At 36.0% G+C, this 141,778-nt stretch overlaps 2 protein-coding genes across 2 annotated transcripts; one reads left to right on the top strand and one right to left on the bottom strand.

Annotated features, from left to right (window-relative positions):
* The first annotated feature begins 13,664 nt into the window (after nucleotides 1–13,664).
* On the top strand, nucleotides 13,665–14,237 carry LOC149532309 (uncharacterized). Its single transcript, XM_089805693.1, has one exon. The coding sequence runs from the start codon at nucleotides 13,665–13,667 to the stop codon at nucleotides 14,235–14,237; it is 573 nt and encodes a 190-aa protein (XP_089661819.1).
* Nucleotides 14,238–34,818: 20,581 nt separating this feature from the next.
* On the bottom strand, nucleotides 34,819–77,285 carry SCAMP5 (SCAMP family protein). Its single transcript, XM_089807103.1, has 13 exons — nucleotides 77,110–77,285; nucleotides 55,124–55,189; nucleotides 44,190–44,291; nucleotides 44,026–44,088; nucleotides 43,619–43,652; nucleotides 43,393–43,515; nucleotides 38,866–38,928; nucleotides 38,624–38,717; nucleotides 38,457–38,502; nucleotides 38,260–38,327; nucleotides 35,937–35,985; nucleotides 35,761–35,826; nucleotides 34,819–35,435 (listed from the first exon to the last, which is right to left on the bottom strand). The coding sequence occupies exons 1-13, from the start codon at nucleotides 77,164–77,166 to the stop codon at nucleotides 35,349–35,351; spliced, it is 918 nt and encodes a 305-aa protein (XP_089663229.1). The 5' UTR covers nucleotides 77,167–77,285; the 3' UTR covers nucleotides 34,819–35,348.
* Between the last annotated feature and the right edge of the window lie 64,493 nt (nucleotides 77,286–141,778).

Genomic DNA, 141,778 nt, shown 5'->3' with positions numbered 1-141,778 from the left:
GAATAGTCATTGAGTAGAGTGGAGAAAATGTTCGTCCATGGTCTTTATAGCCCCAAACTCTACCAGTAAATCTCCTATAAGTTTAATTTTTTCTTGATACTGCTTTCACCCAACTCTTGAGGGAGTAGCAAAAGAGACTTTCTTAAATGGTCTTTGCATCAAGCCTAAAGCAAGAGAAGCTCCCTTTCATTTACTAGAGGTAAATACAGCTTTGACCAAATCTGCCAGAAGAATATCATTTTCCTGTAGAGTAGGAAAAATCGCAAGGGCACCAGACTCAAGGCCAATAGAGGTATTTAGCTTCTATTGAACTACAACATCCTGGCTGCCACTAAGAATAGAACTCCTCCCCTCTGAGCCAGTAACCCCACATTGAGCCTCAGTAGGAATGCCTTCTTTTATGACCATGTTGTTGAGCACCTCAAATCGATTGAATCCTAAGTCCACTTGTTGATCTAGATGAGATCACTTTTGACCCCTCTCCTTAGCATGATTTTGAGCAGGGATAAAACCATCCTTATCAAGACTGGTAGTATTGGATGGCCCTTTTTGCTGACTTGAAGTGTTCATTTGAGCTTTCCCTTCACCAGTACTATCAATGTGAACATTCTATTTTCCAATACTAATAGTTTGACCATTCACCTTACCATCATTAGCCATCCTTGGGCTTGAGAACCCGCCAGGGATACCATTTCCTTTAGAGGCTTGAGGGCATTGGCGTTATAAATGACCATACACATGGCAAATGCAGCATTAGAAGGGAAGGGATTTGTAGCCTAGTTGTTGAAACCAAGAAGAAGAGCCTAGGCAAATTTCCAAAGAATCTGGCAAAGGATTATTTAAATCAATTTCAACACAAATACGGGTATAAGAAATAACCTTTTTATCCAATGATTGATGTCCTACAACAGTCGGCTTCCCAAGCACAACAGCAATCTATCGAAAGATATCCTCTCACCAGAACTCCAAAGGAAGTTGTGGCAGGAGGACCCAAACAGGAACCCTCAAAGGGAGATCCTCAACAAAATCGAACCCTATGTGCCAAGGTTTGACAAAAAGGCCCATGCAGTCATAAAAATATCGGCCTCACTCAAAGACTTGGTTTTGATATAACATGCAAGAGAAAGCCACCAAAAAGTAGCTATTACCAACCAGCATAATATCCATATCACCTTCCACCTACAACAAATGGTGAACCCAAGCTTCCAAAGCCGATAGGGAAACTTGGATACCAAGAAACTTGCATATCAATGCATGTGTAGCCAAATAGTCCACATCTTCCATTAATGCCTCCGAAGGGATAACCAACACAGGCTAATGCTGGCTATGCGAAAGGCAGCCAGTAACTTTATTTAACTTTGAGCATTCGCTAACATAAAATGTCTCCTTCTCTTGTGAACTCACCCCAAGAGAAGATCAAAACTTTTTTAATAAAACTTTAAAATACTTTTGGGGAACCTTTAATTTTTTTTTAAATTATTATAAAAATAAAATTGCAATATTATTAATGCCTTTAAAAAAAATTAAATCTATAAGTAATTTAGACATATTTAAATTTATTTTTATTTTTTTAAATCAAAATTTGAAATATAATCAATCTTTTTTAAAAATAAAAATTGAAAAATTATCCATCATTTTTTAAAAATATTAAATTTTGGATAAATTAAACGATTTTTTTAAAATTAATTATCTTTTCAATATTAATTACATTTCATTATTGTAGAATATATTTTCTATATAAAAATTTCATCATTGTCAATTAAGGGCACATTTTTCCATTTCTCTATTTTTCATCATGTCGACTTTGATTCCTGAGGTTAAGTTAAATAATCCAAACTATCCTAGCTACGCAAAACGCAACCATTAACTTTATTTAGCTTCGAGCGCTCGCTAACATAATATGTCTCCTTCTCTTGTGAACTCACCTTGGGAGAAAATCAAAACTTTTTTTAATAAAACTTTAAAATACTTTTGGGGAACATTTAAATTATTATTTTTAATTATTATAAAAATATTGTAATATTATTAATTTCTTTTTTAAAAAAAATATATAAGTAATTTAGACATATTTAAATTTATTTTTATTTTTTTTAAATCAAAATTTGAAATATAATCAATCTTTTTTGAAAATAAAATATTTGAAAAATTATCCATCATTTTTTTAAAATATTAAATTTTGGATAAATTAAATGATTTTTTTAAATTAATTATCTTTTCAATATTAATTACAGTTCATTATTGTAGAATATATTTTCTATATAAAAATTTCATCATTGTCAGTTAAGGGCACATTTTTTCATTTCTCTATTTTTCATCATGTCGACTTTGATTTATAAGATTAAGTTAAATAACTAAACTATCATGCCTAGAAAACTCATCTTTCATTCATTTTTCACTTTAAGCATATTTTAGATGTTGTTATTGATGCATCTTCAGTCCCTACTACTTCGGCTATGCAAGATGAAAAAGATGCATGGGATACTAAAAATGAGAAAGCCCTTGGCCTCATTGGTATATCTCTTAATCCCAATTTATATGTTTTGATTGCTCACTGTACCACTACCCACCATGCTTGGGATATTTTGAAGTAAACGTATGACAGGCCTACTGAATCACACAAGATCCAATTGCAAGAGAATTTGGAAGATTTAACGTATATTGATTTCAAAACTATGGATGAATTTTTACTTGAATTTGGTTCCATTAAAAGTTAATTAATTGGACTATGTGTAACTCTAACTAATATTAGATTAATTACCATTATTGTAAAGAAATGTCTTCCTAGGCAATTTCAGCAATTTATCACTAATGTTCATTCTCAACTTGTTATTCCTACTTTGTCTAATCAATTAACTCATAGTATTTTTCAAATTTTGTTAAGTCAAAAGGAAGCTAAGTTATTGCAATTTGGTACTCTTAGATCTAATGAACATGCTTTTGTGTCTAAAAATCAAAATCAAAATTTAAATCATCTCATCATAGTAATTCTCTTAATAATCATAATAATCATAATTTCAATAATAATCGTAATAATCATAACTTAAATAATAATCACAATAATTATTATTATTCTAATAATAGATTTAAATCTAGGCCTTATTTTAACAGCAATAATAATTGTAATAATAACTATCCTAATCAACATAATAGTCTTAATAGAAAATCTCATTGTACTTATTGTGGGAAAGATGGTCATGTAACTAATAATTGTTTTAAAAAGAAAATGCTAAGCAACCTATGAATAACAATCATCAAAATAATCAAAAATCTCATGGTAATCAATTTCATCATGCTTTTGTTTTTAGTCACAATATTTCTAAAAAATTGGAATGCATTGTTGATAGTGGTGTTTCTCAACATATTGCATCTTATAGAGAAGTGTTTGATTCTTTGCAATCTAATTCTTCAAATATTTCAATTCAATTAGCCGGTAATCATAGTTGCAAAGTTGAAGAATTTGGTGATGTCGGTGTTCCAAATGGAAAGTTACATGATGTTTTTTATGCTCCTAATTTGAAATTCAATCTTCTTTCAGTTGCTAGGCTATGTCAAGATTATAAGTTTGAATTTCATAAGGACATGTGCTATGTTATTGATCCTAATACCAATCAAGTTGTTGCTAATGCTAAATTGGATCATGATAACTTGTTTAAATTTTATGAGTTTATGTCTTCAGGGTACTCTTTACAAGCAAATATTGATTTTAATGTGTGGCATGAAAGGCTTGCTCATTTGAATTTTGATTATATCTCATTGATTCAAAATCCTAATATGGTTGAAGGATTGCCTCATATTATTCCATCTAAGATTTATATGCACTAGGTGCATGGGTGGCAAAATGCATAGGGAGCCCTTTCCCCAAGGTTCATCATGGAGGGCATCTCATAAGTTACAATTGATTCATAGTGATTTTTTAGGACCTATGAAAAACATCTCCATTCAAGGTTCAAAGTATGTTCTTACTCTTATTGATGATTTTGCAAGAAGAATTTGGATATATCTCTTACATGGTAAAGATCAAGTACTTGATACATTTACTAAATTCTATATGTTTTTGGAAAGGCAATCTGATTGTAATTTAAAGATTCTTCAAACTAATAATGGCACTAAATATGTTAACAATGATTTCTGTTCTTACTTCAAAAAATTTGGTATTAAACATCATCTTATTGTTCCTTATAGACCACAACAAAATGGTGTAGTGGAAAGGAAGTATAGATCTATCATGGAAATGGATAGGTGTATATTACATGCTAAAAATATGGATTACAATTTTTGGGCTGAAGTTATGGTTTGTCTCACTTATATTCTTAATAGAAATCCTATTAAGGCTTTGAGAGATATAACTCTCGAAAAAGTTTGGTCAGGTAGGAAGCCCAATTTACAACACTTAAGGATATTTGGATGTTTTGCTTATGTTCATACACCCAAACAAAAAAGGCATAAATTAGATACTAAATCTTCTCCATTTATATTTGTTGGGTATGATGAAAGTACTAACGGTTATAGAGTTTATAATCCTCTTACTATCAAAGTGCAAATCGCAAGAGATATATGTATTGCAGAAAATGAAGTACATGATTGTTCCAAGATTCAATATGATGAATTTTGTGGAAGTAAAATTGTAGTAGTGGAGAACCAACCTCCTCTAAACCATACTGCTCTAGTATCTTTTATTTATCATATTTCTTCTAATGCTTGTAATGATGATAGTGTTGATACTAATAATGCATTTATAGAGAATGACTCTTCTTCCAGTGATGATTCTATTACTACTAAGAGAAAACCTAAATGAGTTCAAGATTTATTTAATGAAAATGATGACCATCTTACTAGATTTGGTGGACTTAAACCTAGGAGAATTAATTATTGCAATTATGGTTTGATGACATTGTTGCCCCACTTTTCACCCTCTAACCATTTTGCAAAAGTGGAAAATTTTGTGTCTTAGTTAGGCCTAGGTATGTCTAGGTCTAGTTTTATTTCCCCTTAGGTGAAGCCATCAAATTTTCCATCTTTCCTTTCTCCCACATCTCATGGCTGGGTGGGTTTTCCTTGATGTTGTGAGTTTATGGGTAGCGTAGTACCTAATTTGATGGGGATTCTTGCAACTTGTGAAAGTTATTCATAAAGCTAGGCTTGTTCGCAGCTTATCAAGTTTTCCTATGAAAGAATGAAGCTTGCAAAAAATGAGAATTGTCTTCTTCTTGGCGGGTTTCTAACCCAAGAAGGCAATTTCTTGCAAAGATTAATAAATGAGGCTCATGAATCAATGTAAGAAGATAATGAGTTATTTTATGAAAAATCCCTATTTCCATTATAGTATTCTACCTTGGAAAACATTTGGGATTCATCGTGGTGCTCAGAATCATCTTAAGTGGAAAACCCAAAAATGACTTCTCCTAAGTGGGCTTTTGACCCATGAAGTCCATTTTTTGCCAAAGAAATTGTGAAAGAAATAAATAAGGAAGTGGGACCCTCTTTGACTTTCGTAATCCTTTCAAGATTTTTTGAACCCAAAGGAAATATTAACTTAAAGGATAAAGTTCAAAGGAAAGTCTAAGAAAAAAAATGGAAATCGTCTTCTCCTCAGTGAGTTTTCAACCCATGAGGATGATTTTTCGCATTCAAGAGGAAATCAACTTTGTAAGCAAATTTGGTCCATCAATTACACATGAAGCATCTTAAGATGATAATGGAAACAATCTAGCCATTGCAGGAAAGGTATTCTAAGTAGAATCCAATTGGGCAAACATTTCCTTGTGGGGTACTATGTTCCTAATTCTCTGAAACTTAATGAGAAATGGAAAAGTAAGTATGAAAGAAAGGAAAGTTATTGTTGGACCAATGAAAATAGTGAAAATAAACCAAAATATCCACTAGAGCTCCTGCATATACTGTCTCAACAGATTTATCCTTTAATTCATTCATGTGGCGTAAATCTTGAACATCAACAAATGAATTGAGACTCCTATATAGACAGAAACATAACAGTTATTCAAACCACCACTTTTTCTTGAATTTTTATTATGTTATATTGCACAACACTTTTGAATAGTTTGTATTTGCAAATTCAATGTTTGTTCTTCATCTACATTTGAAAGCAATTTACTTCATTCTCAGACAAAATGGCAACCAGATTTGTGGGGTTCGATGGGCTAAATGGAATCAAGTCCACATTGCAGAATTTCATAGATACTTCACTCTATTTTTATAAAATGCAAGATTTCCAAAGGAGGCTGAAGTCAAAGTTGATTCATCCTATAACTGAGAAGCTTCAAGAAAGTGGACTAGTAGAGGCAGTTGGTTTCCCGGTGGCAATCCAAGCTCAAGAGTTGATTTATGAATGCATAAATCACTACAATTTGAATACCAAATAAATTTTGCTACCTAATCACACAATACTAATCTCCATTGATAGACAAATTGTGGTAAAATACTTCTGGATTCTAGAACGAGAGGAGTTTTCAAACTTGACAGTAGGAGCAATCTCTGAGTTCTCTGTAAGAAGATGGTGTGGAGGAAGGAAATTATGTAATCCTGGTTTCAAAAGCCACGAAGTGCCAAGAGTAAGGTCGCCAAAACTCTATTTGGCACTAACCTCAAACCTGAGATTGTAGACATTTTGGTTCTCCTACATAGATTGAAAGGTGAGGTAGAGGCTCTAACTTTCATTGAACAATATTTCTTTCTAGTACAAGTTATTTGTTTAGATATACAATATATTGATTGGGCCCATGAGGTAAGTAAAAATCTTTCTAGAGCTCTCAATGCCATAAAGTTCTACAACACCTTCTATATGTCTTCCTTTTTAATTTACATGCTAGCATCTGTACAATTATGGCTAGGCCTTCCAAGAGTAGAAAATTTTCCTAATGATGTGAACTGCTATGAGTTCTATCCATGTTTGAAAATGCAAAATAGTTATGCGGAGTATGTCAAAGTTAATGATGCATTTATAATGAGAATTTGCAAGGAACTCCAAGGATGCCCGAAGAGGAGATTTAGTCCAGAGGCAATGGCAACTATTAGCCAATTCGAAAGCTATTTTATCCAATTCTCATCTTTCTCATATTTACGTCTTGTACCTTTTGATGGATTCCCCCTAAAGCTGCCTAGGTATCCGAGCAACATGATCGTGTTGATAGAAATCATGAGGCAGGAAATCCAGGTGAACATGCTAAGCAAAAGCTTGAAGAAGAATGGATATGAGTTCCCTATGAAAGTAGGAGCTTATAGTTACAAGTCCCACTCTGATGCAAAGAATATGCTCAAAATGTTCAAGATGAAATACAAATTAGAGATGTATGAGGTCTTGAGACCTATTTTTTATCCAAATGGATATGCTAGGGAGGTGTTGCAGATTGGAAGTGTAATCTAACACATTACCACTATTGAAAACTATTAGGCGGATTGTAAAGATGAGTTTGAAAGCTAGGATCGTGCTTTCACCAGGCTCATAGTGGAGCAAATAAAAACATATAATATCAATCTTGATGTTGAAGGATTGGAGGATGATGGGAAAAATATGTATAGTAATACATATTTGACAAAGTTAAGGAACACTCCTATCAATTCAGAGCCCTATAAGGATGTTAAGGAAGATTTATACATTATGATGGCCCGAATCATCAAAAGAACTAGGAAGTGGGTTGAATGGACAACCCAAAGAACCTGGAGTAAAGGTACAACCACTCAAGCCTCTCCAGCAGCTACAACACCTTCTTTCTTCCAAAGCACTACAATAAGTGTAAGAATAGCTACCACTCAAGGACCAACTCAACCTTCAGGGGGAGGTGATCAACCTCTAGACAAGAGGATTCCCATAGCTAAGACTTGTCATGATGGCTCCCTCTTGGTCATTGGAACCCAAACTATTGTTGAAGAGAAGAAGATAGAGGAGCCAAAGGATAGTGTTGTTACACCAATTCCCTCTCCTCATGTTACAGCAGTTCCCTCTCCTCATGGTAGCCCAATTTCCTCTCCCCATCATAGCCCATTTCCGCCAGCAAGTGCTACATTTCTACAACCAAGTGGCTCCTCAATACAAGTAGTAGATTTGGGAGATGGAAAGAGAAATAGTAGTGAATCTACTAAATCTGATGAGGTGGTGAAGAGGACCTCAAAGGTGGAGAAAGATCAAAGCTCTTTGAAGTTCATTTATCAAGCTCTGAAGAATCCCTTCTCTTCAACTGTGATGACCATCACTCCAGCTAAGAAGAAGATGTTTAGCATAGAATCACTTGGAACGGCCTCCAAAGTGATAGGCACTCATTCTTAGTTAGAGGATACTTTGGAGAGGAAGAAAAAAAGGGAAGATGAAAGAACCCCTACCAAGGATACCATATCCCTTGCAGTTCATTCTGGGTCTGCATTAACCAAGGTAAAGAAGCAGAAAAATTTATCTATACTTAGGCAAGATCCAAAAATAGGGCACCTAACAATGGAAATAGCCAAGCCTAATAAAGAGGGAAAAAATGATGACATGAATCCTGATGATTTCACTCTACATTTGGTGGACCTTGGAGAAGTTAGACATGACACTAAGGTTGTCTTGTGGAATCAACCAGTAAAGTAATTGAGGGGCAATTAGAAAGCTTGAAACTATCAAAAGTTAGGATGAAGGCTCAAATAGAAGAGTTCAATAGATTCATCAGAAAATTGGTTACTCCATTGGCAACTATCTCTGGAGTGTCAGTAACAAGAAATACTAATGGTGCTAAAATTCAAGCTCTTATTTCTCAACTTCAAAAAGATAGGCACTTTGGCAAAATTGGTAAAGACTGGATTGGGAAGCTCAACGTAGAGGGAGTTTCCATTATACAACAAATTGGCAATGTTATCTTAAGATTAAAGACAAAGAAGGATAATATTTTAGCAAATAGCAATACTTTGGCTCAAGAAAGAACAAAGTGTGATGATTGTATCTCTCTTCTAAAGATGATCATCCAAATGAAGGCAAAAGAAATTATTGAAGCAAAAATCTTGCCAAAAGGGGATGAACCTCTATTTGAATGGCTTTAGAGCATGCAGCTCAAGACAGAAATGATCCTATTAGTAGAAAAAGGACTTAAGGAAACAAAAGATAAAGTGAAGAAGACACAAGACAGAGGATTCGAACTTATGAAGGGGCTACATACAGATTCACAAACAAGTGGCCATGGGAAAGCACTCATTGGGATAAACATCATGAAGGAGAATTTCTCCAAATTCTTAGATAGTTTGACTGATGTGTCTTCTGGTGATCAAAATAGAGTTGCAGAGCTCCAAAAACTCAGCAAATGCATACATGTGGCCATGAAGGAATTTCCAAATCAATTGAATGTTGTGAAGGAGTTGGCCAGAGAGCATTCTAAGTGGCTTTTGAGATACACCAACATACACGTGCCTAAGCATGAAGAGCTAATCCCAATCATAGTTGCTACTAAGGCCTATAGGAAAAAAGCAAAAAAGGGGAAGAAGATGAAGTGATTCACATTCTGCCCTTTTTAACACTTTCTTATGTAATTTTTGTAATGCAACAAACTGATTTCTTGCCATTTGTCATTCTTTGAGGAGATGAATCAATTGAACTTCCATTGTAACGGTCATCTCAAAATCCTATATATATGAAATTGAAAGATTAATAAAAGGTCGGCGAATTTTTGGTGTGAAGTACTTGATGTTGTGGAGTCAATTGAATGGTATTTTGTATCAACTATTTTCTATTCCATTTATGTTAGTTGTAGCTATATGTTTCCTCTTTAATTTGGGTTGAAGCAAGGAAAGAACAGAGTTTCATTCCCCTATTTCAAAGCAGTGAATGGATGTGATAAGTAGTGTCATTGCATGTTCAGAGAGGAATCTCTTAAACATTTTTCCCTTTAGCTAACTTCTTCTTCTTTTTAGTTTAGATTCTAATTGATTTAGTTCAGTATTAGTTGTTATGTTATTAAACTTTGTGAGTTCATAAGATGTGTGTATTCATAAACTTAATCAATTCTTCATAAGTCTTTTTCTACCTGAGTTAGATCCTATTTAGGTCTAGCTTGGTTTACCTCTTTTGTTCTTGGGTCAAGAACACACCCCATATTAGTTTAGAAATAAAACATAATTCACTATGAATCTACTATGGGTAGTTGTACCTATCAATTCAAAGAAAATCCAGTCTATCCATAAGTGGCTTTTCAACTGTTTGTAATCAGATATTGTTCATAATTTGGGCATTCAAGATTCATAATCGAAAAAGAACAAATCTGTTTACCAATAGATTTTTGGTGACTCTGCTAGGGATACGAATAGTCACTCGATTAATAAGCCTATATCATAAGGAAAAATGGTACTACCTCATGAGAATATTTTTCCAATGCTCCAACCTAACCTTGGTTTTCAAGATGACCAAGAAGATATAATTTCATCCCTTAATACATTCGTTTCTAGACATAGGAGGAACACTAAACATTACAGGAACACTAGCCAAGTATTGGAAGAGGAAGAAAGAAGAGCCAAAGCCTTAGAAAGAGCTATTCAAAGGAGGGACATTTAAGAGAAGAAAGACAATTGAGACAAGAGGCTCAAAGAAAAAACTAACCTAGCACCCTAAAACAAATAAGGTTCCTCAGAAGTACCAAGGAATAGGGTGGGAAAGACCCTACTTTTGATAAACTTACAGAGCTTGGCTTTCCCATCCTAGACATTCTAAAATAGAAAGGTGAAAAGAAAAGCCAAAGTAGACCACCTTCCCCTATTAGGAATCAAAGTGCTTCACATACTACATGCTAGGCATTGGCCCTATACGGAATCACTACTCCCTTAGTTGCAGGGATAAATTTAAGAAACCCCTCCTTAGAAAAATATGTAAAATGCTGGCGAATTCAACATTAAATATGTAGGAAAATTTTCTAATCGAGGGCAATTTTTTCATTCGAGGAAAGGGAGAAAATTATTTTCTATTGGCGAAATTTTCCTTTTCATATAAAAAATTAATAATAACTGTGGCAAATTAAAAATATTATTTTTGGTATGCAAAAAAATTTAGGTGATTTATTTTGTCGATCATAAACATTTTCGTAATGTAAGAGGCGAATTAATTATTTCATATAACACAAAATATTAATATATTTTTATAATATGTCAATTTCCAAAGAGAGATTATGTAAATTTTTGGTGAATTTATAGAGTCGCAAGTGGTCCATGGCCCACATGCCAAGTGCACACTGTACAATGTACTGTAGTATGTCAATCTATTAAGATTTAATTAATAATGTGCCCTTTTTTATCTCCAACTTGGTCATCATCACATTTAATGTTATCATTTTTATGGTAAAACGAATTAATTTGTACTGTTGATGTAATATAGATCAATGGTTTCAACTCTATTTCGGGTCTAATTTTAAATGACATACCATAAAGTCTAAATCTTCCTAAAATTAGGACATGTGTCCTAAAGACCAAAGCATAAAGTAGTTGGCTAAACAAGGATAGTTGGAGACACACGTCAGTAAAATCATAGGCGATGCTCAACTCGAGGGAAAATATTATTTTATTTTAAGGGAAAAATAACATTGTCCAATAAGAAAACATTAGGGAAACGTTGGCAAAAATTTTAAAATAATTGTGTTCTAAATGTAGATTACATTGGCGATTAGACCAGGATTTGGAACAATTATGTGTAAACTAATAAGTGATTAGCATTAGATTTTAACCCAAATTATTTAATATCTTGGTGACATGGTTGACCCTATATGTAGGTTTTATTAACCAAATTGCAATTTTTCAAAGAGACGGAATAGCCAATTGGCGAAGATTCACCACTAAAAAAATCACTGCCTAGTTGTCAATTTCCTGCAATACCTTGCCAGAACAATTATGGCTACTCCATGTGCTGTAGCAATAGGACCATTAGCACTAACAACTTATCATCCACTCCTAGCCTATTCAAGCAAGAATTTCCCTAAATTTTCTATTAATGGGAAGGTTGCTATAGATGAACACATTAAGGCCTTCTTTGCAGTTACTCACATTTTAGGAGTTGGACATGAGGATGTTTTTGTAATATTATTTGTGGAAACCTTGATAGAAAGTGCAATAGACTAGTTCTATCATCTAGATGATGGCTCAATCACTGATTGGGATACAATGAGAACAACCTTTGAGACAAGTTTTAAGACTATGGAAGATGAACATGCCTTGTTGACACAATTGACTTCTATTAAAAAGAAACCCACCATGAGTATGAGAGATTTCATTGCTAGGTTCAATAAGATTATTAGCAAAATTCCAATTGCTGATAGACCCACAGTCGGTAATCTGAAAACCTTCTTCATAAATGTGATGCCCGCAGATGTCAATTATGACTTGAGAAGAGCACATCCCACAGATTTAGCAAATGTACAAAAGAAGGCAATTGAATTTGAAGATGATTTGATTTTTGTGGGAAAATGGAAGCAAGAACTTCAAACTAAAGGAAGTTCTAGTAATACCACATCATCAGATGAAATGATTCAAAAAATTTCAAATGAATTGATAGCCGTAAAAAGGCAATTACTCAGATTCAATAATTCCTACCAGCAGAATTATCAAAATTTTCCAAGAAGGAACAATGATGGAAAATACTCACAGCTCACAGGCTCACAACCCAAGTTGCAAATTGAAGTAGCACCAAAGAAAGGAAATGTCTGTGTCTTTCATTTGACAATAGATCATGATAGTGAGAGTTGTCTGGAAATTACTCGTATGATGCAGTTATTATCCACCAATGAGTTAAATACTGCAACTCCTTGTTCAGTTAGATTCATACTCAAATGGTGACTCTAGAAATTTATTTTTAGAATATGAGTCAAATTTTGAACCAAAATTTGAATTCTATGCAACTATTGATGGAACTTCGTACACAGTATTGACTCGAGGTCAAAGGAAAAAAAAATCAATCCTCCAATCACGCTCACAAGAATGATCCTAGTCCTTCAACAAGTAATGTTCATATTGATCAAGGAGTATCCACATCTCAGGAAGGTAAGGACAAAATGCCCTTTGATTTCATTCAATTCTATAAAGAATCAAAAATCCAAATTTCCCCCATAGATTATTTGAAGTCTCATCCCTCTGAGTTGAAAAGGTTGGTAGAGCGTTGTAAAGGGAATGCTGCAGATTTAAATCACAATGTGACTGTTGAAGAAGGGAATGAAAACTTGACATCTAATCTATTTAATGAAGAGGATTTTACTATTTTAGCAACCTCTCTTAGGAAAAAGCCTGACCCATTCTATATTTCATTGTATATCAATGGTTGCAAATTAAGAAATTGTATAATAGATTTAGGTGCGTTGGAAAACATTATGCCTAAGGCCCTAGGTCTCAACCTCACTAATGTGTATGGAAGATGTTATTCTATGGATGCTAAACAGGTTCCTTTGCTCAGACAGATTAAAGATGCTCAAGTAGCCTTAGCTTCTCATCCAAAGAAGAAACTCATATTGACCATTCTAGTAGCAGATATTCCAGCGAGCTATGGACTTCTCTTAAGCAGAGGTTTTTGTCAAGATTTAGGGGGAGAAATAAAACTAGATTGGTCTCAAGAAGTCATGCCTATCAGAAATAAGAAAGTCAAATTAGAACCCGAAGAAAAGGAAAAATTTACAATCTTAAAATCAAATGATCCTAAAGCTCAGATCCTTTATCAAGAGATGGAATTCAGCAATTACATGTTATTCAATGAAGAGGCTTTGGATAAACAAAGGAATGAAAATCTAAGTGAAGGAATTCTTAATGAGGAAAATGATTTAACAGGTATATGGACATTAGAGTTTGATGGCAGTTGTTCTTCTTTAGGATCTGGCATAGGTTTAGTGTTAATTCCACCTGAGGGAGAACTTGAACCCATGGCCTTCAAATTAGAGTTTGGGAATATGAATAACAATGCAGAGTATGAGGCCTTATTACTAGGGATAATGACAGTGAAAGAAAGAGGAGTAAAGATCTTGAAAGCTAGAGGCGATGTAGAGTTCATTGTAAGACAGATTAAAAGGCAATATTCTATGAAGAATTGCAAGCTAAAGAATTATAGAAATAGATTTTGGGACGAAATAGAAGGCCTAGATGTCTTTTCTATTAAAGTGGTGCCAAGGGAGATGAACACCAAAGCTAATTCTCGACCAGTTTCTACTTCTTTGCTACTACCTTATCTAGAATTCAAGGATAAAAAATACCAAATTGAGATTGTGTATCGAGCCTCTGTTCCAGATAATATGGAATCCTAGCAAGTCTTTGAAGATGAAAAGAGCTTGTAGTTGTTCCTATAAAATGACAAATCTAGTTTTGAACATGAATTTAATGATGATAATCATGAGAGCTCTAATGTCGAGAGGAAACGAAATCAAAATGATGAAGTTCAACTGCAAGGTAATATCATTCCCCCATACTTTGTGTTTGGAGAAATTTTTTAATAGACATGTAAGAGGGTGGAAAAGAGACCTGCCACTAGTGAATATGAGGGGGTGAATATTAGAGATACTCATGATCCCAAAATGATTAATATTGGGAAATGTTGTTCACCTGAAGAGAAAGAAGTTGTGAAATGACTCTTCATAGAATATGAGGATGTTTTTGCCTGGAGTTACGAAGATTTGAAAAGCTATCGAGGTGGGAAGGTAAAACATCAAATTCCCCTCAAACCTAATGCAGTCCCTTTCTGATAAAATAAAGGAATTATAATCCTAAGGTCATAGATGCCATATTTTGGGAAGTAGATAAAATATTGAAAGCAAGAATTATCTACCCCATCCATCACTCCACCTAGGTAGCTAATATAATACCAGTCAAAAAGAAGAACAGAGAAATAAGGATATGCGTTGATTTTTGTAATTTGAACCAAGCATCTCTAAAGGATAATTTCACTCTCCCCAATATGGATTACTTACTACAAATAGTGGCTAGATCCAAAATGATGTCCATGCTTGATAGGTTCTCAAGTTATAATCAAGTTGAGGTAGAAGAGAAAGACCATTATAAAATAACATTCGCCACTCCTTGGGGTACGTTTGCATATCACAAAATGCCCTTTGGGCTCATCAATGTTGGTGCCACATTCCAAAGGTGTATGAGCAAAATGTTTGCTGATCTAAAAGACCAGATTATAGTTATATATTTGGACGACCTCACTATGTTTTCAAAAAAGAGGAAGGATCACATGGAAGATCTGAGGAAAGTCTTACAAAGATTTTGGGAACATGGAATCTCACTTAATCCAAAAAAGTTTGCTTTTTGCATGACAAAGGGAAAGCTCCTTGGTCATATAGTTTCTCAAGAAGGTATTAGAATTGATCCTAAATGAGTTAAGCTATTTGAAGATTAAGCTTGCCATCAAATAAAATAGGAGTCAAATCATTCTTCAAGCAAGTGAATTTTCTCAGAAGGTTTGAACTAGATTTTTTAGAAACCACAAAGTGTATTGTGGACATGATGAAGGGAAATTCAAATTTCAAATGGAATGAGGCAGGAAAATAGGCCTTTCAGAATATAATTATGAATGAGATTTCATCATCTACTGTTATGTTTCAAAATACACTTTATGGGCTATACTTATGCAAGAAAATAATGAAGGGATACAAGCCTCAATAGCTTTCATGAGCATACCCCTAAAAAATCATGAATTGAAATACTCAAAAATTGAAAAACATGCTTTTGCAGTGGTCAAAGAACTTAAAAAATTTTGATTTTACATCTTGCATTCACATTTTATCATTTATGTTCCCGATGTAGCAGTGAAAAGTGTGTTAACACAGCAAGATGTAGGTGGTAATGAAAGAGGAGTGTGGATAGAAAAGACATAAGAGTATAATATACAAATCAAACCTACCAAGCTAGTAAGGGGTAATGCCTTATGCAAGGTGATTGCATAAAATAAGATTGTTGAAGGATCAAAAGAATTAGGAGAAAAGCAATTGGTTTTGGCTGTAGGTCTCTATGATCTGTGGTTTGAGAATATTGCTTATTTGCTAACCAATGGAGAATGTCCAGAGGGCCTAATTGCAAGACAAAGGAGAGATCTCAAACTAAAAGCAGCTAAGTATGTAATTTGGGATGGAAAATTATTTTAAAAAGCCATAGATGGCACTTTCCTCAGATGTGTGGACAAACAATAGCAAGAAAAGTTGTTCAAAACATTTCATGACGAAGCCTGTGGAGGGCCATTTTCATCCTTAGTCACGACTTTCAAAATATTGAGACATGTTGGAAATCTTATTGAAAAGATCATTGATGAAGAAGATTGATTGAAAGAGGGAGATTTTTATTAAAAGAATGTTTTCAATCATTGTTTTGTCATTGATGTCAAACCTACTATTTTTAGGAATGACAATTGCTTATAAGATCCCAAGTACTATCACTTAGTTGATTGATGAAGAGGATTTAATCAACAAGATGTAACATGAGTACCTAACGGAAAGGTTGAGTAATGGTTTTGTAATGAAGTGCAAGGATCAGCTAAGACAATGGTTAAATGATGTATTGGTAACATATTCAAAGATACAGAGGATGGTCACACTTAGAAACATTAGAAGTATAAGTTGGAACAAGGTTGACTACAAAGCTTAAACTAAGTTCATTAGTGGTTGCCGAACACGCTAGTTTAAGCTGAGCAAATTCTTAGTTGGAGTTGAGCAAAAGGAAAATCTAGTGTGTGTCGAGTGAACTTTAGGTGCCAAGTGAAGTTCAAGTGCCAAGAAAAGTAATAGGTGTTGAGCATTAGAAAATCTTAGTAGGTGCTAAGTGAACTCTAGGTGTCGAGCATCACTAAAACGTAGTTGGTACAGAGTAACACAGTATGTGTTGAGCATCAGAATTTCAATAGTGTTGAGCTGCTACATTATTGGAAATGACAAAGATTTATCAAATTTGAGACAACAAAGTTATTACCTTGAATTTTTTGAACCAATTGGAGGATAAGGATGATGAGCTGGTGGCACAGAATTTTATGTAAACCAGTTTCTAGCGAATTCAAGAGGATTCTTCTTGATGTTTCTAAAAGAAACAAAATATGGGTTAGATTCAATGAATCCTACCTAATCCATAAAAATTGAAATTAAAGGAGGGAAAAATCGAGCAAAAAAAGAAATTCCAAATTTCTATATAAGAAGTCATAGACCAAGGAGCAAGAGCTGTTGGAGTGTCAAATTGTGAAGTGATAGAATAGTGTCAAGGAGAAGGAAGAACAAAGCACAGAAACTCTACTTTGACAAGTGGTTAGAAGGAGATGATTTCATGGGTACATTGAGCATGGAGACTCAAGGAGACTAAGCTTGAAAGGAGAGCAAGCTTTCAAGAGTTGTAAAGACTAAAAGCTAGGCAATGTCATGAGCTGAGAAGTGATTTGAAATTTGTAAGTTGAGTTGTATTTTGTAATTTAGTCAAAACCCCTTATTGTTACTCTCTAGCAATTGTATCAGCTAGGGTAGAACAAAATCTTATGGACTTAGGTTGGTTTAATAGCCATTTGTAAATCCTTTAACAAGGTGACATTCTAAGTGAATGTTCTAAAGTCCTCTAACCAGGCCCACTTTTAACAAGGTGGTTAAATTCTTTAACTAGGTCACATTTAACAATGTGTTGTGGCCTTGCATAGGGCATCACTTCAAAAGAGTGAGAATTGAGTAGCATGTTACTGGTGGTTTTTCTCAAATTAGGTTTTTACGTAAATCATTGTGTTATGTGTTGATCTTTTCATGTGTTATGCTTGCATGTTGATTTACAGTAACTTGTTGAATAGGAAAGTTAAAGCTTGGATGAACAAATAGTTTGATGGGCACACTTTACTTGATGAAAAAGTTTGAATAGGACATTTGGACCTTGAATAATTGATTCACCCCCCCCCCCCCCCTTGCTCTCAACTATTCTAAAGCATTTCTAACAATTGGTATCAGAGTCATATGTTGATTTAGTTACAAGGTACTAGAAGTAGGAAGATCAAGATGTCCAAGAGAGAAGTTCTCAAGCTTAACAAAGACAACTTCATTGCATGGAAAAGTCTGATGAAATTGCACCTTGGATCAATAGGTGATTATGCAAAAACCTCAATTGAAACAAAACATGTAGACCCAGCTGGACCTCTTACTACATATGATTTAAACAAAAGGAAGGAGCACAATCAGGCAATGTTGGAGATTGCCTCTGCACTCAGTTATGCTAAATTTGATGACGTCAAAAGATGTGACACTACATTTAAGATGTGGAAAGCCCTGTCAAATATTTATGGAGGAGATCAGAATGTCTAGAGAGCAAAGAGAGAAAGCCTCAGAGGAAAGGTTGATGACATGAAAATGGAGGAAGGTGAAAATGTTGCTAGAATGAAAGAAGTAGTTATTGTAATAAGAATTTTGGGTGGTCAATTGGAAGAAGAGACTATCAATAGCAAATACTTGAGAACCCTACTCCCTATCTATGCTACTAGAGTTTCATCCATTCAAGAGCTAAGGTGTGTACTAGGAAACACGCTAACCTTTAAAGGAATAGTGGGAAGACTTACTACATTTGAACTATCAAATTTTGACAACTATAGACCTGAGAACCTTGAATCTACTTTCAAGGGCAAGCTAACATTGAAAGACACTAAGCATCAAGGAAGATGAGTAAAAAAGGAAAACATGCATCCAGTGATAGCAGCATAGCTGAGGAAGATGTGGAATAGTTGGAAGCACTATTGGTTAGAAGATTCCATAGAGGCAAAGGCAAATTTAAAGGTAAGTTTCCTATCTTTTGTTTTAATTACAATGAAGTAGGTCATATTGCTGCAAGGTGTACACAAAAGAAAAACTACAAAGATAACAAATACAAGAACAAAAGAGAAGATGACAACAGAGATTATAAGGACAAAGGCAAAAGATGCTACATTGTTAAAGAAGATTCTGATGAGAATGATGATGTAGTCTATGGAGCTATGAAGGATGAATCAAATGAAGATGAAGCAACAGCACTAGTGACTTGTGTGAACAAGAATGACAAGTGGATCATAGACAGTGGTTTCTCACATCACATGACAAGAGACAAAAGTAAGTTCATTACCTTTACTCAGATGGAAATAGTGTTAGATTTGGTAATGATGCTCCATGTCAAATCAAAGAAAAAGGCTCAATTAAATTTACAAAGAAAATTTCATGTGATAATGCATGCTATGTTGAAGGACTGAACTACAATCTATTGAGTGTATCATAGTTAGGTAATATAAGTTGCAAAGTAGAATTTGGAAACAAAATTGTCAAAATCTATGACACTGATGGAAATCTAATAGGAAAAGGTGAACAAACAAGATGTATTCTATTTTATCTAGATATGGAATATGCAACTTGTCTTGCTGTTAGACTTGATGATGTGTGGTTGTGGCATAAAAGATTGTGCCATGTTAACCTTGACAATCTAATTAGCATCAGCAAAAAGAAGAAAGTCAGAGGATTGCCTAAGCTAAAGAAGCCAAAAAATACAATGTGCAAACAATGTCAACTAGGGAAGATGACTAAGTCTAGTTTCAAAATCAAAACATACACTTCCAAAGAAGTACTAGAATTAGTCTATACAGACTTATGTGGTCCAATAGAAGTGCAAAGCTACCTAGGAGACATATACATAATGCTATTTGTAGATGACTATTTCAGGATGATGACTGCTATGTTTTTGAAGAAAAAATTTGATGCATTTCAAATGTTTAAGTGGCATTTGGTCAGAGTTGAGAAGGAAACAAGAAAGAGTTTGAAATGCCTAAGATCAGACAGAGGAGTAGAGTTTACATCAAAAGAATTTGAGATATTCTACAATGACAAAGGTATCAAAAGGAAAACATCAGCACCAAAAACTCCACCTTAGAATGGTATTGCTGAGAGAAGGAATAGATCAATAATAGACTATGTTAGAACCTTGATGATGGAGAAAAATGTTGCTCTAAAGTACTGGAGAAAAGTTGTAAGTATTTTTGTTTACACCCTTAATAGAGTCCAAGTCAAGAAAGGTACAAATGCAACACCTTTTGAATTGTGGTATGGTTACTCACCTAATGTAAAACATTTCAAAGTCTTTGGTTGTAAATGTTATATTCTTAGAGATACTAGAAATGGAAAGTTTGATGCAAAAAGTGATGAAGGCATATTCCTTGGATACTCCACTAGAAGCAAGGGATATAAGTGTTTGAATACTAACAATAACAAGATAGTGGAAAGTGCAAATGTAAATTTTGATGAGCATGCAGAAGTCCAAGTTGATGAGTCCAAACAATCAGAAGATTATAGATCTTTTATATACTTCTATGAAGGAATGACTGTTGAAGATAATACTATCAATCAAGTTGGAAATCAACAACAAATTTCAATATCAACCGAGTCACAACTAGTGAATGTTGAGTTGCATTTAGAAGCCGAGTTGCAGAATAAAGAAAATGCACAATTTGATTTTGAAAATAGTATACATGGAAGAAATGATGAAGTACCAAATGAAGAAGACCAAAATGACTTTGAAGCTAAAGGATCAAACATGGAAAGAAGAGCAGAACCAAGATTAGCCAAGTATGTAAGGAGACATCACCCTGTAGATCAATACCAATGACAAGGAATAGACTAAGAAGTGAATCATGTCTATTGAGCAAGGTTGAGCCAAAAATAGTGAAATATGCACTACAAGATGATGACTAGTATAAAGCTATGGAAGAAGAGATAGACCAAATTGAGAAGAACAAAACCTAGACCCTAGTTCCAAGACCAGCTGATAAGAATGTAATTGGTACCAAATGGGTGTTTAGGAACAAACTTGATAAGAATGGTGAGATAACTAGAAACAAAGCTAGACTAGTTTGCAAAGGCTATGCACAAGAAGAAGGAATAGATTATGGGGAAACATTTTCCCCTGTAGCAAAAATGGAAGGAGTAAGAACATTACTTGCATATGTTGCTTACAAAGGTTTCAAAGTCTACAAAATGGATGTAAAGTCTGCTTTTCTGAATGGTATACTAGAAGAGGAAGTCTATATAGAACAACCAAAGGGATTTGTTGATGATGACAACAAGGATATGGTTTGCAAACTGCATAAGGCACTTTATGGTTTGAAGCAAGCACCTAGAGCATGGTATGGGAGACTGCACAAATATCTTGTGAAGATAGGATTTGAGAGAACAAATGACAATAGCAACTTGTACATCAAAGAAGAAAAAGGTAAAGACATTTTGATATCTGAAACCTTTATTGATGATATAATATTTGGAGGAAAAGATGTTCTATGCAAAGAATTTGTTGATCAAATGAAATATGAGTTTGAAATGTTAATGTTTCAAGAAATCAAATTCTTTGTTGGATTGCAAGTACATCAAGTGAAGCATGGCATAGTTGTGACCCAATCAAAATACATCAAGGAGATACTCAAGACATTTGGATTAGAAGATTCAAAACCAGTTCGTACACCAATGGTGATAGGACATAAGTTATCAAAGAATGATTAGTGAGTTGAAGTGAATTAGACAATGTATAGATCAATGATTGGAAAGTTACAATATGGTGTGCATAGTAGACCAAACATTGCATTAGTTATTGGAATAGTAGCAAGATTTTTTGCAAATTCAAGAGAAAATCATCTTATGGCAGTAAAGAGAATACTGAAGTACCTAAAAGGAACTGATGACTTTGGTTTATACTACAAGAGCAGTGAAAAGTTTGAACTAAGAACCTACACTGATGTAGATTGGGGAGGTAATATTGATGAAAGAAAAAACACCAATGGAGGAGCACTTTTCTTGGGAAAAAGATTGATTACATGGACCAGCAAAAAGCAAAGTTGTACCTCACAGTCCACAGCAGAAGTTGAATATGTTGCAGTTGTTATCAATTGCACTAATATTGTATGGATCAAAAATTTGTTGCAAGGTATGAAGGAAGAGGTAAATGAGCCTGTGATACTTGATTATGATAATACAAGTGTTATCAACATATCAAAGAACCCTTTAATGCATGCCAAAACCAAGCACATTGCAATCAAGTATCACTATGTAAGAGAATTGGTGGAAGGCAAACAAGTGAAGATAGAATATGTTAGCTGAAAGGAACAGATTGTTGACATCTTCACAAAAGCACTACCTAAAGATGCTTTTGAGTATCTTAGAGGTAAGTTAGGGGTGATACCCCTAGCCAAGGCTACTTGAAGAAAAATAAAATCTCCCCTACATCAAATGAATTGATTGTTGACATATTACACATTGATGCAGAGGATATTTACTTTAGGACTCATGCCTAAAGTAATTGAAGTGATGAAGTTCCAAAACAGTCACTAGCAACGTGACAGAGGGAGAAATTAAAAGAATTTGCAAATACTATACTTGCATGATAAAATGTTGAAATAATGTCTTTGGCATTATTTTCAAAGAGAGAGAAGTAGTAAGAAACTGATCAACAGCATTTGATCAACAATATGAGGGAGAAATTAAATGATCAATAGTTGAGGGAGAAGCTGAAGAAGTTGATCAGACAATATGAATAGAGAAAGAAATAGCATAGGATGAGAAATGCATACAGAGGGAGAGAATGCAAGAAAGGATATAGTAGCTAAGAGGTAGAAATAGAAGTAAAACAATCAAGAGAGTAGATTAAGAGAAGGAGACGAGACAACTGATGGTAACACAATTTCCTTTTGGCATTTGACTTACTGTTCTAACCTAGTTAACACTTTGATAACATGGTTGAATAGTTTGGTCTAATGGTTGATCAGTTTGGTTTACCATCAATGCCAAAGAGGGACATTGTTGGAAATTTGATTGAAAAGATCATTGATGAAGAAGATTGATTGAAAGAGGGAGATTTTTGTTAAAATAATATTTTCAATCATTGTTTTGTCATTAATGTCAAACCTACTATTTGTAAGAATGACAATTGCTTATAAGATCCAAGTACTATCACTTAGTTGATTGATGAAGAGGATTTAATCAACAAGATGTAACAAGAGTACCCAAGGGAAAAGTTGAGTTATGGTTTTGTAATGAAGTGCAAGGATTAGCTAAGACAATGGTTAAATGATGTATTGGTAACATATTCAAAGATACAGAGGATGGTCACACTTAGAAACATTAGAATTATAAGTTAGAACAAGGTTGACTGCAAAGCTTAAACTAAGTTCATTAGTGGGTGTCGAACAAGCTAGTTTAAGCTGAGCAAATTCTCAGTTGGAGCTGAGCACAAGGAAAATCTAGTGTGTGCCGAGTGAACTTCAGATGTTGAGTGAAGTTCAAGTGGTGAGCAAAGTAATAGCTGCCAAGCATCGAAAAATCTTAGTAGGTGTCGAGTGAACTTCAGGTGTTGAGCATTAGTAAAACATAGTTGGTGCCGAGTAACACAATATGTGTCGAGCATCAGAATTTCAATAGTGCCAAGCTACTGCATTATTGGAAATGAAAAAGATTTGTCAAATCTGAGCCGACAAAGTTGTTACCTTGAATTTTGTGAACTAGTTGGAGGATAAGGATGATGAGTTGGTGGCACAGAATTTTATGTAAACCATTTTTGAGCAAATTCAAGAGGATTCTTCATGATATTTCTAGAAGAAACAAAATATGGGTTAGATTCAATGAATCCTACCTAATCCATACGAATTGAAATTAAAGGAGGGAAGAATCAAGTGGGACAAAAAAATCCAAATTTCTATTTAAGAAGTCACAGACAAGAAGCAAGAGCTGCTGGAGTGCCAAATTGTGAAGTGATAGAAGGGTGTCAAGGAGAAGGCATTTGGGAGAAGGAAGAACAGAGCACAAAGACTCTGCTTTGACAAGTGGTCAGAAGGAGATGATTGCACTGGTACATTGAGCATGAGGACTCAAGGAGACTAAGCTTGAAAGGAGGGCAAGCTCTCAAGAGTTGCAGAGACTAAAAGTCAGGCAATGTCATGAGCTGAGAAGTGATCTAAAATCTACAAGTTGAGTTGTATTCTGTAATCAGGTCAAAACCCCTTATTGTTACTCTCTAGCAATTGCATCAGTTAGGGCAAAAGAAAATCTTATGGACTTAGGTTGGTTTAATAGCCATTTGTAAATCCTTTAACAAGGTGACATTTCAAGTGAATGTTCTAAAGTCCTCTAACCAGGCCCACTTTTAACAGGGTGGTTAAATCCTTTAACTAGTTGACATTTAACAATGTGTTGTAGCCTTTAACAGGGCATCACTTCAGAAGAGTGAGAATTGAGTAGCATGTTACTGGTGATTTTTTCCAAATTGGGTTTCCATGTATCACTGTGTTATGTGTTGATCTTTTCACATGTTATGCTTGCATGTTGATTTACAGTAACTTGTTGAATATGAAAGTTAAATCTTGGATGAACAAATAGTTTGATGGGCACACTTTACTTGATGAAAAAGTTTGAATAGGACATTTGGACCTTGAATAACTGATTCACCCCCCCACCCTCTTAGTTATTCTAAATCATTTATAACAAGATAGTGCTATTACTAGCCTAGAATGTTCAAGGATGCCTATTCCTAGGTGGCAAAATACGAAAAATGTAAGATGTTCATTGGGCTTCCTCAATTAGTTACTCTACCATTAAGACTTGTCATCATGAAGGGACCTTTTCAACAATGGGGTCTTGATTTCATTGGTCCAATTAATCTAGCATCTAGTGTCGGTCACCAATATGAGATAACTAAGACTGATTACTTCACTAAGTGGGTGGAATGGTGTTCCCATCAAGTTAGTGATGGACAATGCAGCCTATTTCTCTTCAATTGAGATTACCAATTTTTGCTTTGAGTATGGAATCATAGTCAGTCATTCATCTGATTATTTCCCACAAGGAAATGGTTAAGCCGAGTCTAGTAACAAGAATTTAATAATATTGTCAAGAAATTGGTAGCTGATAATCAAAAGACTTGGCACAAGAAAATTCATGAGGCACTGTGGGTAGATAGGGTAACAGCTAAGAGGGCAATTGGCATATCTCCTTTTGAATTAGTCTATGGAACTGAAGCTAATCCCCCATTACCTTTGGAATTGGCTATGAACAAACTTAGAATAGTGATTGAAGATGATATCTGTAAAGATGGTTTGGAAAAGAGGATTTTGTACTTGAGCAAGCTTGAAGAGGAAAGAGAAGAAATTGTGGATCACATCACACAACATCAAATGCGAGTTGTGGATCACATCACACAACATTAGATGTGAGTAAAGAATTTGTTCGATAAAAAGGCAAGACCATGGAAATTCATGGTAGGAGACAACGTGTTACTCAGGGATAAGTGAAGTGTTCCAAAGGGTATGCATAAAAAGTTTGACACCTTGTGGAAAGGTCCATTCATAATTCATCAGGCGTTCGAGAATAATTCTTTCAAATTGGCTTATCAAGATGGTGAACTGCTACCTCTGACCTATAATGGTCAAGATCTAAAGCTTTAGCAAATTTCAAACTAAAAATAAGTAACCCCTATATTGTATTATAGTTACATTTAGTTCCTTTCCTTGTTTTCCTAGTTAGTTTTCATTCCTTGCCTTTGCTTCCCTATTTTAGTTTTGTTGAGTTGCCTCCTTTTATTTTTGTGAAACCAAAGATTTTTGAGTTCCTTGCTTGGGTATAGTCTACCCAAGTCCCCAGTCAAAGCCAGCTGTTGCCCCACTTTTCACCGTGTAACCATTTTGCAAAAGTGGAAATTTTGTGTCTTAGTTAAGCCTAGGCATGTCTAAGTCTACTTTTATTTCCCCTTAGGTGAAAAGGGTCTCCATCAAATTTTCCATCTTTCCTTTCTCCCACATCTCATAGTCAGGTGGGTTTTCCTTGATGTTGTGAGTTTATGGGTAGCGTAGTACCTAATTCGATGGGGATTCTTGCAACTTGTGAAATTTATTCATAAAGCTAGGCTTGTTCACGGCTTATCAAGTTTTTCTATGAAAGAATGAAGCTTGTGGAAAAATGAGAATTGCCTTCTCCTCGGCGGGTTTCTAACCCATTAAGGCGATTTCTCACAAAGATTAACAAATGAGGCTCACGAATCGATGTAAGAAGATAATGAGTTATTTTATGAAAAATCCCTATTTTTATTACAGTATTCTACCTTGGGAAACATTTGGGATTCATCATGGTGCTTAGAATCATCTTAAGCAAAAAACCCAAAATTGATTTCTCCTCGGCAAGCTTTTGACCCATGAAGTTTGTTTTCTGCCAAAGGCAATTGTGAAAGAAAGAAATAAGGAAGTGGGACCCTCTTTGACTTTCGCAATCCTTTCAAGATTTTCTAAACCCAAAGGAAATATTAATTTAAAAGATAAAGTTCAAAGGAAAGTTTGGGCAAAAAAATGGAAATCGTCTTCTCCTCAGCGGGTTTTCAACCCATGAGGATAATTTTTTGCATTGAAGAGGAAATCAACTTTGTAAGTGGATTGGGCCCATGAATTAAACATGAAGCATCTTAAGATGATAATGGAAACAATCTAGCCATTGCAACAAAGGTATTCTGAGTAGAATCCAATTGGGCAGACATTTCCTTGCGAGGTACTCTGTTCCTAATTCTCCAAAACTTAATAGAAAACAAAAAAGTAAGTATGAAAGAAAGGAAAGTTATTGTTGGACCAACAAAAATAGTGAAAAGACACAAAAATATCCATTAGAGCTCCTGCATATACTATCTCAACAGATTTATCCTTTAATTTATTCATGTGGCGTGAATCTTGAAGATCAACCGATGAACTGAGACTCCTATATAGATGGAAACATAATAGTTATTCAAACCACCGCTTTTTCTTGAATTGTTATTCTATTATATTGCACAACGCTTTCAAATAGTTTGTATTTGCAAATTCAGTATTCATTCTTCATCTACATTTGAAAGAAATTTACTTCATTCTTAGACAGAATGGCAACCAGATTTGCGGGGTTTGATGGGCTAAATGAGTCAAGTCCACATTGCAGAATTTCATAGATACTTCACTCCATTTTTATGACATGCAAGATTTCCAAAGGAGGTTGAAGTCAGAGCCCATTCATCCTATAATTGAAAAGCTCTGAGGAAGTGGACTAATAGAGGCAACTGGTTTCCCAGTGGCAGTCCAAGCTCTAGAGTTGATTTATGAATGCATAAATCACTAGAATTTGGATACCAAACAGATTGTGCTACCTAATCACACAGTATTAATCTCCATTGATAGACAAATTGTGGTGAATTGCTTCTGGGTTCCAAAACGAGAGGAGTTTTCAGACTTGACAGTAGGAGGAGCAATCTCTGAGTTCTCTGCAAAGAAGATGGTGTGGAGGAAGGAAATTATGCAATCCTAGTTTCAAAAGCCGTGGAGCACCAAGAGTAAGGTCCCCAAAACTCTATTTGGCACTAACCTCAAACCTAAGATTGTAGACATTCTGGTTCTCCTACACAGGTTGAAAGGTTAGGTAAAGGCTCTAAATTTTGTTGAACAGTATTTCTTTCTATTACAAGTTATTTATTCAAATATACAATATATTGAATGGGCCCATGAGGTAAGTGAAAATCTTTCCAGAGGTCTCGGCGCCGCAAAGTTCTACAACACCTTCTATATGTCTTCCTTTTTAATTTACATGCTAGCATCTCTATAGTTATGGCCAAACCTTCCAAGAATAGAAAATTTTCCTGATGATGTGAAGTGCTATGAGTTCTATCCATGTTTGCAATTGCAAAATAGTTATATGGAGTATGTCAAAGTTAATGACACATTTACAATGAGAATTTGCAAAGAACTCTAAGGATGCCCGGAGAGGAGATTCAGTTCGAAGGCAATGGCGGCCATTAGTCAATTTGAAAGCTATTTTATCCAGTTCTTATCTTTCTCATATTTACATCTTGCAGCTTTTGATGGATTCCCCCTGAAGCTGCCCAGGTATTTGAGTGACATGATTGTGCTGATAGAAATTGTGAGGCAGACAATCTAGGTAAATGTGCTAAGCAAAAGCTTGAAGAAGAAGGGATATGAATTCCCTATGAAAGTAGGAGCTTATACTTGCGAATCCCACTCTGATGCAAAGAATATGCTCAAAATGTTCCAAATGAAATACAAATTGGAGATGTATGAGGTCTTGAGACCTATGTTTGATCCGAATAGATATGTTAGGGAGGTGTTGCAGATTGGAAGTGTGATCAAACACATTACCACTAGTGAAGACTATTGGGCGGATTGTAAAGATGAGTTTGAAAGTCGAGATCATGCTTTCACTAGGCTCACAGTGGAGCAAATAAAAACATATAATATCAATCTTGATGTTGAAGGATTGGAGGATGATGGGCAAAACATGTATAGTAATACATATTTGACTAAGTTAAGGAACACTCCTATCAATTCAAAGCCCTATGAGGATGGTGAGGAAGATTTAGACAAATTGATGGCCCACATCATTAAAAGAACTGGGAAGTGGGTTGACTAGACAACCAAAAGAAGCTGGAGTAAAGGTATAGCCACTCAAGCCTCTCTAGCAGATGCAACACTTTCGTCCTCCCAAAGTGCTATGCCAAGTGTAACAATAGCTACCACTTAAGGACCAGCTCAACCTTCAAGGGGAGTGATCACCCTCCAAACAAGAGCATTCCCATAGCTAAGACTTGTCATGTTGGCTCCCTCCCAGTCATTAGAACCCAAACTGGTGTTGAAGAGAAGAAGACAGAGGAGCCAAAGTATAGTGTTGTTACACTAGTCCCCTCTCCTCATGTTACACCAGTTCCCTCTCCTCATGTTATCCCAATTTCCTCTCCCCATCATAGCCCAATTCTGCCAGCAAGTACTACACTTCTACAACCAAGTGGCTCCCTAATACAGATAGTAGATTTGGGAGATGGAAAGAGCAGTAGTTAGTGAATCTACTGAATTTGATGAGGCAACAAAAAGGACCTCAAAGTTGGAGAAAGGTCAAAGCTCTTCCAAGCTCATTTCTCAAGCTCCGAAGAATCCCTTCTTTTCAATTGGGATGACCATCACTCCAATTAAGAAGAAGATGTTTAGCATAGAATCACTTGGAATGGCCTCCAAAGTGATAGGCACTAATTCCTAGTTAGAGGATACTTTGGAGAGGAAGAGAAAAAGGAAAGATGAAAGCACACCCGCCAAGGATACCATATCCCTTGTAGTTCATTATGGGTCTGCATTAACCAAGGTAAAGAAGTAGAAAACTTTGTCTATACTTGGGCAAGATCTGAAAACAGGGCATCTAACAATGGAGATAGCCAAGCCCAATAAAAAAGGAAGAATTGAAGACGTGACTCCTGATGATTTCACTATGCATTCAATGGACCTTGGAGAAGCTAGACATGACACTAAGGTTGGCTTGTGGAAGTCAACCAATGAAGTAATTGAGGGGAAATTGGAAAGCCTAAAATTGTCAAAAGTTAGGATGAAGGTTGAGATAGAAGAGTTGAACAGATTCATCAAACAATTGGTTACTCCATTGGCAACTATCTCTGGAGTGTTAGTGTTGTTGAAGTTCAAGCTCTTATTTCTCAACTTCAAAAAGATAGGCACTTTGGCCAAATTGGTAAAGATTGGATTGGAAAGCTCAAAGTAGAGGGAGTCACATTATAGAACAAATTGGCAATGTTATCTTAAGATTAGAGACAGAGAAGGATAATATTTTAGCAAATAGTAATACTCCGGCTGGAAAAAGAATGAAGTGTGATGATTGTATCTCTCTTCTAAAGATGATCATCCAAATGAAGGCAAAAGAAGTTTTTGAAGCAAAAATCTTGCCAAAGGGAGACGAACCTTTGTTTGAATGGCTTTAGAGCATGCAGTTCAAGACTGAAATGATCCTATTAGCAGAAAAAGGACTTAAGGAAACAAAAGATAAAGTGAAGAAGACCCAAGATAGAGGATTCGAACTCATGAAGGGGCTACATACAGATTCACAGACAAGTGGCCAAGGGAAAGCGCTTATTGGGACAAATGTCATGAAGGAGAATTTCTCCAAATTCTTAGATAGTTTGACTAATGTGTCTTCCGGTGATCAAAACAAAGTTGCAAAGCTCCAAAAACTCAATGGATGCATACATGTGGCCACGGAGAAATTTTCAAATCAATTGAATGTTGTGGAGTTGACCAGAGAGCATTCTAAGTGGCTTTTGAGATACACCACCATACACGTGCGTAAGCATGAAGAGTTAATCCCAATCATAGTCGCTACTAAGGCCTATAGGACAAAAGTAGAAAAGGGGAACAAGACGAAGTGATTCACATTCCGCCCTTTTTTTAACTTTTTTATTTAATTTTTGTAATACAACAAACTAGTTTCTTGCCATTTTTCATTCTTTGAGGAGATGAACCAATTGAACTTCCATTGTAACGGTCATCTCAAAATCCTATATGTATGAGAGTGTGAAGTTCTTGATGTTGCAGAGTCAATTGAATCGTATTCTGTATCAACTATTTTCTTTTCCATTTATGTTAGTTGTAGCTATATGTTTCCTCTTTAATCTGGGTTGAAGCAAGGAAAGAACAAAGTTTCATTCCCCTATTTCAAAGTAGGGAACGGATGTGATAAGTAGTGTCATTGCATGTTCAGAGAGGAATCTCTTAAACGTTTTTCTCTTTAGCTAACTTCTTCTTCTATGTAGTTGAGATTCTAATTGATTCAGTTCAGTATTAATTGTTATGTTATTAAACTTTGTGAGTTCATAAGATGTGTGGATTCATAAACTTAATCAATTCTTCATAAGTCTTTTTCTACCTGAGTTAAGTCCTGTTTAGGTCTAGCTTGGTTTACCTCTTCTGTTCTCAAGTCAAGAACACACCCCATATTAGTTTAGAAATAAAACATAATTCACTGCAAATCTACCATAGGGAGCTATACCTATCAATTCAAAGAAAAGCCAATCTATCCATAAGTGGCTTTTCAACTGTTTGTAATCAGATATTGTTCATAATTTGGGCATTCAAGAGTCATAATAAAAAAAGAACAAATATGTTTACCAACAGACTTCTCTCATGAACTCTAATGATCCTCAATCTTTTGAAAAAGCTAAGATTCAACCTCATTGGCAAAAGGCTATACAAGAGGAATATGATACTTTAATTTCTAATCAAACTTGGGATTTATTTCCTTTGCCTCATGGTAAGAATTTAGTTTCATGCAAGTGGTTATATAAAACTAAACTCAATGTCAATAATGAAATTAGTGAGTTCAAAGCTAGGCTAGTAGCTTTGAGGATTTTATCAAATTGAAGGTTTAGATTACAATGAAGCTTTTGCACCAATTGTTAAGATACCTACTATAAAGATCATGCTTGCTTTAGCTTCAAAAATGAATTGGCTTATTCATCAAATGGATGTTAAAAGTGTTTTTTTTTTTATGGTGATTTACATGAAGAAATTTATATGAGTCAACCACCTGGTTTTATCAAAGAAGGTAGTGAACATTTAGTATGTAAACTAAATGAATCTATTTATGGTTTAAAGCAATCTCCTAGAGAGTGGTTTTCTAAAAAAATTTGTTTTATGTATTTCTCAAGGGTTTACATTAAACATATTCAAGATGATATTATCATTATTATTATGTATGTTGATAATTTGATTTTTTTTTTTTAAGGCAAAGGTGGATGTGTATATATATAGTATAAAATAGTTCAAAAACTCAATCTATAAAGAACCATAAAGAAAACCCGACATCATTGTTTTATACAAAATGATATATGTAAGATATTGAATTCAAAAAGTTAGTGCAGCTGCCATCTTGAGACACAATCCCAAAGACAGCCTAAACTACACTAAACATTACATATGCTGACACAAAACTCTTTACATATGTTGAGTATAGTGTTTGTCAATTGCGATTTGTTTTTGAAGATCATTGTCATGCTAAGAAAAAACCCATTGATTTATCTGTTTCAATGTCCAGACCATCAAACCCCCGGTTGGCCATGTAATTTGCCACCTTGTTCCCTTCACAAAGGGTATGTGATATGCATATTTCTTGAAAGGTATCTAATAGTAGCCAAATTTGTTGTAATATAAATGCTAATCTCCAATTATGTGATTCTCATTTAATACATGCATTGATAATAATCATTGAGTCACCTTCCACTTGTAAGTGTTGAAATCTGCCTTTTCTAGCAAGAACTAATCCTGGCAGTAACGCTTGCGCTTCAATCATATTATGAGTACCTTGTTGCAATGGAGAAAATTTAACTGCTAATACATCACCCTAATTATCTTTGATGCATACTCGAATTCCAGATATACCAAGATTACCATGCAAGCATCCATCAAAATTTAATTTTAGAAAACTTGGGCTAGGTGGATACCAATGCACTACAGCTCTATCTTGGGCACCTTGATTTGAAGAGCTATGAGGCCAACAGATAGGATTACATTCAAACCAAATTGCGCATACCACAAGTGTTGGAATACATTTCCATAAACTAGAGAGGAGGGAAGAGAAGTATAGCTCTGGCCATGACTGAAAAAGTCCCATAATTTGTTGAGCAGCGGGGTGCAGTATCGCAATTTTCTGAGAACAAAAGGCCAACATTTTTGTGTAAATGGACAGTTCAAAAACAAGTGATCCACATCTTCAATTTCTTGGTTACAAAATCAGCAATTAAAAGGTTGGGAAATATGAAGCTTGTTTAACCTGTCACTTGTTAATGTCATTTTCTTTAAAGCTATCCAATCAAAGCATCCCGCCTTAGGGAGAGTGATTGGATTTCAGCAAAGGGAATATACTTGGCAAAGAACCTTTTTGACCTCCTACTGTTGTAAAATTCTATAGGCCTCCTTAACTAAATAGTTACCATTTTTACCCAAAACCCATAGTAACATGTCTTCCTTATCTAACAAGTATATTGTTTTCCCTAAAAGTATTTCTAATAATCTTTGCTTATCTTGATCTGTTATAGGTAGTTCGTCTGAATCTTTTCGTATCAGTTTCCTAGAAAATAGACATACAACTGAGACAATCCACAAGGTGACATCCCCACACTCTTTTTAAATATGTAACCAAATCCTGGTTTAAATTAGTCTTAATGAGCGAAGGAGCCCCATTCCATGAATCTCTCATGGAACTTAGCCTTCACACCATTGTTCACTTCCCATGTAACATATTTGACCACAACATCTCTTTAAGTTTATGATATTAAATTTCACTTCAAGTTCTAACACTTTAATTTATGATATTAAGTTTCAACTTAATCAACAATTTCAAATGACTGATTAAAAAATTCTACATTACTTCTTAGGAATGCAAATATGGCAAACACTTAAGGGTATTTTTCTTTCTCAAAGCAAGTATGGTCAAGATCTTTTGAATAAGTTTCAAATAAATGATTCTAACCATGTTTCTATTCCATGTGAACTAGGAACTAAGTTAATAGTTAATATGAACACTCGTTTTGTTGATGCTACTTTTTATAAAGAACTTGTAGAAAGTTTGAATTATCTCACTCTTACTAGACCCAATATTGCATAGAGAGTTTAGTTTCAAGATTTGTGTCCAAACCACAACAAACACACTTTAAAGTAGCTAGAAGAATATTAAGATATATCAAAGGAACTCTCAATCTAGGTTTATTTTATGATGTGAACTCTAATTTTACTTTTCAACGATTTATTAACTCTAATTTAGGTGATCCCATTGATGGGAAATCTACTTGTAGTTATTGTTTATTGGTTTAGGTGCTAACTCTTGAAAAAGTAAGAAAGACACCTTCGTTTCTCTATGCTCTATCGAAGCTAAATATAAAAGTTGTGCTAATGCATCTAAAGAAGCTCTATAGCTTAGAAGAATACTTGAAGATTTGGGTATCATAACAATCAAAGTGCAATACCCTTGACGAAAAGTCCTATCTACCATGCAAAGTCAAAGCATATTTCTCTCCACCATCACTTCATTAAAGAACACATTAAAGAAAAGCATCCCTCATCTATTGCAAGGGTCAAGATCAAGTAGTTGATATTTTGACAAAGCCTATTCCTAAAGAGAAATTTGAATTTCATAATAAAAATTTAGGTTTAATACCCCTTTGATGTAATCTCCCCAATCAAAGATTAAAGTGAGGTGTTAGAAAATTAATCTTTCCTTGGTTGTCTTTATTTATTAAATAGGATAAAACAGGGTATCCCTTATGGTGTTTGTCCTCTTGTCCACATGTGAGGACATGTCACTTCTTCTTCTCTCATCCATGTGTGAGAACAACTCATTTTTGTAATTCCTTTTATAAAGAAATTAATATATCCTCCTTAAAAGGGTCTTGACACTTTGTATACACTTATTATGATGGTGGCATTCATAGAAATGGGAGTTGCATATGCAACCACATACAACTCTATTCTTGTCTCTATAAAAGAGATGCCTCTCTCTCTCTCTCGTCTACACATCACTGGGATGTTATCATAATGAGCTAATTTGCTCCACTCTTTCTCTCTCTTTCCATAGGCTTTGCCCTTTTATCTATAATATTACACAAGGGATTTTCTTTGCTTTCCCTTTTGAAATCTGTGTCCTTTGTTGCTCTACATTAGAGTATGCTCTTGAAGCTTGTTTATTTTATGGTAACATCTCTTCAATAGTAACTCACTTGGATTTATTAAGTTTCCTTGTTCTTCGTTATCTTTTCTTACAAAACCCCTATATTCTTCTCTTAAAAATAGATATTAGAACTCAAGAAAATTAAAAATAAACATAACTAAATTGCCAAACCTTTATTTTAAATTAAATAATTTTCATAACCCAAATATTTATAAATTTCTAATCCACACAATTGAATCATGTCACTTCAGAACCAGCTCATTTTTCATTTTTCATTTTTCTTAATTCATGTAACATTCCAACACATTATACATAAATACATTAAATCGACAATCACATTCAATTATCAAAGCAATGATACACAACTACATACCCAGAGTAAAATAACATTGAATCTCTATCAAATAGCACAGAAGGCCAATAAAAAAACATGAGAGATTTTACGTTGAAGAAACACAACCTCCCAATGTCAACTTCAGTTATCAATTTACGAGTACATCATATACGAACATACCCCTGCGAATTAATTTGGTTATTGAAAATGTTGAAATGGAGAACTGAACTAAACTACACTTAAATAAACTGGTACTGACGGCCAAAAAATGCAAGTTATGAGCTAATACAATGATAACTCGTATCAGAATTCGGAGCATGTATAAAACTTTCATGAATAAACTGAAGCACACCATCACACAAGAAGCTATAACTGAATCCCCATAGTTACCCTCCGGTGCAAGAAGCAAAACATTTGAATTTTACACCATCTACACTCATCTACAGCAGTTGATGTTTTCGAGCAATTTTTAATACATTAAGGCTGACACATCCATCATCAAGAACCTTGAGTGCGCACACCGTGTCAGGAACATACGAATAGGTACAAGCATTTTAATGAAAATTTTAAAGAGGATTCCTCATAGCATTGCGTGCAGCTTCGCGTTTCATCTCTGCCGCTTGCCCTGATCCTCTGAAGTAGGTGTAGACTTGCTGTAATTAAATGGGAAATAAGTGTTAGCAAATAGACTTGTTGCAGAGTTTAAAACCATTTACCTTCTATGATATAAAAATGTGAAATAAAGGCAATGGTTAATGTACAAACTGATACATATTATTACTTGTCAAGGATTGAATGAATGAATGAATTAGAGATTTTAATAACATCCACGAGGCCCAAGCAGCCTATGGGACCAAGTAAACATACATGCTTAACAAACAAAATTGCAAGAACGTACAGATTACATTTGCATTCAAAGTTGCTGCTTTTCCATTATCATATTATAGAAACTAGAATACAGAGTAATCTTGATCTTACCTGAATGACCCAAAAACTTACTAGCGTTTCTAAGCAAAATAACCCAAAACCAACAAGGTAAAATATCTGTGAAATGCAACAACAAAAAAAACAAATATCATATTAGAAAGCTTACTTGTGATTACCTAGTTTGATTGACAGTGAAATATTCAAACATAAATATCACACATGCTTACCCCGGCTAAAACATGATCCTGGAAGATATCAATGGCTGGCAAGATACCCCTGTTACATTGCAATTAAAAAATGAGAGAATTGATCCAAGTTCAAGTAGATAATATTCAGAAAATTGCAAAAGCTCTCTCTATATATATACACACACAACTGTCAATGCCCCGAACTATAGAATACACCAGGGCATTTGCATTCCTGCTTTAAAGGACGTTCCATTCATACCCATAACACTGCCAATACTCTCCTGCTTTAGAAGGACATTCCATTCATACCCCTAACACTGCCAATACTCTCCAGCCACAAGCAAATGATAATAAAATTGACTTGTTTCAAGCTAAGTAACCAATTCTGGTTCTGGTTTGGATTCACGTCGGGGATTTGGCGAAAAATAAATGAGCAGATTCTGGAACCACAGGGTTATAAATAAGACATTTTCAAAATATGTGTATATCTATATCTATATCGGTGTCTGTGTCTCTGTGTGTGTATGTATGTATGTATGTGTGTGTGTGTGAGAATGATATTCATAGATTCATACATGTAACATGTTCAATTTTCATTCATCATTGGTTAGGATCAGGCGTTCAATGTACAATAATTAATGTTTAAGTTTACTCTTCAATGTTCAATAATCCTAATGCAAATTAATGTACATTTCAGATATGTATATATAGATATATGTATATGTATGTATATATGTATGAATGTATGTATATATGTATGACTATATATATAGATGTGTGTGTGTGTGTGTGCGTGTGTGTAACATGTTCAATGTTCTTCATCATTGGTTAGTGTCAAGCGTTCAATGTACAATAGTTAATGTTTGGGTTTACTATTTAATGTTCAATAATCCTGATGCAAATAATGTACATTTCAGATATTTTTCAGGACCAATTTCATGGACAAAAACAAAAAACATTAGCTATACTTTGCAAACCCTCAATCACTGCAGACATCTGACAAAATTTCAATCTCCTTTAATGCTTTAAACACTACATTTCAAATCTCCCATTTTCCCACTGCAAAAAGAATGATGTATTGAACAAACACTTGTGCCAAAATGATAAGAGATCAAGTTCCATCAAAGCATAAATAGGGCACAATGAATACATATCAGAAAAGATTTGAACTAAAAAACAACTGTCTTTTGAACAGAAATTGACAGCAACACAACACCGACAGGTCAACATGCTTGCTTCCATTGAGTACTAAACCTGTGAAATGTGAAGAAGGCAAGAATCAATAGCCTAAGGACTCTCTAAATAGATTCTATGTCTAATTCTGAAACTAACTTTCGTTGTTGAGATAATTGGCAGATGCAGCACTATTAAAACTATTCCTTGACCTTTGCTGTAGTATTACAAAATGGTCTGTGTTCAGAGAAGAGCAGCACAGCTATAGGTAATTAGATGCTGCTTAATACATTATAACTGACCTAAAGAATACAAGAAATACAAAGTTCAAAGATGCTACTTGCAACTCATTGTTCTCAGAAATAATTGCTATAAATTTGATGTACTTATATTTAGCTTTTTAGATTTTAATAAAAATTATTTGGCACATGGGGGGCAGTTTTGGGCACTCGCAGCCATGGATTCCCACATATCCTTCCAGATCCCTCTTGGATCCTTCTAGGGTTATGGACGGCAATCTGGATTCCGTGTGGATATTGCATGAATCCAGATTGCAGTCTGAAATCCTGGAGGGATCCAGATCTGGATCGCACCGGAATCAAGATCTGAGGCAGATATGAAGGATCTGGTATCTTGGGTTTGTGGCCATGAAAACCTCTCCGGCCCTCGTTACTGTTATTCAGACACATCTTCAAATTTCTAAAAACACTGAATATTTCTGAAATGTCTTCTCTAGAGAACGAAATTTCATTGGTTTTTAGCCTTGATCAGGTGAGCTTTACAATGAAAAATCTTTCACACTCAGAAGTAATTTATCTTTATCAGAGTTATCAGACATCAATATATAGCAAGCAATATTGATTTGGAGCCTTGATTGGGTGAACTTTACAATGAAATCCCTTTAACCCTCCTAAGTTATTATCTACATAATCTCCAAGTTATCAGACGTCAATGTAATGCATGTTAATAGTTTCTCCATACAAATCCATCAACAAAGGTCTTTTATGGTCACTGTGATGACTATTAGCTTCAAATTCCTTTATTAATACGACATCCGGATATTGATATTAGATTTGATATTAATGGGAAAGTTAAAAAAATACTAGTAGCAACAAGTTAGCAAATTGTGTATTTTCCTTAGGATTAATAATATTTCTTTATTGTGTTAGAAAAATTAAACTGTACTTACGCTAACGACTTCCCTTTGAAGACCACTGGAGGGGCTACAGCAGCAAATATGCAGAACCCTATGTGAATCTGCCATAGAAATGTAAATTTACCTGAGTAACCTAAGAAAAAGATTCAATCGACCAACCAGTGACATTCAAAATGAACTCACATGATAAAAGAGAATATAGGAGAGAACTGTCATAGAGATAACATTACCAGATACATTAAGAAAAACCAGCCATACTTGAAAGCACTCTCCGAACTGCAAATTAAAGAAAGAGATGAGAAAAAGAAAAAACAATCATAATTTTCCACATAATTTGGTTATTTTAAAATGCTTATCATTTATTAAGCATGCATTTATGTGATATGAAAAAATTTACCTCATAGCCCGATATAGAGGTTTGTACCATAAAACATAAGATCCAGGGCAGCCAGCAAGAGCATAGATCATAGCAAGCAACCAGATTTTGACCTCTAAAATTGACAAAATTTAATCAGTTTTCATATGCAAAGAAGACCACTATATAAATTCAACATTAAAAACACAAATGGATATTGATCATTGGATCATTGGAATAAATAAAAGCAGACTGGACATATTACAGAATTCTAGATAAATTACCGTATCCTTTTATCCAAGCTGTAGTCACAGCAATCAAATTCCATGTAAGGCAGAGCACCATGCCTGCAAATTGTGCAACCAATGTTACAACTTAACCAAATAAATTATTGAGTTGGAGAAACAATCTAATTTGCAACATTATAATATACACATTTATGAAGGCACTTTGGAAAAAGTAAAAATCACATTGAAAAAAAGCCTGTAGGATAACTCCCTGTAATCCAATTATGCCTGTGTACACTGGTATAAAACATACTGTGGACGGTCATTTCTTATACTCTAATAAGTTTTTGTAATTGGATGACCATATAGTAGCCTCATGCATGCTATCATGTCCACTTAATCTCTTGGCGATTTTATTTAAATTTTCAAATAATGAACCAATCTTCGGAATGTAAAAACAAGTAAACTCCCATGCAACTCCCATGCAAAAGAGTAAGTCCATAGGGGATCAAATTTCTGTCACATACAGGCACTTGGAAGAGGTAAAAAGGATGGAGAATTTCTCATATGGTGAAAGTTGTAACAGATACTGTCTCACCGGAAAGTGGAATCAAATCGAATAAATAGAATAAACAGAAACTGTGACTGATAAACTAAGTAGAATGTAAACTTAAGTTATGAAATGGAACTACTGAGTGAGTACTACCCTTATTAATCAATTTGATATTTGAAGTAATAATAAAAATATCACCAAATCAAAAATTTATATATTACTCACTGTTTTATCTTTTCAGTGTGTTGATTTTTCAATTTTAAATTTGCAACAACCAGAGAACAAGATCTATTTCAAATATTAATGCCGGTAGATGGCATTAAATACGGAACATGTTAAGAGTGTCTTCTGCAGATATTATCTCTGATGTCTTTCAATTTAGAAGAATTTAGTGTGTAAGGTTGGTATCAATTCTTACAAATGGAAATTTCCTACTCTGTTATGTTTTTGCCACAATTATTGCTTCTTGTTGAATATTAGCTACAAAGCAAATTAGCTTTAGTTTTAGACATTTGGAATATTTAATCAAGTGTTTGGTGTGCATCTCATTTGAGACACCCTCGCTTTTAGAAACTACAAGGTGAGGGAAATAGAAAATATAGAACTTCTAAAATATGGAAGAGAAATGTGAAAGGATGTGATGGTTGGCTTTCTATAGGTGGCCGTCCTTGGCAATGTAATATTTTTTAAGGAATAAAACTGTATATAGACACCCATGGTAATCTCTTCTCATCAATAAAACTTGTCTTAGCATCCAGACCTTGGAGACCTGCAATACCTTCACTTATGTGAATGGCCAGTGCCCTGCTAACATGATGGAACAGATGCTAGTGCTAGAATAAGCTAGTTCGCAGAAGGATTGGCCAAAGCGTAGCCCTGCCACCTCAGATACTCTTGGATACATCCTTCTTTCTCTACAAATGCTTTAAATTCACTGTTACATATTTTCTTATGTTTTCGAAGAATTTCCCCTTTTTGTTTATCATCATCAATCATTTTTCCACTCATGGGTGCACACTGAAGAGGGTGAAATTTGAGATCTGGAGAAGAAATTTCTCAACACTAAGCCATTTTTTCGTGCAACAGTTAGACATCTTTTTAAACTTATCTAAGCTATATTATAAAATCTAATAGGTAAATTTATTAAATCCAAATCCTATCAACAATACATGTACCAATTTAAAGTGATTTTTAAAAAAAATGTTTTTAAATAGAAATCTACCATTCTAACAAATTTATGAATTTTCACTATTTGCATGCCTCCATGGAGGCTAGTTAAAGTAAAATCTATTTTGTGTTGTTTATCGTTCTTGTTCCGTATTCTTTAATTTTTTCATATCCTTCTCACCTAGACATGCACAGGGCACAATAAGTCATTCCTTGCAAAACCTAGGTCGTGCTTGACTAGACTCAACCAAAAGCTCAAGCATATAATAATTTTTTTTAAATTAATAATAAAAGTAAAATCTGTCCATTTTTACAACAAAAATTGCATTTCCCAATCCTAAGATGTGATTAAAATCCCAGAATTGCCTCAAAACATTTGATGTTGACTCAAATCACAAATATAACACCACACAGTGTCCGATATTGTTGAAAGTTGTCATTCTAGCATTTTTTAAGTTTGCTCGTTCTTTTTTGATAGGGAATGTTTGCAAATATGTCAAAAGACATTTGCTAAGTGCTACAACAGGGGTTCTTAAGTGAATCCACCAAGAGGGCTGATCTGGGTTTTCATCCAAATCACCAAACTATCTAGAGTTTATGTCCTAGGGTTTTACTGGACCTTCAAGCAAAGCTTCGAGCTCACAGAAAATAAACTCAAAATAAAAAATAAGAATCTCCAGAATGCCTTCATAATTCAATTTTTCAGTTTTCTCCTTTTATATAGCATTTTTCCTATTTTGAGAGAAATACTTTATTTAGTTTTTTTAATTTCATTTTACCTTGGAAAAGCAACTTTATATTATGATATAAAGTTGATATTATAATAAAGTCACTTTATCAATTTATTATTTAAACTACCTTTTATTTAATTAAACCTAACATTCCGATTCTCTCCCAAAAACTCAAGGTGCTGATGCTGGTGTGTTAGGATGCGCTGGTGCTCTCAGGAAGCACACCCAGCGTCTGTGGATGCGCTCGGGATGCTTCCAAGAGCACCCAGACAACATCTGGGTGCATCTGAAGAGCACCCATGACATTTTCAACACCCAATCACTTAAATGACTTTGAATTGCATGTGTTAATCCAAAAAAAATCGCGCATCTGCGAATCAGAACCCCGCACACGCATCAGCATCAGTACCAGCATCGGTAACTTCGAATTAAAAACTTAAACTCCCTTTTATTTAGTAAAACAATTAACAGATGACCACCTTTGTTAACTTAATAATTTGGCCTAGCAGGAGAATAGACAATAGGCTAACATTATTATTTATTTATTAATTGACCTGCTAGGCAAAAAGAGGACATTACAATGAGCGAAAGATCAAAATTGAAATCTGATCATTTAGCTAAGAAAGGATCTGCTTCATTAGAGGCTGGCCCATATCCTTTCTTGGAAACACCATCTATTCAAGAAGATGAAACCTCTCTTCCCACAAAAGACGCCCATTAAGCAATGCAAATGAAATTGAATACATTACACATTTCATTTACACTAATGGTCATCCTGACTATTTCTAGTGAGATCACCGTAATGATTGGAAAATGGCAACAGTAATTTCATTTACACTAATGGGCATCCTGATTATTTCTAGTGAGATCACCATAATGATTGGAAAATGGTAACCACCCACAAAATCTGCTTCATTAGTGGCTGGCCCATATCCTTTCTTGGAGACACCATCTATTCAAGAAGATGAAACCTATCTTCCCACCAAAGAGGCTCATTGAGCAATGCAAATGAAATTGAATACATTACATGTTTCATTTACACTAATGGTCATCCTAACTATTTCTAGTGAGATCACCATAATGATTGGAAAATGGTAACAGAAATTAGTCAAACACTCTCTAATCACACAGGTGCTAAATATGAAATACTGTGCACCACTTTATTAGCAAAAGGAAAAAATTGTAACGATATTCCCAAAACCAATAAAGGATTCATGGGGTGAAACAAAAATGTTCATTATTTTTTTGTAAATAGAAAGATTGCAAAAACCAGCCTTTGATAAATGTTATTGCAATGTGCCCTAAAGAGAGTTTTTTAAGACAAATGATTATGAAGGCCAAGCACATGATGCAAACTTCATTTCTAAAATCCTCATGAGTCAATAGAAATTCAGACCTTCATAGCGAACCATCATTAATTCAATTTATATGACATTTACTTATTGAAATTTTAATTTGATATTAACTTAATTTTTACACAACATTAGATCGGTAGAACTTGATTGACATCAGACAATCATTTTGATAATAGATGATTTATGAAGGCTTGTGTGGAGTACATCTTGAGTTTCACTAAACCTCTTATGTGTATGATCAGGTTTACTGATACAAAGTGACCACGTTTGGTAGAAATCTATCAGAACATGAACTACATCATAGATAAAATAAAGGTCGTAATAGTAGAGGAGAATGAGTAGAGAACAAATGATTTTCTCCCAGGAGTGAAAAAAAACTCATTACTGACTCTTGTTACAAGATAACCACAATTGCATCTCCTTGCATATGTGCTATCTCCAGATATTACAACACAGAGATGATTTCTTTGCCTGGGAAGATGGCACCATATAGAGACATGAGTTCTTAAACGGTTATAAGAAAGCATTGTAAAAAGTCCTCTAAAATCCAAAAGTGATGGATAATGGTAGTACTAGATTTAGTAGGTTCATCTTATCACAGGACCATAGTTGTTTGCACTCTGAGACAAATACATGACAGAGAACCATGCCCAGGTAAAAATAAATTTGCCACACCACCATACCCTAGCCCCATTCTTGTACTAGAACCAGCAGCTTAGGAATACAACAAACACCATTCCATATGTACCCAAATGTAATTGTCAGAAAAGACCCATACCTAACCAGCTTGCAAATGCAACATACATCAATCGCTGTGCATGAGGAGGTATTTCTCTTGCAATATCATTATGGATAATTGGGAAACAGGGAGGCCAGTTTTTCTCTTGGATCACAACGCCACCTACAAACAAAAGGAGTCATTAAATTTGTTAAAAACTGCTAAAACAAAACAATAACTAAAAACCATAATCACTTAAGTAATGCAACATCAAAAAGCCACTTACTACGAGCCACAACTTCTTCTCTTCGCTTGAGATCCTGCACAGATTAAACAGGAGTTGGATATACCTAAAAACACCTCTTAAAAACTATGTTTCAAAGAACAAAGCAAATAGCTGTAAAGTTGCTAAATTTAACAGACATTAAGATACATAATAAAGCATCTAAAACAACAATGTTAGAACCAAATGGAAGAAAATATTTGGACAAGTGTGATTCGCCTAACTATATATTAACATTATCAACCAAAATCAAGCTAAACAAGTATGGTTCCTACTGAAAAGATCTGAAAAAATATTATTTAATAAAAACTATATCCTATTGTTTACTTCACCATATCACTCGTTAATTACAACTAAATATAAGAAAGATGAGGAATATGTTCCCTCTCTTCCAAAAAACATTGACATACCTGCTCCTTTCGTTTCAGCTCTGCCTCCCATGCTACTAAATCCTTTTCTCTTTTCTTGTTGTCCTGAATAAACAGTTTTAAATGTCTTAAAGCATTGAAAGAAAAACAAGGGAAAGTAGGGGCTCATTTTAGCAGTAAGAGGTATGCTCCATAGTTCAACATACTTTTGCTGTCCCAAGTGGAATGTCTACAGTCACATCACGGTCATAAGTGAAGTCTGATGCCTCAGATGGCAAGGGTGAAAGCTTTGAATTTGTTGTTGAAGTCTGCAGCCATCAATACACTCATTAGTCAATCCACATAAATTGGATCCAACATACAGTTAAACAGCCCAAACCCTAAAGATTCTGCAGCATTATGTTATCATTTGAAATGACAAAAAACTAGCATTTGTTATTATATAAAGAAAGCATGGCATATCACAAATTAAAAGCACAAAGTTTTCTGTTACTGGCAATTTACTTTACAGTAACCAACTTACTGCAAATTCAAATATTTTTAGGACTAATGGATATGAGGCAACAACTAAATTGACATGTAAATAAAATATATTCAAAAGGAATGAAGGGAAATTTAGAATGCTAAGTCACCACCTTCATTGGCTCCTCTGAAGTCAACATAGTTATGATATTTATGAAGCAGCTTAATGTCGTCAATAGATTTGGTAGTCTAAATTTTATTTGTCTTAATCATAGTAAAAGGAAAAGGAACCCATTATAAATATTACTTGCATTGATTTCATTATGTCCTAGCTCTGAATGGGGTAGTTAGTAGGATGAAGAGCATTACTGTTTCTTAAAAAAAAAAAAAAGAATAATCCTATTTATAAATTATAAGTAATATAGATCACAGATGATCCAATATTTACTTGTTGAATTTCTAGCGCCAAAACATGGAAGAGATTATAGAACCCAGAAAAAGAAAATGTTATGATCTCTTTTCATATTAACAAGGACAAAAAAGGAAAGAAAAAATAATGGCAGAAACCCTGCACTAGAATATTATACTGGACCTGAGATGGATCCAGAATAATAATTCTAGAAGTTTAACCGATTCGAAATTCTGTAGATATTTTCTCTCTTTAGTGAATAATCCCACACACAACACAATTGAGAGAGGAGGTTTGTGATGCATTACGTGAAATTAAAGTTTTGCCATTATAAAAGCAGGATTTGGAGTGCAAGTTCCCTGGGTGATGCATTAGCATCGTCCCTCTCACCAGCACTGAACTGCCGGAGGTTTCAGTTATAGGCCCTGTGGGCCGTCTCCATCATTCAATTGTTAGCCACTATGATATCTGTAATGCCTGTATTATTTAGTTAGCAGCGTAACACTACCATGGGATTACGCTCCAAATACATTTTACCATCCTTATCTGTCACAAGGGGCCTGCATTTTGCTATCCCTAAATGTGGGTAGCCTTCAGAGCAAGCATACATTTGTGCATTTAAAATAAATACAAAATGCCTTTGGAAAACCTATGATAATTTCGTTAAAATAGAAACCCTATAGGCCAGATATCATTATTATCCATTGCTGATAATACTCCATGCCAGATTCTATTGTAGAATAGTAAATATTAACCAATATATGATTTATTTTTTAAAGGGAATCAAAGGGCTGCCCAATATTTTGGATATTCTTTTCCTTATGTATCCTCATATCCAATGACACAAGGTTCGAGCTTGAATTCAAATTAGTTTTGGAATGAATTCGATGAGGAAAATTTCAAAAAAAAAAAAATCAAATATAAATTAATCCTATATAAATTTTAGAACGTTAAAATAAAATACTAATAAAATAAAAAATTAAATTTAAATATTATAAACGCTAAATATATTCAATTGGATATATTAATAACTAATAGTCTAAATTAAATATTTCAAGATATTTTAAAACTAAAAAATAAATAAATTCCAATATGTGGAAGTGTAAAAATAATAAATAAAGGGGAAAGAACAAAACATAATAAATGAATTAATTGAAGATTAGGTAATACCTATCGAATCAGGAAGAAGTGAAAATGACTCTCATGTCTGTGCATTATTCAACTATTGGAAAGCACATGTATTTTTTATTTTTGGGAATGTTTGAACATATGCTTTGGCATATACATAAAGACATCACCAACTTTTCCTGCCGAGCTGCACCACTGACTGCAGTAGAAAGGAGTTACAGAAGTCATTCGATAGGACACAAACCTTTGCATCCTGTAGGAATAGTTGTGAAAACCCCACAATGAAGCCTGTGATACCTTTTTAATCAGAAAAATATAGTTGAAAATGTGTTCTAAAATATATACTGATTAAAAAAACCCTAACCCAATTTTTCGTAAGAGTTTAAGGCAAACGGAAACAAATTTTAGGGGGTTTTTAAAAATTTGTTGGATTTTGAATTTCATTCATGAAATTCACCGAACCTTGTGACATAGCTTATATCAGCTTGAAAAATTATAACTTACATCAAATTGTGTGAAGATTGAAAATGCAATAGCAAATTTGCATAGAAAGGTTAAAGAGAATCATGTTATCATGCCAAATCATCTTCAAATCCCCAAATGCATAGGTGTTAGTTTATGCATGGGGATTGGGAAAGACAAATCTCTAACATCGATTTCGGATCCCAGTATCTTGAAAAAAACTTAAGATAATCAAATCTTATTTGGGATTTCGTTCCACATACACATTATCTATCACAAGAGGGCTGCCTTTTCCTGTCTCGAAATATGGGTAGCCTTCAGAGCAGGTATATGTTTGTGCATTTAAAATAAATAGAAAATGCCTTTGTAAAACCTGTATCAGTTTTGCTAAAATAGAAACCCATAGGCCATATATCATATCTATTCATTACTGATAGTACTACATTACAGATTCTATTGTAAAATAGCAAATATTAACCAATATATAACTTTTTTAGCTCAAAAAATCAAAAGGCTACCCAATATTTTGGATATCATTTCCTTATGTATCCTTACATCAACTTCAAAAATTATAGTTCAAGTCAAATTGCATGAAGATTGAAGACTAAACGGCCAAATTGCATAGAAAGGTAAAATAGACAATCATGTCTCATGTCAAATTATCTTCAAGTGATCTTAGTTTTGCACAAGGATTGGGAAAAACAAATTTCTAACATTTATTTGGGATCCCAGCATCTTCAAAACAACTTCGCAAGTGAAAAAAAAAATTGTAAGAGTATCTTAATCTGTGATTTGCTCGAGGATAAGCAATCTTGTGAAAGGTGAACTATGATGTCCCCTTTTTGAAGTGGGATTATAATTTTAATAAATTAATTAAAAAAAAGAAATATACATAAAATATAATATAATAATAATATTTAATATTTAAGATTACTTTTAACAAGCACTCAAGGGGCATGTGAAGAATCGTGACTATTGACAGAAATACATATAGAAGATACAGAAAATAAGAAGCAACCACCCTACGAAGAATAAATGTTTTATTATCTGATTAAATTCCTTTGGAGCATGGAACTGCAGTTCAATTAATCTGAGGGCGAGACACTTCATGGCAGTAATGGATGGATGGAAACCCACAATTTCTAAAGAGTGATTTCATATGGAAATCACAATTGTGCTAAGTTAACTAATCTTCTAGTAGACATTACTAAAAAATTCAAGTCGTTAACATTTGTTGTTTATCAGCAAATCTGATTACTATTTCTAAAGAGTAATCTAATTGTGCAAATTCAAATAGTTAACAAAAATACCAATCTGAAAAAGTAAACTTTCCAGTGTATATATATTATTGTATAGATATTAAAAATTAAACTTGATTGGATACCACAAAATATTTCCACTGAAATATTAGAAATTTTAAGGGACATTACAGATTGTGAGCTTAATATGATGACAAGATAAAGTGATGCAGAGAGAATTTTGATTTTATAAAAAGAAAAAATTGTTCCAATAAGTCTTGAAAAGCTTTGAAGTCATTTGGGCAGAATTTATGTTTTAATGTTTCTGATGTCTTAAAGTCAAAGTTGCTGATTTGGATGCGCATTCGGTGTTTACCGTATTGGGTAAAGAAATCAAAGCACACAGATAATAGAACAGAATAGCAGATAAGAATAGCAGAATTCCTTATTATATTCGCATGTGCCAAGATATTACATTATGCTTATGCTGCTGATGATTACAATGATCCTGAAGGGGGATATAAATACTATCCGAAGAACCTTCTCGAAGGTATCTGTCGGCCACATACAACATGTCAACTACAATAATAGAACCTTCCGGATACATCCTGATACATGTTGGCCTGACGGCATACATGCCAATACACTGACGAAAACCTCCCGATACCTCGTCAGGAACCTCGATACATCGTCGGGAACCTCCTGATACACCGTCAGGAACCTCCCGATACACTGTTTCCTCACAACATCATCCCCCCCCCCCCCCCAAAAAGAAAAGTCGTCTCCCGACGACGAGACAAAAACCCACAACTAACTACACAAAAAGAAAAGTCGTCTCCCAATGACGAGAAAAAAACCCACAACTAACTACATTATTCATAAAACAAAAGAACATGAACTGATACATTAGGAGCCTGAGGGCTAAGTCTCCGACTCTGAAGACTAGCTGCATCGAAGCTGATACACCTGATCTGTCCGAACCTACAAATCAGCTCTAATCTAAGAGTTCTCCTCCACCATTTCCTTCAACATCAATGCAACCTCCTAGCACTCAGCTTCCTTCTAATCATGAGCCTGCTGCACTGAGTCCTCCTGAAGTGCTGCTACCAACCGCTGCTCAACTGCTGCTAGCTGCTGCTCCACCGTGGCTAACTGTTGTTCTGCCTGCTGCTTCCCTCGTGTAGTCTCCTCGAGTTGTGCTAACACTGTCTGCTCTGTTTCCCACGCAATCGGCTAGGTGGCAAGTCAATCGGCCATCTCCTCCCGAGCCTTCCCCGCTGTCTTCTGAGCTTCCTGCCCAGCCTTTGCCCTTCTTTGCTCTGTAAGCACCAACTCTGCCAGGGACTTACTTCGCTCTGTTATCTCTCCACCTCTGACACACTATGCCTGCAGTAGCTCCCGATCTCATCAACTAGTCATACTTCCCATGACTGATAATCCGTGACGACTGGGGGTCTAGGGGGCAATGCCCCCAGCGAGGTCGCCATGACCAAATTACCACTCCGAAACCCACACAAAAATGCATGGAACATACTATTTTTGCAATTTCTTCTGATCCCACACTCTTTCTCGCAACTGCTGATGCTTCCCCTACCCTCTAACATCATCCGATACTCATTCTAAGCATTCTTGATTTGTCGACGTTTTTTTTTTTTTTTTCAAGAAACCCTCCAAACACGTTTCTTCTATATTTGCTTTTGGATGCTGTGCGGCTGCACTCCTCTACTTGCCTGAATGTCGTACGGTGTTTGTACATAAGAAACCTATCATACAGTGTCCTTCCTCCAACCCGTACAATGATGCAATCTATATGCCTTCAGAAGGAACCAAAAACCTTCAACCGAATACCTCTAGACGAATGCTCACTGCCTCTAGAATTGACTTGTATGCCGTACGTATCCACCTTGTAGTGTTGGCACCATATCCGTACGGTGATAAGCCTTTAGCTAATAAAATACCGAACGGGAATGCTATCTGGAAAGGCTGTACAACTCCAATGTGCAACCAACCGCTAAAAAAAAATTTGCAAAGTCTTGTTGTAATGCCGTATGGCAACTCTGACTGGAACCCCGTTCGGTGACTTAGGTTGCAAATGTCGTACGGTGAGTGACTAGGGGCACCGTACAATAGCAATTTGCACTCTGCTCATCCATACAGTGGCAAAGGCTGCAATGCTGAGGAATAATTTAATGGAAACCGTATGGGCTTTATTTCCTATGTTCAAGCCGTACAACACTTTATTGCTCGTATGGTTCCTTATGCCTTCTCACAAGACACCGTACGGTGCCCAGTCCATACGGAATCCCTTCCTCTCCATCATGCCATGTGGTCAAGAGGCCATACAATGCTTTCTTTCTTCTTCTTTCTTCTTTTTTTTTTTTTTTGCTTTTTCTTTTTTCTCTTTTTTTTTTTTCCCTACTACTTATCTGACACATGTACAATATTTACATATATACAGTATTGACAGTCGTTCTTTTCTCAGTTGTTCGTCCACGGAGGTGCGTTACTTCTTTCATGGTAGATATTCAACTTCGACCTATTCACTGCGGCGGCCACTTCCTTTCCATCGAGCATCCATAGTTTTATTGCTCCGTTATCACCCACTTCCTGAATCTGGTACGGCACGCTAATCCATTTCACTTGAAACTTGCCTGGTTTGATCTTATTCTGTCCGTCATACTTCAACTTCTCCTGCCGTCTCTTTTGCCCGTTTTGTGTAACTTCTGTGTCCCATTGTGCCTGTAGTCGTTGCTCATCTAGTTTATTTAAGGTACACGATCTTTTCCTCCGGTTTTCCATATCGCCCAGTTCGTTCCCGAAGCTCGGTACCATGGACTCCGTCAACTGCCCCTTCTTGCCATCAATAACACCTTCACTCCGTACTGCTGCAACTTTTATTAAACCCTTCCTCTTTGTTTCTTGTGTAGACCGTATGATGTGTCTTCCTTGCTACCGGCACTTTTCTACTATATTTGTAGTTCGTCGTAACACTTTCTTTCTATGCGGTCGTACGGTGGAATCTTTCCTTCTTCTAGGTTCATACTGTATGTTCTTCCCTTCAGCTTTAACCGTAACCACCTTTCCTTCTTCGGCTTCTCTTTGTTCCTTCGAACATTCATTTACTTCTTCGGCTTCTCTGTGTTCCTTTGGACATTCATTTCCTTCTTCAGCTTCTCTGTGATCCTTCGGACATTCATCTCCTTCTGCTTTCTTACCTTCATCGACCCTTAACATATTACAACTCAGAAAGAGTTCATAATCCTCCATCTGCCAGTGAAAAAGGTCGTTCAATGAGTCTAGATCATCCTCACTCGACCCTCCTTCCAGTCTCAATACTCCCTCTTTATCAGGTTTCATTCTCTTCTTTCCCTTGTCATCATCCTCACTTTCACCTTCTGAGTCTGACGATGCTGCCTCCTCACCAACCATTTGTGTGTGCAGGTCAACTATGAATCTTCTGCCTCCGTGCTCCATTGATAGGGTATTATTCTTCCAGTCATGCTTAACCTTAGCTTGTATTAGCCACCCCCGGCCCAAAATGGCATCATATCCTTTCCTCTTCAACGAAATCACAATGAAGTCGAGCAAGAACGACTGTGTGCCAATCGTCACTGGCTGTGCCATCAGGATGCCCAGAGGTTTAATGTCGTGTTGATCCGCTGTGAGCAACTGAAATTTAGGAGGCCACAACATCGGCAGTCCCAAATTTTTCCAAGTGTCTTCCGGTAAGACATTTACACCGAACCCTTCGTCGACGATCGTGTCTGTTAGCACGGTCCCAAGAATGCCCATTTCAACAACTGTCGAATAGCATCCGGATGAAAGAGCTAACAGCATCGGGTCTTCCGCACTTGCGCTCCCTTGTTTCTCCTTTTCTTGCTGTTGGTTGCTTAGCAATCGGAAATATATTCGTGAGTGCCATACAAAGTTGAGGCATAGTAAGCAACAGATCATTTATCCTGACGGGTACCTCGGCCTGCAATATTTTTCGTACAATGTTTTGTTCTGCGCAGTTCCATACGAAGGTACCAAGCGTGTCCTTCAGCTATGTCGTTTCTGCCTGCGTCACTCTCTGGATCTTTGCCCATGCGTCCTCTAGTCTCTTCTTTTCCTCCGTCGGATCGGGGTATAGCTTCGCATGCTTCCGAGTGATTGCCAGAACTTCTTCCTCGTCCGTCCCGACGGTAATCAAGTTTACTCCAGACTTCGGACACTTAGCATCGTCGTGATCGCCAGATCCACACCATCGGCATAGCAACTTCAGTGTGTTCGCCGTTGTGTACTCTCGAGCGAAGTGACCCCACAGATTGCATGCACGGCATTGAACTATCGGCCGGCCATTTGCATCATACTAGATCCGACTCCTCCCACCATTATTGTTGTTGCCACTATTGTTGTTGTTTTGACCACGCCAATTATTTTTGTATCCTCCCGACGTGGCACCTTCCGTACTGTTGTTCCCGCTCCCTCCTGACGCGGAGGCCTCCTGAGTGAAGAATACTTACTGCGGTGTTCTTGTTTTTAGGTTGCAAAGGCATTCCTTTACTGAGTGTCCCATAATCTGGCAAATCTCACAAAATTGATCTTTCGAGCAAGATCCCTCCGTATGGCCTTCCTTCTTACACTCTGTGCACCATAATTCATTGCTCTTAGTCTCCTTGTTCATGCTCTTGAATTCCTTCATCATCTGAATCATGTCCTTCTAAATGGCACGAACCTTCTTGCTGCTGCCCTCATCATCGCTGCTATCCTTTCCTGAGGACGCGTCATCATCTGAACCAGATGAGCTAGTCTTCTTCTTCTTTGTCTTTTGCTCACTTTCGAGGTTCATTGCCCGGTTATACGCTCCAATGTATGTCGATGGCAGCACGATCTTCATCTTCTTTCATAGCTTCGGTTGAAGGCCTTCAATGAACCATCTTTTCTGTAACCCATCCGCCGACTTATTCTCCATTTTATTGATCAGGTCCTTTAACCTCCGCGCAAAGACTCGAACTGTTTCATTCTTCCCCTGCTTAGTATTGAGCATCTCTCCTACAATTTCATTATCGTCGCGCAAAAATTGAAATTTTGCGAAAAACTCCTTTTTAATGTCATCCCAATTGCTTAACTTTTGTGGATCGGTACCAATAAACCAATCAATTGCAACACCCCGTAGGGTTGCCGAAAATTGTCTCACCCATTCGTTTGTATCTGTTATGCCATTGGCTCTCCAAATCGTTTCACGGGTTTTACAATGTCGGATGGGATCAGCTGCTCCACCATCAAATTTAGGTAACTTCTCCTTTGGTCCCGCCATCTCGACGCTTGGTATCCCAAAGCTCACACTTGGTATCTCGGTAGTTGTGTTGTTTGGTGAAGAAGGGTCTCTGTTAAGTGAATCCGTTCCTTCTGGAAGTGGATCACGGACGAAGAGTTCACTCCACGCTCTTGCTCCTTCGGCACTCTGAGTTGTGCGAGTCGATTCTCTTCCGTCTGGATTGTCTTCCCTCAACGAACACCAATTCAAAAACTCCTCCTGTGCCTCTTCCACCAACTCTAGCCGTTGTCGAGTCTCCTTCAACAATGCTTCCACGCTTCTGCGTCCGTCAGCAGCAATCTTCTGGAAACTCCTGCATTCGATTTGCTGCGCCAAAATTAGATCTCCGTGTGCTGTGCGTATTTTGTCCTTGTCCTTCAGGTTGTTCTTATTCTTGTTCAGCTGATTCGGCATTACTCTTCATTCTCCTGCCTTTCCAGGTCCATCGGGCAACGGCGCCAAATGTCTACCGTACTGGGTAAAGAAATCAAAGCACACAGATAATATTACAGAATAGCAAATAAGAATAGCAAAATTCCTTATTATATTCGCATGGGCCAAGATATTACATTATGCTTATGCTGCTGATGATTACAATGATCCTAAAGGGGGATATAAATACTATCCGAGGAACCTTCTCGAAGGTATCCGTCAGCCACATACATGTCGACTACAATAATAGAACCTTTCGAATACATCCCAATACATGTCGGCCTAACGGCATACATGCCGATACACTGACGAAAACCTCCTGATACCCCGTTGGGAACCTCCTGATACACTGTCAGAAACCTCCTGATACATCGTCGGGAACCTCCTGATACGCCATCGGGAACATCTTGATACACTGCCGGGAACCTCCTGATACACCGTCGAGAACCTCCAAATACACTGTTTCTTGACGACATTCGGAAGCAGATTCAAGAAGCGGACGCAAGATGGGGGGAAAAAATTTGGATGCGGATGCAGGAGGAAGCATGTGTGCACGCGCGCACAAGTATGCAAAGAAATGCAAGAAATATACAAAAACAAATCATTTGATAGTATGACTATGATACTTCACCATTTATCAAAATTCAAGATATTTCAGAATTCATAACAATATGTGCTTGTTCACCATTAGAGTTTAGACAATAAGTTATACCCAATTGGTCATGTTCAAGATTCCAACAATATAAAAACTTAGTTCATGATTGAAGATTCAATCAACTAATATAAATCAGAGTCTGAGTCATGCAAATTAAAAAAATACGTGGTTTGACATTTTGTGTTATGTTTTCTGGGTACTAGACCCGCGGGTGCCTCCAGATGCAACTAGAAGCCCTGTGGATGCTTCCCGAAAGCCAACCACAAGCTTCCGGATGCATCTGAAAGCCAGCATCTACCCGCATCCACTTCTGTTTCCAGTCGATACCAGGGCAAATCGGTATCTTAGCTTAAAGTAACTGGGCTGCCCCTGTTCCATGCAAAATTTCCTCAAAAAAACAATAAAGCAATCTTGTCTAAAGCATAAGTACCATTTTTCTTTTAATTAGCATTTTCTTTCAGTCAGAAAAGGGAATCAATTCATGGTTAATCAATTGATTTCACTTTGGAAAGGTGATCATATCATTTCCATTTCTATTATATTCATTTCTTCATGTGAAACCAAGAACAATCAAAAAAGTGTTTCTTTGATAATCAATTCAGTCCCCCAACTTCCGTGCTTGGCCCTTCTTCTCTCTAATGTTTCCCATAATTTTTAGATCTGAAACTAAAAAGCCATATTGAATAATATGAAAAGATGTTTGTCTAACTTTACAAGACACAGTTAGGTCCTCAAGGATCCATCTGATACATTATCCCTATTAATTTTTCAATCAGTGTTACTATTTAAATTTTATAATGTTATCGTAAACCTTGTATCAAAGTCTCATGTGATGAGATTGATTGACAACCACCTTTCAAGCTCCAACACAGTAGGTCGATCATCACTCATGGTTCTGTAGTCGTGCTTAAGCACATCAAGATTGGAAAATGGTTCTTACCAAACAGTTTAATCCATTCACTATAAGATCAAAAATTCAAAACAATGTAAACAAATCAAAAATTAATGCAGATGTATATGTTCATAATAAAATACAGAATATCAATTTCACGCACCGTTGTGTAAAATGAACCTCCAGAGTACTTTGGCTGTCCAGCTACTTTTGCCCGTACAGCAGGGTCCTAAAGCAACCAACAAACAACATCCACCTATCAGAAAGCTCAAAAGATAATGAGGTCAAGTAAAAATCCTCCCACACCCCCACCATCACACACATATTCTTCTTTCTGGGATTACAAGAAATGCTTTAACTAATAGTTCCAAGACATTCTCACCTCCTGAATTTTGTGATTATTTTGTGAACTGGTATTAAGAATTGTTTGCATTACCATGCATATAATATTCATTTCTATGTATTGTAAAAGTTCAACAGAGATTAAAAAAGTCCTCTCATGTGCATCTAAGCTTCCAAAAACTTTTACAAAATCATGCAATCTATGCTAACAACCTGGAGACCTGAAAGAGATGATCAATATTTACAGACCACCGAGTTGATGTTCTGATCAAAATAAGACAAAAATATTCTACTTCCTCTCACAATGCTGGGAGAAATATGCTAAAACTGCTAAAACTGACATATAAGTTTCTATTACATCATCAAACACAAAGTACAGGACTCATTTTCATCAGATGTACATTCATCTAGAATCACTAAGTAGAACCAAAAAAAACAAGATTTCTCTTTTGGGGAGAAACATAATGATTGCTGTCAGCTTTTGCTCCTTACAAACACAATATAGGGTAGATGCATCTAGCCACCATGAAAATTCTGGGCCAAAGAACTCCATCACTTGCTTTAAATTGAAATGTTAACTCTTTCAATTGTCTTCCTTTCATTCATCAAGGGCTTTGACAGTTTCCTATGATTTGCTAATGCACTGCCTACAGTTCTTTCTCTTTGCATTTATATAGCCAGACAGCATGGAATTCACTTTCTAACCTTAGCTTTTGGCTTCTGAACAAAGGAACCTCTTAAATTGTTGGATTCTCGGTTTAGAGACAACAATACTTAGTAACACATCCCTCTAGCAACTTGCGGAATAATTGATGCATATGCATTGACTTGAGAAAAGCCACTACAAATTAGCATCATTCCCAATGAGACTAGGCGGCTAGGTTTCCAAACATACATGATGTTTTAGCCTTGACAGCTATTCCACTGTCCACGTGAACAATAACATAACAATAAAGAGTTCCACGGTGCTATTTATCATTGTCTATAGGCACAAGTTCACATCAAGCACTGTTCAAAACTCCTAGTTATCAGACTCATCTGTGTTGTATTTTTTAGTCAGTGAAATTATTTCTGATGGCATCGGTTCTTGTCAGCTCCTCTTTTCTTTATGCCATCAGTTTTCATGGATCTTGTTACCACGTATCATGAATATCAGTTGCCATTTCATATCATACTTGAGTGTGGGTAGTCTTTTGAATATCAAGAATAAGCGGAAGCTGAATTTGGAGAGCACAATACAGTGTATTTAATGCAGATTGAACGACTTGACTTCCATAAAGGTCATTGGGACGGAAGTCTAAATCACCAAAGTTGAGTGACATGCTTTGTGAATTACATCATGTTATGGTATCAACTTATTTATCTGCAATGATCCTTGTAATTTGACGAGAGTTACATTCCATTTTGTGCATGCAAATGAGTGTGATTAGAATTTGTTCTGATCTGGCGTACAGAAATCAACATGCAGTTAAGAAGTCTGCATTTTAAATTTATTTCCAAGCATTATCTGATAAACCAAGATTTTCACAGCCCATCTGAGGGATAGGCCTAGGATTGCACTTAAGTATGTTTTTCTGGCATATGATATACTTGGTGTGAGTCAGTTCTATCACAGGGTGGACTGCCTAAACTTTATACGGCATCTATGATCTTCATTATCTCGACGGCAACATGTCATATAGAACACAGAGAGCCCCTCTCGTTAAACATCATTCTTCTATTTGTTTAGTCATAACTGCACAACATGAAAGGCGTAATGGTATTGGGAATTTTGTTTGTTTTCCTGAAGCAGGTCTTGGACAGATTAAGATGGTTGATATTAGCATAACCGTTGTCGGGAACACATGCAGCATTTTGGTTGTTCTCTTTGAATAAAAGTCATGTCTGAAGATATATATGTATTGATGGTTCTTGCAGTATGCAGTTATTTTTTGTTTTGTTTTTTGGAAAAGAACGTATTGTATGTTCAGAAAGATGTTTGCATATGCTGGGGGTTTGTGTCAGTCCTAACAATTTATATCTGATAGAGAGGATTCATATTTCTGATTCAGAGTTTTGTTTGGATTATGTAAACTCCTCACGATCAGACAATCTGTTATCGAGGATTGAAGCATCAGCCATACCAGATGTAACCACGACACCTCTTCCATTGATTCCTCTGTTCCGGTTCATTAATGCCATCAAAGACCTGTATGGTCATAACAGTTCGTAAGGTCATTGAGCACTGATATTCATAACAGCTTTAGGAGTAATGTTTGGCCCCATAGAAATTCAACGGATTGTGTACTGGCAGATTCTTGCTCTCCTATGAGAAGTGAAAATTTATTGCGATGTCTATGCCGGATCTGCCAAATACTATTGTTAGCAAGGAATCATATGGAATCAAAAGATAAGTTTTTATATTATTAAATATTGATTATAAAATAGTGTATGCATTTTTATACTAGGGTTAACATTAGGTTTATCTCTCTTTGTTGCAGGAAAAAGGATGCAACAAGATAAGGATTTTATTCAGAGGGGGATGTTGAACTTCAGAATCTTATTACATTGATCAAAGTAGCCCTTGTTTGATCTATATGATAAGTCGATGTTAATTTAATCTCTATTGGTTGCAGGATGCAACAACAATAATCTTCAGAGGAAAATGTTCAACTTCCGAGGGAACTGTTCTTGGTTGAGAGGGAATCTTTATAGTATCTCTGCCTTTCTTATTCATGTTTTTAATGTTTTTTATTTTGGGACTCTTGTTGGAAAAGAGTTTCAGCTGTTATTCATGTGAAATTAATAATAGTTTTAAGGTCAACCTGACAACTCTTTCACTTATTAGAGATTCATAGTGAGCATCATTGAGAGAGAGTCCATGATGTCATCACGTTGAGAGATTCCATGATTGAAGTTAAAGTCATGTTGAGAGAGTCCATGATTGTATCACGTTAAAAGAGAATCTGCGATAAAATGTCGGTTGCAAACCTTACTTGTCATGTTGAGAGATTCCATGACAACATCATATTTAGCAAGTCCATGATGAAAGGTGATTGTGATTTTTGCACATTTGTCATGTTGAGAGATTCCATGACAGCGTCACATTGAGTGAGTCAATGATGAAAGTTGAATGTGGTTTTGCAAGTTTGCTTTTCATGTTGAGTGATTCCATGATGATTACTTATAAATAAATGATTTCATCTATCATGTTGAGTAATTCCATGATTATGAGCATAGTTGGCATAATCGCCGAATAATCGGCGAGTTTTTACTAATCGCCGAGTTTTTGGGACTGGCGAGTTTTTCTCAGATTTAATCGCCAGAAAAAATCGCCGAGTTTTTGTGAAAAATCGCCGACTAATCGCCGAGTTTTTGCAAAAAATCGGCGAGTTTTTCAGAAAAACTCTTTTTTAAATTTTTTTTTTATTTTATTTAATTTTTTTTTTTGGTTAAAAAAAAAAGGCAAAAAGCCTATATGTATTATGTAAGATAGAGAGTTACAATATGCTAGTAGAGCTAGGAAGAGGAAAATGTGATTGTAATGATGTTTTTACTTCTAGTTTGACACAAATTATTTACTATTATGCTTCCCGCCATCAGCATTCAGCATGAGAATGTGATTTTGTACACACTATGCATTTATATATATCTAAAGAACTCATTAGATGCATCTTCTCATTGAAATTTGCAAAAAAATGTATTTTGAATTAAATTTTAGCGGTTTTTTTAGGTTCCCGAGTTTTTCTGAGTTTTTTTTTTAAATGGCCGAGTTTTTCCCGATTAAACTTTTGGGGGGCTCGGCGAGTTTTTGGATTTGGCGAGTTTTCCAACTATGATTATGAGTAATTGTTAGAGGTCTATCATGTTGAGCGACTCCATGATTATTAACGAGTAAATTGTTCTCTTAGTATCATGTTGAGAGATTCAATGACATCACCACATTGAGAGTCTTTGATGAAAATTGGCTGTGCTTCTTCAAGGATTTTTATGTTGAGTGATTCCATGAAATCTATTGGATCTATATGATTAGATTTTATCATTGACATTTTGGTTGTAGCCTTGTGCGACTCCTCAACTAATAATTTCTCTCTCATTAAGAGGAAGTGTTGGAGTTTGTAGCTGCAATAGAAATCTTTATCTTTGGGCGTTAATTCCGTTCTGGTTACCTTTAGTTGAAAAAGATTCATGATAAATTGTAATATTAAATATTAAGACGTGTCATTCAGCATGAAAATTTGAAGAGTTGTATTTGAAAATAAAAAGTCGTGTTTTGGAAAACTGAAGAGACCTTCGGTTGTTATGTGAAAAGTCTCTCTATTTGCTATATTGTAGACACCCAAAAATGGATTGACTTGCGAGTTCAAATTTAATGCACTAATTATTATTCTATTAATTAAGGGCTCTTAAAATCATTAATTAATCATCTTATTTCCTCTAAAAATCAATTCTTTGTATCATTCAATCATTCCCTAATTTTAATTAAATAATTGAAGTTTATTTGATTATTTATCCTTTAATTAATTGATCATTATCAGTTAAGTAAATTCAATTTCCCATAACTTAGATGAATATTGTTAATTATTCAAATTAACTAATTTATCCCTCTTCATTAAATTAAATTCTAAATTTAATTTAGTTTCTTCCAATTTCAATTTCAATTTCTGATTAATTTCCATTTAATTTCAACTAATATCATCTTTCTGATTTAATTTAATTTTTAATTCAATTAAATCTTTTGAAAATTAGAAAATCCTCATAACTAAGAAGTCGTTTTTATTTTGAGAACCCAAAATCAGAAAATATTTCAAAGTTTCCATTTTCACTTTTTTTCAAACTCTCTCCAAAAATTGAAAATATCTCAGATTTTTGCCTCTATCTTTTTCAGTTTAAAATTGGGAACTTCCCAATTATTTCTCCAATCTCCTTCATCCTTGTCCATTGATCATGATTTTCCCAAATCAATCTCAACCATTCCTCAAAATCTACATAAACAACTCTCCTATCTCACAATTTCATCACTTTGTTTCGCATCAAACCTCTATCAGTTTTCTATCATCTTGATATCATTTGAAATCATATCATTTATCACATTTCATGATAAATGATATGAGGGATTGGAAGAAACTAAATTAAATAAGAACCTCTTTTCTTCACCTCTTCTTTTACTAGAATTTTTGTCTTCCCTTTTCCCATACTTCTTATTGAATAATGCTTCCATATGGCATAACTCACTTTCCTTTCCCCAATTATGTCCTAATCTCCATTCTTCCTTTCATCTAAACGCAAATTTAGGTCTTTTCATTGTCTTTTATAAATGTCCCTTGGTTCTCATTTTTCCCTGCACTTGAAACATAATCCCTTTTTCAAGCATTCCTTCTTTTCTTTGTTAGATAGAAAGAGTTTTTGCCCTTTGTCCTTTGTCCTTTGTATAAAAACATTTGGTAAGAACATTGGGAGGTTGATTTGTTGTAAAATATTTTGTCCTATGTAGGTGAGATACCTAGTTTTAGGTTTTTGGATTACACCCTCAAGATGTAGGATCAAGGACACTTAGCAAGCCACAAATAATTTCTTTCAGTCCTGTTGATCTCAGTTTTTATACCACATAACATATTAGCAATTGAATATCTGATACGGAGTATCAAACACACAATTCCTCTCTTGAAAAGTTAATACTCATGGGGACATGAGAATAACTCCAATGTTCCTTACATTTGTGGATCAGTATCAGTGTGATTTGTTGGTAATCATGTAGGCAGGCTTATGTTATTCATTCGAAGATAACTTGGTCTTTGGTGGAATGATGGTGATGGTGATTCAGTGTGAATGTCAGATGATGTTGATGGAGAAGGTGATGGTGATGGAGGGTGAATGTTCTTACGACTTACACCTTTCTAACTTGTCTCTTCAAAACTCCAACTCCTAACTACTTGCTATTCTGCTCCTACTCCTATGAATGGAAAGATTAGCAAATGGACGGGGATCAAATCTAATGAAAGTTAATCGGTGGCTCCATCTCCATAATAGATGCAATGATTCAAAGGAAAATAAACTAGTTTACCACACAAGGCTTCCCAACAAGCCGCTAGGATGCTAGTGGCCCAGTTATTGATCCCTATCAAACATCCACTAATGCTACCATGCAACTATCCATCTACTCTTAATCTTACTTAGCAACTTGAAATGAAATCTATTTTAGCAACTTTAAAATGAAAATCTTATTCTAACTAGTGGAAGTAGAAACCATGCAACAATACCAAATGTTCTTAATCACCATGCAAGTCACAACAATGATAAAGAGAGGCAATTTTGGCATTATCTTATGCAACAATTTTCTCCAACCATTACAAATGAGAGCAAATGGCCTTATGTAGAGGCCAAAATGTACAACCGACGGTAGAGATAAAGAGGCAAAACCGACGGTCCAGATTGAATCCTAGAAACCCTAATTAGGGTTGCCACCTCATCAGCCAATGAGAAGATGCCACCTCATCAATGGACCAATGAAAAAAGTGGAAAAGTAGTAACCAATGAGAAGGCACCAAAATGGTGGCCAATCAGAATTAGACACTTGTCCTACCCTGGAATAAAAAGAAATTGCCACTTGGGCTTACATCAAATGATCTTCTAATATAAATCTCCCTTTCTTTCATTCTTTTAGCTAAGGCAATGAACCTAGCTAGCCTTTCGTTGACTTCCTCCATGGGAGGGCAAGGTGTATGCTTCATCTTGAGCTCAGTCGATTTCATCATGCTGCTTGCTGCCTATAATGTCTTCTCATGGTCCTTCTCATACTCTTTTGCATATCTGATAAAAGCATTGAAAAAGGAAAGGGTGCCCAAATGTTTCTTCTTGATAGCAACCTTTCCTAACTCATCCAATCTTGATCCAAGTCTTCTCTCATCAATGTCCTCTTCTCTAATGTCTTCAAAATCAAGTGCCACCCCAACGTCACTCATCATGGTTGAAATGGAAGTGTCGACGCTCGGATTGTGTTGTGCAACTGCATTCTGTATCTCCTCGAGTGTTCTCAATTTGGTAGTCAAGGCAACAAACCAAGACTCAACCGTACTCAATCCTCTTTCATCAACCAACTTGGCCCTTTCCAAATATGCCTTCGGTAGGCCAATGAACACCTATAGCCTGGGAATAGCTAAATCCTTTACTGGAAGGAAATCCTTTCACTCCTCTTCAAATATTCTGAATTTGTTTCTAACAGTCACTAATGATCGGAATGTCAAGATGAAGGAAGGCAAGAAATTCCTCCCGTCTTGGATTGTATCATGGATCCAATCCCTGACTTCATGTAGCTAAGCTCATATCTCTTCTAGGTTGCTGTCGCTATCTTGAGGAAAGGTTGCCTAGTGCAACTGTTGGATAGGCTGGCAATCTCTCCAATATTTGTTCTCGGCCTCCAACTTTATGATCCTTTCATGATGCAAGAGCATCCAGAGGTATCAGGGCAATCCTGTGTCACCCAAAAAATGTACTTAGACTTAGTTTCTGTTTCATGTCTTTACATTTTTGGATACCCATTTGGGTCAAATAAAGGTTCTAACTCTCACAGTTCAACTATCAGTGTGCTAGAAAATCCCGAAAAAATAGGAGCATGCAATTTGGCCATCATTTTGGTGACCTAGAAGGTGTGAATTGGCCAGATGAATGTAAATGTGATTTAGAGCATTCCAGAAAAAGAATCAGGTCAAAAGGCCCCACAGTTTGAAAGTTATTACAGTTTTTCGGGTTTTGGAGACCTCCTAAGAATGCTTCAAAGTCAGATTAGGGGCATTAAATGACCTCGAAAAGGGCCGAAAAATGGGGGACGAGCAAAGCTTGTCCATAGGGCTATAAAGCGCTTCGAGAGCTTTCCGAAAATGTAAACGGTTCGTCAATCGGAGCTACGGTTCAAAGGTTATGCCTCCCGAAAGTTCGGGTACCGTTTCTGGATTCTTCTAGATTTGCACCGACTTCTAATGCAGCTTCTAGAACCTTCTATTTGGTCGGTGGATGCCTACTAGCACTTTCTAGAATGTACTCCTAGTCCTTAACCCTCCGGGGTCTATTTAAGGAGATTTTCGGCATTGTAAAAGGCAGTTCCGAGTGGAGTTTGAGAGGAGGTAGTGAAAGGAGAAATTATCTCCAGATTTATGCTATTGTAAGCCCTTAGGGCATGTTTTGAAGTTTATTTTCTCTGTACTGTTTATACTGGCTTATTTTCTCAGTTAATACAATTTCCCTTTGCTGTTGTGTCCATTCTGTTCTTGGGTTGTGTCCCCATCAAGTGGTATCAGAGCCGGTTTTCCTGAGTGTGTAGACAGAGCGCCGACTGTGAGGCAATTTGCACCAGGACTGTGTGGTTGTGGGTTCGAGTTAGAAGATGCCTCCACGAAGAGAGCGTGGCGGAAGGGCCAAAGCTATTAATCCTGAGGAGGTTAGAGCCCTCCAAAGGCAGGTATAGGCATTGCAAGAGGAGCTCCGTAGAGGAGCAAATGTTGCCGCAAGTGACGACAGTGAGGATGACAATGAAGAAGAAGTAATTGGACCAGAAGGGGAATTTGACGGGGAAGTTTTGAATCATGCAAAGGAAAGGCCTTTTAGGGCCATTACTAAGTTTGGGAAAAGACCCACAATTGAAGTGGGTATATTTTCAAGAAATCTGAAACCAAATGAGTTGATCGATTGGATCAATGAACTGGAAGAATACTTTGAGTATGAGGATATCAGGGACCCAGATAGGGTTAAGTTTTTGCAAAGGCCAAACTGAAAGGCCATGCCAAAATCTGGTGGCAAGAGGTCCAATTGGAAAGAAATAGAAGAGGAAAGGAGAAGATCACAAGGTGGGATCGCATGGTGGACAAATTGAAGAAGCAGTTCATTCCTGTGGACTACGAGCTTGATTTGTTTAAGAAGATGCATGTGTTAAAGCAAGCAGGAAGATCAATCCAAGAATATACAGAGGAGTTTTACCGACTCTTGATTAGAGCAGGGCATGCAGAAGCAAATAAGGAGAAGGTTGCTTGTTATATCGGTGGGTTGCGACTTAGCATCCAGGAGGAATTAAGTCTGGTAAGAATGACCAGCGTTGAAGAGGCATACCAATTTGCCCTACGAGTTGAAGAGAAGCTGAATAAAAGGTTTGATGGAAGACAAAGAGGGCGCGGTCAAGGAGGAAGGGGAAGCGGTAGATCAGCTGGAGGCCGCAATGAAACCCAAAAGAAAAATGAAGATGTGGGTACTAGCAGGAACCAAAAGAATGAGGGTTTCAACCACTCCCATGATCAAGACTTTGGAAATCAAAGAGGAAGAGGTAGAGTACGTGGACAAGGGAGAGGAGGCTTCCGTGGTACCTGTTTCCACTGCAATGAAGAAGGTCATCGTGCCTTTGAATGCCCTCAACGACAAGGAAGGACAGATAGGAGAGCTGAGGGCCAAGCTAGGGTTGCTCATGTGGATGAAGATGCACAATCATCACATTCAGAGGATGCAGAAAGAGAGAGACCTTGGTAAATGAAAGAGTCCTACTAAGTGGTGAGATTGAAACAGGACAACGAAGGAGTTTGTTCCGTACCAGATGCAAGTGTGAGGATAAATGTTGTGACGTGATCATTGATGGTGGTAGCACTGATAACTTGGCATCAAAAGAGATGGTCTCTAAGCTGAAGCTCAAGAGGGAGAAACATCCCTAGCCCTATCGGATTGCTTGGGTAAAAGATGATCATAAGGTCCTGGTAAGTGAACAATGTTTAGTAAAATTCAAAATTGGGAGTTACCATGATGAAGTTCTCTGTGATGTTATTTCGATGGATGTTTGCCATCTATTGTTGGGTAGACCATGGCAGTTTGATAGACATGCAGTGCATGATGGACATGCAAACACATACTCTCTGACAAAGGATGGAGTTCGCCACAAATTGAAGCCCATGAAAAGGAAGGTGAAAAGGTATGTAGCAGTGTTAGGATTTGTCTTGTTGATGGAAGAAAGTTTTTAGATGGCATGAAACATCAGCATATGTGCTATGCTTTGATTCCTAGGAAAGATAAAGAAGGTAGTAGTGAAATACCACTTGAAGTTTCAGATTTACTAGGGGAGTTTGGAGATATTATCTCTGATAATGTTCCAGATGGATTGCCACCAATAAGGCAAATCAGTCATCAGATAGATCTGATTCCAGGAGCTAGTTTGCCTAACAAGGCTGCTCACAGGATGACTCCTACTGAAACAAAGGAGCTAAATAGACAGGTTCAGGAGCTGTTGAGGAAGGGCTTGATTCGAGAGAGCCTGAGTCCATGTGCAGTACCTGCAATACTTGCACCAAAGAAGGATGGAGAGTGGAGGATGTGTACAGAGTCTCGAGCTATAAATAGGATAACCATCAAGTACAGCTATAAATAGGATAACCATCAAGTACCGATTTCCTTTGCCAAGGATGGATGACCTTATGGACTGCTTGAGTGGAGCTCAGTACTTCACAAAGATAGATCTGAAGAGTGGTTATCATCAGATACGGATTCGAGAAGGAGATGAGTGGAAAACAGCCTTCAAGACCAAGGAGGGTCTTTATGAGTGGTTAGTCATGCCCTTTGGATTGACGAACGCCCCAAGCACCTTCATGCGGCTCATGAATGAGGTACTTAAGAAGTTCTTGGGAAAAAAATTTATTGTCTATTTGGATGATATTTTAATTTTCAACAAGATTTTGGAAGAACATTTACTGCATATTCGTAGTGTCCTTCAAAGGCTAAGGGAAGAGAAACTGTTAATTAATCTGAAGAAGTGTATCTTTGCAAAAAGGGAGTTAGTCTATTTGGGGTTTGTTATATCACCTGAAGGTCTCAAAATGGATCCGGAGAAGGTAAAAGCCATCTTGGAATGGCCTACTCCAAGGTCTACTACTGAGGTAAGATCATTTCATGGTCTGGTTAGTTTTTACAGGAAGTTTATTAAGAATTTCAGTGTCATATGTGCACCCCTAACTGATACAATAAGAGGGGATAGAAAAGAGTTCAAATGGACTGCAGCAGCTGTGAGAAGTTTTGAATTGCTGAAGAAGAAGGTGACAGAACAGCCTGTGTTGGCACTTCCAGATTTTAGAAAGGTTTTCCAGGTGAATTGTGATGCCAGTGGAAGCGCTATTGGGGCTATATTAAGCCAAGAAGGTAAGCCTATTGCATATTTTAGTGAAAAATTGAATGATGCAAAGAAGAAGTATTTTGTTTATGATCAAGAGTTCTATGCAATAGTTCAAGCCTTAAAGAAATGGAGGCACTATTTATTGCCAAAGGAATTTGTTTTGTATACTGATCATCAGGCATTACAGTACCTAAATAGCCAAGGTAAATTGAATCAGAGGCATATGAAGTGGGTAGAGTTCTTGCAGAGCTATACATTTGTGTTGAAACATAGAAGTGGAAAATCTAACAGGGTTGCAGATGCACTAAGTAGGAGACAGTTGTTGCTTACAGTAATGCAGGTTGAAGTAGTTGGGTTTGATGAACTCAAGAATTTGTACCCTGAGGATCCTGATTTTGCTGAAGCATGGAAAGCTTGTAAAGAACCTATTGCTGTAGATAGAACCAAGTGGTTAGACTATTTGATTCAAGATGGCATGTTGTTCAAAGGTAGTCAATTGTGCATTCCAAGGAGTTCCATGAGGGAAAATCTGATTAAGGAGAAACACAGTGGAGGGATGGCAGGACATTTTGGTCAAGATAAGACCATTGCCATTCTTAGAGAACATTATTTTTGGCCTCAAATTTCACAGGATGTGAAGAAGTTTGTACAGAGTTGCCAGGTTTGTCAAGTTGCCAAGGGGTTTAGTCACAATACTGGCCTATATCAGCCATTGCCTGTTCCATCAAGGCCATGGGAGGACATAAGTATGGATTTTGTTCTTGGATTGCCAAGGACACAAAGGGGTAATGACTCAGTATTTGTGGTGGTTGATAGGTTCTCCAAAATGGCACATTTCATTCCATGCCACAAAACTCATGATGCTGTCCATATTGCGGACTTGTTTTTCAAAGAGGTGGTAAGACTACATGGTCTTCCAAGGAGTATAGTTTCTAACAGAGATACTAAATTTGTGGGGTATTTTTGGAGGACATTGTGGAAAAAGTTGAGAACAGATTTGAAATTCAGTTCCACGCATCACCCACAAACTGATGGCCAAACAGAAGTCTGAGCAATTTGCTGAGATGTTTAGTTGGGGATAAGCCCAAGGGATGGGATTTGATTCTACCACAGGCAAAGTTTGCTTATAATAACTCTATAAATAGGAGTACTGGAAAATCACCATTCCAAATTGTATATGGGAATAGCCCAAGGACTGAACTAGAATTGAGAAAGATAGAACAAGGGGAGAGGACAAGTGCTAAAGCTGAGGAATTTGCTGAACATATTAAGTGTCTACATGAGGAGGTTCAAGCACACATTACCAAGATGAATCAAGAGTATAAAGCTAGGGCTGATCAAAGGAGAAGACATAAGGAATTCCAACTAGGGGATCTAGTCATGGTGCACTTACGAAAAGAAAGATTTCCAGTTGGTACTTACAACAAGCTGAAAATGAAGAAATTTGGCCCCTGCAAAATTTTGAAGAAACATGACTCAGGAAATGCATATGAAGTGGAGCTGCCAGATGGTATTCACATTTCTCCCATTTTCAACATTGCAGATTTAATAGAGTATCATGATGATGGTGCAGATGAGGAGCTGGTGTTAGAGCCATGTCCAATTCCTGCTTCTAAGAAGGAAGAGATAGAAGACATTCTAGATCATCGTGTGGGTAGGAGTACCAGAAATAGGCAGTATGAAGAGTATCTGGTGAAGTGGAAAGGACGGCCGATCGAGGACTCAACTTGGATTTCAGCAGCTGAGGTTTCCCATTTGGGATTTCCTCTACCATTCATAAAGTGACAAGGTCACTTTTCAATCTACCTTGGGTGTCTGATGCAGGAGCATCCAGAGGTATCAGGGCAATCCTGTGTCACCCAAAAAATGTACTTAGACTTAGTTTCTGTTTCATGTCTTTACATTTTTGGATACCCATTTGGGTCAAATAAAGGTTCCAACTCTCACAGTTCAACTATCAGTGTGCTAGAAAATCCCGAAAAAATAGGAGCATGCAATTTGGCCATCATTTTGGTGACCTAGAAGGTGTGAATTGGCCAGATGAATGTAAATGTGATTTAGAGCATTCCAATAAAAGAATCAGGTCAAAAGGCCCCACAGTTTGAAAGTTATTACAGTTTTTCGGGTTTTGGAGACCTCCTAAGAATGCTTCAAAGTCAGATTAGGGGCATTAAATGACCTCGAAAAGGGCCGAAAAATGGGGGACGAGCAAAGCTTGTCCATAGGGCTATAGAGCGCTTCGAGAGCTTTCCGAAAATGTAAACGGTTCATCAATCGGAGCTACGGTTCAAAAGTTATGCCTCCCGAAAGTTCGGGTACCGTTTCTGGATTCTTCTAGATTTGCACCGACTTCTAATGCAGCTTCTAGAACCTTCTATTTGGTCGGTGGATGCCTACTAGCACTTTCTAGAATGTACTCCTAGTCCTTAACCCTCCGGGGTCTATTTAAGGAGATTTATGGCATTGTAAAAGGCAGTTCGGAGTGGAGTTTGAGAGGAGGTACTAAAAGGAGAAATTATCTCCAGATTTATGCTATTGTAAGCCCTTAAGGCATGTTTTGAAGTTTATTTTCTCTGTACTGTTTGTACTGGCTTATTTTCTCAGTTAATACAATTTCCCTTTTCTGTTGTGTCCATTTTGTTCTTGGGTTGTGTCCCCATCATTTCATTTGCCTTCCTCAACCTTTCTCTGATTGAAGCTATACCCTCCTGGATCTCTTCACATTTCATGTCATCTGTATTTCTTCCCAAGTTGTGCTCCACTATCTCGTATTCCTAGGCCACAATCTCATCCAATGCCTTATTGACTGTTGGTATAGCAATTTGAACCTTTCGGTCACCATCACCATCATTCCACCAAAGACCAAGTTATCTTCGAATGAATAACATAAGCCCACCTACGTGATTACCAGCAAATCACATCGATAACTAAGTTAGTATCCACAGGTGTAAGGAACATTGGAGTTATTCTCATGTCTTCATGAGTATAACTTTTCAAGAGAGGAATTGAGGATTTGATATCCTATATCAAGTGTTCAATTGCCATATGTTATGTAGTGGTACAAAACTAACATCAACAAGTCCCATTACAAACAAGCAGGAAAGTCTACTTTGAAATATGCATTGTACCATAATTGAAAGCATTTGGGGAATACTCTTGTACAATTCCATGTAGTATTATTTAACTCCTTACAATACCACTCAATGTGTTTTTGATTAAACCTTTGGATACGTTATAAATTGAATTCATTATATGTTGATGGCCTTCGGTAACATGGCCATGGTGCCACAAATCATGAGTTGTTCCTTCCAAGTGGAGTATGGCAAATTTTACAACATCTTCCTCCATCATGTGACTAAGTGGGAGGTAGGTGTCCATTTTTTGGACCCATGAACATGTCATGACCTTTCTGCAAAAATTTACTTATACTATGTTTCAAATCCTTGTTGGGCTGATTTCTTTTCCTATTGAAGACAGTTTGCATTTTAGCATCATAGCAATCCCTAAAAGAGATGTTTCTCCTAAATTTCCAATGACCTAAGTATGTTTCCCTAATTTTGTCAATATTATATATGGTTAAATATTTGCCTCTTCCTCTTTCGATGCAAGAGCACCCTAGGTGTAAGGGCAATCTTGCATCATACAAAAATATTTCTATTTCCAGTTTTCAGCTTTTGTGTTTTTAATAAGGGCTATTCCTATACAAAGTTGTCATTTGTGGGACCTTGCTAATTTTAGTAAGTTGATATTATGTGCTCAAATTGTTCTAATCTCATATGTGGAGGTTCATCTTTGACATATCAGCCTACCAGATAAGTTTTATTGTCATATCATATGTATTGATGCAGTTAGTGCAGATTTTCAATATGAATTTTGGCTATCCAAACTTCACGTCCAGCGATGAAGGCCTAAATTGCTTCAAAACGAGGCAAAACGTCTAATGAAAGACGCTTGCACATTCAACCACTGTAGATCACTAGCTGAGGATTTCGGAATGGGGTTATAATAGCCCATCAAGTCAATGATTTGCTAGTTATGGTCTCCAGAAGTGGAGCCATCTGAAACATATAATTTGTAAATTGTTTTGAGTTGATCTTATGTAATAAAGTGTAATCAAATGATATAATATGAGGTTGGTCGGCCTCAAGGGTTAGTGCTTAGTTTGTAGAACCTTCTCAAATGATAAAAAGTGCCTATATAAGGAAGGCCAGTAGGTTGTCTAGGACAGTTCTAGGTGATAGTCACAGCTCTATCTTGCAGACTATTGTAAGGAAGGTGCCCATGTGGGTTTGCATATTGTAATTTTGTAATTCCTCATTTGTGTCAATAATAAGAAGTCCATATTTTGTTCTCTCAATTTGTGTTGTTCTCTGCTTCTGTTGTTTGTCGTGGTATTAAGGGGAGCAGCCTTCATCATCTTCTATGTGTTCTCCCTTAAGGTAGAAAGGGAGATCTTGTGGGCCTAGGGTTAGATACCCTTGGTGAGATGTTATTTTCAAGTGGTTGGAGTTGGTATCCCTCTTGTTAGTTTGGTTGGGTCAAGACCTATTGATACTCCTATTTTCAATGGCTTGGAGAAGTTGGGTTGTTTGTTATCTCTCTCATTTTGCTCCATAAGAGCTTGAGTGATTTACACGATGAAGGTCCTCAATCCATTGCCCATTTATTTACCCATTGTGTTGTTTGGTGGATGGTTGTTGGTTGAAGATTCAAAGAAAGTTTCCTACATTCTCTTCCCAAAGCTACTTGAACCTTTGGCTAGGTCACATTAACTATATTTCACAAGATGGTAGGAAGGATGTTATAATACCAATTCTAATATTCTCTATTGGGACTTTACTCTAATTTGCCCTAGAATTCCCAAACAAGTATGGAGTATATATAGGAATGTAAATTGTCAACTTTATATCTTGATATAGAGCTTGCAACTAAGTTAATTAATATGACCATCAATGTTATAAATAGAATTCTAATAATTGTTATCATTTACATAATGTACATGCAAAAATCCCTTAAGGCTTTACCTAACAACCCACCACATTATCGAGCACCTTGGGAGATCATACAAGGCACCTCAAGCCTATCCATCAAGCCTAGGAGCAGAAATGGCAGCCGTCATTCAGCCTCACAGCCCCACTCTGAACTATTCCACTTGAATGGACTCGTGTGCTATTTGCACCCCTTATATATACATTCTCCCCTCAATGATGGGATGGCAAATTGAATAGAAGCTTTATATGCACACATTTCTACTTCATATCGAATGGAAGACAAGATAACAAGTCCACAAAATCAAAGTTCCATGTATTTGCATTATACCAAATGCTTGAGCAGTACATAAATCTGCTATCTTGGTTCTATTAAATGTGAGATTCTAAATCTCATTCTTGATCGAATGCTTTTCTTCTCAACTTTGATATCCCTTGCTATCTTCTCCATCAGGTTTTATATATTATTATCTTCCTCAAGTGGTGCAACTTCTGCAATAGGTTGCCCTATAGATTAAAATAGCACAAAAATATTATCAATAAGTAAACTTATCACGACAAGTTTTGCATTGAGCCTAAAACCACATCTTTATCGCCATTCACAAATCGTCGAGAAGTTCGGAATTCATCACACATAAATCTTGTAATTGCCACCAAAATATCGGCAATATTTGAAAACTTATCAGCTACAGTGTTAAGGTTGTAGCTTCTATCGGATTGATTTTATCATGAGATACCTTGTTGATGGTAAATCATCTTTAAGATAAATATCTTATATATATTATATATATTATACATTATATATTATTATATAATAATATATTACATATATGGTTAGTATATTAATATTACATATATGCTTAAAGATGAGTTATACATATAGTTATTTTTTAACTAATAATTCCTAACTATAGAGACGTCTCAGGATGAGACATAGACATCAATCACATTGGCCATGTTAGTACATTCGCAGAAAAGATCCAAGTTATTCAATAGACAGTCCGCATATAGGGACAAATGGCCAAAAAGAATCATTTCACATTTTTTGATTGCAAATTGGTGTTTGAAGAGGGGAAAAGGGTTTGGAGGAGAAAGACAAATTGTAGCATTTTAGAGCAATTTGTTATTGATTTGAAACGAATTCAAAGATATTTGTTGAAGTTGATGAAAGATCAACCCCAAGAATCACTTGCATACAAACAACTGTCACGAAAAGAGAGAAGCAAAAGCTATGGAGGCTGAAATTCCCAGATCCGCAAAAGATGAGACATTCTTATGTGCAAAAAAGAATTGCAAATTGTATTCAATGAATAAGATTACAAAGAGAGATCATCCCCATAAAGGAGATCAAAATCCTAAAAGGTTAAAACCTAGGTTGCATTATAATAATTAATAAAAGAATTAATTATAGATGTCTAAAGTTTAACTTAAGTAGAATAGAGTTAATTAGAAAATATCTAAATACTCTAACAATATTTTTCAAGAAAAATTAATTCGCAAATAAGGTTTCACAAAAATCCAAGCAAACACCTCAATGACCTTGTACTTGTGACATAGATCCTTACTGTGATTGAACTTAACAGGAGCAACCTCCATTATTCACAAAGGATGAAATCTACAATTTGGAGAGGCAGGCTATGGAGGAGGGCAGATTTGCAATGGGATTGGATGGCATTCAAGAGGATGAGGACATTGAGGAGGATTCAGGTGATGAGGAGGAGGCATTGCCAGCATCAGCACCATTTACATCCATGATGGAGGTTGAATCAGAACCAGTTGTGCACAAACACAGCATACTTCTAAAGCTCGACCCCCTTATGACTCTAGTTGTTTTCACTAGAGCTACCGAGAAGGCAAAAAGGAAAATGCAGACTATTTTCATATTGTTTCGCATTTGCTTATAGTCTTACAAAAACAATTCGCTATTTTTCTTTTGCTTCATAATTCAAAATCTTCGACTATGGCTACTAGCCATCAACATTTCACATGAGGGTGAGATTTTCTATTAGAGTAAAATCTCTCTAACTTTGTTTTTCTCTCTTCCATAGATTTACTTCTATTTCTAATGGTCACTCTTCTTCTATGTTCCCATATTCTCTCTTTGTTCAATATGGAAACTCTCTCTTTCTCTCTTCAAAATGTTTCTATTTCTCTCTCTTTGTTCGTTATAGGAAAATTCTTGTATATATTTGTATATATAGATCATTTATGGTTTTTGTTTAATAACACATCCATTATTTTACCATAATATGGTCTCAAAATTGTTTTTTTCAAAAAATAATAATTTTATTATTATTATTATTTTCTGAGTTATTTTTCAAAATAGGCTTTAAAAATCTTTAAGTTCTTCATGAAATTTTAGACTCGAAATTTTCAACATCCTTTATTTTATTATTATTATTTTCTGAGTTATTTTTCAAAATAGGCTTTGAAAATCTTTAAGTTCTTCATGAAATTTTCGACTCGAAATTTCCAACATCCTTTGCCTGGGTGTGTTCAAAAATTTGTTTGCAAGGATATTTTCTAAAATTCGTATAGGGTTTCTGTATAATTTTTTTTCCTTGGGCAGCTTTTCTCCTACAACTTGTGCGTCATCTACCTTTCCCCTACCCGCGCGACCAGCTTCCTCTAAAAGACAATTGGCTTTTTGGGCTTGCATTTGACTTCTTTTTTTAGCCTATTTTTCCTACAAATATCTGAGTTTTCATGACTGCCTTTGGTTCCTGTACTTTCGGCTAGGACTTCTACCCTTCAAAATTTAGATCAAGTTGAATTTTATTTTAATTGCAAATTCCAACTAGGTTTTTCCATATCTGAACTGGGTTGGTCTATGTTTTTTCTAGGTGCATCGTTCTTCTACCTCAATTATTGAGCCAGCAGATTCAAAATCTAGTTTCAGATTCATTCTGGGTTTTTCGTGCTCTCTTCTAGGTGTCCTTTAATTTTTTTGGGTCTTTCATCAATCTGCCTAAAAATTTGTCCTTTCAAATATTCACATTTTTTGCATAAAAAATGTGTAATAGCATCTCTCACCCATCTTCTCTTGAAAGGCAGTAAACGATTTAACGAAAAAGAACTACAACACCTGGAAGCAGAGAATGGTGACAATCTTTGAGCATCGCCACCTTGAGGTGCTTGTTTTGGGTATTGAGACTTGTCCTACCACAGTGAATGCTGCCATAGACCAATATTGTAGAATATGCAGAGCTCACTAATCAGCCCGTGTCTACCTTTTATGCCTTTTGAAGATTCTCTTGCAAATTTTTTGTTTTGAAGTTAGATTGACCATTAAGGGAGGGTATTCAAGTAAAATCTATCTAATTTTGTTCCTCTCTCTTCTATAGATTTACTTCTATTTCTAATGGTCACTCTTCTTCTATGTTTCCACATTCTCTCTTTGTTCAATGTGGAAACTTTCTCTCTCTTCAGAATGTTTCTATTTCTCTCTCTTTGTTTGTTATAGAAACATTCTTGTGTATACTTGTAAGTAAAGATCATTTATGATCATTGTTTAATAACACATTCATTATTTTACCATAATATTTTGTACCTATTTGCATTTATATTATTATATATCTAGACTCGGCTTGTTAAGTTTGTTTACTCATTTACTGACACATTAGATGCATCTACTCAATAAATTTTGCAAAAAAAAAAAAACAGCATTTCTAATTAAACTTAAGCAATTTTTTAAGTTCATTATACCTTCCCAATAAGCAGTCAATTTAACTCCAATATTCTACAGACATTTTTTGCCCTTGGTGATAAGTTGTCGATGAAGATATTTTGAACTATAGGTTGCCCTTTATGAGTGTCTGATCTTCTCATAGATGTCCCTTCATTAATTGTGAGTTATCATAATTGTTTATGATGGCACCTCTTAATTTATTGCTGTGCTTGACTAAAAATCACTGCATTGTTAAGGTCTCTTTATAGCAGTAATGAATAATTGAAACACCATTTACCCTTAATGCCATTGCTGCTTTTAATCAGCCCAATCACCTTTAATATTGCATTCTGTTTATCAATATAGATATCTGCTTCATGGCGGAAGCATGACATTACAGAGAATACAACATGTTAGCATATTTATGGTTTGTAAATTCTACTTAATTTTATAAGATTAAGCATTGAAAAGCAGGACCAATTTTTTGACAAATCTGTATTCCTGGCAACAACAGCAGGCATTTTTTCACATCCTTTTGGTTGCAACTGTTCTTTATTTTGCATTTAATACGTTTTATCTTGCACTATTGTTAAACCTCACTATCCTCACCACCCCTTTCCCAAATCCACCACCAACCATGTCTGCATGAATCAATTATCATACAGTTGTATTTCACACCACAATGATGCATTCTTTTAAGTTATTTTCAGTTTCCAGTTAAGCTATTGCAACCCTCCTGCATCCCATTCTGTATATCTTATTTGTTGTTTCCTTCTTGGCCGGGTAAACCCTCCCAATGCATCTTCAACAGCAAGACCAGTTTGCTCTTGCACTTGGCCATGAGGTCAAAACTTATTTTAAAAAATTGGGCAACATACATGTTCCTGCAAACTCATGCACCAAGTTGGCATGTCGGCTGGTTAAGGACTTGAAAATCTTGTATACCTGTAGTTAGAATCTGTCATTTATTCATAATACAATCCTGCAAACTCTGTAAAAATATCTTTAATAACTTAAATGGCATCATTTAATTTACAAGTGATGTCTCCATAAGATATATGATGCTATGTAATATGTGATTTTATGGTTAGTCTGTTACAAAATTAAGCAAAATTGTGGAACAACATTTCCCAGGTTTTTTTCATTCAACCCTCACCCCAATTTCCTCACCTGGCTATTTCCATCGAAATTTCTAGACAAATATAATTCAAAACATTAAAAAAAACAGCTCAGATGATCTAATTCTCAGCATTTCAAATTTACTGTCATTGATTCCACCTTCAAAACCCATCAAGAGAATCGTAGCCCCGTGATTGTTTCTTAGAAAAATAATTCAAATATAATAGAGCAAATTTCTGTGCAACATTATTTTTACTTGAATTTTAAGGAGCAGGGCATCGTATGGTTCCACATTAAGGTTGATAGAATAGTGCAAACTCTCCAGATATTCATTACAACTAATAATTTTAAAGTACATGGCGCCCCACGACTTTTGTAGGGTAAACAGTTCTATATGATTACAAGGGCAATGAATCGCAAAATCCTGAAAATTCTCTCTAGCATACAGTTTGCATGATCTTTAATCTGACTATTTTGGCGTAAGCTAAATGGGTTAACGTGATTTTTAGGGTAAAACTACAATAACAAAGTATTCATTTCCCTGATATCTTATGATTCAATAGAACCATATTATTTTTCAATGTAAATTTTGTCAAAACTCTCAACAGAAATCTCATCCCAAACTCTGAAAACACCCTATATCCTCCAAAACCGACATAGATCACCTGCGAGCTATTCCAAATTGGATACCCCAGGGCATTGTTTCGAACCCCAGCAAGGTAAAGATGGGAGCAAATCAAGAATTAACTAAATTGTAGCCCCAATTTACGCCATTTGAGTCAAAACGTAAGCTTCAACTTTATGCAAATAGAAATTAAGGATCCGGGGACAAGGATCTATTATGAAGACAATGTCAGAGCTAAAATTACCGAACGAAAATAAACAGAAGAAGAATAGCAGTCATAATCAACACTACTAACCGAGAAGGGGTTAACTTCTTCTTCCTCAAAGGGATTTGGATCACCACGACGCGCCATTGCCGATGGATCTACCTTTGCCTCTGTACAATTTTTTACAGAGCTACACTGTCTTTCACTGCATTTATTTTGCTTTTTAATGCTTCAAGAGTCTCTGCAGACTTTCCTCAATCCTTCCTACTCCTTAACGATTCGGTTTCTTAACTTTAATTAAGAGATAATTACATGCAGTCAAGAGGTCCTGTCGTCATTGATTGGTCTATTGCAACCTTACACCTTACAACAACTTCTTTCAAGGCGAAAATTCTCTCTTAACACATACGCTATGGAACTAATAATAATAATAAAACAATTTTTTAATCTTAAATATCTTTCAAAGGCTATAATTTAAGCTAAAGGTTTAATCCTAGATTATAGTCAATCTTGCTAAGTCTAGATTATAAAGAATTTATGATGTTTTTTTATTAATATATGATGTGAAATATTGTTATGGGTTAGAAATTGATATTAATTTTAGTTTGTTGTCAATTTTATGAAGTCTACATTTATAAGAATTTGTGATGTTTTTCATGATTCTAATATGTTTTTATTTTAACATATTATATGAAGTATTAGTGTTAGTCAGAAAGTAATAAGTGTTTGAGATGTTTTTAAGAAATTTACTATATATTTTTCTTTATATATGATGTGAAATATGGGTCTTGGTTAGAGTTTGGAGCATTATTATTTCTACCTACTTTTTAAACATTTTTTTATGTAGCATATTTTAAATTTATTGTGTAGTTATTAGTTCATGTCTTTGGAATCATTAGATGTTACATTATTAGTTTTTGATCATTTAAAATTTAAACATTCTCAAATCTACCTAAGTTTGCAAAAGATTTATTAATTTTGATGAAATTTAAAAATTAAAAAATGCAATTTTCAGTGAATAGTATTGGCCCATGAGGAAAAAGGCAATGAATAAAATGATTTTTTTGTACAAAAATAAAAGGAAAAAGAAAAAGGCAGGGCATATGTCATCAAAAGTCAACGCATGTATGTCTTATTCTTGAAATATTAAATAGAATAATGAATGAATGTCACAGTTGCTTTAAGTGTGAAATGAAAACTCAAGGTTGATGAAGAGTTCCACTTTGCAAGCTATTGACGAAGAGTTCCAATTTCCAGCAATAGCTCACCTTGCAGCAATTCCATCTTTTCTTCATCTTCTTTCCCTGTAAATTCGTTTAGTGAAATGACCCTTACTATAAAGGTCACTAAAAACCAATACTGAACTGTGGCAATTCGTCAAATACTTGGCATGCAACCGTTAAATGGTAAGGATGTAATGTCTCAAACAAATTCACCAAATAAGATGGATGTAACAGATGCAATGAATACAATATAACAATGCGAACAAAATTCAGAAGATCTGATTGAACTGTCACAAGTTCTAAAATAAATGCTTATGATAATAGCTAGTTTTCACCAAATTGTCTAACAGTCCAACTTAAGCTAAATAATAACATCTGTTACATACTGGACTGCAATAAGGAGAACTAGACATCTATAACTTGTACTTAATTTTTTTTTGCAACCCAAATTAATAACAAGAACCTGAAAAGACTGTGTGTTTGGTACTGCAGTGAGGTCCCTTGACTGATGAAGATCATTCCTAAAGATCCTCAGACCTGTATGGTCCTGTAGCAGCTTTCCATCTATGGTACAACACCCTTAATGGCAGCTTCAGATTTAAATAGGGTTCACATACATCAGCTGTAGCTTGTATGGCACTGCTGACACCTTCTAGTCTCCAGTACAGCACTAATTTCAGACTGTAACAGCTTGCAAGAGTCTGCACTAAGCACCTATTCGAGGACAAGGCAAACCTGCCCAACCAAGCTTTCCTCCAGCAACACACCCTTCATATGATTGTAAAAGTGGCACACCTTTGGATGACTGTAAGAGCAGGACGGTTTGAAACAGCTGTTCTTTTGCTAAGGAATGTTATTTCATCCACAGTCTCCCCAATCAATTCCTCCCAACGCATATCCAAGTCATCCTCCTTTACAATGCTCTGATCTTGCTGCAATAGACGAACTCTTCCATTGATAAGGGATGGGATATCTTGTATGTATTACTGTTGGAATCCTGCACCCTGGAATTTGCACCCTCGCACCTTGTTGTACAGTTCCCTAATACAGGTCGTACAGTACGGCACCTGTACTGAAAATTATGCACAGTAATGACAGCCGAATTTACCCCAAACAGGGACGCCTAGGGTTGCTTGATAGTCCTTTAAAAGCATTAAATAAACCTCTGAATATTTGGAGAGATATGAGCAGTTTGGTGACTCGAGCCCTAGTACGGACCTGTCATGTACGGCACTATTATTAATAATCCCACTTGGTAATGGATGCTTAGAATGAATGTTCTGTACCGCATAAGGTAAATATATGACCCCTCCAAAGCATAAATTCAAACTCCGAAACAATATGGAGTTATGAGTAAAAATGCGAGTCCAGGCCTTGGTACGGACTGATCAGAAATTCCCACTGAATGACCTCCGAATTTTGCTGACTGATTCGACAAGAAGATGATGAACTCCAAACCCTTGCAAATAGCTTAAATCCTCAAAAATCAATTCTCACAATAATCCTCCCAAAATTGGCCTTAGGCCACAGATTATGCCCCGATGAAATGACTGTAATGTCACCTCCAATCTGCAATAATTCAAGTGATATTTCACACTCTCAAAATTGCGAACCAACTGAGAGTTATCGTTCTCAATGGCCAACTGTGATAATTGCAGAAACCCTAGGTTCTACAATACACCTGTGATTGAATCACAATATGAAAACAAGAGAGATAAACAACTGCCTGGTTCGAATGGAGCCCCGGGGTGCCTATTTATTCTTTTCTCTCCATCCTCTCCAGAAACTTCTAGAACCTTTTTGATCTTATCCCTCAAGTGACTTTATTAAATATTTTTATAATCCAAGTCACTTTATTAAATATAAAGTTATCTTTTAATATTTATTTATTTAATTAAAATAATTAATTAGTCGTCCTTGGACAACCAGTATTAATTAAATTAATTAAATCGAACTGTCACCAAAAATTGGGGACATGACAGTCCGCCCTTCCTGAAATTGCTTGTCCCCAAGCAATGGCTGAACCATGAACCAATCAGTCTTCCTAGATCCCAAATGTAAATCTGTGTATCATCCCAATCCTCATCATACTCCCGTGGAGAAATCATCAATACCAGTAGCTGAGAAACTGTACTCAACATACAAACAACTGACAACTCTGATGAAATTATCTGTAAACCAACTGTAGATGTCAGTAGAAGAAACCATTCTGCGAAACTCAAGCCAACTGAAACATCAACTCTATCAAAACTCAAGCCCCTGTCAAAAAGACACCTGCACCCAACTGCATTGTGGATATGACAACAGCCATAGGTACCTGAATCACTGCCATCAAATCCAATCTCTGAAAAACTGCTCCGGGCGTGTCGATGCTGCAGGCCGAGTAACTTGCTACTACCAGTTTTATTTTCAAAAGATGGTGCCAATCTATCCCCTAATGGATGATAAGAAACTGGAGCCAATCTACATCTGCGTGAAATAAAATCTTCTATCTCTGTGTCAAAAGAAAAATGATGAGCATACCCTACCGTATAATGCCGGTAAGAACCTCCAAATTCTGCTGCTAGCTCATCATCACTGAACTGGTAATCAACATATGGCTCCATTTTCTGACTCCGAGTGACTATAGGCTGGATAGGATCCCGTGCATTCTGCTCAACAAACCCTTCCTCGAGATCCTTGTGAGGTAGCATAGTAGAAAGGGCCCCTATAATCTTCTCAACCAATCTGCAAATAACACTAGTATCTTGGATGAGAACACCTTCTGTCACCTTATGCGAGTCTAACTGAACACATGCGCTATCCAACAAATACTTCATGAACGGTTCAGTGCAGTAAAAATTATATGAGGAAACATTAACATACTCCCCTTTACACCACAACTGGTCCTCCTGTAAGGGTGGCATACTCAACTGTACCACACTATCAACTATCTGAGAAGAATCAATCTGGAAACTTGACTCTACCGGTATCCCGAACTCATTAGAACCAGCTACTACCAAATCCTGAATATGTGTGTCAGCTTCAACAATATGCTCCTTAGTAGCAACTACGGAAGTGTACTTACCATCATCCACCTCAATAGTCAAACGAACTGGGTCTGGGGCTGGTTTTGACCGCAAATGCTCCAACTCCACGGTCACCTCCTTCAACTGAAACTGCGACTTCTGTAGATCTCGCTGTGTGTCCTCTAACACCTCAGTAGTCGCTATGAGCTCTTGGGAAAGCTCACTCACCTCCTCTTCACGATCCAAGAGTGCCTCATATGTTGTACTCCCCCACTCAACCAAGTGATCACGGTCGGCTAGCAATCGTAAATAATCTTGCTTCAAAATCCGAACAGCTTCATGCAAGGCATGAATCTCTGCCAAAGAAAAGTAACCATCGTTGGACTCATCTGTCATAGAAGAACCCCAACCAGTAACAGCCAACAACTGGCGAGCAGTATCAAAATGCTCACAAGCGATAGCAATGTCTCGCTCACTAACTTTCAACTGGCTAGTCACACGATGGCTCTGGCTGAACTGTCTCCTACAAGCTTCTTCTGGAGTTCTTAAAGGAGTATCCTCAATATTAACATCCATATCTCGCGAATCATCTCCAAGGTCCATATCAATATCCAAATTGTCAAAAATTGTAGTACTGCTGTCAAGCTCTTCTGTACCTAAAGAATCTATCAAGGAAGTTGAATCTTCAAAATTGTTCACTTCATTCTCCCGGATGTCATCAAGGTCAAAACGATCCTGGGACTCATCTGTACATGCTTCCAAATATGAAAAATCTTCAACACCCTTCAGCAAGAATGGTCATCTACATATATAAACCAGACCCAATACCGGTGTATAAAAACTAATACCAACATCGGATGTTCTGCTGGCACAAGGAAAGACAACACCGTATACTCTGCTGATCAAATCCATGATAGCATCCAAATAATCACGGCTACCATAAAGTGCTTTCCAGTCAACTAAATCCCAAATGCCCCTGAAACATTCTCGAGTCCATATCCGTAAACAAGGAACAGCTGGTAACTCAAGCAAACTCCTTACCTGAGTAATGTGACCAATACCAACTAACTTCACATACCTGTCTGCCATTGTCCTTGTATCCTGGATGTGAAAGCAAGATGAACTCGTAGCATTATCAGCAACCTCACATGATCCCTCTTCCATCAAAAATTGAGTGCAAGATGAACTTAAGCTCAGCTCCATGTCGTGCTCATTCCCATGTCTCTCCCAGTCCTGTAATGCCAAAGTTGCTCGAGTGTCCTCAAGCTCGCAAGAAAGCTTGACAACTTCCTCCTCCTTCCTCCTCAAGGCATCTGAATAGTCTTTGGCAAGGCTTAGAAGATGGTCACGATCTGATAGAAGATGTAAATAACTCAACTTCGTCGTTCCCATTCCTTCACCAATTGCATGTAAGTCACAAAAAGGAGAATTTGCCTGAACTCCCTTATGTCTTCCTTGTAACTAAATCATCTGGATGTGCTCTTCTAACATCTCCCGCATCCTGTCATGATGAGATAAAGAAGCCACAATACTATCTTTGCTTACCTTCAGCTGGCTGGACAAATCATGTGAAGTACTGCCATTCTCATCCTCATGTGACGAAGCATCTAACTGAGCCTGGTACTCTCTGTCAGCAAAATCATAAATGCTCGATGTCTGCTCATTTCCACTAGGTATCTCATCATCATGCACAATGACATCTTCATCGTCATCTGAACTCACTTCACTGAAATCATTGCTTGTCGGAACCAAACTACCCTGAGTACATGAGACATCACCTTTGGGAAACTCGTATTCAACTGTCTCAACTTGAGTGTCAAGTTGACAGTTACTATCCATCAGCGTAATATCCTTCACCACTTCTTCCTGTGACCGAACTGAAGCCTCTGACTGGTTGTACACTTGTTTCTCGAACTCCTCATTAAGGTTCCTAGTAGCATCTCTCATTGTATCAGTCAACGCTTTGTGAGAAGATTTGTCAAAACGAAATCCAGTTGATTTATTCACCTTAGCTGGGACGGACAGCCTGTCAAGCATATGGTGGTGTTTAACCAACAGTTCAGACATGTTATGTTTGATTTTTCTGAGCTCATCCTGAATGCCTGAATAGTCCTCCTTTCCACATTTCCGACTCTGCATACTATGTCTATTACTTGTCCGAGTTTGTGTCCTTGGAGACTTTGTGCTGTACCTGTACATCTTGGTTGAAGTCGAGTGCTGATTACTCATGTAATTCGGTTCTCACCCCACAGGATGGCAAGAAAACCGGCTCTGATACCACTGAAATGACCCTTACTATAAAGGTCACTAAAAACCAATACTGAACTATGGCAATTCGTCAAATACTTGGCATGCAACCGTTAAATGGTAAGGACGTAATGTCTCAAACAAATTCACCAAATAAGATGGATGTAACAGATGCAATGAATACAATATAACAATGCGAACAAAATTCAGAAGATCTGATTGAACTGTCACAAGTTCTAAAATAAATGCTTATGATAATAGCTAGTTTTCACCAAATTGTCTAACAGTCCAACTTAAGCTAAATAATAACATCTGTTACATACTGGACTGCAATAAGGAGAACTAGACATCTATAACTTGTACTTAATTTTTTTTTGCAACCCAAATTAATAACAAGAACCTGAAAAGACTGTGTGTTTGGTACTGCAGTGAGGTCCCTTAATTGATGAAGATCATTCCTAAAGATCCTCAGACCTGTATGGTCCTGTAGCAGCTTTCCATCTATGGTACAACACCCTTAATGGCAGCTTCAGATTTAAATAGGGTTCACATACATCAGCTGTAGCTTGTATGGCACTGCTGACACCTTCTAGTCTCCAGTACAGCACTAATTTCAGACTGTAACAGCTTGCAAGAGTCTGCACTAAGCACCTATTCGAGGACAAGGCAAACCTGCCCAACCAAGCTTTCCTCCAGCAACACACCCTTCATATGATTGTAAAAGTGGCACACCTTTGGATGACTGTAAGAGCAGGACGGTTTGAAACAGCTGTTCGTTTGCTGAGGAATGTTATTTCATCCATAGTCTCCCCAATCAATTCCTCCCAACGCATATCCAAGTCATCCTCCTTTACAATGCTCTGATCTTGCTGCAATAGACGAACTCTTCCATTGATAAGGGATGGGATATCTTGTATGTATTACTGTTGGAATCCTGCACCCTGGAATTTGCACCCTCGCACCTTGCTGTACAGTTCCCTAATACAGGTCGTACAGTACGGCACCTGTACTGAAAATTATGCACAGTAATGACAGCCAAATTTACCCCAAACAGGGATGCCTAGGGTTGCTTGATAGTCCTTTAAAAGCATTAAATAAACCTCTGAATATTTGGAGAGATATGAGCAGTTTGGTGACTCGAGCCCTAGTACGGACCTGTCATGTACGGCACTGTTATTAATAATCCCACTTGGTAATGGATGCTTAGAATGAATGTTCTGTACCGCGTAAGGTAAATATATGACCCCTCCAAAGCATAAATTCAAACTCCGAAACAATATGGAGTTATGAGTAAAAATGCGAGTCCAGGCCTTGGTACGAACTGATCAAAAATTCCCACTGAATGACCTCCGAATTTTGCTGACTGATTCTGCAAGAAGATGATGAACTCCAAACCCTTGCAAATAGCTTAAATCCTCAAAAATCAATTCTCACAATAATCCTCCCAAAATTGGCCTTAGGCCACAGATTATGCCCCGATGAAATGACTGTAATGTCACCTCCAATCTGCAATAATTCAAGTGATATTTCACACTCTCAAAATTGCGAACCAACTGAGAGTTATCGTTCTCAATGGCCAACTGTGATAATTGCAGAAACCCTAGGTTCTACAATACACCTGTGATTGAATCACAATATGAAAACAAGAGAGATAAACAACTGCCTGGTTCGAATGGAGCCCCGGGGTGCCTATTTATTCTTTTCTCTCCATCCTCTCCAGAAACTTCTAGAACCTTTTTGATCTTATCCCTCAAGTGACTTTATTAAATATTTTTATAATCCAAGTCACTTTATTAAATATAAAGTTATCTTTTAATATTTATTTATTTAATTAAAATAATTAATTAGTCGTCCTTGGACAACCAGTATTAATTAAATTAATTAAATCGAACTGTCACCAAAAATTGGGGACATGACATTTAGGTACAAACTTGATTTGGGGAAAATTCAAAAGTTTCTCCTGGGTACAAATTTCCTCCAACAAAAATTCAGTTTTTTGTTCCTCCTCTCAAATTATTTTATTAAAATTGCTTTTTCATCTACTAAATTTCTTGCATTTTCTTCATGGGTTTTTTAATTTTTTGTGGGCATGTGATTTTTACATCTCAAAAACCCATAAAATCTTAAGTAAAATTAGACATTAGGAGGTTGAATGCGCAGTGTATTTTAATTTCTCTAATAAAACCCCTTTCTATTAGATTTCATTTCGCAAGGCTATTTTCAAGTCAGATCTATTGTCCTATTCAAAATGAATGTTTTCCTAAAATTTGAGCTTTTTTATTTTGAAGTTTTGTAGAAGTTGTCTTTTTTGGTATTAGTTCTTTTAAGAGTTTTGATCTCTCCTAAAAGGGTTCTAGGTTTTTGTATATATATGACAAATTTTCAATTTCCCTAATCATGATCAGTTTTTAGCAAAAAAATCCTTAATTTTTTTGTTAAATTTAAATTGTGTGTTTTCATGTTTCCATTAAGATAGATTCATTTTCAAATGTCAATTTCTTACTACAAATTCACAAAAATATTATATCTGAGCACATATTTTCTCAAAAACATTGTGAGCGTTTCTCACTATCCCCCAAAAATCCCTTGGGTTGTTTATCTTAGGTGCCATGACCCTGAGGCATGGTTTCAAATTTACTGAGGACTTTCTTTAGCCTTGTTAGTAATGGATTTGAAGTCAACAAATTTTGTCACAATGGCTGACATTTAGAAGTAGCAATTTGAATCATATACAAAGTTAATGGAATATGTTTCATCATTTATCATATAGAAATTACATCAAAGGTTGAAATTTTGTTTGAGGTTGTTTTCATTTTCTCTGTCAATAATTTTCCTTCAGTGGTCTTATAATACGGTAATTCATTTTTTTATCTCAAGAAAATTAAGCCAAGTACTCAAATTTATGAATTGAGGTAAGGTATATTAAACATATTATACTTCAGCTCTAACTTTGAGGACTTGGGGATATATCATTGTCATTTTTTTTTCTCTGTTAACTGTTAATCCATTCTTTTAGAGAAATCTAGAAGTTTAGGTAAATCTACTTCAAAATATTTATTTATATAATGGCTAATATGGTTTGGGATGGAAATCAAGAATACTTATGATAATCCTCAAGGTTAACCATGTGTATTCAAGAATTATATTATGACCATTGAGAGTGGCGACCATATTCCCAGTGGTAGTAGCTCTTTTATAGCTGTCAATGTAAAATTTAGGTCTTATGTTCCTAGAATTCAGTCCCTCACTTCCATCTTACCTATAAAATAGATGTTTTCCACCAAATCTCAAGGTTATGCATGTGAATAGTTGTTGCATATCAAACTTGAAGTCCTTTACCTTCTATTTTATTTCATTACTTCATTGGCTAGATTTCTTGCTTTTTAGGGCAACATTTCTTGGCACTTGGAATAGCATGCCCAAGAAAGTGATAATTCTTTTCTTTTTTTTTGCATAGTTTTTGCACCCTAAGATTCAAAATGTCTTCTTATTAAATGAATTTTGCATCTTTATGCTTCATTGTTTTACCAAAACCTCTGGTCCCTAATGCAGGAGCATTTTGGGTGTAAGAGTAAGAGTGCTCAATCTTGCATCAACCAAAAATATAAGGGTTGTGTCAATGCAAAGTTGTTGTCTATGAAGGTTTGTTACTTAATAAGTTAGACATACGAGCTTAGGATGTCCTAATTTCAGAGGTGGATGTTCATCTTGGATATATCAACCTACCAGTTGAGGCTCGGTGTCATATCACGATTATTCATGGATTTATTGCAGATTTTTGGTGTGCAATTTTGGTATAAAAACTTCAAGCTCGCCATTGAAGACCTTAGAGGCCCCAACTAGGCTCTGATATGGGGTTGACTAGAGCTTGCACTAATTGAGCCCTGTAGATCACAAGTTGAGGATTTTGAAAAGTGGTTATAATAGCCAATCGGAGCAATGGTTCAAAAGTTATGGCCTTCCAAAGTTAAGATGACCAAAATTTCCAAAATAAGTGTCAAAGGTGTATCAAATCAACTCTATATGTAATTTTAGAGTTAGTCGGTCTCAAGGGTTAAGATTTGATGTCTAGAAACTTCCCGGATGGTGTAAAAAATACTGTTTAAGAAATGCATGTACATTGTCTTGGATGACTCTAGGTGATAGTTCACAACTATGTGTTGTAAGTTATTGTAAGGAAGGCACTCATGTGGGTTTGCATATTGTATTTCAAAATTTTATAATTTTGTATTTGTGGCAATAATAAGAAGCCTATATTTTGTTCTCACAAATTCCTATTTTTTCATTTTTCATACTATGTGTTTTTGGTGTTAAGGGGAGCACCCTTCATCTAGTGGTATCAAAGCAAGACCTCTTGAGTGTGTAAATAGATTGTTGATTATGAGGTAGTTGCACCATGATCGTGGTTTGGGCTGAGTGTGTAGACAAATTGTTGACTGTGAGGCTGTATGCGCTAAGGTTTCAATGGAAGCATGAAAATGTCTCCATGAAGAGAGCATGGTGGAAGAGTTGTAGGTGTTACACCTAAGGGATTTAGAGCTGAGACAAATGCAAACATTAGAAGATCAAATGTGTAGAGGAATAAATCTTGTCATAAGAGATGAAAGTGAGGATAAAGGCGAAGAAGAAGAAAATGTTGAAGTAGAGGCAATTCTGAACCAAGAAGAAAAAAGACTTTTCAAGGCCATCTCTAATATTGTAAAAGACTTAAGTTTGATGTTCCCACATCTTCAATAAATCTTAACCTAGAGGACTTGATTGATTAGATCAATGAATTGAAGAAACACTTTGAGTATGACGATATTGAGGATCCTGATAGGGTCAAGTTAGTGAAGATGAAACTGAAGGGACATGCAAAGATCTAGTGATGAGATATTCAATTAGAGAAAAATAGAAGAGGGTAGGATAAAATCACCATATGGGATTAGATGATAGCTAAATTGAAGTAACAATTCATTCACGTGGATTATGAGCTTGATCTGCTAAAGAAAATGTGAGGGTTGAAGCAAGCAGGAAAATATATCCAGGAGTATACCGAGGAGTTCTACCAAGTTCTCATCACAACTAGCCATGTGAAAGTTGATAAAGAGAAAGTTGCTCATTATGTTAATGGGTTGAGGCCAAGCATTCAAAAGGACTCAAGTCCGGTTTGAATGAACAGTATTGAAGAGGTATACCAGTTTGCCCTAAGAGTTGAGAAAAAACTTAACAAGAAGTTTGATAACAAGAATGGTCGAAGAGATCATAGTGGAAGATCTAGTGGATGGCCTTATGAAGGCCGATATAATGATTAGAAGAAAAAGGATGAGGTCTGTAGTAGCAGTTAGAACCAGAGGAGAAATAATTCCAATCTTTTCCATTATCAAAACAATAGAGATTAGAGAGGAAGAGGAAGCAAGCAAGGATCTAGAAGAGGAGGTTTCTGTGGAAAATGTTTTCATTGTGGAGAAGAAGGGCATAAAGCATTTGAGTGTTTCTAGTTCCAAGGAAGGATAGATAAGAGAATCAAAGGTTAGGCCAGAGTCGCACATGTTGATGAAGATGCCAAATCATCCCATTTAAAGATGTTGAAAGAGGAGAAGTCTTAGTTAATAGGAGAGTCTTGTTGAGTGGAGAGAATAAACCTGATCAAAGGAGGATTTTATTTTATACTAGGTACAAATGTGAAGATAAGTGTTGTGATGTGATCATTAATGGTAGAAGCACTGACAATCTGGTGTTAGAAAACATGGTTATGAAGTTAAATCTCAAGAGGCAGAAACACCCACTCCTATATTGTATTGCATGGGTGCAGGTGTTGGAAATGTAAGAGTGTAACTAAGAGGGGAGGGGTGAATCAGTTACCACAAAACAATTCCCTTTCCCTAGGTGTCAATTCAAACTTTCCACTGATCATGCAATATTGTCCAACTTAGTTAACAAAGCAATCTTATTATTATTAATCTGATATAACCTATAGTAACTTAGTTACAAAAACTTAAAGCATAAATCAAATAACACGAACATAGATGACACCAAGATTTAATGTGGAAACCCGATTTTGGAAAACCACCATGCAACTAGTTACAATATTTATCACTTTTTGAAAGCGATCCTTGTTAGGAGCCAACCCTGTTAAAGGTTATAAAAAATATCGTTAAGTATGACCATGTAAGAGGATTTAGATCACCCTATTAGAAGTGGCCTAGTTAGAGGTCTTCAAACACTTCAATCTTGAAATGTCACCTTGTTAAAGGATTTACAATATGACTGTTAAGTCAACTCTATTAAGAGATTTCTTTGCTACTAAAATGGTTAGAAAGCAACATCAATTTGACCTAATTGAAGAAGCAACTAACTTGGTAGATTCAGATCTTTTTTCTAGCTTAACTTTTGGATAGTTCCTGATCAAATGGTCTTTACAACTTATCTTCCACTCTTTTCTATTTTGCCTTTCCTTTCGCTCACATATTCATCTTATTTCTCATTTCACATCTTACATTTATCCTCACAACTTGACCTTTCTCATATATCATAAGCTAGGACAAGTCAACTTGAAACACTTCCAAAACATTAATAAACATCCAAAAAGTTAGTCTCAATTAATCAATTATTAGACAAATGCAATTTGTTGTCACTTGGTCAATACTAGGATTGAACACTTAGTCAACACTATGATTCCTTTATGCCTGACCACTCAATCAATATTGCAAGCAAGATTCCCTTCATTAACCAACTGCTTTGTTAATACTGGAAAGTTCTTCTTTACCTGACTGCTTGGTTAATACTAAGATATACAATTTTTATACTACAAACTTTACATTGCTCGGTTAATACTGACATTTGTATGATATCAATGGCAACATATAATTGAAGAATTGTTTCCAAAAAACTCCCTCTTTGGCATTGATGGAAACACAACATGTCAACATAAACTAATAAAAGTATGAGCAATTGAATAACATCCTTAGTTTAATTTTGATTCTCATCCATACCAACTCCCTCTAAGATTCTGCTTGGATTTGTCTTTGTTGCTTCCTTGTCAATAATCTACTATGAAATTATGTCATTTTCTCCCTCTTTGTTGTACATTCCATCATCTGAATATCTTCCTTTTGAGGTACAAAACTCTTCCTCTTTGTCTTTGACACTGAGCTCTCTCTCACTCTTCCTTGATCAACTCTCCCTTGCTCTTCCTTGTTGACACTAAACTCTCCCTCTCTAACATCAAATGCTAAAGGATATAGACTTTAAAGTTACTATGTACCTTTTGTACCAATTTGTATTCAGTATGCTTTGCATTTTACTGCATTAACTTGATAGATCTTCAATGGAACATGGTTTAATTTGGTTCATTTGAGAGCCACAATCTCGTATCCTTTGCATGTCATAGATAGAGAGCTATAAGATGCCTCTTGAGATGCCCTCTTTCATGTGTATTATCAAGAATAATGGTTTATAGAAGTGTGACATTTTTTGTACACACAAATGTCTCTGTTGGCATGGCACTTGATAGCTATATAAGAGCCTGAATAGCCTCTTTTTCTTTTGGTTTCTCTATCTCTTCTAGTTCTTTCTCCTCTTGTACCCCTTTCTCATCTATGTTGTCATCTTTAATATGAGTGAATTGCAGAAACACATTTATTGCTTTACCCCGTTGCTAGACACTCATGTCAAAAGTAATAATAATTGATGTAACTTGAAAATCATCAGCCTTTGCACTATCAATCCTTGGATAATCATGTATTTTTAGTAACACTAGATTGTGCATGGTAGAGAGGTATATAAGGCATCCAATGTAGCATTTTTCAAATCTTCCTTAGTTAATACATTCTGATTCTGTGGAGATGAATCAGGAATGTCCTCTATAGTGACAACATCCTATTATTCACTCCCTTCTACCAATTGCCTTATCTCTTCTTCTAGCTTTACAACTTCTTCTTTATTTTCCTCTTCTAGCTCTACTACATCTCTACCTTCTTCCTCTTCTTCTTCATCAACTGATGGAACAAACAATCCAAATGCTTTCTTTAATAGAAGAATGCTCTTTTTTTCAACTTCATGAGCTTTATTCTTCAAAATTTTGTAAGCCCTCTCTTTAGGTATCATTTCTTTACAAAAATCTTTTAGGGCTATAGACATATGTGTCTTTCCCAAATCAAGCATTGTTTGTACTAAAGTGGTCTCCCTTATTTGTCTTTTAGTGGATAATGCCCACTTTCAAATAACATCTAATTTATTATATAAAACTTCAAGAATACCCTCACCTAATTCTATAGGTGTATATCTAAACTTTATCATCATATCCATCATATCTTTTTCAAGCTTCACTTCATCATATTTATTTAAAGAATCATAATTAATTACCTTGAATGTTTCTATACTAGTTGATTCTCTTATCTTCTCACATACCTAGTCAACAGTCATTAGAGGCAGACTGGGTATAATTTGAAGTTTTCTCAAATCACCAGACTCAGTTTCTTCATTGTCTTCCTCCTCATTAGGTGTAACAACTAATTTTCTCGTCGGCTTCTTGGGTAAGCTTGTCTTTGGTGCTTTGGTTGGCTTCCTCCTTGTTGGACTTTCTTTTTCTTTTACACCCAAGGATCGAGCTACCTTTGATCTTCTGACCATTCTTCTCTTTGGTTTGGGTTCTAGAGGTGTGACTACCTTTTTCATAGTTGTCTTCAAATCTTCCTTCACCTTTGGATCAATAATCACCACTTTCTTTTTCCTTTTGATTCTTCAGCTTCAACTTCTTCATCAAATTCCTAATCCTCACCTTTGCCTTCAGTTATTTGAAGTTGACCTGTGCCAAGTTTTCCCTCAATATCTTTGATTATTTTCTTCCATATTCTATCTATCTCAAGCACTTTGGTTTTCATTAACATTTTAATCTTAGTCATCTCATAATTACCGAATGGCTCGACATTCTTGCTAATCTCTTTAGATAGCAATGCAATCACTACTGGTGTAACTTTGTCTACATTGCCTTCGTATTGCATTGGCCTTAGCCATGTAACCCTTGGTAGTACTGTCTGTACATAGATGAAATTTGTATCTACCATAAATAATATATCATTAAAATAATTATCTACCACTAACTTCAGTATTCTCATCCTATTCTTCATCATATTTTTTAATTCGTCAAAATAATTATCCATTGTAGCTTCAAAAGTTTCTCCTAATTGATTGATAAGGTTACTTATCTATTTAATAATCGACCTACTCCTATCCCATGAAATTGTGTCGATGGTGGGGAATGAATTTTGTACATAGAAAAATATACAAACAAGTAAGGATCCAAACTTACATGAAGTATTATTTTCCTTCCTTATCACTCCAAGGTTATCAAATAGTTGTTGCAATTGCATATCGACAAGATCATAACTATGATATTTCTTTACAATTTTATATCCTAGGTCCACTTCAATGCAAGGAACACTATTTAGTTGGCTCGTTGGTAGAATTTGTGTGCAATCACATGTACTACAAATTCAATAATTGGATCTTTAATCCCATTGATCGACATTCCACGACCATTCCATTTAGCCTTTTTCATTTGTTCAATGATGTCTTTCACAACACACCTCATTGTCTTTGGTTTGTCCAAAGTAGGGTAACCTGTAACTCAATGAATGATTACCTTGTTAATCCTTATTGGTCTACCTCCTAACCATATTTTCATATCAAGAACTCTTCTCAACACAATCTTTATTCATTCAAATTTTAATACATTCATAAATGCTAGGTCATAGGTAAGCCCTTTCTTGGCAACAAACTTATATTCATCTCTGAATACTCCATTGTTACACGATTTCTCATAAGTTTCTCTTAGTTCATAGTCTCCAATTTTTGCAACTTTACACATATAACATGATCATACATCGTGAATCATTAACAGTCTAGGTGGAATTGACCACTGGACACTGCATTCATTACCAATCAATGCAATGTTAGGGTACTCCTTGAATTTTAGTGGAGGACATTGATTGTTCCTCACAATTTGTATATTGCTTTTCATCAACATTTATTTCACAAATATAGATACAAAGGATGTCATTTCTAAACTAGGGTTTGAAAAAAATTGCTTCAACAACTTCAAAAATAACTTTACTCGACATTAAAACTTTACTTATTGAGTTTTTCCAATTTTGCCAATAACATGTTGTGATTCACTTGCTGTGTTGCTAAAATCATCTGTGCTTTGAAAATCACTTGGTAAACTCAAAATGAGTACCAAAATTCAATATATACCTTCAATCTTGTCATTTGGGTCTACAATAAATTTGTTTGTACTTTAATAGGTGCATACCAACTATCTCGACCTTCACAAGTTATGTTCACAATTCTTTCTATTCAAATAATTGGTCACTATTACTTTTCTCTATCAATACCATTTGGTTTGGCCAATACATCAGCTCGGTCAATGTAAGCTTCGGTCTATATTGCAATGCTCGATCAATACAAATAATATTACTAATGCTCAATACCTGATGGTGTAACTTCTCCTATTACCCAATTCTTCTCTTAGATTTGTGCTAATGCATCTTGATTCATGTTGATGTGGACTCTTCATCACACTTCTTGTTGGGAACTGGTGTATAATATAACATTCAAGTATACAGTCTGTTACATACCTTCTTTTCTTTAGTTAGATGTGGTGTGATCACCTAATCCACTAGATTGGGTGATCTCAACTCCACTTGATCTATTACCTCCAGCTTCTAGATTGTTTCATCTCAACTTTTCCTTTTCCATTATTAATTTCAATGTTTGGTGTTGGTGCTCGAGTCCTGTAGTTCTTACTAACATGTCTAACTTTGAGATAACTGAAACAAAGTAGGTTTCCATTCAACCATTTCTTGTTAAAACCTATGAAATGTGTCTTAATGTAATTCTTTGGAATGTGCCCATTGTTGACAATATGACCAATCAATCAAATAAGGTGAGATATGTGGTTTTCATTTATGGCAACATTTGTTTTGTAGTTTAGTCATGATTATTTGTGAAGGAAAATTGTCTAAGTATTAGATAGTGTTACAACAACATGACAAGATTTGTTGATAGCGAAATATTCCCTTAGAATATTCTCTTGTGCAGTTAATCCTAGATGCATGACATCATCCTAATGATGCATACCAGTGCTCATGTTTGTATGATCAATCGAGTTCAAGTTATGGAAGAAATACTGATGCAGATACCTCACAGTGCAGAATAGAGCATGTCAACAAATTGACTTGTATGACTTGCAGGATTGTTTTGATTACTAAATCTTATTGAGCTGACTCTGAGGATGATATGTGAGCCGAATAAGGAAGAAATTATTAATATTTTTGATATAAGTAAAGAAATTCAAATGCGAAGTTAAAAGGATAAGTGAATGTGAATGCGATATTATGATATGTGATGCTAAGCAATGTTATGTGAGATATGATGCAAATTGATATGTGTGCAGTCACTCTTTGTATGAAGAATTGATAATCAAAAGATTTGGGAAGTATAGGAAGTGATCAAGTATTGTGTGTATACCTATTCTCTTGAAGAACTTATTATATAGTTGCACGTTAGGGCAGTGGGCTCTTCTTGCACACATTTGTATATGATCCACCAACTCCTAATAGGGTTGAGGCTTCTAACAAGGCTGGCTAATGGGGACTCGAGACACTATACATTCTTCATAGACTCCTAACAAGGTCAATATACTTAATCAGATTCTTTTATATAGTGAATCATCTAGTGGGTTTCATCTCCACTAGGGTTTTCCCTTGGCCAAGGTTTATGTAGTTAACAAAATATGGTGTTATGAGCTCTCTCTATGTATGGTTGTTTCTATTGTTCAACATTGTTGGTTTATTTTCTTATGCATGTGACAAAGTAATTAATAATATTCAGTTGTGGGTAAAAAGATTGAAAATATTGATTCACCCCCCACCGAGCAGTATTATCTATTTCTAACAATTGGTATCAAAGCCTACTTATTCAGAAGAGGCTTAACAACATGAATAAGATTGCTATGGATATGGAACAATTGAAGAAGAATCTCGAAGAAGCTCTTGAACAAATTGATCTCCTTATTGATGAAAGAGATGGCCTAAAAGACATATATAAAGATAACTAAAGAACAAGATAGATGACCTAAAGCAAAAAGGACCTAGTGAGAAAACTAGTGATGATGATATTGAAGATCTAAAGAAAGAAAATAAGATCTTTAAATATGAGTTAAAAGTAGTTGAACTCAAGCTAAGTCTTAAGAAAAATGGAGGAAAGAATGACTCTAAAATAAAAGTTGAAAAATAAAATCTAAGATCCCAGTTAAGCAAGGTAACATCTGAATTGGAATCTATCAAGTTCTAGCATGCAGAATTAGAGAAATACAACACTATTGTGAAAGGTGAGTTGGTGCAAACCAAACAACAACTTGAGAAATTATATACCAGTAGTGAAAAGATTGAAGAACAAATATATATACAGAGACTTAGTTATGACAAGACTGGACTTGGATTCTTCCTTGGACATCCACCGAGAAATTTATTGAGAGAAAAGAACCTGATACCCTTGAAGTTAAAAAGGATCTAAGCATAGGTAAAGAAAAAACTCCTTTCATTTAAAATGAGAAACAAGGCTGTGATGGAGAAGCATTGGTATTTTGAAACAATAAGGAAAACTCTGGTTGGTTTGCTGGAGTGAGTAAGGGATGTGAACCTTTTAGGCAGCATGAGGGAAGCTTTTACTAGGTTAATAAGAATGGAATATGCCAGAGTAGTCCTAGAAATTTCAGAGATAGTCATCAACGGAGGAAGTTGGACCAAAATAGGTAAGAAAAATGGCAAAAAGAGAGAGCCAAACTGAATGGAAATGGAAGAGGAATGCACCTGATGAAAAGATTTACATTGGTAAATATGGGTAGGAAAGTGGATTTTGAAAATATAGCAACCAAACTAAGGAGACCACAAGCAGTGGTAAATCAGGAGCAAAAAATAACAAAGGATTAGCAGTGGACATGTTGCACAGTGGAGAAAGTAGTGATAGAAAGGTGTATGGTAAAAGAGAAATGTAAGTTTCTGGAGAAAAATACTCTATTTCTAAAATGGGGAGGGCTAGAGTTAGATATAAAGAAGGTGAAAGAATGGTGTGACAAGAAATGGGGGAAGTGAAGGATTTCAAAACATTGGAAAAATGGTTTTTGCATAGTAACAATGGATATAGCTCAAGATAGAGAATGGATTATGAATAGTGGCCCTTATTTTATGGAGGGATATGGATTCTACTTGAAGAAATGGACCATAAAATTTGACCCAACAAAGGAGTTAATAAAGGAAATCCCAATATGGATAGGACTAAGAAACTTGCCTTAGGAATATTGGCAGGAGCAATGTTACAAAATGATAGGTAATAAATTAGGAACTTACATTAAAGTAGTAGAAATGGTGGATAGAGTAACTCCGCAAATGTTCCCTAGGATATGCATAATGTGGAAATATTGTCACCCAATCCTAGAAATGATTGAAATCTATGTTGATGGGGATGTATGGAGACAATTGATCTCAATAGAGGAGGGGCTAAAGGTTTGTGAGTTCTATTTGTGTGAGTAACATGACTCAAAAGAATGCAAACAAGAAGGATGCAATAAAGAAAAGGAAGAGGAAAAGCTTCTTAGAAGGGCACGAGAGATAGAAAAAAAATTGAAGATGTAGAAAATGGGGAATGAAGTCCGATGGAAGAGGGATATAGCAGATATAGAGAATGTAATGATGGAGAAAATGAGGGCAAATAACTGTCAAGAAAATGAAAGGAAGGAAAATGAGGTTTCAATAGGTGTTCAGGTGTTAGAGGCGGATGTGGAAAATATTTATGTAAGCAAAAAAGTGCAAAGAAAGGTGTGTTAATAAGGAAAAAAGGTCAGTAGAAGGGAGATGGGATATGAGTGATGAGAGGATGACTTGAAGTTTTGTAGAAAGGAATGCTAATGGGATTAACATGGAAGAGGATGTTAATTTGGAACCTTAGGAGAGGGAAAATTGTTAGGATAAACCATGGACAGAAATAAAAACTACATGCAAATATAACCAATAATAGAAAATAATAGAACACACAGAAATGAACACAAGGTACCAAGATTTAACGTGGTTCACCCAATCCCTAGGCTACGTCCACCAAACAGTAAGTCCGATCTTATTACAATCCAGTGATTACAACCTGATTACAATCTGTAATCCCTTACAGCTCAATACCGCCGCAAGAACCAATTTCGCATCACCACATAATGAAAGATACCCAACCCTAAGCCCTTTTATACAAGTATTAAACCACTTTAGGGTTATAACATGTTGGCCATATGTCGGCCATAATATGTCGGCTACCATGTCGGCCACTGCTGAACCCCACTATTTATGAAGTATGTACAGTACTTTCCTAATCAGTCACCACAATCTAACAATCTCCCACTTGGGGACTGATCAGGCTCCACACTAAACAACAATCTCCCACTTGGAGACTGATCCTGTAGCAATACAACTACCACATGGGGCTCCCACTGGATCAAACCACCCTGGACTCTGCTGTTCTTTTATTCACGTTTAGTCTAAAAGACCAACTGAAGCTGAAGAGGAGTTCAGCTTCTCCCTTGTTACAACCTTTGTCAACATATCTGCTAGATTGTCATTGGTATGTATCTTCTCCAGCTTTAACTGTCCATCCTCCAAAACTGACCGAATGAAATGGTACTGCAATTGTATGTGTTTGGTCTTAGAATGCAGAGCTGAATTCTTAGCAAGATGAATGGCACTTTGACTATCTGTAAACAAATAATTATCCTTCTGAGGATGTCCCAATACTTCCAAGAAGAACTGAAGCCATATCATCTCCTTGGCTGCCTCTGTAGCAGCAACATACTCTGCCTCTGTAGTGGATAAAGCATTAATCTTCTATAACCTAGAAACCCAGCTCACAGCTGCCCCACCAACAGTAAAGACATAACCTGTAGTACTCCGCCTGGTATCAATATCCCCTGCCAAATCTGAGTCAACATAGCCCTGTAAATCAGTAGTAGAGCCCCAAAAGTGTAAACACTTATTGGATGTCCCTCTCAAATATCTGAGAATCCACTTGACAGCATTCCAATGCTCAAATCCTGGATGACTCATATACCTGCTAATGACTCCCACTGCATGTGCAATATCTGGCCTAGTGCATACCATAGCATACATCAAACTTCCTACAGCTGAAGCATAGGGTACCTTGGACATCTTATCCTCCTCTTCTTGTGTCTTGGGACACATTTCCTTAGTCAATTTCAAATGACTGGGTAAAGGTGTGCTGACAGCTTTAGCATTCTCCATAGAGAAACGTTGCAACACCTTCTCAACATAATTAGCTTGAGATAGCGTCAATGTTTTGTTCTTCCTATCTCTGCAAATCTTCATACCAAGGATTTGTTTTGCTGCCCCCAAATCCTTCATAGCAAATGCATGTGCTAATTGGCATTTGAGCCCCTTAATATGATCCATGTTAGACCCAGCTACAAGCATATCATCAACATACAAACATAAAATAATGTAGCTATCATCATCCAACCTCTTACCTATTATATCCATGCTCATGCATAAAACTGTCAAATTTCAGATACCATTGCTGAGGTGCTTGCTTCAAGCCATATAAACTTTTCTTCAATTTGCACACTAAGTTCTCCTTACCTTTGACCTCAAAACCCTGTGGCTGAGCCATATATATTTCTTCATCCAAATCACCATGAAGAAAGGTTGTTTTAACATCCATCTGCTCTAAATGCAAATCTTCAGTAGCCACAAGACTTAAAACAGTACGAATAGAAGTCATTTTAACAACAGGAGAAAATATCTCATCAAAATCAATTCCCTTTTTCTGTGCAAATCCTTTTACAACTAACCTGGCCTTAAATCTTTTCTTACCTCCTTCCTCTTCTTTCAACCTGTAAACCCATTTATTCTGTAAAGCCTTTTTACCTACAGGCAACGTGCACAAATCCCATGTCTTATTTTTCAGCAAAGAGTCAATTTCATCTTTCATTGCAGACTCCCACTGAATCTTAGTATCCACCTACACAGCTTCATCATAACTTTCAGGTTCACCAGCATCAGTAAGTAAAATAGAATACAAAGAGGGAGAAAACCTTTGTGGAGGTCTAATTTGCCTTGTTGACTGTCTAACATTTACTAGTGTGTGTGGTATTTGTTGTTGCAATTGTTGCACATCATGAGGAATGGCTGGAACATCAGCTTTTGGAGTATCATCCATCACTACATAATCATCTTCTTTCTTCTCATGTTGCTGCAACAGATCTTTGTACAACACTTTCTCATTGAATATGACATCTCGACTTCTAACAATTTTAAGATTTTCAAAATCCCAAAGCCTATAACCAAATTCATTAATGCCATATCCAACAAAGACACATTTCTTTAATTTAGCTTCTAGCTTGGTTCTATTTTCAGAGTCTATATGAGCAAAAGCTTCACAACCGAAGGTCTTGAGAAAAGAATAACTCACCTTCTTACCAGTCCATGCTTCTTGTAGAATACCATAGCCCAAAGGAGTAGAGGGACCTCTATTAATCAAATATACCGTAGTATTAACAGCCTCCGCCCACATGTGTAAGGGCAACCCAGCATGCAACCTCATGCTCCTTGCACGCTCCATTATAGTCTTGTTCATGCGTTCAGCCACTCCATTTTCCTGTGGAGTCCTTGGAGCAGTTTTTTGTCTACGAATACCATTAGTGGAGCAATAATCTTCAAATTCATGACTGCAATACTCACCACCATTATCAGATCTGAGACATTTTAATTTCTTACCAGTCTCATTTTCAACCAAGCATTTCCATTTCTTAAAAGTTTGAAATACATCAGATTTCTATCTAAGGAAATAAACCCATACTTTTCTAGTTGTATCATCAATAAATGTAACATAATAATGAGAGCCACCAGGGGAAGATACCTGAGCCGGTCCCCATACATCTGTATGCACAAGCTCTAATTTCTCCTTTTTGTTTTCCTTCCCTGTCTTTACAAAACTCACTCTCTTTTGTTTTCCATACACACAACTTTCACAGAAATCCATATTCACACATTTTAGACTTGGTAAAACTTTCCTTGAATGAAGTACTTTCATACCTTTCTCACTCATGTGCCCAAGTCTATTGTGCCACAACGCTGTATCAGAATCTACAGCAGCTATTTGTTCTCCCTGCTCAACTGCAGTAATTGTTCTTGAATATTCATTTTTCTCTGAAACAATCAAAGTAGAAGGAACAATATGACCTGTACAAAGATATAAGGTGCCTACTTTCACACCTTTTGCTACTACAAGGGAACCTTTTGAAACCTTCCAATTTTTATCATTAAAAGTAACTACACAACCCTCATCACCGAGTTGCCCTGCTGAAATTAAATTTCTACTTAGTTTTGGAACATGTCTTACCTCATGTAGTAGCCAATGATTCCCATTCTGCAACTTAATCTTAATTTTTCCCTTTCCAACAATCTGACAGGGTTCATTATCCCCCAAATAAACAAGCCCAAAATCCCCTTGGACATAATCAATGAAATAACCTCTATGAGGTGTAGCATGAAATGAAGCACCAGAATCTAAAACCCATGAATCATCAACACTCTCTAAAGACAAAAGCAAAGCATCCTCTTCGGATTTGTTACTTACCACATTTGCCTCCTTGTCTCCATCTGATCTATCTCCTTCATTTTTCTTTCGATTCCAGCAATCTTTCTTTTTGTGCCCTGGTTTTCCACAGTACCAGCAATCATTTGGTCCTCTTGATTGAGACCTCCTCCCTTTTGACTTTCCTCTTGATTTCCCATGATTTCCAGAGTTACTTCCTCTTTCAGTCGTTCTGCCCCTGCTTTGTGCATTTAAAGCACTTCCTGATGTAGATCCACCTGAGGATTTTCTATGAGTTTCCTCACTTAAAATAACACCAATCACATCATCATATTTTAGGGTACTAGATCCAAGAACAGAATTACTCACCGCCATTACCAAGCCATTCCAGCTTTTAGGCAAAGAACACAAAATCAAGAGAGCCCTAATTTCTTCATCAAAATTGATACCCACAGAAGATAATTGACTAGTAATAGTATTAAACTCATTTAAATGATTTGCAACAGATCCACCTTCTGCCATTTTCATATTAAATAAACGCTTCATGAGAAATACCTTGTTTGAAGCGGAGGGCTTTTCATACAGTGTCACTAGGGTTTTCATCAAATCTTCTATCGTCTTTGCTTTTGTAATATTAAATGCCACTGATGGTGCCAAGCATAACCGAATGCTTTCGAGTGCCTTTCTGTCCAAAAGATCCCATTCAGCCTTTGACATAGTTCCCTGATTCTTGGCTTTTCCTTCCAACGGCTTCCATAAATCCTTCTGATATAGATAGTCTTCCATTTGCATCTTCCATAACTGGAAGTTCTGCCCATTAAACCTATCAACCCTCAGCTTACCCTCATTTTCCATTGCTCCCACTCAACCGTGAGACTCCCACTTAACCGTGAGACTTTCCTGTAGAGGATAACTGAAAGACAACCTTGCTCTGATACCACTTGTTAGGATAAACCATGGACAGAAATAAAAACTACATGCAAATATAACCAATAACAAAAAATAATAGAACACACAGAAATGAACACAAGGCACCAAGATTTAACGTGGTTCACCCAATCCCTGGGCTACGTCCACCAAACAGTAAGTTCGATCTTATTACAACCTAATTACAATCTGTAATCCCTTATAGCTCAATACCGTCGCAAGAACCAATTTTGCATCACCACATAATGAAAGACACCCAACCCTAAGCCATTTTATACAAGTATTAAACCGCCTTAGGGTTATAACATGTTGGCCATATGTCGGCCATAATATGTTGGCTACCATGTCGGCCACTGCCCAAAAAAAATTTCGGGGCGATGCCCCAAACCCCACTATTTATGAAGTATGTACAGTACTTTCCTGATCAATCACCACAATCTAACAAAAATCAGTTAATAGTGATGTCTGAGAAACCAACAGAAACAAATAGAGAATGGGAAGAAAATGAAGTGTATTTACTGGGCAAGAAGGAGATATGGAGGTGGGATAGAGGATGGGTTCAAGGACATTGAAATTTCCCCTTTTAGAAACTTGAAGGGCAAATTAGGGGAATCAAGCTCTAAGGAGAGTTTGAATGGAATGGAGGATGAAGGGGAGGCAAAAGATGATGAGGATTTTTTTGGAATGGAGGAAAATTTGATCCTAAAAGAAAAAAGAACCATTGAGAAATCAAAAAGGAAAAAACAGAAAGCTTCATTTAGAGAAATCCAAAAGAGAGGTAGAAGAACATATAATGCTTTGATACAAATAGCAAGAAGTGCAAGAGGCCAGAGTAAACTAAAATCGGGAAGGGGCAAGAACCCCTCTCAGAAGGGATGAAGATCCTTTCCTAGAATGTCAGGGGCTGTAATGCCCCTGAAAAAATTCGACCAAGCAAAACCAGATATAATGTTCATGCAAGAAACAGAAGTAAAGGAGGATGTGGAAGGATTGAGAAAAAAGTTTTGTAGATGGGAAAGTGTATGGGAAGTAGTAGTGGGAGCTTCTGGGGGTCTTGGTGTTCTCTAGAACAAAGAATCAATAATGGGAATTCAAACGCAACCTAAAAAGAATTGGCAGTGGTTAAAAGTGTCCTCAAAACAATTGAGATATGATTTAAATATTATCAATGTTTATGGCCCAACTCAAAGTGGAGATAAGAAAAAATAAATGGAAAACTCTTACTGATTTGCTGGAAATTTTACAAGGGGAAATTACTATTACGGGTGGAGATTTTAATGCAATTTTATACCCAGAGGAGAAAAAAGAGGGTAAGGGATGGAGGTCTACTGCACAGGTGGACTTCTCATCCTTTGTAATGGATAATGGATTGATTAACTTGCCTTTTAAGTAGGGAGAATTCACTTGGAATAATAGGAGAAAGGGTAATGTCAATATTGCAAAAAAAATGGATAGGTTCCTCTTAGGAGGAGATTGGACTAAAGCTGATTGGTCTATGGATGTTGAGGTATTACCTATTCATGGATCTAATCACTTTCCCATTAGTTTAAGACTATAGTAGGAGTTATCCCCTGATCAACGTCCCTTCAAGTGTGAAGCAATGTCGATGAGGGCAAATGGGTTTAAGGAAATGGTGGAAAGATGGTGGAGGGAAGCCCCAAAGAGAGAAGGAAACATGGCTTTTAAGATTATTAAGAAGCTTCAATTTATTAAAGGAAAATTGAAGGTGTGGAATAGGGAATCCTTCCAAAATATTTTTAAAAGAAAGGAGGACTTGGAAGCTGAATTTAAAATCTTAAATGATAAGATAATTCAGGGAGGAATGACTAAGGAAGATTTTAAGCAGGAAAAGAGGCTAAAAAAAGAGTATGATGAGACTTTGTTAAGAGAAGAATTGTTTTGGAGGCAAAAATCAAGGGAAATGTGGTTAAAAGAAGGGGACAGGAACACTAAGTTTTTTCATAATTCAATAAAAATTAGAAGGACTAACAAAAAAAATTTCTCAATAAAGAATGATGAAGGTGAAGTGATAAATGATCCAATCTTGATAAAAAAAGTAGTTAAGTTCTCCAAGGATAGAGTTCAAATGGAGGATGGGAAGAAGGATTTAGAGGAGGAGGTTCTGAAAAGTATTCCAAAATGTATAAAAGAAGAACAAAATGCAAGGCTAAATGTTGTTGTCTCAAAGGAAGAAGTGAAAAATGCACTATGGGGTTTAAGGAAGGAAAAGAGCCTAGGGTCAGATGGTTTCAGAGGGAGTTTCTTTAGACTGATTTGGGAATGTATAGGAGATGAAATTTGGGATATAGTTGAGGAATGAAGGAAAGGGGGGTTTGTTCTTAAAGATTTAAATAACACATTTATTGCATTGGTTCCTAAAAAGGAGGAATGTAACTCTTTTGAGGATTTTAGACCAATTTCTTTATGCAACATTGTGTATAAAATTATTTCAAAAGTGGTGGCTAATAGGCTAAAGGAGGTGCTAAATAGTGTAATATCAGAAGAGCAAAGTGGATTTCCTCCAGGAAGATCTATTTTTGAAGGGGTGATCATAGGTCATGAAATGATTCACTCGATTAGAACAAAAAAACTGAGCAAAATGATGGTTAAGCTGGATATAAAGTGAGCCTATGATGAGGTAAATAGAGTTTTTTTATTTGAAGTTCTGAAACAATTTGGTTTTAAGGATGAATGGATTAGATGGAATAAAGGTTGTCTAAATTCAGTAAGGTTCTCTGCATTAGTTAGTGGAATCCCTCAAGGTTTTTTTGAATTAGGGAAAGGGATAAGATAGGAGGATTCCTTGTCCCCTTTTCTATTTATAATTATGGCTGAGGTTTTGGGTCAATTGATATCTGAAAGAAGAGTTAATGGCCAATGGAAAGGGGTGAAAGTTGCAAGGGGAGTGGACCCAGTCTCACATTTATAGTTTGTGGATGATACTTTCCTTCTAGGAGAAGCTTCAAAGAGAGAAGTGAGAGTTATGAAAAAAAACTCAAGAAATTTATGGGACTGTGACTAAACAAAAGATCAATTTGGCAAAATATGATTTTTTTTCTTTAATACCACTTTCTCAAATAGGAGAGATATTGGATCTATTTTATGAATAAGACAAGGTGCTCTTCCAAGAAAATATTTAGGAATCCCCTTATTTTATGGACAAAATAGAGGAGAAGATTGGAAGGAATTAGTGGAGAAATGCCTCAAAAGAATGGATGGTTGGAAAGAGAAATGGCTAACCTCAGCAGGTCGAATTCTAATGTTAAAATCAATAGTTTTAGTGGTGCCAATTTTTTTAGTGATGTGCTTAAAGATTCCAAAGAAGGTGATAAATTTAGTAGAGAGGAAAATGAATATCTTTTTTTTTGGAGTGGGGTAGGGGAGGATAAAAAGTGGCCATTACTAAAGAGGGGGAAAATATGCAAACCTAAGAAATATGGAGGGGCTGGTATAAGAGATTGGAATATAATGAATATGGCGTTATGGGCTAAATTGGCGTGACAATTGGCAGCTGATAAAGAGCAGTTATGGATGAGGATTCTAAAGGAAAAATATTTGGATTCTAGTGAGCATTTATGGATTTTAAATATTCAAAATCCAATAAAAGGCTCAGCAATATGGAATTTTATACTATCATGTCGGCATGTCATCACTAACCATATCTCTTAGGTCATAGGAAATAGCAGTAACACAAAATTTTGGGAGGATTCATAGAATGGAAACAAATCTGTAGAGGAGGAATATGGTGATGAAGATTTGAAAAAACTCTTACCTGAGAGATGGGGTAGTAATGTAATAAATTATATGATCGAAGTTGATGGAGTTTTAGGAAAAAGATGGCAATGGAAAGATTGGAGAGTGGAAGGGCTTTCAGATAGACAACAACTCACTTTGAAAGAGATTTTCAAAGGAAGAAAGGTATGCATTTTAAATAAGGAAGATAGGATTAGTTGGTGTGTAGCAACCACAAGTAAATATTTAGTAAAATTGGGATATGAAATTCTAGATTCTAGGATAGATGATTGTTTTGAGGCAGGGGATTTGTGCTGGAGTAAGGAAATTCTTCCAAAGGTGGGCACATTTGCATGGTTAGCAGTTCAAGGAAGAATATTAACAGGTGAAAGATGATGAAGACTTGGTTATCAGGGCCCTACAAAATGTTTTATGTGTGGAATGGTTGAGGAAAATGTGGATCACTTATTGCTAAATTGTGAGATGGTAGCAAAGTTTTGGAGTCACCTTCAGGAAAAATTAGGATGGGAAGGACCATGGAGTCCCTCTTTAAAAGCCTTTTTCATTTCATGGCCAAGGGGAGGAAAAATAAATTATTTAGAATGTATATGGAGAATAAGCCCCTCAATTGTGATATGGGAGGTGTAGAAGGAAAGAAACAGGAGGATCTTTCAAGATAAAATAGAGACCTTAGAACAACTTTTAAACAAAATTGATCACTCCATTAAAGAAGTGCTGAATGCAATAGTCTTCAAAAAAATATATTAAATAGTGTGCTTATGAAAGTGGATATGGCAATTCAAAATAAGTGGCCAAGGATAAAAATTGAAAAAGCTAGAGATATAGGAAAGGTAAACTCTAAAGCTAGGAATAGGGTTGAAACAAAGTGGGAGGCTCTTGATGAAGGATGGTTAAAAGTAAATTTTGATGGAGCTTCAAAAGGGAATCTGAGAAGCTTGGGTGCGGGATGCATTATGAGGGATAATGTTGGGAATATAGTGGCTTATGGAGCACTAAAATTAAAAGACGGAACAAACAATGAGGTAGAGTTTCAAGCTACTATGTTAGCCTTAGAATGTATTAAAAAGTGTGGAGGGAGGAAGATTATTTTGGAAGGAGACTCTATGGTAGTGGTACAAGCGGTATGTAAAAACTCAATCTAGGCATGGCATCTAAGAATTTTCTGGAATCTATCATGGAGGAGCTAAATGCATTTGAGGAGTTTAAAGTTTGCCATGTGTTTAGAGAAGCAAATAAGGAAGCAGATGCTTTATCAAATTGGGTGGCAATTTTAATAAAGGATGGAAATCCCATTTAAAAATTATGTAGCCATTGGAAATTTATGGAGGCAGTTGATGGGAGTGGGATTTTTAATAATAAAGGACTTTTATAAGGAATACGAAAGCTTGTGTGAAGAGAAGGAGTGACAACGGTCGTTAGTTAATAAAAGGATTGTTAGAGAGAGATGGGAAAGATTGAGAAGATCATCAATAATGATCTTCATTATGAGAAGTGATGGCAATATGTCAAGTCGAGGGGTGTGAAGAAATGATGGTTTAGTTGCTTAAATCATAAGGTAGTAAAAACATTATAAATTACAGCGTGGAGGTAATCAAACTACCCAAAATAGTAAACTTGAAAGTAGTGAAAGGAACATATTTTTGAGGAAATGGAAGCAATAGTTACCTTTAGATAAAACTCTAGCAAAAGGCCCTTTTTGTACCAGTGCAAGATAAGCAGCTAAAATTGTTGTTGAAGTGCCTAATGCCAGGAGTCATAGTGGCGGTGAAAGAGATAGCTAGGGAACTTTTCCAAAATTCCAAACATCATTGGAAAATTAACGTTGACATTGCAGTCATAGTAATGGCATGGGGATTGGAGATTGTATGGTCGACTGAGGAAATTGAATGGGTGATGAAGAATCTGTTCCATGATGATTTAATAGTAGGGATAAAGTCCCTTCTAGAGTGGGCTTGGCCGATAAAAGGATTTGATCTTAGTGAATACTTTGAAGACTATGAGAAAGGCCTGAAGAAAAGGAGATATGGCTTTCTATGGTGGCTGACTGGCATTGAAAAATAAATGTATAGGGTGAAAGAAAAACAAGCATGGGTTGCACTGAAGATGGAAATTGAACTATCTCTAGAGGATAAACAGACAAAGAATTAGGGGTTTCTTCATAAATTACCCTAAGAAGAGGAGTGCTGGCACAAGAAGAATTAGGGAGGTGCTAGAGGATAAATTTTGGATAAGGGTGGAAGATGATTGAAAAAATATGTAGATGATGGGCAATTTTGTTACAGTTTTTGGTGATGAATTGTCAGATGCGACAAAGGGCAAAGGAGGTTTTTTGTGCAATGGGGAAAGGCCATACAATGGAGATGATCAATGAGGGAGTTTTTGACATTTGAAGGAAAATTCAATGGTGCCAACAAAATGGAGAAGGTCATGAAGGAAGAAGCAATCAATAGAGGAAAAGCATATTTTGAATAATCAATGCTAAAGTTGATGTAATTTGGGTCCTTTAATGCCTTTTTGATGGTTTCAATAAAGTAGATCATTAAAGGTTAGGAGTATATAGATGTTTATATTCTATTTTAGAGGAGGACGGATAAAATAGGATTGTAAATTGTAAGGGGATTAAGTAAGATGGCAAGTATGTGAAGAAGATAGCTTTTGTAAAGCTTGTAAGTACTTATGTAATGCTTTTATCTCAATAAGAAATACAAAAAAAACTTATTACCGACCAAAAAAAAGGATCTAAGCATAAGAAAAATAGATGATACATCTAAGGACAAGGAGAATGTTGTTCACTTTGAGAAATCTAAAGAATCTAATCAAGATGAGGATAATAGAAGAAAGGAATCTCATGTCTGGTGTAATGAACTTGAACATGATATAGATGATTGCAAAGGTAAGTCTTTCAGACCTATTTCAAATTTTTATTATCATAATTGTCATGGATATAGACATTATATAGTAGATTGTAAGAAACCTAAATTTGATAGTGATAATACAAATAGTAGAATGTTTAGAAACACTAACCGTGCAGGCATCTCATAGCAATGAAAGTGGAGAAAGAAGAAAAATTGTTTGTTATAGATGCACCAATCTTGGACGCATAGCAAGGAATTATAGAGCACCTGACAACTAGAATAATGAACAAAGAAATAATGTACCTATATGCCAATTATGTAATAAATTTGGACACACAACAAAGTTTTGCAGAATGGATAGAAGAAACCTTAATAGGAATCAAAATCACAGAAGGAACAATAGAAGAAATGATGACAGTCTAAAGGAAGAAATGAAGGAGCTGACAGAAGAATTTAAGGAAATATTTGTAAAAGCAAGAGAAGTTGGAAGTTCTCATACAGTTTAGGAAGAAGCTCATCCTAATGTACCTGACAAGATAGTAAAGTCACTTATTGTCTATGACCCATCTTACATGCATTAAGCACTCTCAGTAAAGCAATGCATCAGTTAATCATAACTAATGTTAGAAAGCATATCACACATTGTGCAATTAATAGTATATACTAATGCACATTGCTTAATATGATCATGATAAGGATATATAAGAAGAAAAACCTCTTTGTTATACAAAGATAGTATTTTGACTAATGGCAGATACACATTTAATGCAAAGTACAGATTGCAAAAGATTTAAAGGATGCAAATTGATTTACAAACATCATTTGCTTGTGCAAAATCTTAAGTGCAAGATTGGAGTGAGATTTGAAGTGTTGAAGAAGTTTGGAGATACATGAAATTGTTGAAAACCCTAAAATACAAAATTAAGGTGTTTTCCAAATTTGTTGAGTATATTTTTAGGAATAGCAAGACAAGAAGTGTTTAATGTAAGCAATAGACCTAGATATAATTTCAAGAAACACTCATTTGTTTCTTTGCTTGATGACCCCATTGGAGCATTTTCACAAGTGTCAAAAATGTTCTTCATGTCAAGGACATAAGAGGCTATATTCACTATAAAATTGAAAGCACATGAGATACAAAGATTCATAAAGAATTAGAGAAAATGTGCAACAATAAATTGTCACTAAAACCAGAACATGCATACCTAGAACAGCTTAACCTAGTTAAGCACATGTTCTATATGGACTTTGATAATCATGAATGGACAAGAATAATTCTGAGCAGAGTTCATGATGACCTTCTATGGTTAGGAGATTCTATCATACACATTGATAATGACCTAATTCACAAGGTCATAAGTTTAAACAATGAAGGATGCAACCTAGTGAATATAAAGAATGTGTGCAAGCTAGTTGAAACAAATCTCAACACTTGTTTTGATGGTAGAAACATGAAGGTCAATACCATTAAAGATGATGGAGTGATACCCATTAGTAAAATTTTGGGATATAAGTTCAACCATGGATCTAGGATAGATTCAGTCCCTGTCGAATTTCTTCATGCAACTTATATGGTAGTAAAGGGTGAAGAGGTTAATCTATGTGACATTATCCAAACACACTTGTTGGATAACATATCAAGAATCAAGAAGCCTAGGAGCACAGTCTTTAGGTTTGAATCCCTATTGACACATATATTCTTCTATGCAACAAAGAAGTTTCCTAGTATCACAAATTGGGATGAAAGTGAGTGCGTAATGTAGACTATCACTCATACATACAAAACCAACCCAGAAATAGTTAGAGACAATGATATTGACAAAATGATGAAATCTTTCCAAGTTGAAATGAAGCAAAGGTATAGGATACCTCCTACGCTAGTGGAAAAATATAAGGATGAACTATGCTTCATGGTAGAAACAAATTTCACATGTATGGAGGTAGTAGTTCCTCAAATTAAGTTCATTGAACCTATGGGTTATGAAATGAGTGAGGAACTGATTGAAGGATATGCATAGATAATCCTACACTCTGAAGTTGATTCTAAATGTCCTAGATGAGGGACATATACTAAGAAGCTGAGAGAAGTTAAAACAAGTCAGATAATCAAGGACTCCAAGAAGAAGGTAGAAAAAGTGATTGATTCTATCTTGAAGGAATTAGGAATGTCAAGAATTTGAAGAGGTGAAAGGGATAGCCATGGAAATGAAGGCCAACGGTCAATCTAAACTATTGACCTCTACAACCATTGCAATGGCCAGACCTATTGAAGAGGTCACAGTTTCCCAAACAAGTGCGCAAGCACCTACATTGCCATATGCAGTAGTTGTGCAGCAACAACCTCTAAGGAACCCAAAGAAAATAGAGGAAGTTTCAACACCTAGGAAATCCATAAGGCTTGAGAAAACCCCTCCTAAGAAGAGAGTCAAGAAAACTACAAGCGGAACAAGCAAGAGGAGAAGAACCTTGCAAATTAGTTCCTCTAAATCTAAAGAAGAAACTGGTGACAGGCCAATAGAGCTAGCAGATTAGGAAGCAAAGACTTCAGCAGTAAGAAAAGCATGGAAACCAAAAGTAGAAAATCTTAACATGCAAATTATTAATGACAATAATTTTGTACAATTGAATAAGTATTATGACTTGTATAATAATATGGATAGAAGACAACTAGAGAATGTTGTAGTTAGAAATATGATCCTAAAAGGCAAAAGGTTTGATAGCATAAGAGCACAAATACCTAAAGACTTGTATAATAGACTTTTAAATAGAAAAAGCAGAGTTATTGAGGAAGATAAACAAATAAGAATAAATATGGTGAAAAAGTTGTGTATAATAAATAATGAGGAAGAGATAACAAAAATTCTTAAAGGAATAACAACATTATTGAGGAATAAGAAGAGATCCATTCTCCTCATGGGAGGAAATTATAAAGAAGTGAATGTTGAAACTCAAAAGGCAATAGTCACATACATGTCTACTATGCCTAAGGAGAGTGCGTAGCTAGAGAAGGCAAGCCCTATACCTAAGGAGTCTGAGAAAAGTGTACAAATAGAGGAGACAAGTCCTACTATAGTAATAGATAGCCCACCTCACGGTTCTAAGCAACCAAGTGATTTACCACATATTATAATATGATCCTAAAAGACAAAAGATTTGATAGCATAAGGGGTCAAATAGCCGAAGACTTGTACAATAGACTTTTAAACTGAAAAAGCAGAGTTATTGAGGAAGATAAGCAAATAAGAATAAATATGGTGAAAAAGTTGTGTACAATAAATAATGAGGAAGAGATAACATAAATTCTTAAAGGAATAGCACTATTATTGAGGAATAAGAAGAGATCCATTCTCCTTATGGGAGGAAATTATGAAGAAGTGAATGTTGAAACTCAAAAGGCAATAGTCATATACATGTCTATTATGCCTAAGGAGAGTGTGCAGCCAGAGAAGGCAAGTCCTATACCTAAGGAGTCTGAGAAAAGTGCACAGATAGAGGAGACAAGTCCAACTACAGTAACAAATAGTCAACCTCACAGTTCTGAGCAACCAAGTGATTCACCACATATTATCATTGGCAGTGAATCTATGCAAGTAGATAACACCAATGTGACAGTGGATAAAATTGAGGACCCATTTAAAGATTTTGATTCCAACATTGTTGGCAATATTGTTGATTATAGTAGCTCATCTGATGAAGAAAAAGATCAAGAGCCTAAGGAAGAATATGCAGCTTCTGCAAAGAAAATTATATCTAGCATTGAAGCAACTACTTCAAGTGCACCTTTAGTAACAACAACAGTAACACATTTTACACCACCTACACAAGCAGCAGTTGTCACAATAGCAGTAGTACAGTCAGATGAAGAAGATGAGGCACAAAATCTTATATCTTCTTTAAGTAAAATTCTTGAAAAGAAGAAATCTGTCAAGTCTATTGAGAAGACTCTAACTTCAACTTTGAACAGATTGGAGAAGACTGTAAGTCCTATTGATACACTTGCAAAGATCCAACAGAGCAACACTTTTGTGCAAAACCTTTGATAATGAGTTTACAAAACTTACCAATGTGGCTACAATTCAAGCACAAACTGAGCATGATGGTAAACTTCTTAATACCATGTGTACAAATATAAGGAATGATATAGAAACTTTAAATGTATGTATTAAGGTATTGAGGCAAAGTATGGAAGAAGGAAATAGATATATGCTACGTGTAACATGGCATCCCTTCATCGTCACAGTTTTGATGAGCAAATCAAAGAGAAGGTAACTGAACTTTAGACACTCATTGATAACTTTCTAAAATAGAATCAGATTAGAAACCATTGAGCATACAATGCAAGCACTTCATGATAGCATTAGGGATACTCAAGTAGAAAAGGAGAAAGTTTTGAAAAGATTCACTCTTTTAAGGGACTGTTTATCCTCACAGATTACATTGTTACAAAATCACTTGGAGGAGTGCTTGGCAGCCAAGTCCTCATATGAAAAGTTTGTGGCTACAGATTTGAATGCAATAAAGTTAGCTGCATATACTCTATGTGCACTAATTAGTGTGTCTGATGCACTGAAAGATAGTTAGAAGAAACACATTGCACAGTTGAAGACTAACTTTAATGATTATTTTCCAAGTTTTGATGCAACTTTTAGATTTTGATAAGATTTTTCCCTTTTATTAGCACCTTTGTCATTGATGTCAAAGGGGGAGAAATAAGGGAAATTGTAATTGTAAGTTATATAGTTAAATTTTGAAGTATAGTAGTAAGTTTTTCTTTAAGAAAACTTTGTAATTAGAGTTATAAGGGATCTAATCTTTTCAAAACATGAATACAATTTTTTTACTGAGTTATGGTTATTTACTTTGATTGGTATGACAAAATGTTTGGGACTTAGCCAATTTTCCCAAAATCTTGCCATCAATGCCAAAGGGGGAGGTTGTTGCCAATATGACCAATCAGTCAAATAAGGTGAGATATGTGGTTTTCATTTATGACAACATTTATTTTGCAGTTCAGTCATGATTATTTGTGAAGGAAAATTGTCTAATTATTAGATAGTGTTATAGCAACATGACAAGATTTGTTGATAGTAGAATATTCCCTTGGAATATTATCTTGCATAGTCAACCCTAGATGCATGACATCATCCTAATGATGCATACCGGTGTGCATGTCCGTACGATCAACTAATTTTAAATTATGGAAGAAATATTGATGCAGATACCTCACAGCGTAGAATAAAGCATGTCAACAAATTGACTTGTATGACTTGTAGAATTGTTTCGATTACTAAATCTTGTTGAGCCAACTCTAAGGATGATATGTGAGCCGACTAAGGAAGAAATTATTAATATGTTTGATATAAGTAAAGAACTTCAAATGTGAAGTTAAAAGGATAAGTGAATGTGAATGTGATATTATGATATGTGATGCAAAGAAATGTTATGTGATATATGATACAAATTGATATGTGTGCAGTCACTCTTTGTATGAAGAACTGAGAGTCAGAAGATTTTTGAAGTACAAGAAGTGATCCAATATTGTATGTATACCTATTCTCTTGAAGAACTTATTCTATAGTTGCATGTTAGGGCAGTGGGCTCTTCTTGCACACATTTGTATATGATCTACCAACGCCTAACAGGGTTGAAGCAACTCCTAATAGGGTTGAAGCTTCTAACAAGGCCCAGTCTCCTAATAGGGACTCGAGACACTATACATTCTTCATAGACTCCTAACAGGGTCAATATCCTTAACTAGATTCTTTTATATAGGGTTGAAGCTTCTAACAAGGCCCAGTCTCCTAATAGGGACTCAAGACACTATACATTCTTCATAGACTCCTAACAGGGTCAATATCCTTAACCAGATTCTTTTATATAGTGAATCATCTAGTGGGTTTCATCCCCACCGGGGTTTTCCCTTGGCCAGGGTTTCCCTAGTTAACAAAATATGGTTTTATGAGCTCTCTTTATGTATGGTTGTTTCTACTATTTAGAATTGTTGGTTTATTTCTTATGCATATGGTAAAATAATTAATAATATTTAATTGTGGGTAAAAAGATTAAAAATACTGATTCACCCCCCTCTTAGTAATATCTATTTCTAACACCCATTCTCTCCACAATAATTACAATTATACCATGTGTTGTAATATTAATTGTAAGAGTTACCTTGCTTAAGTACAATGTTTTCCCTTTAGATGTCCAATTGGATTTTGCTTTAGATTTGCATTCTTGATCCCTATGTCCATATTTTTGACAGTTGTAACAATGTCCTTCAAGTCTAGGTGTAGTAGGTGCATCACTTATCTTTGATCCACATTCATGTTCTTGCTATCCTTATTTATTGTAGATAAAAAAATTACCAATAAACTTAGGTTTAGGGTTTTAAATACCATTCCTACTTCTACAAATATTGGTTGTATGTCCAAGTTTACCATAATGATGACAAGTAGGTTTGCCTTTGGATTTTGCATTTCTTTTCTTTCCACTCTTTAATGACTCTCCCACTTCAGTAGTGTTGTGGTTTCACAACGCATGCCCCATTTTGATTAGAAATGGGGACCCCCTAATTTATTTTTCAGCTTTCCAGATCCCTAGTCTAGGGTTTGAAAGTCTTTTAGGGTTTTTATCTTTGGTTTCTAGTCAAGACTGGGTCCTAGCTTGGAAACCCAGTTGTCAAAAAATTAGAGTTTCAGAAAGAGTGGAAAGTCATTTTGCAAAGAAAAAAAGGGGCACACCAGCGCACCTAAATAGGTGCACTAGTGCACCAAAATGTGTGGAAAAGGGCCATCACCCTTGGTGATGCGTAGCTGTGCAACACCAAGGGGTGCATGGATCCTCAGGTCTATAAAACCCAAGGGACCCCCTTACTCCCCACTTGTGTTCTTGTTATTTTTCTCTTGCTCTGAGCTCTGAATATTGTAGCTTCACATCTGATTAGGTGCAGCTTCTGCTTTCACTCCCCCTACGAAAACATAAATAATAAAACATCAAAAGAGATGTGCATCAGCGCACCTACCCAGGTGCATTGATGCGCACCTCCCTTTTGCATAAAACTTAAACCAAAAACTTAGAAAAATAAGCACCAAACATCAATTAAAGGTGTGCTGATGCGCACACTTAATTGCAAAAAAAAACATCCCGCATAAAATAAATAGGGTGTGCATCAGTACACCCCTTGAGGTGCACTGCTATGCACCCCATTGTGGGAAAGTTTAACATATGCAAGGGATATGCACACTAGGTGCACATGTTGAGCATTTTTTTAATTCTAGGGTAAAACTAGGTTTTTGAGATGTTTTTAGGCAGTTTTTTTAGCGTTTTTTTTTGGGTCAGTACTAGGGTGTCATTATTTAATTTTTTTCAATTCCAAACTAATGGACATGCTTTTTATGTAGATTCGATGGTGTCTTCATCATCCTCCCTTGCTGAGAAGATGGTTCCAAAACCTTGTTGAAATTACAAATGGGAAACATATACTTCTGAGGGGGGGGGGGTGTGAATCATAAGTTTAACTATTAAAACTTTCAACATTCATTAGATGCATGTAATATATGAGCTAAAAATAACATGAAAAGTAAATGCATCTAAAACATGTAAACAATTGAACACACACACATAGCACCAGATATGATTACCCAAAAACCCTCTAAATGAGAAGGTAAAATTGGGGTGGGGATGACACCCACAAATCTTCACTACCACAACAATTAAGTGTAGCCAATTAACATTAGAATGGTTTGACCATGAAACATGATTTTCCCTGTTAAAGGCTTACAAGGACTGTTAAGTCCCACCTTGTTAGAGGATTTCAACACCCTATTAGAAGTGTGCCTAGCTAAAGGACTTTAGATAATCCACTTGGAATGTCACCTTGTTAAAGGATTTAGAATAGTCTGTTAGGACTACTCCGCATAGGAGATTTAACTAAAATCACCTATTAGGATGTTTCAGCATAGATCTTATGACTGGCTCTAGTTGCTTGATTAAAGATCAAATCCATATAGTGTTCTTCTTGATCCTCTTTGATCTGATATAACAATTGTTGTATCCTTTTGTTCTTTTCTCTCCTCCAATTGATTTTGCAATTCACTCTCACTACTAAGTCACCTTGGATGCTCTGTGAATAAATTTGATCATTCACCCCTTGTCACCTCTTGTAACATGATCTCTTTCACTCTCTCAATTCCACATAATTGTTGGGGCTTTGTCTTCCTTATAAAGACTTTGGTGGCTTAGGGTTAGGTATGAATCTACGACTAAGATTCATCCTTTTTGCCACTTAATCCTTCCTATTTTTTGATTGGTTGCATGCAAACACATAGGGATTTTGCAAATAGATTCGTTCTTATCTTTAAAGAATCAAAATCTAACCTTAAGTTGGCTTAAAAATAGTTTACATAGTTGTTTGTGCAATGAAAAACAACTATGTCCAATCTATGTTACTCGACACTTGAAGTTACTGATGCACGGTACATACTGTAATTTTGTTTTTGACTTGGCACTTGAGCTACTCAGCATCTACTATTCATTCAGCACTTGAGTGACTTAGCACATGAGTGACTTGGAACTCATTACAACTCAACACAGTCTCGTATTTACATATTATACTTCACATGCATTATTGGTTCAACATAAACTAAGTAATGTCTTAAGTGTGTTGACACTCAATTCTCAAAACCAATATGAGATCAACAATCTCTCCCTCTGACATGAGTGTCAAAAACACTTAATTATACATAATCAATCTAATCTTCTCAAGTATAATCATATTCACAACTCGACTTATATACAAAACTTCAAAATTTCAAAATTTTGTGATAACCTATATACCTCAACATTTATAACTCTCCTTGAGTTAATGTACCTGTTCTATATCCAAGAATATGTTCTCCATTCGAAGTAGATTTATCTCTTGCTGATACTCTTTGTTTTCAATGTATTTGCAACTAATGCTCCGTCATCTAATATGTGCTTTGCTCTGTGTTTGTTTCTGCATTGTATTCCTCAAAATGTATGTCACTAGGGTCAAAAACCAATTTAGCTCCCCCTTTCATTATTATCTTCTTTCTTTATCTACTCCTTTTCCTATTTTCTCCCTCTTTGGTTTATTTCCCCCTTACTCTTTTCTTTCTCTCCCCTTTTTCTTTTATCTCCCCCTTTTTCTTTTATCTCCCCCTTTTTCACACTTATGTCAAAGGGTTTATACGCTTAGATTATATTTGTCCAAAAAGGATTTGTGGATTTCCATAATTATCTTTAGAGCTACATCCTAGTTGTCACATGAAACATCTAGTGACTTGAGTTGAATTGCTAGCTTGATTGCTAGGTGACCTAGTCCATCTGATGTAGAAAGATGAGGATCTTTCTTTAACAAGGTTTTTGCATATCTTAGCTCTTTATGGAGTATTTCCATATGTGAGGTGAGGGAGGCTTAAATTTGTGTTAACTTAGCTCTTATATTAGCCTCTTCTACTATTAACACAACTAGTTGACTCTGTGATTAATGCATGAAAATGCTCCTCACTTTGAGCTAGGTTTTGAGGTAGTTGCATACCTGATACATTGAGATTTCTCTCCAAATTCAGAATTCTATGTGTTGTTTCTTGAGTGAAGAGTGTTGGGTCACATAGTTTAGTGTACAATGAGAAATTTTTTTGTAGTACCTTCTTCACATGTTCAACCTTTGTAGTTAGTGCAACTTGAGTAAGTGCAATCTCACCAGATATTTTCTTGTTTACTTTACTCTGGAATTTCTTCTCTGACCACTCAAGAAGTTTTGCACTTGTGTCAGTATCTTCATTATTGACCTTTTCAACAATTTCTGACAATTGTTCCAATAGAGGCTTTGATTCTTTAGGTGTAGGCATGCTGAATGCATCTAAGAAGATTTCCTTGATGTCTTGCAATGCTTGCTTTTGCCTAAATTCCTGTCTAAGCACTTCTTGGTGCTTCTTCTTTTCTAAAGCTTTTTGCAACATGTTTATTTTTTCTAGTGTCGTTGTTGCATAATCAAACTCAGGTATCACTATTTCTTCATCTAAAGTTACATCACCATAGTGAGTTACCTTGTCAATTTTGGTAGAGCTTGAGCCTGGTGCTAAAATCTATAGTGGCATTGCCTCTGTGCTCAACTTCTGAAGGATTTTTGTAGGAGTGCTTGATGTTGGTAATGTTACCAATGCCTAAATGGCTTCTTGCTCCTTTTCCTTTGGTATATCCTTGCTCTTTTCAGATCTACTCTGGTCAATCACAATGATTGGACTTGCACCTTGTGGTTGTGTTGTAGGTATAGATGTGTCTATCTATCCTATTTGTTCTATTGTTGTCTCCTTTTCCTCTTCTTGTCTCCTTTTCCTCTTCTTTGGCAGTCTACCCCTACTCAATTGTGTCTTCTTTGAAACTTGTTTCAACCTTGATAGATGTATCTTTAGTTGTTTGAATCAAGGGTTGATCACTAGTAGCTAAAGGGATGGAAGAAGGTGGTTCTTGTGTATTCACCTTATCCCTTGTTATGTCAGCTACTACCTTTTGAAGCTCATCTACACTAACAAATACTGGATTTTCACATAATCTTGCTTGTAGTGTGGATTGGTCAAGAATCTTCTTCAGATCTTCTACAATTAAAGGATTGATGTTCTGAGCTGAACTATCAAGAACATCCTTAACAATTATGGTTTTTGCAGGTATACTAGTGTCATGAGGAGGGCTCATAGTTGGCATTTGTGTGTTTTGCACACTTTGGTCTTCTTGTTGCTCTTCAGTTGTAGCCATGTCTACATCTTTCTTTTGTGTCTCCTCCTCAGTATTATCCTTTTCTTTATCTTCCTCCTTATCATTATTATCATCACCATTATTTCTTCCCTTAAAGGGATCTTCTTCTCCTTGTTTGACAAATGTCAAACCATAAATCAATTTCCACATTTAAGTGGATTTCTTCACAACATCTTCAATATTTTTCTAAAGAATGTTGAATACCCTGTATTTTGGTGCAAACCTTCCACCATATTTCTTATTGGCCTTGATAATCCGACCTTTAGTAAATTCTGGCATTACCTGGGCTAATGTGGATTCTCTAATTTGTTTATCTAGGTTTAAACAATAATGCCATTTATTTTCAACAATAGTATATAATTCCTTTGGCATGGTATTATCTAATTCAAGTGGGGTGTTCTTGAACTTTGACATCATTTCATATATTGATTCTTCAATCAAATTCTACTCTTCTCTACCAAGTTTTTCAAAATTAATACTTTTCAAACTAGACAAATCTGCATTATTTCTAACATTCTCACATATATTCTCAAGATTAGATTTTGGTGGATGACTTACCTCTCTAAATTAGCTTGTATCCTTTGATTCTATTTTCTAATCATCAGTTTATGGTTGTGCAATGTATTTCCTTCTTTATTTCTTTTGTTCTTGACCTCCTTGTTCTATAGCTTTGGCCTTTTCTTTGGCTTTTTCTTTTGCCTTTTGTGTGGTGGCCTATGTGCGTGCCCTAGTTATTAGTGTTGTTGGCTTTGCTACGCTTGGCTTAGCAATCTTCTTAGCCTTTGTCTTTGCCATAGGTTGTTCTTTGGCCTTTCTCTTCTTAGGTTTTGCTTGTACTGGTGCTTCCTCTACTTCCTCGACACCTTCTACCTCTTCTTCATCCTTATCTTCTCCCAATCCTTGGGTTAGTGCAAGAGTTTCTTGAGATTGTTCCTATTCTTTCCCTTCATCCTCTTCATCATCTTCTTCTTCTTAACCTATGCCTTCACCAAATTTGGCCTTTAATTTCTTCACCAATTTGTCTTTCTTCTTCAATGTGGAGGCTATCTTCAACTCCATCTCAACTTTGGACTTCATAACATCATAGTTTCCAATTTTTTTAGTTGATTTATCAACTTCTTCAGTAAGAAGGGTAGTGATGGAAGCTAAGGCTTCATCAACATTAATCTCATAGCCTAAGGGTCTTAGCCATCTTACCCTAGGTATGATAGCTTGTACATATGTATAGTCAATATCAACAAGAAAGCATATGTCATTATAATACTATTCAACCGAGAAAACTAGTATTCTCATCCTCTCTTTCATAGACTTCTTGAACTCTTCAAAATAGCTGGTCATGATAGTCTCAAAGTTATCTCCCATTTGCTTAATATACTCATTGACTTGAACTGCAACTGATCTGTTTGTCTTCCAACTCACATTGCCAAAAGATGGGAATGTGTTTTGAACATAGAAAAATATGTAAATTAGGATTGCTTTAAACTTACACTGTACACTCTTGGTTTTTCTACTAGCACCTAGGTTTTCTATTATTTGTTGCAATTATAGTTCACCTAGATCATAGGTATGATCCTTCTTTACAATTTTATAGTCCACATCTACTATAATGCAGGGTACACTGTTTAACTTTCTTGATTGATAAAACTTATGAGAAATTACCCTTATGGCAAAGTCTAACAAAGGATCTATTATGGTGTCAATAGTCATTCCATGCGTGTTCCATTTGGCTCCTATTTTTTTCTCAATGACCTCCTTTGAGTCGCTTCATAGAGCCTTCAACTGATCTAGGATTGGAAAACCAATTACCCTATGAACTATTCTCTTTGAGATTTTGATGGGACCATATTCTAGCCATAAGCATCCATCATGTATTTTGTTCAACACTATCTTGATCCATTCTATTTTGAATATCGTAGGGAAATCTACGGCATGGGTCAAACCATTCCTTTCAACAATCTTAAAAATCTTCTTTCAAAATATTGTTTTCACATAATTTTCTATAGGCTTGTCCTATTTCCATGTATCCTATTCCTCTTATCTTGTAGTTATAGCATTTTTTGATGTCTTGGACCATTATGACTTTCAGAGGAATCATGGAAAGTGTGCCTAATGGGTCTTGTTTGTATGCAACATCTGGAATTGCTCTAAGATTTGGTTGCTTTACTTCATTGCTAACTAATTGGACATTTAAAACTTCATGACCCTCTACATTCCTTGAACTGGATGCCATTTGACAAGCTAGGGTTTATACAAATTTCAAACTACATGACTCATCTTATGAAGAATACCTTAGAAATTTGATTAACTGATGTTGGATCATTGCTAGAATTTGTGCAAACAGTTCAAACTTGGTTTTTGAATCGCCTTATCGCTCTGCTTGCTCTTGTTTGAATTTGTAATGATGAAAAATGAGTGAAAATTGACCTTATACCCTTCAAAACTTTGCATTTAATGCTTAATGCTTGTACAACTATAAACTCAACATCAACATAATTTCTATTTCATTCAACATCTACTGACATGACCATCACTTGGTAGCTATTGTAGGCTCGACATCAACTAGCTAGCCTAACAACTTGACACTAACTAGTATTTCACTCGACATACACAGAGAACTTTTCATGCTTGGCAACAACATGAAAACTTAAAGATTTAACCTTGAATTTTCTACAACTTCTTGCATCTTTATTCATGCTAATGTAATCTTTTCAATGTCGTTTTCTTTTGGAACTAATGTATGATATAATACTTTTGAATATTAGTCCCACATATCTCTTGTTGCTTAGTTTGATGAAGTGTGACCACTTGACCCTTTGGGTGAAGTGATCCCTTCTCCATATGATGTACTACAACCGTCCTTCTTCTTCCATGTCTTATTCATCTCATTCTTGATGTGTTCAACATCTACCTTGCCTTTGCCTTTATCAAATTCACAACTTGGTGCCTTGGACCAATTTGGACAATGTTTACTAATGTGACCAATCTTCAAATAGCTAAAACATGTAGTTTGGCTCAACCACCTCTTGTAATTACCACTAAAGTGAGTCCTAATGTAGTTTTCAGGTACATGTCCATATTCCTGACAGTAGTGATAGCTATATCTTGTATTGTAATCCTAGTAATAAGAATTTCCATAGCTTCTTACCTTTGTTGGCTTGCTTGTTGACCATGTGGACTTGGATTTGCATTCAAAGGATCTATGTCCATACTTTTGGCAGTTGTAGCAATATCCTTCAAATTTTGGTGCATGCATGGTTCTAGTTTTGCATTCATGTGCCTGATGACCTTGTTTATTGCACTTATGATAGTGGACCATGTTTTTAGCTTAGCATTTTGATTTGTATTTTTTCTCCTGCACACATTAGAGGTATGCCCTTTCTTTCCACAATGATGACAAGTAGGTTTGGAATTCTTGCCTTTGTTGTTCCTTTCCTCAGCAACTTTGAATGATTCTCCTTCTTCAATGCTTGTGTATCCCAATCCTGATATATCTCTTTTGGATCTAGGGGATTTCAATAATTGCTCAAAGTACTTGATGGCTTCATTGGCTTGTTGAAATTTCAACAAATTCTTTTTCTTTTTTCAGGTCATTCTATAGTTGTTCATTCTGCAACTTCAATGTAGTTATCTCAATGTCCTTGACATTTAACTCATGACGAGCATTCATCATTTGGCTTAAGGTATCCAATTGCATGTTTGAGATCTTGGATAGCTCTATTGACTTCTCTTCCAATCTGTTTGCCAACATTCTTTTGTCTTCTTCAATCATGGCCTTGTCTTCTATAGCTTTCTTCTTTTGTTTAATCACCTCACGTAGTAGTATAGCTTGTGATTCCTACTCCAACTTGAGATTTTTGATTTCTTTAGCTTTCTCTCTATTCTTCTTCATTAGATTTGCAATTGTTGCATCAAATTCACTAAATTTACCATTTGCAAATAGCATTGTGGTGTCAATCTCTTTGTATTGTGTGTCATTTTCTACTATAGCAATCTCTTTCCTTCTCTTTAGGGAACTCTTCAAAGCATCTCTGGCTTCATTCAGTTGATGTAGTATGAGATGTATTGCAATCTCTTGGTTCTCAATAGTCTTTCCCAATTTGTAGACTTCCATTTCAAGATCTTTCCTCTAAGATACAAAGCTCCTTCTTTTGGGAACTCAGCTTTGATACCAATTGTTGGAATTACAAATGGGAAAAATATACTTCTTGGGGGGGGGGGGGGGTAGAAGGCATGAATTAGAAGTTTAAACTTCAACTATTAATACTTTCACCATTCATTAGATGCATGTAATATATGAGATAAAAATAACATGAAAAGTAAATGCATCTAAAATATGTAAACAATTGAACACACACACTTAACACCAGATATGATTACCCAGAAACCCTTTGAATGAGAAGGTAAAATTGGGTGGGGATGACACCTACAAATCTTCACTACTATAGCAATAAAGTGTAGCTAATTAAGGTTACAATGGTTTGACCATGAAACATGATTTGCCCTATGAAAGGCCTGCCTTGTTAAAGGCTTACAAGGACTCTTAATTCCCACCTTGTTAGATGATTTCAACACCCTATTAGAAGTGTACTTGGCTAAAGGACTTCTAAACATCCACTTGGAATGTCACCCTATTAAAGGATTTACAATAGTTTGTAAGGACTACTCCACCTAGGAGATTTAACTAAAATCACTTATTAGGATGTTTTAGCATAGATCTTGTGATTGGCTCAAATTTGTATAGTGTCCTTCTTGATCCTCTTTGATTTGATATAACAATTGTTGTATCCTTCTGTTCTTTGTTCTCCTCTAATTGATTTTGCAATTTGCTCTCACTACTAAGTCGCCTTGAATGCTCTATGAATAAATTTGATCAATCACCCCTTGTTACCTCCTGTAACATGATCTCTTTCACTCTTTTGATTCCACATAATTGTTGGGGCTTCGTCTTCCTTATAAAGACTTTGGTGGCTTAGGGTTAGGTATGAATCTACAATTGAGATTCATCCATTTTAAAGTTTAATCCTTCTTATTTTCTAATTGGCTGCATGCAAACACATAGAGATTCTACAAATAAACTCATCCTTATCTTTAAAGAATCAAAATCTAACCTTAAGTCGGCTTGAAAATGGTTCACATAGTTGTTTGTGCAATCACAAACAAGTATGTCCAATCTATGTTACTTGACACTTGAAGTTACTGATACTTGACACATACTATAATTTTGTTTTTGACTCGACACCTGAACTTCTTAGCATCTATTGTTTACTTGGCACATGAGTGATTCGACACTCATTGCATCTTAGCACAGTCTTGTATTTACATATTATACGTGACATGCATTACTAGTTTGACATAAACTAAGTAAATGTCTTAAATGTGTTGACAATCAATTGTCAAAACCAATATGAGATTGACAAACCTATAGTTTTCAATTTTCAAGGTGTCCCAATGAAATCACAATTTTAGGATGAGTATTTAGAAGTCTAGGACACTGAACTAGGTCACACAGATTTGGGCGCATTCCTGACACTATGTAACAAGCCAACATAAAGGTCTCCCATGAGATCTACCTTGATCTGATCAAGGATTGTCAATGTAGTGTCACATCTAGTTGCAGTGTAGTCCTCAAAATTGATAATGATACTACTGGAGAAATATGTTCCCAAGGAAAGGGTCATGAAGAGCATAATGGGAGAGATCGTTCTAGATCTCTGACCCAACAATATAGAGAAGGGATTCCATCTACTAAGGGTGGATCAATTCATTAGATTAACCTACCACCATGGTGAGACATGGTATAGGGAATATGTGGAGGAAGCCTCTGAAATCATACAGTCATCATACCTCATTAAGAAGACTCCTCTAGGGTAGAAGGTAGGAAAAGTGGATATGACATGAGGGTACATGAAAGAAGATATTGGATACTCAATCATACTTTTGAGCAAAGTCATGGGTTTGCCCACTTCTAAACATTTAAATATATGGATGGTGCATTTTATCGAGACCATCAAGATGACAAAGATGCCACTTGACTGGGCCTCCATTCTTAGCAAGAACTTAGGTGAGTAGCTTATGGTAGTGAAGAATAATAGGAAGTTTTACATGACATCATACTTGGTGTACCTATTAGCTGCAAGGGCGATGGATTATCCAGCCTCTATAAGAAGTGTAGCATGCATGATGCAAATGCATGGCCTTACATTATATACCCTCAGCCGGTAAAGAAGAAGCTTTCATAGCAAAGAAAGGAATATAGGTGTTAGTCTCATAATGGTTTTGACATTTGAGTGCCAACACACTTAACCACTTTCTACATTGAAGCCGAGTACACTATGTATGCCGAGTTAGAAAATCCAACAGGTGTCGAGTGATCTTCAGGTACCGAGCAGCCTCCAGGTGTTGAGCGAAGATCAAGTGCCGAGTGACTTCAGGTGCCGAGCATGATACAGGTGCCGAGTAATATTTAGGTGCCGAGTCATAGATGATGCCGAGAAAGATAGAATCACTATAGCAGTTGAGTAAGCTAGTTTCTTATATGTGCTAACCATCAGGAATCAGTAAAGTACCGAGTAACATAGAATGCATATATGAGTTTGAAAAGGCACAAACTCATATGTAGATCATTTTTTTGGCTAACATATGATGAATCTCGAAGGATCAAATAGATAAGATCGAATATTTTGTATTTCCTATGCAATCTACATGCAACCAATAAGAAAAATGGAGAAGGCATGAAACCAATAATAAAAGTGCAAAGAATGAGCGGGAAACAAAGATTCAATATGGATCATAGATCCATATCTAACCCTAAGTCTTCGAATGTCTTTATAAGGAAGACAAAATCTCATTGTATGAGAGATGGATAAAGGAGTGAATGAAAAATTATAGTGGAGTTCAGAGTGAAGAGTAAAAAGACTTAGAGGAAAAGAGCAGCAAATAGATATTCAGTTGATCAGAACTAAGCAAGTGAAATGTCCCTTTTCTATTTTTACATGATATTTCAAGCCTCAAATCAGATTTTCAAGATCAAACAACTAATATCACAAAGATCCACCAAATTTCTCCAGAAACCACAAATCGGGTATGCTGAAAATAGTGCCAAAAGCTTCACAACTTCACAAATTATTAATAAATCTAAAAGTGGACATTTTTACAGAAATTTCAGCAGCATAACAGCCTAAAAAATGACATTTCCAGATCCGTATAGCCTTTACACAACAGTTCTCAAATGTAGGACAAAAACTTTGCTCATCGGGATCCCGAAATTAACACAAAAAATGCCCGGAAACACCACAAAAACACTAATAATCTATCTTAGAAGTTTAATCACGTCCCAATATATATATTCAGCTCTATTTTAACACCTTAAATTCTGAAATACAGCATCAACCCAAACTGATATGAAATACTCAACTGGAAACACCAAACTCATACCAAAAAACACCTGAAAACCCACAAATCTGCACTGTTCAGCACAAAGGCAAACTCTGTATGAGCATGCACATGGAATGGCTTCAAACTCCCATCCTTAGCCTTCCTAGAAACTTGCAAACTCCCGTTCTTGGGTCTCCCTAGAAACCTGCAAACTCCCGTTCTTGGGTCTCCCTGGAAACCTGCAAACTCCCGTTCTTGGGTCTCCTTCTCCACAAGTTTGGCAGCCTCTGAAGAATAACAAAGAATGAGAAAAAATCAAGTTCTGTAATCAGCCCAAAATGCCTCCAAACCCCTTAAAAGAGGGCATAACTGTAACTCACGTCCAAGAGAGGTTAATGAAACATATTTTAATAATAATTTTCATTTATTAGTCCAACGGTTTCCAAAGATTAACCCCCTTTTTCTGAAACTTCACTTTCTTGGGCCTGCCTGCCTTAGCAAAGATTATTATTTTTTAATTATTTGAAAAGGGGACATGACAAGTCCTCCCCTCCCAAACATTGCTTGTCCTCAAGCAATGGCTGAATAATAAAGCAATCAATCCACCTGGATCCCAAATGTAGTCATGAACTATACTACTACCAATTAACACAGGCTCCTGCAATATCCTCTGCAATAAGACCAAGAGGAATCCATAATCAAACTGACAATTATAGCTCAACCAAACTCCAAAATCACAACTTCCACAGTCAGAAACCCATGAGATACAAACTCTTAGAACATCAAAACCCAAGTAAAGTGGACTACGAACATAGTAAATACCATCAATGCATTCCACTGGCCTACACGGAATGTACAATCCAACTCTGCAACAATGGTGAATGCTCCCGAATAAAATTGTACCAAGTATGGAGAATCCACACACTGTACAACTCCTGTAGTCAACACAACTCTATAGATCATCGGCCACTGTCTCATAACCATAACTCCCATGCACCCTTGATGGTGAAAAGCCATCACAAGATAAACAACAAGAAATGGAACCCAAACCAAATTTTCCTGCCATCAACTCCTCAACACAAGGATCAATTGCTAACTGATGTACATACCCTGCAATATAATGTTGATTAAAAAAACCAACCTCAGTCAACAAATCACCATGAACAAGTGATATAACCCACTATGACTGATCACTAGCTAAGTCAGGAGATGTCATAGCCAAAGGAGTAGAATCAATAACAACACCTGCTGAAGCATCACTCCAAAACTCCTGCTCTAAGTCATGTATTATCAAGCTATCAACTGCAGGACCTATCACCATGTCGTGCCCATCACAACTCTCATCCCGAGGCATCAAACTATTCCATAACTGATGATAAGCACTAGGAACCAAAGTACATCTCTGTATCATAATCTCATCAACATGGTCATCAAAGGTAAATTGATGAGCGTACCTCATAGTGTAATGCCAATAGAATGCGCCAATCTCAGTCAGTGGCTCAGACTGTAATCTAGATGAAACTAACTGCAATTGATTATTAACCATGTTGGAACTGACTACTACCTCCAAAGATATCACCAAGGGAGTAGTATTACTAGCAAGAACCATGCCAACTGTCGACTCACCAACATCACACATGATCTTTGATGCATCTCTAGTCTCTGTGCCATTAGTACCAGAGGCCACCACCATGTCAGGCATACAACAATTTGCTATAACACCCAACTCAACTGAACCTGACTCTAGTGGGAATGAACCTGATATGCCAATGTTAGTATCAAGGATGGATGCATCCCCATCTCCACTGTCTCTGAAAATCTCAGCCATGGACATCCTCGGATCACCAAACACCATAGCTTGTGACTGTATAGAATCAGGTAAAGACTATAGTTGCTCTAACTCCATGGTCACCTTAGCCAAATGAAGCTGTGACTCCTTGAAAGCCAACTGTGTACTCTCAAGAATCTCAGAAGTCACCTCAAGCTGCTCAGTAAGCTCACTCACCTCATCTTCCTTGGCCAACAATGCATCATATGCTGTACTACCCCACTCCATAAGATAATCTCTGTCAGCTAGCAACTGCATATAATTCTGTCTCAAAATCCGAATAGCCTCCCATAAAGAGTGGATCTCTATCAAGGAAAGATAACTGCCTTCCTGCTCATCACTAGTAGGAGAACCCCATCCATAAACTGCTAACAACTGACGAACAACATCGAAATGCTGGCAAGTGATAGCAATGTCTCGGTCACTAACTCTCAACTGATTAGACACATGATGGCGCTGGCTTGACTGTCTCCTACAAACCTCCTCTGATGCATTGTCTAAAAGAGTATCCTCAAAGTTACTAGTCTCTAGAGTATTACCATCCATATCGTGTGAATCAAATCTAAAGCTCATATCAACATACGGAGTATCAAAAACATTAGCATTGCTGTCCAACTCCTCTATACCCAAGGAAACTAAGTCTTCAAAACTGCCCACTGCATCCTCCTGGATGTCATCAATGCCAATATGATCCTGGGACTCATCTATACACACTGCCAAATATGAAATATCATCAACACATTCTAGCAAGTATGGCCGACTAGATATATGAACAAAGCCCAACATCGGTGTATAAAAACTAATACCAACATCAGACAAGATATTGGCACAAGAAAAGACAACACCGTGTAATCTGCTAATCAACTCCATGATAGCACCCAAACAAACACTACTACAAAAAAGTGTTAAAGATCTCTAGTCAACTGAATCCCAAACACCAATATAAAAATCTCGAGTCCATATCCGTAAACTAGAATCAACTGGTAACTCAAGCAAACTCCTCACCTGAGTAATATGACCAATACCAACTAACTCCACATACTTGTCATGATGAGATAATGAAGTCACAATACTATCTTTGTTCACCTTCAACTGACTGGACAAATCATGTGAAGTACTACTAGCCTCAACCTCATGTGATGAAGCATCTAACTGTGCCTGGTACTCTTTCTCAGCAAAGTCATGAATGCTCAATGTCTGCTCATCTCTACCAGGTATCTCACCATCCTGCACAACAACATCCTCATAATCATCATCTAAACCCACTACACTGTAGTCACTGCCTGTTGTAACTATACCATCCTGAATACCTGTGGCATCACCCTTTGACGACCTGTAAACAATTGTCTCAATCTGAGTATCAAGTTGACCGTTACTATCAATCTGTGTAATATCCTTTCCCACCACCTCCTGTGGCAGAGTAGAATCTGAGACCTCTACCTGGCTATCAGCTAGTTTCTCAAACTCCCCATGCAACTTCTTGGGAATTGTGTCATCTGTCCTGTGAGAAAATATGCCAAATAGAAATCCAGTCAACTTATCCACCTTAGCTGGGTCAGATAACATGTCATTCATTATACGGTGGTGCTCAACCAACTGTTCAGACATGTCATGGCTTATTTTCATAAGTTTATCTCGAATGTCTAAATAACCATCCTTTCTACTATTTTGACTTTGGTTATCAATTGTCCAAGATCGTGTCCTCTGAGACTCTGTACTATACCTGTCCATTCTGGATAAAGTAGAGTGTAACCCCAATAGGATATAACTTCTTCAAACACCAAGAACTAACATGCAAATGATTAGAAGTAGCATGCAACCATAGATTTGGACATGCAACTGATTAGAAGCAACATGCAACCACCAAATTATGACATGCAAGATCTGGGTAGTTGTCAAAATTGACATGCAAGATCTGGGTAGTTGTCAAAACTGACATGCAAGATCTAGGTAGTTGTCAAAACTGACATGCAAACTTCTACAACCACCAAATTCACCAAGAACTAACATGAAAATGATTAGAAGTAGCATGCAACCATAGATTTTGACATGCAATTGATTAGAAGCAACATGCAACCACCAAATTATGACATGCAAGATCTGGGTAGTTGTCAAAACTGACCTGCAAACTTCTACAAACCCTCAGGCTGGCAAGATCATGGCTCTGATACCACTGAAATGTCCCTTTTCTGTTGTTACATGATATTTCAAGCCTCAAATCAGATTTTCAAGATCAAACAACTAATATCACAAAGATCCACCAAATTTCTCCAGAAACCACAAATCGGGTATGCTGAAAATAGTGCCAAAAGCTTCACAACTTCACAAATTATTAATAAATATGAAAGTGGACATTTTTACAGAAATTTCAGCAGCATAACAGCCTACAAAATGACATTTCCAGATCCGTATAGCCTTTACACAACAGTTCTCAAATGTAGGACAAAAATTATGCTCATCGGGCTCCCGAAATTAACACAAAAAATGCCCGAAAATACCAGAAAAACACTAATAATCTATCTTAGAAGTTTAATCATGTCCCAATATATATATATTAAGCTCTATTTTAACACCTTAAATTCTAAAATACAGCATCAACCCAAACTGATATGAAATACTCAACTGGAAACACCAATCTCATACCAAATAACACCCGAAAACTCACAAATCTGCACTGTTCAGCACAAAGGCAAACTCTGTATGAGCATGCACATGGAATGGCTTCAAACTCCCATCCTTAGCCTTCCTAGAAACCTGCAAACTCCCGTTCTTGGGTCTGCCTGGAAACCTACAAACTCCCGTTCTTGGGTCTCCTTCTCCACAGGTTTGGCAACCTCTGAAGAATAACAAAGAATGAGCAAAAATCAAGTTCTGTAATCAGCCCAAAATGCCTCCAAACCCCTTAAAAGAGGGCATAACCATAACTCACGTCCAAGAGAGGTTAATGAAACATATTTTAATAATAATTTTCATTTATTAGTCCAACGGTTTCCAAAGATTAACCCCCTTTTTCTGAAACTTCACTTTCTTGGGCCTGCCTGCCTTAGCAAAGATTATTATTTTTTAATTATTTGAAAAGGGGACATTACAGCAAGGAATACAAATAGATATCAGATTTCATAGAATCAAGATCAGAGAAAGCAGATCAAGTGCCTGAATTCAGCAATCAAGGATTGTAAGCTATCAGGTTAATTATACCTAATACTCTCTAGCAATTGTATTAGAAAGGAAATCCTATGTTGATAGGTTAGGTTAATAGCTAATTTGTAGATCCTTTAAATAGGTGATTAAATCCTTTAACAGGGTAACACTTCATGTAAAGTGTTTTTAAATCCTTTAACTAGGTCACTATTGACACAGTGTAAAGCCTTTAACAGGGCAGACCATCAAAATTGGTCAAACATTATTGTTGCAATAATTTTGTGGGTATCATCCCCACCCTAGTTTTACCTTCTTATTCTTGGAGGGTTTCTGGGTTACCAAAATCTCAAGTTTTATGTGGTGGTACATGTTTTTTTTTCATGGTTGTTTGATATGTTTACGTGCATGCAATTTACTTTCAGTTAAAAGTTTTAATGGTTAAAGTGCAATACTTTTGATTCACCCCCCCCCTCCCTCTCATAAGCATTCTTCCTATTTGAATATTCCAACAATAGGATTGTAAATGATGCTTCCATATTTGGGTGCTGGACATTATAACCCGGCCAAAATAACCCTGGACACAATAACCCCACCATAATAACCCAAGGACACAATAATCCAGGGTCACAATAACCCATGGTCAAAATAACCCATGGACAAAATAACCCATAGTCATTCTAGATCAAGTTAGTATGCTTAAAAAGGGAATGTGAGGCACCATAGAGGATATTTAGGTCATTTTTAGACCATATATCCATTATATACCCTTAAAATAGCCTTAAAACATCTTTAATATGCTTAAATAACTTATAAAATGGTAAATAATTATAAAAATAAAGACAAATTCGTGGGAATAAGCTAAATAAGAGTTATTATGAAAAGATGTAAGTCAAAAGGCATTATGAAGAGGCATTAAGAGGATATATAAAGTGGTAAAATTAAGAGCTTAGAGAAGTAAAGGAAGGAATTAGGGGAGAAGAATGAAGAGTGTGTAGAGTGATAAGAAAAAGAGAAATTTTAAACATTATATTAAATTTTTCTAGGGGTTTCTATAAAGTATACAAAAATAAATATACTTTTAGGGAATCAAGAAATTCTTCATAATTTTAAATATATACAATGCTTCTTCAATTTTTAACAAGTCAAAAAATAAGAAATTACTCATTTTAAATGGTTACACATATTTGCTTGATCAAGAAGGTGTCAATAAAATGATTTGGCATTGTGCAAAATATTTTACAAATAAATGTTCAAGTCAGTGCTATACTATGACATAGAATCTGGTGATGTGATTAGCAGTACATGACATAATCATGCTCCAAAAATTGAGATGATCAATGTCAAACAAAAACATGGCATGCTTGACTCAAGACTCTACAAGAAATATCATTTCTACTACATGTTCTAATATTTCATTACTGGTAGCAGGAGCAATACCATCAATCAATGCATTATCCAAAATGATTCGAAGGAAAAGAATAAGATTTGAAGTACCACTACCAAATCCTTAGACATCGAGAGATCTTATCTTACCAATTGAATATACAATTACCAATAGAGGGGAAAAGTGTCTTTATCATGACAGTAATGATGAGAATCATTTTTTAATATTCACCACCACACAAAATTTGCAACTACTAAAAGAATCTGAAAATTGGTTTAGTGATGGTACATTTAAAATAGTACCAAGTATTTTTCAATAGTTGTATACAATTCATGACTTGAAAAATGATGCAATATTTCCACTCGTCTATATTCTTATGACCAAAAAAATAAGATCCACTTATATACAAGTACTTGTAAAATTAAAACAACTACAACCTAATCTAAACCCAAAAACTATACTTATTGATTTTGAATTAGGTTTCAAGGGAGCTATTTCTGAATTTTTTTCCAAATATCACTATTCGAGGATGTCTTTTCCATTTCTCTCAGTGCTTGTGGAGGAAAGTTCAAGAAGTAGGTCTACAAACACATTATAGTGTCGATGAAGTATTTTGATTTGAGATCAAAAAACTGGTTGCATTAGCTTTTGTGCCTCAAATATATGTAATCAATGCATTTGAAATACTTCTATAATCTCCTTATTATATAGAACACGAGGAGACTTTACAAGCCATAATTGATTATTTTGAAGGCACGTGGATTGGAAGACTAACTAGATCACAATGTGGAATTGCTATTTACCTATTCAAGATGATTACCAAGAGAATAAAATAGATAAATATATGGTTGGACATGCTACACAAGCAAGCAAGAAAAAATACCTTGAACTCAAAGAAAGACTAAAAAGACTAGTTGATGTTTATGACAATAATAATATTTTAGATTATATAAGAGGCATTGCTTATAATTTGACACTTTAATTGAAAATTTGAATAATTTTTTTTCTTAGAAATATACTTGTAATTTATAAATTTTGTTTTCCTTTCTCTATAATCTTATGGGGTTATTTTGTCCGTGGGTTATTTTGACTCCAGGTTATTTTGGATTGGGTTATTATGACCCTGGGTTATTTATTCCTTGGGTTATTATGGATAGGTTATTTTGGCTGAGTTATTATGTCTTCTAATCAACAAGATACAGAAGATCTTCTCAATCCATTATTCAATAGGGATAAGATCAGTGATAGGCCTATAATGAATGCCAAGATTTAGGAAGAAGAGAACTCAATCATTAATCATAGGGCAAGGCATGTCATTAAATTGACAAACGATTGGATCAAGAGACCTTTCAAACTTGATCCAATTCCTGAGATAGTGATCTTCCATGCTCAAGCTCGCCCAGTTAAAGTTCAAAGAGCAAAGGTCATAGTGCCTACATTTACAACCCAGTCACTAGTTAGACTAGAACTAGTGCACCAACTTGTTAGGCTAGTTGGATATTACAGGGCTCAAAAAGGTAAAGGTAAGGGCAAAAGGAAGAGGAATTCTCCTCAACAAGCCGAGCCAGAAGAGGGATAAATTCAGGTACCTACACAGACTGGAGAAGAAAATGTGCAAGGGTCAAAAAATGTTGAAGCTATAGAGACCCAAGACAATCCTCAAGTGCCACCACCTGAGCAAGTACCAGGAGGAGATGAAGTGGAAATCCAAGAAATACCCCAATAATAGGACAAGCCTCCCCCTCCATGCCTAATAAGAGAAGAAAGATTAAGACTTTAGTAAAAAGGAGACAAAAGATAATCAAGAAAGTAATTCCCTTCCCATCAATCCCTGAAGCTATTCTAGAAGAAGCATAAGGAGAGGATGATGAGGATGAAGAGGATAATTTACCTTTGAATTGGAGGACTCGTCTTGTGAGAGCTACAGAGTTAGAAAGGAGAAGAAGCTCCACCATCCCACCTCCATCTATTCCTGAACAACCCATTTAAACTACAACATCATAAGATGAGATGCAACAATGGATAGATGTGGAAGGCACTGATGTCTTTCAGATGTCAAATTTTGATTTCATGCCCATCAATACTAAATTGGTGGGAGACAAGATAGTAGACACTCCAACTAACCAACCTCAGCAGGAGGATTCAAGTAAGTTACCACCTTAGATACAAGGACCTAAAATAATTCCATCGTCTCCACATCATGTTACATTTTATGTGGATAAAGGTTTAGTTACTCCCCTTCCTCCAAATAACAAAGAAAAATAGGTAGAAGCAGGACAAGAGGAAGAGCCAGAACAAGTATTCATTGAGGAAGTGTTGAAAGAAGGGCATATAAATGAATAGCCTCAACAAACTTCTTAAGACATCAAGGTGAGGATTGTGGACTCTACAGATACAGAGACTCCCAATGCGGATCTCTCACAGAAGGAGAAGACTCCAGAAAGGAGTGATAAGGGGAAAAGTATAGCTAAGCAAACTCCTTCATCTTCAAAAGGTAAATCCCTGGTACAACACATCCCAAGGTGGCTGAGGAAAGAAGTGATAAAAAATAAAAGGAAACAATTCACCACTGAAGAGGAGGATAGAATGGAATTAATTGAGGTTCTAAGGAAGCCTAAATCACCTCCAAAAGATGTGCATGCATTAGCCTTCATTATGAGTGATTAGAGCCATGACTTGTTTGCTCATGTGGCTATCCCTCCTCCACATTCAAATGTTGAAGAACTAATTCCATGAGATTATCAGATCAGGGAGGTCATGCTTGGGAAACCTACCTTAGATACCACTAAGCTACTGGTTACAACAAGAATGAAGGAGGTATTCAGGAGCTTGGAACAAGATGGGACAGAATTAATAACACTTTAGCAACAAAATGAAATCCTAAACAAATATCTAAGCAAAGTTTTTGGTCCCTTGGATGCCACAAACCCAGAGGAAACTTTGAACATAGCAATTGAAAGAAGAGATAGGGGTGTGGTACAATTGGACCCATTTTTGAGAGCTTGTCAGCAATGGTGAGAAAGTTTTGAGGAAAAGGGTGTATAGATCATTCAGGGAAATCTAAAGCTATAACACATCATGCAGGAGAATGTGGATAGGCTAGTAGCCATTTTGAATCAAGATTTTGGTCTGATGGATGAGATACATACCTGGGGCAAAGATTTGCAAGCATTATAGGCAATTAAAGGCCAAAGGTATCAGATGTTGATGGGTGTATATACAGTTGAGGAGTTAGACAAGATTGATGATTGGATTGAAAATATTTTAGATGGGAATAAAGTAATGGAGACATTACACGTAGAGATTCACAGGCTCAAGGATCAAGCCCAAGAGCAAATTTTGGAAGTTGAGAAGCATTATAGTGATGCTTGTTTACATATTTTTGAGGACGATGCACGAGAGAAGTTAGTACTAGTATAGGTCGTAGCAAAGAAATTCTAGAAAACATTTGAGGAAGCTACTAATGATGATGATATCAGACAAGCGTTTAGAATACAAGAGGCTTTACTAAAACTAGATATAAAACTTGGAGATTTTGTAGAGACCCATATCAAAATCAGCAACTACAAATAGAAGGTGAAAGACAAATATGAAGCCTTAGATTTGCTAGATGCGGCTTAAGTCACTGAGATAATCGATAAATTCAAGGGCAAATACCCAGACCTAGCTCTGGTATAAAGGGGAACAAAACTTAGAAGCCAAAATATTGATTTTGACACTTAGTGAAATTTTGTATTTTTTGGAGCTTGCTTCCAAGGTGCACTGTTGTGCATGTGCGCTTTTTTAGTAGTGTCATGGAAGATTTTGAGGAATTCAAAGGTGCACCAACATTTAACTACCAATTCTAAATTTAGAGCTTTCCATGCATCAAAAACACATTCTAGCAATAGTTTAACTCCTATAGATGCCTAGTGAAGATGGAGCTTCTATTTTTTCCACTTCTAGTCACTTCTACATCATTTGAAGGCTTTCTTTTTCTTATTATCTCATCCTTTCTTTGTTTCATGACATGTAAAGGCTCATGCATCCAATTAATGATATAAAATGGATGGAGTCCTACTTAGCACTAGTTAGATAGTCGATTTATACATAAATAGATTTGTTTTATTAGTTTAGAAGCATATGATTTCATAAAGATATCTCTCACTCTCAACACAAATTGAGGAGAAGTTTTCTAATAAATACAGGAATGTAATATGTGTAAGAATTTTCCTAAGGCAATAATTCAATGCCAAGATCAAGAAGCTCAATAGATAGCACAAGAGAGACTAATGATGATAAAATGAGAATCTAAATAATGATCAAAATGATAATAGATATCCGATGATTTGATATGAAATGATTTGATGAATACACACTAGAAGTGCCTTGTATATAAAGGCAACTAGAATGACTAGTAGTTAGCAAAAAGATAAACATCACAACTAAGCACATGTCCACCAAGAGTAGATCATCCTCCATTGAGCATAGAAGTTTGTGCAATGATGAGAGGATAAGTTTACATAGGTGTATCTCATAAAGAGATGTTGTAGACACCATGTGATCAAATAAGTTGCTAACTCCTGTGTTGTCAACAAGACAACTTGTATGATTATGCATATTCCTAAATGTCTACATGACAACTAATATAAAAATGCATTATCTTAAGTAAACTTAAGTAAAGTATAATAATAATTAATTATCTCTAATACCATGAAAGAATTTGGTATAGCTCTAATACCATGTAAGAATTTGACTAAGGAAAGAATGAAATGCCAAGATCTAGAAGCTCAAGAGATAGTACAAGAGAGACAGGATATGATCAAATGAATGGATATTAGATGATTGGATATCGGATCATAGAAGTGCCTTATATATAAAGGCAACTAATATGACTAGGAGTTAGCAAAGAGATAAACATCACAACTAAGCACATGTCCACCAAGAGTGGATTATCCTCCATTGAGCACATGAGTTTGTGAAATGATGAGAGGATAAGTTTACATAGGTGTATCTCATAAAGAGATGTTGTAGACACCATGTGCTCTAATAAGTTGCTAACTCCTGTGCTGTCAATAAGATAACTCATATATCTATGCATATTCCTAAATAAACTTAAGTAAAGTGTAATAATAATTAATTATTTACACTAACATCCTCCCCTTAAGTGCAACTTAGGGGATTGCACTTAAGCTCACAAAGCTAAATGCAAGATGCAATGTGGGTCCCAACTACTAGGCCATGTTAGGTACCCATGTACAAATGCAATGCTCTACATACAATGTGATGCAATGCAATCTCTCTAAAAATGGAGAAAGAGGGAAAACCTCATGGGAAAAACCTCCTCCAAAAAGAGAGATGAAGTAATACAAGTTGCATGCAAGGATGCAGGAATCAAGACCCCCCATACATCATGCATGTAAAAACTGATATGTCTCCTTTGAAGTAAAAAAGTCCTCCTCCAACTGCTGAAAAGAAGTGTCAACAATCATGTCAGTCTCAAAAGAAAGATCAAGTGGTTGAGGGTCAGAGTGTTACCTCACAACAAGTGAAGAAGAATTCTCCTAAAAAAAGAGAAGATGGATGTCATAAATAATGTCTCCCACATCTTCAATGTAAGGCTCCACAAAGAAAACTACAATGTCTGGAAGGAAGTCATCCCATGAAGTTGAAATAGGAAGACATGGTGTTTCCTATTTTATTGAATAAAGAGCATCTGTGGCTAGAGTAGAAGCAACAGGAGCATCAAGAGCTATGATCTCAACTAGAGTTGTAGGTACGACAACTGGAGTGATTGGAGGTAGAATGTCCTCTGGTAATGGAGGAACTTATGGATCTCCACATGCTTCCCAAAGACACATCCAAATGTCATGAGGACTACTTGCCTTACTAAGAGGAGCAAAAGATTCCTTACTCATACTATTATACATAAAGTGAAGAAGAAGAGAAAGATGTCCCCAATTAGTATTAGGTGGACATATCTTCAAATATAGATAAGGAAACACTTCCTTATGTTCTCTTAGATGACCAATCATCAAAGCACTCCATTTTTGATAGTTTCTTTTTGTCAATTTGAATCTTAAACCAAAGTGACACTTTTGACATGACTCTATGAGATCAAATAATGTATGCACCCCCAAAATGAAAAAAAAATCAAAGAAACCCCCCCTAATGCATGATTTGGCACTTTATATTTAGTTGATTACAATGACCACTTGCTAATTTAGGGCGTAAGTGGACTTCTATTGATGGTTACAACAACAAATATGAAGCTATATCTAACTCAAAAAAATAAGACACAAGACCTCTTAAGGATCTAATTAATTACAAGTGCCAATAGGCCAAAATGAGACCAAAATTTGAAAGTTTTATGTCTACTCAAAATTACTCCAAACTAATACCAGATTTGGAAAGTAGACAAAAAATCATGCACTCTCAAAAAAAGTAGCACTTGAATATGTGTTTGGATGAGCCCAAATTAAGCTTTTGAAGTTACAAAAATTGGGATTTGTGAGTTGAAGAAAAATTCAGGAACAAATATCTCAAACATCCTGCAACAATGTGTAAATCACAAAATTCTACCCTAATATAAAAAAAAATTGCTCGAAAAAAGGAGTCTGTATGAGGGAGATATCGTTGTTTGAAAATCACCTTTGTAATTATTTTTCCTGAATCACCACTGTCGCACCTTCAAAACCCAAATGACTCTAGATTTCACCTCAGATGTCTGATTTTGATGAAACAAAAGTCAATTTGGGGGTTTTTTGACCTTCTAAATGTGATACCAATATCTGATTTGCACCAGCAAGCACCAATCTTGACTTGCAAAAAATAAAATCTCCAATGGCTATGTAATGAAACTCCTATGGCTCTGATACCATGTAAGAATTTGGTGTAGTTCTGATACCATGTGAGAATTTTTCTAAGTCAATAATTCAATGCCAAAATCAAGAAGCTCAATAGATAGCACAAGAGAGACTAATGATGATCAAATGAGAATCTCAATAATGATCAAAATGATAATGGATATATAATGATTTGATATGAAATGATTTGATGAATATACACTAGAAGTTCCTTGTATATAAAGGAAACTAGAATGACTAGGAGTCAGCAAAGAGATAAACATCACAACTAAGCACATGTCCACCAAGAGTCGATTATCCTCCATTGAGCATAAGAGTTTGTGTGATGATGAGAGCATAAGTTTACATAGGCGTATCTCATAAAGACATGTTGTACAAACCATGTTCTCAAATAAGTTGCTAACTCTTGTGGTGTCAACAAGACAACTCATATGACTGCATATTCCTAAGTGTCTACATGACAACTAATATAAAAATGCATTATCCTAAGTAAACTTAAGTAAAATGTAATAATAATTAATTATTTATACTAAAAATATGTATTCAAGGCTATTGTTATTTTGCAATAATATATGCTTTCTGTGCTCGCATTTGGAGTGTAGTGATTCTTGCCTAAGTGTGTTATATTTTGTGTATGTATGTTCATGAAATGTAATTGAGCCAAAAGTTTATTGTGTTATTTCTTGTTGTGTGATCTTTTAATTCTAGTGCTTGCTATGGGTCTACAAATTCTATTGATGTACTTAGTTCAAGAAGAGATCATCATATTGTCCCTGCATAACTTTTCATCTCACACGAGCGCACTTTCCATGGCCTTGCAATTTGATGAAAAGTGAAGCATCTTATAGTTACTATATTCCCATTGATAATTGCATCAGTGGAGTTAAAGAAGCACTACTCCTATTTTCATTGGTTACCCATTGATCTTTTTGAAAGCTTAACTTGTAGATGTGTTGTTGCCATAGCTTATGTCCATTAGGATTTACTGTCATGTTATTTTCTTAAATTTATTGTCACCTTATCTTTTTTATTTGGTTTGCTAACCCCTTGGTTAAACTAGGAATTCATATAGTTGCATTGTTAGATTGCATTCATCTTATAAATAGAAAATACAAAAATATATTCCTTTTTTGTGTGGTTATTCTTTTTGAGACAACAAGAAAATCATACATCTTATCCTAATCATTTTAGAACCAGTAAAGGCCTCCTCATGAACATTCATATTTATCTTCAGCTAAGTGGATTCTAGTAGGTCACAAGATTACTAGAACCTTGGATTTGATCCTTGGATTAGCTTTTCAAGAGAGGAGTTTGAAAGGATTCCTTCCATTAAGCATCGTGCAAAACAACAGCTCAACAAGTAGATGAAGAGTGCTTGATATGTCCTCAACCAGAAGTATCACTAGATGACCTTGGTGATCTCATCAATTCTTCAAAGTATCTAATGGCTTCACTTGGTTTATTCATTATTTCTAGAATTTATTTCTTAGATCTCAATTCTTTCCTTAGTTGGTCACTCTGTGATCTCAAATTTGTGATCTTTATGTCCTTTTTGTTCAACTCCTAATTTGCAAGTAACAACTAATTCATCATGTCCAACTAAGTATTTGTAAGCTTCTTCACATAAAATGATCTTTCTTTGAGTCTGGTAGCCATTTTTATTTTGTCTTCTTTAGCCATGATCTTATCTTCTTCGACTTTCTTCTTTTGTTCAGTCATCTCACATAGTCTTACTGATTGAATTTCCTATTCTCTTTTTAGTTCTCT

Source organism: Cupressus sempervirens, chromosome 10 (assembly GCF_028749045.1).
Source record: "Cupressus sempervirens isolate cs-2001-9-10 chromosome 10, ASM2874904v1, whole genome shotgun sequence".
NCBI lineage: Eukaryota > Viridiplantae > Streptophyta > Pinopsida > Cupressales > Cupressaceae > Cupressus > Cupressus sempervirens.
The sequence above is the reverse complement of the archived record's forward strand: the minus strand, read 5'-3'. Positions and strand labels throughout refer to the sequence as shown.

What these genes read in the sequence shown, in the direction of transcription:
- LOC149532309 (XM_089805693.1), top strand. Translation starts at nt 13,665, where the DNA reads ATGGAATTCAGCAATTACATGTTATTCAATGAAGAGGCTTTGGATAAA.
- SCAMP5 (XM_089807103.1), bottom strand. Translation starts at nt 77,166, where the DNA reads ATGGCGCGTCGTGGTGATCCAAATCCCTTTGAGGAAGAAGAAGTTAAC. An exon ending in AAGAAGTTAACCCCTTCTCG is followed by an intron (nt 55,190 to 77,109) that starts GTTAGTAGTGTT and finishes TGGTTGCTTTAG; the next exon opens with GACCCTGCTGTACGGGCAAA. An exon ending in GAGGTTCATTTTACACAACG is followed by an intron (nt 44,292 to 55,123) that starts GTGCGTGAAATT and finishes TGATGGCTGCAG; the next exon opens with ACTTCAACAACAAATTCAAA.